The sequence below is a fragment of the Acomys minous genome (assembly GCF_964271855.1).
Source record: "Acomys minous genome assembly, chromosome: 2".
In the NCBI taxonomy this organism is placed as follows: Eukaryota; Metazoa; Chordata; class Mammalia; order Rodentia; family Muridae; genus Acomys; species Acomys minous.
In genome coordinates this window covers 90741740-90872512 of record NC_140484.1, presented here as the reverse complement: position 1 = coordinate 90872512, position 130773 = coordinate 90741740, and the positions used below count along the sequence as shown (strand labels likewise).

Genomic DNA, 130773 nt, shown 5'->3' with positions numbered 1-130773 from the left:
TGTTTTCAGAGAGGATTACACAAGGTTTTCCATCTCGGTGTCATCTGTATAACATCAGTGAACTTATTTAATTAAGCAAAACAACTAAATTGTGCTGAATTGGTGTGAATTATTAATGCCTTTCACATGGGTCACAGCCTTCTTAAACGCAGTTCAGGCAAGTGCTTATGAAACAGACTGGCCTTGAGCTACTTCCTCAAGGTCAAACTCTGGAAGCTATTTAAACCATCAGGCATGGGTTTACAGAGAGACTATTGGATTATCCCTAAAGGTGCATGAAGAATCATATCCCATGACTATTCCAAATGATATATAGAAAATATATTTCCCAAAGATAGAAATGAAAACACACACACACACACACACACACACACACACACACACACACACACACCTAAAACCCATTTGCAATTGTTAAATCCAGTGTCTGTAAAATTGTACTTCACTAGGAAGTATGGTTAAGAAAGAATACCAGGAAAATATTTCTGTTATCTTTGTATACATGCATTATGTGGATATGTTATATATTAAATATATATTGTTAAAACTGTGAAGCCATCTTCAAAAATATCCCTGGAAGGCCACAAAGAGCCATGTCATTTCATAGGAGATTGGGTATAAAGGGTAAAGCTCTTTTCAAATTGTCTCATCAAAAACAAAGTCTCAAGTCCCTTAGAACTTATTTCAGTGAGGCAGAGGCTAGCCAGTCACTGTGAGTTGGAGGCTAGCCTGGTCTATAAAGAAAGTCCAGGACAGCCAAGGGTACACAGAGAAACATTGTCTCAAAAAAAAAAAAAAAAAACCAAAAGAAATGCAGACACACCTGCACACAAATGTTTTACAAATATTTAGCTACTCAAGTCACTGGAATTAATTCATTTAAGAATATCAATGGTTTTCCATTGTGGAAGTTTATATTAAAAAATGGAAGTTATGTTAAATACCTCTGAGGATAAGATGGTGATGCAAAAATGATTCTCCTAAGCATCTCTTCTTAACTTCCATCCCAGTTGACCTGAAGTCAAAACCACCAAAACCCAAGATGGCTGCATCATTCATATAGATTCCAAGCAACAGTACTCTGGCATGAAGACATTGTTTCAGGAATAAGTAATTGCATTCATCTGCACTGAGAAATACTATCTAGTTTTTCCGCCTTTTCCCAGTAACAGTCCAAGTGTCTGAATGGAAATAAGAGCTAATATTGATTTACTCATTCTAAAAATATTTTTGGAGAGCTGAGAAATGCAATAGGTCTGGAAACATCCCTTGAAAGGTCTCAGAAGTCACATGGTAGATACACATAAATATCATTAGAAATAATTATGGATAAAATTAGACATGATAAAAAGCATAGTCTCTGTGTAACAGTGTACAGGAAGCATTTCAGAAGGCAAGGCACCCTTGTGTATCTTAATATTTAAAAATTAAAAAGGAAAAAACTAGAAAATGATGAACAGCCCAGTGACCAGAGGGGTTGTACAAAGAAAGCTGGTGATACCTGGAGAGAATTCCCATCAGTGGCAAGATAAAACATAGTCATGAATAAGAGGAAGTTCTGAACACTGAAAATTATGGGAACTGGTACTCAGCCCCTGGAGACTGGATGCTGTACTCAGGCTCTGCTCACATGAATCCCACCAGAGCACACCTATTTGCCAATGCACCAGATTTTCTTCAGCCCACTCTCTATGTGGTCCAAAATCCCAAACACTGACTATGAACTTCTTGGGCCCTTGTGAATTCATTGGATTTATCTTTAGGCAAATACATGGTAATAATTTTGAATATCACTTAGATATAGTTGTGAAAGCCTTGATTTCAATGGACAATCTCCTTCTCCCTATAGATAAGCAGTCTATCAATTTTAACCATCTCCTCTATTCCACCATTGGATAGCTTTCCCTCTGAAAGTGTGGTCCTTTCTCCTAACAGGCGTTCATTCATGTAACTCATGCACATAACAGATTACCGCTTATGAATGATTCACACTCAGGTGACCTCATTCATCCTTGGCGATTCTCTGAACTGGGATGGCTTCATTTCCGTTTTCTCGAGAAGAATGAAGTCTACAAATTGCAGTAAACTGTGTACCTGGTAATGAGGATGAGGAGGCAGAATGGGTTGAAGTACTTCCCCATAGTCAGAGGTCCTGTTAAAGAAATAATTCACGAGGTCCAGGTGGGGCCCCAGATGAGGCAAGCTTATCAAGTTTTCAGGACACCTTGCTCCCTATTCACACTTGGAATACCCACATCAGCTTGGAGGATGCAGCTGAGATCAGCTGGTTTGGGGTTAGCTCAGATTGTATTGCTGTCATAACAGGCTCAATGACTTTACGTGAGTAAATTTCCACTTCCCCATTGGTACAAAGAAAGGTTCATAGTAGGTTATAATGTCATCCATTTGCAAATCATACAGCTCCTATTTTTCACTAATGGGAATTGTTTCTTTTTATTTCCTCCTGTACTAAGGTGTTTTCATATTTAAGCTTAATGTTAATAATAAAATAGGGGTTAGCAAAAAAAATGTGTGAAAGCAGGTTTCTTTTTGAAAATCCTATTTCTCGTATAGACTTACTGCTTGTCTGTGACTAGATAGGAGTTTCATACATGCATAGATACCTTGATATTTGCATAAGGGATTACCCACAGCTGTGGGCCAGTTTGCATTTGTTTATGTGAGGAAATACTTGGAAGGATTGTTTAAATGTCTTGAAAATGCTGCCCTCTGGTGGAAGGATATGTTAACACTTTTTAAAAAAGATCTTAACAATTATGTAATTTAAACAACTGCTTTTTGTTTTTTTGTTTTCTTTCTTTTTTTTAACCTTTTTCTCTGTTAGTATCTGTTAAAATAAAATCTAAGCTTAAAAGCATAGAGTCTCTCTTGATGGCAATGTGTTTTCAATTGTCAAACTGATTACTAAATTTCTGTTATAAACTCCTCACTGCTTGAGAATCTCTCATTGAACACAAAAGAAATTTCACTGTGTTAAGTTTTAGAAATGTCAACTAAAGGACAATACAGTAGTAAACATCAAACCCCTACTCTGATCTACCCAATGGACAGGACATTCTCCACAGTTATGTGGAGAGCGGGGTCTGACTCTGACATGAACTCTGGTGCTCCATATTTGATAACCTCCCTTGGTGGGGAGGCCTAGTGGCACTCAAAGAAAGAATAAGCAGGCTACCAAGATGAGACTTGATAGCCTATGACCATATAGTCGGTGAGGAGGTCCTCCTAGGTCTATGACCTAGGGGAGGGGAATAGGTTGAAAGCGGGAGGAAGGGAGGAATGGAAGAATACAAGTGATGGGATAACAACTGAGTTATACTCTGAATAAATTAATAAAAATTTTAAAAAGAAATGCCAACTAATCATACAGAGGGATGGTTTAAAATTTTCCTGCATAATATATTAACTTATGATGCTCTTGTAAGCTGTTTCCTTCCATATCACTGTATACATCTCTCTCTCTCTCTCTCTCTCTCTCTCTCTCTCTCTCTCTCTCTGCGCATGCAAATATGAGGGTGGATATGTGTGCATGTATTATAGGCATCATACTGAAAGTCATACACAAGTTTTCCTCAGGGACGTTGCTACCACAAGTCAAAATTATCAATTCTCTAAGCATGTGGAATAGAACATTTTTTTGTGGTGGTGCACTTTGGGCCCTACTTTGCCTTTATCCTTTGCTGGGTCATGTTGAACCAGTGAGTTCAGTGAGAAAATCATAAAGTGCATATTCTCAAAGAGAGAAATGTATTTCAGTGCTTTGTGATAGTACAGCTTTATTTGCCTCTGAATGCTTAAGTAAATGTTCACGGTAATAACCCCACACGCCTTTCGGGTTTAGGCCAAGTAAGCTCCAGGATTCACCTCAACCCTTTTCTTTATCAAGAATTTTTAAGTGGACAGTTTTTAGTTCAGCTTTATTTGATTTTACTTTGCAGTGTTACCCTCAGGGACGTTTGAAATAAATTATCATTATACAATTTCTTGAGTGACAGAAATAAAAGACATAATTCCTTTTGGGTTTCCAGCAAAGACTGTAACTGTGCTGTTGCGTTTAGTGGCCAAACATCAAAATCTCCTTTGATTTATCTGTCATCTTAGCTCTATCTTTTAAACATGTAAAATGTATGCATATGTCCAAATGCAAAACACTTTTTTGTATGTACTCAATGTTACCACATGGTCTGGTGCTTTGTATTAATTGTTAATTATTTTGCCCCTGAGGTCTGCTTGCTCTTTTTTATGAGCAGACTATTGCATACCCAAAGTAATGTTGAGTAGCCTTGCCTCCAAAATTATCTCTATTTGGTTTTTTAAAAGGCCTACACACCTGGGCAGGGCAGAAATGAGGTAGGCAGGGCCAAAGTTGTTAGACTTGGAAGACAGAAAGGATTATGGGAAGGGAAAGACAGAGAGCAGGAAAATAGGAGAAAAAGAGTCACTTCGGTATAGCATAAAGAAAAACCACATGGCCATGAGGACTCTGCTCTGAGGATCAGTGGTGGAGTGAAACAGCCCAGATGAAAACAATGTACAAGTATTTATGGAGTTGTGGATGGAAAGTTGTACAGACAGGAATAATTAAAGCAATTCACATGGGATGTGGGGCCGGAAGTAGCAAGGTAGCTTAAGGGGTTAGTTTCTGCCCAGTCCAGTATATAGGCATATTAAAAATCTAACAGGAGTCTGTTTTGTTGATTGATATCAGGTTAACAATTAACTGTCATAATAAATTATTATGGATTAATAATACATATTAGTTGTTTTCTCAATAACCCAATCAGTATTTATGATTCAGAAGAATTAGAAATCTTATTTCTGCATTTTCTTTCTGTACTCGAGAGAAAATTAACTTTGTACAGACTAGCCCGTGTTTTAAAGTAAACTGAAACCACGGAAAAACACAAAAAGAGCAGTAGTCGTTTTTCATGCCAGGAAACAAGTTTCCAGGTTTGAATTCCTCGGGCGTCGTTCTCTACAGAATCAGGTGACAAACTCCAAGTGAAGTTTGAAATCACCTAAAATGTATCTCCTTAAAGAAAAGTTATGGTCACATAAGGACTGACTTGTTGAAATAAAATTAAAAAGAGGCACAAACTTTACAAATATAAACACACTTCCACTTGTGAAGGAGCCAAGGCAGAGGTCACCATGGCTTATGAGTTTTTCTCTTGTCTTTCTTGTCTTTTATTTCTTTCTTCCTTCTTTTTCTCTTCTTCTTTTTTTGTTATTTATTTATTTATTTATTTATTTATTTATTTATTTATTTTTGAGACAGGGTGGCACCATATAGCCTTGACTGGCCAGAAATTCACTATGCAGACCAAGCTGTGATTTGAACTCACAGAAATTAAACTGCTTCTGTTTCCTGGGTACTGGGATTAAAGGTGTGTACCACTGTGCTTGCTGATTATGGTGTTTTACAGATGAATAAAAAAGAGTGACTCACAAAGAAGATGTGCTGGTGTTTATGCATGTCTTTTCTCTTCCTCTGAATTCTGTTATGCTCTTGTTCCTTTCCTGTCCTGTCTTTTTTCTTATCTACTGTGTATTTGCATCGGTATCTTCCCTGAAGGAAGTTATCCAACACTACCGAAAGCTCCCACATGACAGCCTACACCTAGAGAGTTTATCATTTCATTCTACCTTCTATGTTATCTCTTCTACAGCAACTAACTACAAAGTGGCCAGCCCCAACTGATGCATCCACAACTCAACCCCTACAGTCAAGTCTTAGGGAACATGGTGGAGAGGGGGCCAGAGAGGTGGTAAGAGTCAGAGGACCAAGATGTCTTTTGTGAGGCAGGATCTGATGTATAGGTCAGAGAAGCTGCATCCAGTATGGCTTACCTAACCAAAACCTGAAACATAAGGATGTTATTTGACATGCAAGTGTGGATGAATAAATCAAAGAAGGCCTTGCCCGGAGATAGAGAACTATAGGAAATCAATGGCTGCTAAAGGAGAAAGAAACAGCCCTCTCATGCTGAGACTTGATAGGTTATACAATCTCAGGCCGCCAGCTCTAAATATATGCGCACATATATGAGCAACACTAAATGGACTCAGCAGTTTCTAAACAACACACACACACACACACACACACACACACACACACACACCAATAATTAAAGAAAAGGTCATCTTTAGAAGGAGTAGAAAAGGATATCGAGGGGGTGCTGGAGAGATGGCTCAGCCAGATGAGAGCACTGACTGCTCTTCCAGAGGTCCTGAGTTCAACTCTCAGCAACCACATGGTAGCTCACAACCATCCATAGCAGAACCTGATTCCCCCTTCTGGTGCGCATGAAAAACAGAGCGTTCATATACGTAAAACAAATAAATTTTAAAAAGAGAAAAGTATATAGAAAGAGTTCAAAGGAAGAGAGGAAAGATAAGTGATGTAAACAGAGTACTATGAAATTCTAAAAAATAAAATCAAGTCAACAAATAGTCGAATATACTATCAAAAGCGGAGTGGAGGTTTTTCCCAGTTTTATAATAATTATAGTGATGCTTCCCAAGTCAAAAACACAAACACATGGCTTTATTAAAGAACAAGCAATGTTAAACCAAGCTGTGCGCATTCTCTAAGCATAACTGGAGGTGATTGAACAAGGTCTCCAGATAAGCCATAAACTGTGGCGCTGCTTCTCTAGCTGCTGCCCTCTAGTGGCAATAAAATGATTCCTTTGCTTGAAAGTGACGACGGTTGAGCAGGTTTTCAGGGATGCAAACATTTTATGTGGATTTTTGTCCTAGAAAAGTGAATAAGTGCACTGATAAGTCACAATGAATAGGATGTGCCACCACTCGCATACTGTCTGTCCACGGGACAAAGATGCCTGCTTTGAAGACTGCAGAACTGGTAATGCAGTAGAAAAATTTCAACAAGGAGTGACATTTCTGTATGTCACTTAAGATGAAAAAGCAGAGGCAGAAGGCTGATGAAGACATGCGGAAATGTAGTCTTTAACTAGACAGAGCCAATGAGTTCCTTTTAGTTAGTATTTTTTCTTATTTGAATTAGATTTCATTTACTTGTAGAACACCCTGATAGATTATTTTACTGGTGAGTTTTCATTATGAAAACTAGAGGTACCTTGTGTAGAAGATTCTGTGTGTGTGTATGTATGCGTATATGTTTGTGTTTGCATATGTGTACATGTATGTATATGTTTGTGCATGTGTCTATGTCCATGTCTCTGTATGTATGTGCATATGTGTGTACTTGTGTATGTTTATGTGCATATGTTCATGTTTGTTTGTGTATGTATATATTTATGTAGGTAGGTATATAAATGTATCTTCATTTATATATGCATGTGTATATGTGTGCTTGCATATGTGTACGTGTTTATTTGTGTATAAGTGTGGTACAGTATAAATCAGTGTGTAATAGAGTAAGTACCACATGAGTTAGTTAGATGATAGCTTTACTTGACTGATTTTTAATTTATGATGACTCTTAGATTTACTCTTCTGAAAGATGAAATTAAATCTCTTGCTGCCCCTCCCCTCTCTCTCTGTCTCTATGTCTTTTTCTCCCTCCATACACACATATTTTCCTTGCTCAATATTCTATTTTATTTTAACTCGAGGATGATCTGTACATAACAACTGTACTAATTAGTGCTGAACTACTCTTGAGATCACATGATTCTGTGGCAGAATTAAATCCTAAACCCAACAAGCCCCTCATGGCTCACCACCTACTCACAAGGTCCCAGTTGTCCCTTCCTGTCATACAGTCTTTTCTTTTCCCTGGGCTTGATGGCATTTTATACAGTTTCTGTTTCCCCTCACGGGCAACACTCCACAAGTGTGAGCAGACTCACAATGCTTTCAGCTCCGCGTGAGCCACTAGTTACTTCTCCCCGAGTGCTCTCTGCTCTTTTGCTTTAACACAACCACACACTCATTAGTCGGAATACACACGTGCCCCTTTTGAGGTCCCTCATCAGTGCTATGCTTGGGAGGTCACCCACTTCTTTTCTGAATCAATTCCTGGTAGTCTGTTTCCTACACCTTTCCTTAATGACATATTTTGCTAGTTTGTGGAACAGGAAACACGGGAGTAAATTACTGGGAATTTGTGTGTCTGAAAATTGATTCTCTTTCTGCCTTCACACTTGATTTCTTGTGTCTGTGAATTCTAAGCCCAGGATTTTTTCTGGTAATTTGTGGCTTGGCTCCATTGCTTTCTGCCCAGTGTTGTTGGTAGTAACTGCACACTACTTTGATTCCTGAGATTTTATAACACACTACAGTTTCATAAAAGTTTAAACTATTAAAAGGAACCTCTTTGAGGCTGTGCTTATTAGTCAGAGGGAAATTGCGTTCTGTCTTTCAAATCTCAGATGTTCTCATTAGTCTCTTTCATAATTTCCTTTCCTTTGACTCTTTTATTCTTTCATAAACTGTGAGATGGGGATCAGCCATGTTGAATTGATCTTCAGTTTAAACAATCATTTTCTCTTTGATGTGTTTACGCTGATTTTTATTTTATTTTATTTTTTTAAGTTCCCATTTTTCTTTTCAGGGCCATTGATTTCAAGGGTTATGCATTTATATATTTAAGGTTCAAGATCTCTTTATTGTTTGAACCTCCCTCTTTTAAATAGCATGGATTATTCTTGTTTGAAGGACATCCTACCTTCTCTTCTCCTCATGAAAAAAATTCCAAGCTTATTAAAATTTAGACTCAACTTTAGACCCTCTGCCCTACTTGAATTGTTTTAGATTATTTTGGCGTCTTTTATTAAACATCTAGAAGTTTTTTAGCTGTTCGTTTTGTCCATTTTGGTAAAGGCAAGTGGGCCGATATGACTGGTCAGCAGGCGGGCCCCAGTGGGTAGCAGCGGGCAATGCCTTTTGCCATTAATTGATGAGCAACTTCCCTCTGTATAAAACCATCCAGTCCTTTTCATGGACAGAAGCACATCTCAGGCAAACAGCTTCCTGGAAGCCAAACAGGAAAGGGGCTGGGAACCAGTTCTTGCTATAAACTCAGATTTTGATTTTCAGTCCTTTGTTTCCTCAAAGGCTCCCATTCCCTGTGTGCCTGCTAGCTATGAAGCTCAAATTCATCTGTAGATCCGTCCAAAGAGATGCATGTCCATTGCCTGCCATGACTGCAGTGTCTACCTTTCTGGTTTTATAGGTTGTGGAAGTGCTAAGTGATTCTTTTTAAAAACTTTTTATTTATTATAATGTATTCACATTACCTCCCGATTGCTATCTTCTCATGCTTATCCTCCCTTTCTCACCCTCACCCTCCCTCTTCTGCTCTATTCCCCTCCCCTAGACCTCTGAGGGGGGGCTTTCTCCCCTAGAGTCTGGCCACAGACTATCAGATCTCATCACTATATCCTGCATCCCCTTCTTCTGTGTGCCAGAAAGGCTGCCCTGCCAAGGGACAGTGAACTAATCGTGGGCACCAGAGTGCATATCACAGGGTCAGAGACAGTTCCCCCTCCACCACCACGTGGAGAATTAGCTGCCCCTTGGCTAAATATGAACAGGGGGTCTAGGTTCTCCGCTTGTATTGTCCTTGGTTGGTGCATCAGTTTGTGCAGGCTCCTCTGTGTCCAGATACATCGGGCCACCGTGGTCTCAGCTTTCTGCTCAGAGTCCCACTGGGAATCCCAGCACCTGTTCTGATTCCATGATGGGTGGAGTCTCTCAGAGGACATCTATGTTGGCCTAATATCTACTTATAAGTGAGTACGTACAATGCATGTCTTTCCGAGTCTGGGTTACCTCAATCAGGATGATCTTTTCTAGTTCCATCCATTTGCCTACATATTTCAAGATTTCCCTATTTTTAACAGCTGAGTAGTATTGCATTGCATAATAGACATTAAAGTTGAATAGGGTGGTCTTTGCCTGTCTGCCAGCACTCAGAACAGACACGCACACATGCAAAACACCAGAGGGTTGCTGAACAGGTACAGAGGGCAAGTATCTGTTCATCTCTACACAGTCTGTAAACTCAGTGTGAGGAGCAGCTTGCGAAGGCTGGAACAGGCTGTTCACTCTGAAACTGGTCCTTAGTCACAGCCTTTTCTGCTATGGCTGCCCCCTTCTTTTCAATATATTTATAGAACTGAGAGCAGGGATGACCCCATGTGGGGTTCATATACTGTGCATCAGTGGAACCTTCTACAACAGTATCTATCACACCAGACCACGTCAGTGTGGTATGGCACTCAGTGGGAATGTCCAGAAAGTAGAGAAAACAAGTGTTAAATAGAATGATGGGAAGTTGTCCTTTGTGTTACTATGGGAACCAAGTCAAGGTACTATAGAGTCTACTTCAGATCAATGGAAAGTCTTAGCAGGTGCATTTGAGAAAGGAAAGATAGATCTATTCTGCTCAGATAATGATAAAAATCAAGTAAAACTTCAAAAATAGTAAGAAAAATGCCACTGCAAACAAGACTCAGTGCTTGTGTAGGAAACACATACAGATTCATGTGTTCTTACAACTGACCTCATTGGTGGGCCCCTCCAGGGATGTTCTCAACTCATTTCTCTCTTGTGATCTTTTTTTTTTTCTGTAGAGGCTAACATTGTTAGAACCAGACATTGCTCTAGACTTTACCTAAGGCTGAATTGGGCATATAAACAAATTCTGGGCAGAAGAATTTCTCAGAAATCTAGACTACACAGAAAGATGCATGGAACAGAAAATGGCGAGGAAAGTTGCTACTGTGCCCTTTCTTTGGAGGAAATGCTCATTAAACACCTGAGTATCCTTTGCCTTTCAAACTGCCTAGGTGGGAGTCGGGGCCACGTCATTAAGCAATCCTATCTAAGCCTATTCTATCTTTCAAATACACTTCATGAAAAAGACACAGGAGTAAGTGTAATTAGGAAAAAGGTGATCGAGTGTTAAGTCTCAGCATGTGTTGTTAAAAACTCAGAAATACGGTGCTAAGCATTGGAGATTGGCAGTACATCCTTGGTGGTGGTAAGAAGAGCTAAGAGATTCATCCTGGGTATTTTCGTTTGTTTGTTTTTTGTTCTTTGTTGGTTATTTTGAAGAGTAGTTTCCTATTTTATCCTGGAAATGCTCATGTCCCTAGAAAGCCCTATAGCCTCAGAGAGGCACAGATCAGATACTTGGTTACCTACACTTAGGGTTGATGTTCCTGAAGCAAGTTTGGTAGTAACCGAGCTTCAGTGCATCCTACCCTCCATTCTCTTTATATATAAAAACATGCTATCATGGAAAGGATAATTCATAGAAACATCTTGTTCTAACCTGAGGATGAGTCATGAATGTCTTGAGGGAACAGCAGGCTAAGAGGTGGAACTCGGAAGAGACCTGGTCAATATGTAAGTTATGAATCACTAACCATTAACTGAATGAATTGATCAACACATTCATGAGGGAAGAGCCCAAACAGCCTACTCAAGGTCCCCCTTGCCCCTCTCTCACACTCATAATAAGGACCACCTTTCAACATGCACGTTAGATGTAAAAGCCACTATTCAAACTATAGACCATGGAAACAGGTCCCTGGGCTTCATGCTTCATGATGACACTGGGCAACTTTTAAACCATTATTATAGTTTGTGGTGGATGTGACCATTTCCTCCCAGAAGCTGAACTTTGGGTCTTTCTCCCATCTTTCCAGTAGTTTCATGAGTGCACAGTAACACCTTTAAACTTGTAGCTTCCAGATAATGCCTCTAATACATTATCTTTCTCTGCCAGTCTTTCCTTGGCTCCTAAAATTAGAGTAATGATATGTAACACCATACTATTACAAAAATGAGGTGAGCTGGGCAGTGGTGTTGAACATCTTTAATACCAGCACTTGGGAGGTAGACGCAGGTGGATCTCTGAGTTTGAGGCCAGCCTGGTCCACAAATCAAGGGATACACAGGAAAATCCTGTCTCAGAAAAAGGAAGGTGATTGGTTTCTGTTGTAAAATACCATCATACCATCATCACTATACAAAAAAAAACTTAGAGAAGAAAATTTTAATTTTGCTTACAATTCTCTGGTCACATTCCATTACTGAGGGAAGTCAGGACAGGGACCTGGAGATGTGAACAAAAGCAGAGGCCATGAAGGAGTGCTGCTCACTGGCTTGCTCTCTATGACTTGCTCATTTTGATTTCTTACACAGCTCAGAGCCATCTGCCCAGTGGCTGCACTGTTTACAGTGGGCTGGTCCCTCACATATCAATCCTTAATTAAGAAACTGCCCTACTGACTGGGCTACAGCCAGATTTAATGGATGCTTCTTCTCAATTAAGGTACCCTCTTCTTAGATGACCCTGGCTTGTGTCCAGTTGACTAAAAGCCAACTGAAGCAATGGACAAGTCCAAGCATTGCCTGCCTATGACTTCTCTTAACCCAAGAAAATAAATGCCTGATGTTACATCATTGTGTATGGTTTTAGGACAAGTGCCAAGAGGTTTTAAGGCATTTCAAACCATGCTGGCTCACTAAGCAGCTATGATATTACTTGCATTTTCATCACTCAGTAGTATTCAGCTTTGTACTTCTACATTGAGAGTGTCGCCAATGGCTTCTAGGAAGGCAAACCACATTTCCTTGCATGCTGATTCTAATGCTGGTGTGGTTTTGAAGTGTTTTCTAAACCTCTCACTTATTATAGAAGTTACTGGATAAAAATATGAGATACAGTTAAAGGTAATCATTGGACATAAAATGATGTCAAAGTTTACCAGGTAACACCACTGGGGAGCCTTGCTTCTTTGCATGGAAGCTCAGAGTTAGCATAACTTGGGAATAACTTCATTTCTTTCTTGCCTATGTGATGACTCTGCAGAACTGGTCCCAGAACGGACAGTCAGGATACCTCACTAAAAACCGCTTCCAAACAAGGAGAAAGACAATTTTTAGCTGGATAAAATTTTACTGGATCAGATGATCAAGAGGGATGTGAAGAAATGGATGAAGAAAAGAGTGGGAGAATTAACAAAAATAGTGAAGGGTAAACAAAAACAAAGAGATGAAATAGAGTCCTCAGAAAAAAGCAGGGCATCACAGGGCAGCCCATGACTTGTGATAAGCTCTCACCTTACTTGTCATCTTTTTTTTTTTAAGTCTTTCCATTAACTTTATTGTTTACTCCCTTCACCTCAGTGACTCTGTAAAATGCAAGGTGACCTCAGTGTTTGAAGAAAGAACATTTTACTAGGGAAGAAGCTGTTCTTTGGGCACAGTGCTTCTGGCCAAGTTTTTTTTTTTCTTCAGCCTGAAATCCATCTGCAGCAATCGTAAACTAAAGTAGATGTCACTTTCTACCTGCTAGCTTCTGCTGTCCTAGCACCACTCTCTAGCATAGATTTGCAATAAGGGTCTGTTGGAGAGAAGGTGAAGTTTACCACTTATTCCTGGGACTGAAGCCACCATCCCCACTCACAGTCCCTTGCTGCTATGTCTACTTCCCTCCCAGCTGGCTTGCTGCATCCCATCTCTTGTTCACTGTGTAATGTTTGTCAGAACTCAGAATGGCAAACCACACCACACATCTGCTTGAGCAGCATTCACACATGATTACCACGGTGACGAACATCTCAGCCATGGAAGTCACTTCTAGAGAATAGCTGGTTAGTCTATTTTTGAGTAATTTTTAAAATAATATTTTTGTCATATATTAGCATACCATTATCCAAAGCAGCATTATTTGAAGTGTGTATCTGAAGCCCTACTGAAAGCCTCAGATAGGACAAAATCGATGAAGGATGAAGCAAGCACTCAGACCATAAAGGGATAAGAAGAATGCATTGTGAAAATATTGCAGTTCCTCCTTTATCCATTGCACTGCTTTCCACTCCAAACCTCATGTGCTCTCTGTCTCTCTGTATCTCTCTGTCTCTCTGTGTCTCTCTGTCTCTCTCTCTCCTCTCTGTTTCTGTCTCTCTGTCTCTCTCTCTTTCTCTTTTTCTTCTCTGTCTCTGTCTCTCTCTCTGTTTCTCTTTCTCTGTCTTTCTCTGTCTCTCTGTCTGTCTCTGTCTCTGTCTGTCTCTGTCTCTGTCTCTGTCTGTCTCTATCTGCCTGTCTGTCTGTCTGTCTCTGTCTGTCTCTATCTGCCTGTCTGTCTGTCTGTCTGTCTGTCTGTCTCTCTCTCTCTCTCTCTCTCCCTCTTTCTCATTCAGCCACTAAGACCATTTTAGTGATGTCTTTATATGCATGCATGTAGGACCCTCAGGGCAATCCTTCAAGAAACCTTACTCTCTCTCTCCCCTAGTAGCTCTCAATTTTTTAGAGCTCCTCAGCTGGAGTGGGAATCATGATTGCCTTCCCCATCCACATGTAGGTTTTGGGTGGCTCAATTTTGTGCTGGTCACCGCTGCTATGAGCTCATGTGTGCAATGGAAAACATCATTGGTCCATAGTTGTCTGGCATTCTCCTCCAACAAAACAATCATCCCGTTCACCATCTTCATCAGCTCAACTGTGCTGCTGTGCAAGGGTCAGTCACATCCTGCCTGTGGACTGTTGGCATTCCCTCCCAGAAGAGTGGAGAGGGCCACTGGACCCTCACCTGGGAGAGTGCTCGCTACTCATCCTAGACATTTGAACTGAACTTGGTACTGAATGCAGATAGCTTAGGAGGTCTCAGGGAGGCGCTAGTGTATATGGATTGGAGAAGGGTAACAGAAATGTGCTCCATCGATGATGAAATGGGAGAGGCATATTGGTAGGAGACTTTCCAGTATGGCTGCATTAGTGTCATCCATGTTATATACTTAAAACTCATAGATTCTGTAGCATGAACTTCGGTAGAGTGACACTTTGGTCTGACGTTGCGAGCTTATGAGTAGGCATCGGTGTTATGTACGTCTCCTCCAGGACTAAGATTTGAGAAACAGTTTCTTACATCTGACACTCAGTTTCTTTATATGTGATATACTGACACCCAGAAGTCTGAGGCAGGAAGATCACAAATTTGAGGCCACCCTGAGCTATATATCTCAAAAAAAAAAAAAACAAGCAACTGCACCTCCAGGTATATACGCCAAAGAAATAAACTAAAAATTGTGCACACACAATAAGTTCTCCTGGTATCTTTAACTCAGATACCTTTCTAATAGCCAAGAGGCTTTACGTGGGTGAGTTCTGTGGTACGTTTATATATCAGTAAGACTGTTCCATTCGCAAACACATTCAGGTCTTAATTTCACAAATGAGGAAATGAGTACAGCAGAGCTACCAGGGAGTGTTTCCAGTGAACGCTGCGGGGAGGGAGGATCTTGATTCACTGAAAGCTTAAACGAGGCTAAATTTAAGATGGAAGAAAGCAAGCCAGGCGTTATAGCTCACGTCTGTAATCGCAGCCCTCAGAAGGCAGAGGCAAGCGGATCTCTGTGAGTTCAAGGGCAGCCTGGTCTACAAAGTGAGCCTAAGACAGCTGAAGCTACACAGAGAAACTCTATCTCTAAAAACAAAACAAAACAAACAGATTAGGAAAGACAAAGCATGCAAAGCGGGAACTCTGTGCTGTGGAGGACAGAGAGAAAATGAAGGAAACAAGTCATGCTGCCTGTATCTACATCGACGCCTCAACAAGACGTGTATCCTGATACTCACCCTCTGCCTCACTCACCGTGGCTTGGTTGAGAAGCAAGACCTCCATTCCTTGATGAAATCTTCAGCCAGGGAAGGACGGAGTGGACCACAGCAGGATCGTGCTTGCCTCTCAGCGCTGTAACTCTTGAGTTTGCCTTTAAACAGTCTCAGGAGCCTTCTCAGTGTGTGAACTAATTACCAGTGGTGGCAGCACGGCAGCCCTTCACCCACAGCCTTACACATGTCCGTAAGAAGCAGGGCAGCCCCTCCCTGACTTCCCAGCTGGGGAATCGAGTACAGAATTGGAAGATCCTATACAGGACTCTGCCCAGCCTGGCACACTAACGAGCAGTTGATCACAATGTTCAGACGAGGGTACTGACGACTCACCCTTAGTTCCTGTGTATAACAGAACTTATAATGTGTGGCGCGGCGCTCCGAGGCGTGAACTGTGTAAGAATGAGGTATGGTGGCAGGAGGATCAGGCTACGCGTGGGAAACATGAGGTAAGCCTAGGGATCGCAGCCAACATACTCCGCAGGGGCGTGCAGCTGGCCCGTGCAATGCAGTTGTCACTCCACAGGAGTTATGTACAGCTTAAAGAATACGCTACAGGAGTTCTGGTGCATGCCTTTAATACCAGCACTCCGGAGGCGGAAGCAGGAGGATCTCCGCGAGTTCAAGGCCAGCTTGGTCTACATCGTAACTTCCAGGACATCTAGGGCTATGTAGGTACGTTCAGTCTTAAAAAAAAAAAAAAAAGAATATGCTGCTGCAGCTTCATATTACCATAGGATATTAGAACCACAAGGGTAATTTGCTAAAAGAAGGTGGATTGGATTGCAGCTCTTGTCCCGCCTCCCCCCCCCTTTACCCATGCCACATTTCTCTATAGGAAGACCTGGGCGCCATGTTTGCAATAGAGGCATGAGTAAGGAGGGTTTCCCAAAGACTAAAACACTTTTTATCCAGGTGAAGGAATTGCTTAGTTTCCAAGTTTCTGGGAGCTAGTTTAATTGGAAGCCAACTTTTGTTTCTCCTTCATAGCCAGCAGGGGGCAACCAAGATAGCAAAAAGAACCGGTAAGGACAAACTATGGCTTATCGCTGTAGTAGAAGTTGGGAACCTCAGTTGTAGACTTGTGTGTTACACTACACACTGTGACTACTGCATTGGCTTTCTCAAGAACAACAACAACAAAAGCAAGCACCACCATATTAATTTTGAGAGGCTTTAAAAAACTTAAAATGAATGACAATTGGCATTTCATGTATTTGTCTAATACCAACTTTCTACCCGTAGCTCTCAGGTTTGTGTGTCTGAACATAGTGAGCCTTATTGTGGTGTGAGATTGCTTACTAGGTGGTGTGCAGTGTGTGTGTGTGTGTGTGTGTGTGTGTGTGTGTGTGTGTGTGTGTGTGTGCATGTATGTCTGTCTGGTGGGAATATTCTTCTTCTAGAGTTTGAAGCAACAGCTTTCAAAACCCACAGGTCTCCCCTATGGAGGTCAGCAACACCAAGGAGTTTCCCTGACCTCCCTTCTGATGTAACCCACTCTCTCCCGGCTAGAATTACGTGAAGGAGAGTCCAGCCACTGTGCCATTTCAGAATGTGTCTGAAATAAGTGAACTCTCAAAATCCAAGTAATGTCACACTTGAAAGTTAAAAATAATCCATGATTCAGTTTATTGTGTCACTGGATCTCAGCCCTTTCTGTTTGGTTGGCTATTTACTTACTTACTTACTTACTTACTTACTTACTTATTTATTTAGCTATCTGTGATTCAAGTAAGATTCCACTTAGAAGGCACAAGAGAGTGATGTTTCCTAAACTGCTTTTAACAGGAGGGCTTGCCTTCCTCTCTTTTTGCTCACAATGCATTTGTATAGGAAAACAAGTTAGCCCAATGGAGATCTTTTCAGTCTGCATATTCATGATTTCATCCTGTTTCACATGGTCCACCTACACCCATGATTTCTGTGAATTTGCAGGTTTAGATTCAAATAAGGATTCTCTTTTTTTGTTTATGGAGCTGATAAAGTTTCTTCCTTTTGCTCCTGTCTATAATAAACGTGTTGAATAGGGGGAATAGTTAAGAGCTTTCTTCTTAACAAGCTTTTACTTGACAATGTTCAAATACACAGGTTGAAAATATTATACCCAAATTCAGCTTTGATGCAAGCTTTGATTCTAGTAATGTGAAGCACCTGATCCTAAGAACACAGTCAGATGTTTAATGAGGAGAGCTGACGGAGGCCTCCATGAGTTCTCACAGACAGCTCAGGGCTTTCATTCAGACTTGCGATCTTTGCTGGACCTTATACTTATATTTTCCTTCCAAGCACACCGTAAATCAACTGGAAGCTCAGCTTAACTTTGCTTCCCTTCGTTTACCGCTTTCCCTCTTGGGAAAACCAGCTCTGTCATGTGGCAAGCCCACTGCCCGGTGGACTTCCCCTCCGCACGCCCCTGTTCTCCCAGGTGCACGTGGGCTGTTTGCCTCATCATTTCCCAGTGTTTTTGATCAAGTACTTAGGGCTGATTATTTTTTTTCTTCTTCGCAAACTATATATTTTTATTACTTCATGAAATATAAACAAATAAAACATATTGTTCACAAGGTTTGGGGGGGCAAGAATGTGTTTAATATGTACTACATACCTGTTTGCAGCTGCCCGTATGTAACACAGCACAGGGACTACTTAAGTCTGTCTTTAACTACTTTACCCACTTCCTACCACCTTGCCTTGTGGTTACAAAGTCTGGATAAATATGTTCTGTTCGTGCTGAACCTGAGATCTATCACAGATGTAAGACACAACTCCAATTAGCTGCCAGGATGGAGAGTGACTTTTGTGTCCTTTCCTCCTTTGTTTCCTTGCCTTCCACTTCTTTTTCTTTGTGTTTTATTCCCAGTTCTTAGGATAGTATCATGGGTCTCTTTTTTCTGTGTTTTTACAAGCAGCTGCTAATTTACCGTAAAAAGGACTCAGCAGATGAAATTAATTTTCACACAAACATGAAGCTGTGAAGTGCTTTTGAGAATGTGTAACTTAAACTATTACATAAACTTTATTTCCATTATTTTCTGACTCAAGGGGTATTCCAAGAATTGTTCCATAGTTCCTGGTTATGTTTTATTGTTTTCTGTTGTTGTTCTTGTACACAAAAATAAATGATTAGACTCTAGCATGTAGAAGCTTATTAGTTGTGTTTGGTTTTGAGATTGTACATGATTAGATATTTAAAGTGTTTAGTATGTGAGTGGAAAAATTGCTATTTTTCATTTACTGAGAACATTTTATGGAAACAAATTACATCTAGTTTGCTAAACATGTTGTGTGGTCTTACTAAGCTTTGGGCAGTCTTTGGTCTGTAGAGAGGCCTACACTTGTTTGTCCAGAAACTCAGGTGGCCAATACTGTCCACTTGACTGGTCTTCGAACCAGCACTAGAAACATGCTCTGGGATTTCCCCTGAGGTGTTTCTAGATAAGTTTACCTCAGAGGGAAGACACCTTCCTTGACACCAGGCGTTATCCTGCCTGATTGTTGTTGGGAAGTAACCAGCTGCCTCGTGCTCTGCCACCATGACTTCTCCGCCACAGTGAACAGAATCCTCAAGCAGTGAGACCACATAAGTCTCACTTCCCTTAGTTTGCAGTGGTTGTGCATTTTGTCAAAGAAGTAAAAAAAGTAGCCAGGTTGTCCTTGCCAGAAGGACAGACAGCAGTAAAACCGCTGAGGTTTCTTTTGTGGCTGATCTTGAAGGTCAACATGGCACAATGCACACACGATCCATCTGGCCTGTTGGCTCTCTTTTCTCCTCTGTGTCCCCTCCTGATGAGCCCTGGGCTCCCATGAGTGGAACTTGGCCTCAGAAGTTTAGGCACTCTACTGCCTAGTGCCTATACCTGATGTTCCTGCAGGCCCCAGTTTGTCCACAGCAAGGCTTTAGGATCACTGGATTTCACCCTAGACTATAATTCCAAAAGCAACGCCTTCCCCCATAATGGTGAGACTTTTGCTTTTCTGTGTAAATCCTGGATGGTTGATCAATAAAGTACTTAGACTGTGATGTAATCATGTATCTGATCAGTCTGCCCTTACGTAATATATTGGTTGAGTGAAGTGAATATGTTATCTTCAGTAAGCAGAAACTAGATGTGTAAAACTTTTCAACTGCAAGTCTCCAGATGTTCCTGGAAAGGGCAGAGATGCAACAGGTATGGAGACTCCACTGCCTTGTTGCTACATGACATTGCCCAACTTACGGTGGGCCAAGCTGCCTGTTCAGGAGTCTCTGTCAAAGTGCTTTAGCAGCAGGTTCATCATTTATCATGTTCTCAATCCTTTTATCACCTCCCCAAGCAACACCTTCCATATTAGAATAAAAAGGCAGGTGATACAGGAACTATTACCACGTTCTGCCATCTCTTTGGACCCAGCAGCTGCTCTTGATGGGGTTCGTGCATTTTGTCAAAGAAGTGAAAAAAGTAGCTAGGTTGTCCTTGCCAGAAGGGAATTTGCTCATGATACAGTGACATTCTGAGCTAACTCTTTGGGTGGGTGTGTTCAGAAGTCTCTGCAAATAACACATTTGATGAAAATCCTTCTCCAAAATTCCCAATATAAGAAATGATCTCAAGCTGGGTGTGGTGGCACATGCCTTTAATCCCAGCACTTGGGAGGCAGAGGCAGGCAGATCGCTGTGAGTTCGAGGCCAGCCTGATCCACAAAAGCTAGTCCAGGATAGCCAGGGCTAACACAGAGAAACCCTGGGAAGGAAAGCTGCATGGTGAGATGAGGAGAAACTGCATCATAGGCAGGAAGGAGATGGAGTTAATTAAAATAGATTATATGGGGGAAAGTGGGAGGGGGGAAGGGATGAGAGGATACAAGTGATGGGACGGCAATTGAGTTGTAATCTGAATAAATTAATAAAAAATTTAAAAAAGACGCAGGGAGTCTTAAAGAAGAATTAACAAAAATAGATTATATACATGTAGGAAGTTTTCAAATAATGAAATGGAGAGAAAAGAAAGGTTGTTTGTGTCAAGCTATTTGAAATTATTCACTACTTTAATCACTGAGTGATTTGGGTTTTGAATTTTGGGTCCATAACTACAGACAACTTTTCATGAATAACCGTGTACTTCCTTTAAGAGAGAAAAGGGAAGGGAGGAAAGAGGGAGAAAGGGAGGGAGGCAAAGGAGGAGGAGTGCAGGGATAATGGGAGGGAGAAAAGATGGGAGGGATGAGGAGAGGGAGGAAGAGCAAGCTTGTGCACTCTGAGTTAACCTCACAGCAGCATCTCACATCAGAAGAGCTGCATCCTGCATCCAGTGACATATTTAGAGTAATGGGCACTCGTGTCTCACACGGTTTACGCCATGCTATACATCACATTGTAAACATTGTCATTAGCTTTCACATAATGCTGGAATAACTGGCATACTTTAATTACTACACAGAAAAGTAGATTCAAAGAGCAAGAACAGCAACACAATAAGTGTATTGATTCCTTATGGCAGAGTCCAAAGTCTGGCAACGCAACGTCTTTCTTCATGGCATCATTCAATTACATAATAACTATGAGAGCTTCACCCAAAGCAATAGGTTATCTTTGTGAATGATCAGGACCACTGTCACTGGAGAGCAGGGTCAATGACTGTTCTCGGTACCCAACCCAACAAACACACTTTGCAAGTGAAGGCTTCCTTTTGGCGCACAAGAATTGTCAACCTGGAATTTCTCCAGATATTCTCTCTCCCTTACTACTTGGTATCAAGAAGAGATTTGTTTTACTTAAGGACAGTCCCCTCCTCGTGATGCCTAAAGTAAGTGATATGAAGGATTTTGCTCCTTGTGTGAAAAGAAACAATGAAGATGATGAATTCAAGGATCTTTGAAGAAAGTTGTGTGGTTTGGGGCTTTGGCACTTGAAGATGTTATTTTCAAAGTTCCCTGGAATATTACTGAAAAAAAAAGAAAACTGCTTATTTGACAGAAGGATTTAAAAAAATCACAGCTGAATTCTTAAATACAAACCTACGTCTGGTGGTCATTCGCATCTAGCTTAGAATTCCTTCACCAACCAATGTGTTGGGTGAGATGAGGCAAATCTGCCTGGACAAACCACACCTGATTTTGCCTAGCACCAGACTTTCCAGAAAATGACTCCAGTGTCTCAGGGTAAAACATGAAAGAAGAAGAACGTACTCAGTAGAAAATTACAAGGTGAATATGAAGCATCCGCCAATGTACTTGAAATTGAAAACACTGATAAATCTTGAGAAATGCTTGCTGTAGAATAAATTCCAGTGTTGTTAATTTTGACAACTACTTTAGACAGTCGGTGCTTGAGCTGGATTTGAATCTGCAGTGTGTGGGCAGCTTGCAAGTCAGCATTTTGTCCTTATCTTGGAACCTAGCTCTAAAATAGTTTCAAGCCACAACATTAAAGTTTATTTCCAAAATACTATAATCTTCCTTTGAAAAATTAGCACCATGAAGCAGGCAATGTAAGCTGTGTGTGAAAAGCAGGGACAGTCTGATTTGATAGGCTGCAGGAACCACGGCTGTGACTTGAACCATGCTCGGGGACTGGTTTTCTTAAGTGGACCATCTCCACATATGAAATTATCTTCCAATTATGAAAATCATTTCAAGGGGCCCAAATATATTCACAAAACCCACCTGGTACATAACAAATCAATAATGCCAATAATGTGATGTGGTAACTCTTTTATCAGTTTTTATAAAATCCATAATCCCTAGTTTTAGATACTTGATAGCTATCAGTAGTTAGTTAATATTTTAATACCAGCTATGCCGTAAATTGTGCTATTGCTAAGAGAACACTACTTCAAAAAACCGTGTCATCGAGTTTCTTTGTGTGTGTAAGATTTTAAAAATACTCCTTTGTAGCTGAATTCTATTTTAAATCTAAAGATTTGAGTACACTATAGCTGGACTATATTTTCCACTCTAGTGGTAAGTTACATACAGACACATATGTGATATTGTATTGCCTGAACCAATGACAAGAACGGCTGTATATCCACCATAGCCTTAAATGTGGAAAGGATAATTTAGCAAATATACTTCTTTCCACCCTAACTATCGCCTTCTCGCTTGGTTGATTATCTGTCAGTGATAAACTCTGTGCTCACAACCCTGACAGTTTCTCCAAGAGAAGACAGGCTGACATCTGAAATGTTGTATCCTGTCAAATCAACAGTTACCCGGACAAGTTCTCATGTGCCAAAGGCATAGAAAGAAGGCACTGGGCACCAAGGGGCACTGTAGCCCATGGAAGGACTGTAAACATTACACGGTTTGGGGTTTCTTTTGAGCAAAAAGATCACATTTTGTAAACAGTTTGTGCCCAACTTAGACAAATGGTTAGAGATCAAAAAGGCTTCGTGATGCAGACATCAGCATTTCAGAGAAATATTCAAAGGTTTGCTGTATAATTGAATGAGTTAATTTTCATGCGCTGCTATTCATTCTCTAACTCCTGAGAAGACATACTGGCTGCACACAATACCTTCACGTGGAAACCTGCAGTCACCATGGTGGTGACACAAGTCAACAAAGTGGAAACACCACCTTGAAAAGCACCGCCCCCTCCCCCGAGAGTCTTTGATGAAAAGTCATTTAGTTTCTTGGAAAAATTAATTCTACGTTTACCAGGAGAGGCTCTCTGGGATTCTGACAAGCTAACTGTCACCCGACATTGTCAAGGGCACACTGCTGCTATGATGTCTACCCAGTGTTTGTTTATAGGTGAGATTTCCCTGAGGCATCTGAGGTTGGATTTTAGTTGTGCATTTTACAACAGCAGATGTTTTATGACTTGGTGGGTCTCTTTGCTGACTTTTTTTTAAAGCAACACTTTTCTTTTTGAAAGGGAGATGGAAGACACTCAACAGAAGACGGTAGAGATGTGCAACTGACCTGGGAAGTGACAGAGCACGCCCCACCCCCTACCCCCAGGCTAGGGTTTCATTTGAAGCAGCAACACTCCATGATTTCCCAGAATCCACTGGTACCACCTGCAACTGTTTACAGGACCCCAGAGAGCCACACCCTGGATAGCCCAGTGGATGATGCCAGCCTGTGTTCCCTTCTCATAGCACACTGCCAGCCTTGAGTAAAGTGCATAAATACTCTGAGTTAAAAATAAAAGAAGGAAAGAAAAATAAATGGATACATGGCTTCCAGCATCCAGCCTCAAACCCAGAGGCAACAGTGAACCAAGAAGGGCGTGAACTTCTCCTCTCATGCATGGATTAGACTGGGATTTTGCTCCTCAGGGATCTGCTTTCATCTACTGTGCTATGCCGAATGACTTTGTTATATTCAAAATCCAAGTTTTCTTTCAGCTTGTTGAGCTCAAAGTCATGAATGATCTTGACAGTCATTAGCTTTTCTCGTTTGATTTTCTCCACCACATCTTTTGGAACGTCTGGTATCATCCAGGCCAGGAGAAATTTAACCACAAACACAATGTGCTAAAAGAGAGAGAAAAGAAGATCAGAGATACTGTTAAGAACATCAAGAATTCAGCAAGGAGTCTTTACAGGTCCCCTAAGCATCTGATAAACTGTTGGACACAGGAAGTACAAAGTAGAGCACACACACACACTTATTTTTTATTGATAATATTCATATTACATCTCAATTGTTACCCCATCCCTTGTATCCTCCCATTCCTCTCTCCCTCCCATTTTTACCCTATTCTCCTCCCCTTTGACTGTGACTGAGGGGGACCTCCTCCCCCTGTATATGATCCTAGGGTATCGAGTCTCTTCTTGGTAGCCTGCTATCCTTCCTTTGAGTGCCACCAGGCCTCCTCATGAAGGGGACACACACACGTGCTTGTATATGCTTATTCTGTAATTTTCATACACACAATGGAATTAAATAAATATATATATTTGAGTAAGCAATTAGAGAAATGGAACATGGCTATTAAGAAACCTGCCCTTTGTCTGTGCCCCTTCCTATGAACCTAATAAAATATCTCTAAAATAATCCTAACTTCCTTTAGAAAGGAAAGCTCACACTCAACCATGTAATTAGTGACTGAGTGTGAGGTAGAATCCTAAACCATACTAGCCATTTTTGCTTTCAACTCTTAGAAGGTTTTCAGGAAGGAAGTTGGCGCAGGCCTCCTGAGGACATTAGTATAGGCCAGAGCTGAACAAGATAATCAGTTTGACATTTCTATGAGGAACAGTAGAATGTTCTGGAAGTATGTAAAGAATTTGAACTTTTATACCAAAAAAGCCATGAGCATGGGGTCACAAGCTGTGGGACATGGTGGAGGTAGGACGACACATGCCAAGCAAAGCTTCTAAAAAGGGAAATTCAGAATATTGCATGTAAGTGGAAAAGAAAGAGCAAAAGCTGTGGGGACACAGGAAGGGAAACAAGTCCTCACCCGGGAGTCTGGCTGAACCCTCTGGCCAGCTAAGAACAGAGTCCCAGCAAGACTGTCAACATTATTTTTTTAAAATAATATATCATAAATTTTTATTTTTTAACAGTCCTTTGGTATGCATGTGAGTTTACCATCTATTAAAGATGAAGCTTATATATGAACTAATAAGATGGATAGTTCCTTTTTTACATGAAGCTTTAAATCTTGGTTGAACATTTGGTACTGCATAGTTTATCTTCAGTGGTTTTGGATATATTTAAGTAGTTCTGGTTGGTTTCGTAAGGCAGTGTCTTAGGTTTAAGCTGTCTTTAAATTAAGGCCTTGTCTCCAAAATGAGTCTGCACTTTAGGGCTCTCACCAGGAAACCCCTGTTCAACACTAATGCCCCTTAGTTTTACCTTATCATATTATAATACCATCTAAGACACCTCCCCCAGAGTCATTCTATAATCTCATATATTAAAAAGAAAAAAAAGTTTCTTATAAGCTCTTGAGATTTGACTTGAGAGCTACGAGGATTACCATCTTGGCCAGGACTCAGACTCTCAATTGTGACTCCCGTGTGGAGCCCATACCCACGTGGGTAGGATCTTCTTTTTTCCCTGAGTGGTTTTCTTCCTCTTTATTCATATATGCTTAAAATATATGTTTAAAATGTCTTAATACGGGCCTGGGTGATGAATCAGTGGTTAAGAGCACCGACTGCACTTCCAAAGGACCTGGGCTCAATCCTCAGCTCTCACACAGCAGCTAACAAATTTAACTCTGGCTTCAGGGAATCTGACACCATCTTCTGGTGTATGTGAGTACTTCACACATGTGATACACAGACATACATGCAGGCATAACACACGTATACATAAAATACAATGAAATAAGTACAAGGAGGATATCTCAATAAACTGCAGCAGCTTTTGGAGACTCCAACACCAGGCTCTTGGGTGTGCTTGGATAGACTTACTGACTTCTGTCCCTTACGGTGTTAGAATTAATTATTGATTGTGTGTATGTGTGGACATGTGGGTGATGTATAGGTGGGTCGTAGAACAACTTCCAGAAGCTAGTTTGTCCTATCATGTGGGTTCTGGAAATCCAACTTGAACTGTTAGGATTGGACGCAAACACCTTTTCCCTCTACGACATCTTGTCAGCCCCCTTCTGTCTATTAAACAAACAGAAAACAAGCCTAGCACTGCTTTAGTTGCCTTGACCTGAAACTTTTCTTTTCTGCATCACCCCGCCTGGGATAGCAGAACTGCAGACTGAATTTTTTGTGGAATTCTAATGAAAGGTAAGCTCATTATCTCCACACCCTTTTAATCCTCTGGTTCTTGAATGTGCAACACTGTCCACTATGCAATGAAATGTATAATAAGAAAGAAAAAAAAAGCAGAGAGGAGCAAAGCGGAAAATAACTAATGAAAGAACCCAAGCACGGCTCCATCTCTGTGATCACTGAAATTTCGGCAAGGTAGATATTGTTGCAGAGAGACAGCAGAGGAAGGAAATCACAAAAATGGGCTTTCTTTTTGTAGTTTTGAACTTGAAGAGTGCTTTTTGGACCTAGGGGATTCAGGCAGCACCCAGAACCAAAGTCCCATAGTGAATAATTTGCTTGTGAAATTTCAGACTGTCAGGTGGGAGGACTCACAAAGTCTGTCCATTTTAAGGTCATTAATAATGAAGGGGGTTGGATGGTGCTGTACTTTATAACAGCATTAGAAGGTGGACAAAAATGGAGTAATGTCCTAAATGATCTTCAAGATCATCAAACATAAGGTTAAAAAATTAATGGAGACAACTTTAGACTTTTAATTTCAGACCAAGAAATATATGTAGGGAATTTTTCAATATTCAAGGTCTCAAAAAACCACCTATAATTTTTCTTCTGAGTTCCTGAATGATGAATCCAACAAAATTAGGTGGCAAACACAGGGGGAATGTTGGAAGCAGTTTACTGGCTAGAAGATTGATGAGAGAGACAGAGACAGAGACAGAGACAGAGATGGGAGAAGAAGAAAAAAGGAGGAGGAGGAGGAGGAAGAGGAGGAGGAGGAGGAGGAAGAGGAGAAGGAGGAGGAGGAGGAGGAGGAGGAGGAGGAGGAGGAGAAGAAGAAGAAGAAGAAGAAGAAGAAGAAGAAGAAGAAGAAGAAGAAGAAGAAGGAGAAACATAAACTTAATCAGGGAAATGTTTTCAGAGCATATTACATGAAACAAACATTACTAGTATTTATAAAATTATACTATATAAACTTGATTAAACTCTTAGGTGAAACTCTAATGAATACACTATTTCAGAGTTGAGAGTGATTAAACATCAAAATCAGAATTATTTAGCATATAAACCAAGTACTAGCAGGTTCTGACGTGTCCCTTTGGTGTTTCCATAGCAATATTGACCAGCAGTCACTTTAAAGAAAATGAATAAAGGCTATTTACAAACTGAAATTGTATGAGATCAAGGATGCATGGCTAATAATTAACCAAAAGATTGCTTTTTGAGATTTCATACTTCAGAAGAGGAATTATGGAGCTTTATAAATAACAGGTATTTATTATGCATATATTATAATTATCTTGAGGAGCAGGAAGAAGATGATGGTGTATATGTGAAGTATCAAGTATGCTCACGTGTGTGACATGTCACTGTAGGATGTCAACAATTACATCCTAAGCACCAAAATATGAGCTTCAAAGTTGAAAGTGTTTGGTTCTAGAGATCAGAATTTTAGCTCATGAGAAATGTGTAAGGGTACTCTCTGTGCTAACTACATTTGATTTTAAACACACGTGTATTCCCTAGATAGTAATAGTAAGCCCAAGAGACCCTTTCTGAACAGCATGTGCTCAGGTTGCCCCTGTGTTGTACTTGGGCACTCCCACTGGGGGACCATCTCTCTCTCTCTCTCTCTCTCTCTCTCTCTCTCTCTCTCTCTCTCTCTCTCTCTCTCTCTCTCTCTCTCTGTGTGTTCCCATTTAATGAGATTTATCCATCCTCCCTCTATGATAGTTATCTTTTCTTGTGAGCGTTCTCTCCAAATATCTCACAGCTAAGAAGTGCCCTGCATTGGGCAGGACTGAGGTTTTGAACTGACACACTAATGGCACCAAATCCCAGTGTTAATAGTAGCTAACTGATCTTAAGCCAATGGTATATTTTGGTGAATATAAGTTTCATCTGTCAAAGGTAGACACACAAGGCTAGTTGGTGAGAGTGTTGTGGAACAAAGGCTTCGGAATGTGTGTTGTAAAAACCAGCCCTTTCCTGACCTTGCCACATATAACCTCTCTTTTTCTGTTATCAAAGTGCTTTTACCAATTATAGGTGAATAACAAGCTCCCATAGTGAAGTGGGAACTTATGACAACAAATGCCCTCTTCAAAAGAAAGGCAAAGAAGAAAGGCAAAGAAGATAACTTCTCCATGACAGGAGACGCTTTGGGGAAGGGCAAAATGTATGGGAGAGGTGAAGGAGATAGGGAGAGTCCAGGGCATCTTACCTCCATTACTATGATGAAGGTCATCTTGGCGGCGAGGACATGCCAGAACTGCATGTTATGGGCATACTTGTTCTCATGATCAGGGGGGTTTCTGTAATCTCTGTACCTAGAATCAGAGCAAAACAAAAATGAACCACAGATAGGTAGATGCATAGACATAGGCCTAGAGAGATGCTCTATGGTGTCATAGATATCTACCTATGATAGATAGATATGGCAGATGACAGATAGGAAGATGCTGGATAGATAATCTAGGATAGGTACAGATGATAATCAGTTGACAGATGATAGGTAGATAAACTGATGTCGTGTAGATAGATGATATTTGAGGTAAGTTTACTAAAGTGACCTGGCAGAAACTTTTGTTATTTCTCTTCGGAGATTGGCTACAAACCCAGGAAAATAACACATAATGTTGAACCTTTTCCTTTCACACAGCTCCAGGCTCGTATTACTTTCCCAAAGTACGTCCCTAATCGAAGGCAAACCAGAGAAAGTTCCTTAGTTCCTTGGTCTAATGCAAACATCTCCCAGGACAGACCAAGCTACCATGGCATTCTATCAGAATGCTCCTCCTGTCTGACCCATCTGACCTACTATGTGCACCATTTCTGTTTCCTTTTAGGTGTGCTGATGAGGTAGTGGTCTCTTTCTGAAATCTCCTTGGTGCTCAGACTTTCAGATCATTCTCTGCTATGCAGCCACCAGACTGGTGTTCTTCAAAACTCAGCTCGGCTTTTAGAAAGTGATGAAACCAGGAAATCAGATAAAAGAGACCTCAGTCTTGAGCACTGTGCCAAGTTCCATACGCACCCATATGCACCACAGATCAGTGCTTTTTTTCTGGATGTCCTGAAACGTTTTTCTTGCTCTTTGTTATAATCGACAAGGGAGTAGTTAATGTGAGGTTGAAATTAAGATTAAAGGTCTTTGTATGTACATATGTGTGCATATGTCTGTTGGTCAGATGTCTATCTATTATCTATTTATGATGTATCTAGTATCTATCTCTGCCATATACATATCATATATTATCACTATCTGCCAGTATATTTATCTATCCATCAAGCTATGAATATATCTACCTCTATCATCTGCCTATTTATCTCTATCATCTATCAATCAATCTGTATCATTATCTCTATAATACATAATCTATTTTCTATTTTACTATGTACATCTATCATCTCTATGCTATCAATCTATCTTTATTATCTAACTACCTATACCATCTACGTCTATGCATTTATGTATCTATCATCTATCTATCTATCTATCTATCTATCTATCTATCTATCTATCTGACCACTTGCCTACCTCCATCAGCCATCTATCATCTATATATCTCTATTATCTAGCTGTCTGCTTACTGACAACTGTTTTCATATTCTATGGTGTCAAGATCCCCACAGAACATGATAAACGGGGTGTGGCAATAACAGCTCACATATCCCGCCTCACGCGTTCTACACTGAAGAAAACCTTTAAGTGGAAAGATGGTTGGTGAACTGGCTCATAATTATATTGCTATCTCTCTAGTTCTTAGTATAATTTCTGAGAATAAGTGGTAGAATTCAAGTAGTTAATGATACGAACTGATGGGCAGATGTTATAGGTGAAGTCCAGAGAGCATTCTAGGTAGTGAGCAACATTTTCAAGAATAATTCAAACATGGGAAACTATTTAAAAACCATATGATCTCTACCCATGATGTTGCTTCCTTTTGTACAATCTGTCAGGTCACACAATGTGTGAATTCCAGAAATGATGCAAGGCATTAACCCAGGAAATGAGTTCTCAAGTAAACCTTTTACACCATAAGACAAACATTAAGAAAGACATTATAAGTACAATACTAAAACCTAGACAGAAGGAGACCTGCAAGTGATGAAGTCTCTTTTCTCCATGGGCACTGTGTTGTTTGGAAAGTCAGCTATCAGGAACACTGACAGGCTGTTATTGACATATCCGGCCAAGGGTTCTGTTAAATTCTTTGAGTAGGCGTAGAAGTAAACTAACCGGGGAATGATGTCAGATGTGAACGCGACAATGAAGGCCTGATGGACAAAGGGAGAAAAAGATGATGAGCCCAGATCAGTGCTCAATGTCTGACTTGTGTGCAAGCTCACTTTTGGGAGCCACATGAAAGTGAGGTGATTCAAATACCACTCTACAACATGCAAAGGCTCATGGGTAGCCTCAAATTAATCTTCCAAAATTTCACAATTACAAGATAGCTAAGTCAAGAATTGACCTATGGGTATTTGCTGCCCCAAAGCATCCTTGGCCTTGCCATGGCTCATGTTCTGATTGACACATCCCACTGCCCTTAAAAAGAATTCCCTTGTCTGGGGCTAGGAGAGACATAGATGGGGGGCATAGTGGAATTCATTTTTTGTATCTCTCTCTCTCTCTCTCTCTCTCTCTCTCTCTCTCTCTCTCTCTCTCTCTCACTCTCTCTCTTTGTTTGTATTTGTGTGTGTGTGTGTAGATATTTTTAAAACCTGCATGTATGTCCTTATATGTGTATATGCCTGTATATATTGATGTATGGAATAAACTGTGTGTATTCATGATTGTGTCTGTGTGTCTGTGTTTTAAGTGTGCCTATAACAGGCTGCTGAATGAAAGAGTGTGGGTGGGCACTTAATTGTAGCTTATTACAAGTAATGTCAGAACTTCATTCCATGGGAGTGCTATTTTTTTCTAAACAAAATGGTCACAGGAATAATTTTTATGTTGTAGACCACATGAGTGCACTTAAAACCTTCTGTCTGACTCTGGTACCCCTTCTGTAACTTCCACTGCTATGAGTATATTTGGTATTTTTGTTGCTTGTTGAATGCATCTGACATTTTTATTTCCTCACAATTGGTCATTTCAAACAGGTTTTTAAGCCTGGTACAGAGCCAGCTGTTGTTGTTTTTGTGAGTTTGTGGTTTTGTTTGTATGTTTTTGTTTATGTTTTTCAACAAACTAGCTCTTGCTTTACTCAGTATGTATATTAATTATTCTTTTATTTTATAAGTTGACTACATATGATCAATTTTTATTTTTTAATTTTTTTTTTTTTAGGTTTTTAAAGTCAGGGTTTCTCTGTGTATCCTTGGCTGTCCTGGAGTCACTCAGTAGACTGGGCTGGCCTCGAACTCACAGCAATCCACCTGCCTCTGCCTCTCAAGTGCTGGGATTAAAGGTGTGCGCCACTATGCCCAGCCTCAATATTTATTTTTATTTTTTACTGCTTCTCTTCATGTGTTATGTCTTTTAGTTTCCTTTTGATAGCCTGAAGGCACATGCTTAGGGCAGGTTTTCCTGACTTTTAAAAAATTTTATTATAATTTATTCAGATTAAATCCTGATTGCTATCCCGTCACTTGTATCTTCCCTTTCCCACCCTCCCTCCCTCCCTCTTCTGCCCTCTTCCCTTCCCCTAGACCTCTGGTAGAAGGGGACCTCCTCCCCCACCATATCCACAGCCTATCAGATCTCATCAGGATAGCCTGCTTCCCCTTCCTCTGTGTACCCTCCAGGGCTCCCCACCAAGGGGAAGTGATCAAATCAGGGGCACCAGAGTTCATGTCAGAGGCAGGCTTGGCTCTCCCCATCACCGTGGAGAATGAACTGTCTATTGGCTAGATCTGAACGGGGAGTCTAGGCTTACTGCATACACTGTTTGTTCTTGGTTGATGCAACAGTTTGTGCAGGCCCCTGACTTGGTTTTTAAAAGAGCATTGCCAGCAGAGGACTTTTCTGGAACTGTGCCCCAGCTCATTTGGTCATGTTCCCACCATATTTAAGCTCTACAGTTTTGACCACATTTCCTTTATGTAAGCTTTCTAAAATAAACCACAATCTGTTGACAAATCTCCTTTTGATTGTCTCAGTAAAGGCTCCAATTGATAGAGCACAATTTTGGATGAATACGAAGGCTATAAAATTAGTATTTGTGAAATTTAGTTTTTGAAATAATTTTACAATAAGTGAAAAGAAGTAAATTTGCGTTCACTAAGTTATACATATTTGTGTATAATCATTCTTTGACTGCATTGTTCAAACATGTTACATTGTCACTGATTTTCTGCCTAGCATGGCACAATCTGTAGAACAACAGTTTTAAAATGCTAACGAGAATCTACTATTTTCTCGCTATTGTTTGTGCTCGAAAAATAATGTTTAGGATGGCTGGTCCATATAAATCATCACTGTGATGAAATTGGTGCTGATGAGAATTGAGTCAGGTGCCATTCATACTTTTCCACCCCCACAGATGCAGATGCAGAAAGAAATGCAAAGCCTCCCAAGGAAAGAGACGGGCTTACATTAGTTGCAACAGAAAGGATGGCCATTCCATAAAGAATGTCTTGCCAGACACCGATGGAGTGAGCTTTTGCAGCGACAGGTCTCCTGTACTGAGTCGTGAGCTTCCAGGCATCCACTCGGATCTCCATAATGTTATTTATGAGAGCAAACAGGGGTGCCAGAGGGAAGGAGGCCACGAACAGTGTGACAAAGCCGAACTGGATAACTGAAGAGACACGGGTCACTTGTCATTACTGTGGAGAGAGAAGGGCCATTCTGCCTAGTTCCTGCCACCTCTACCCCCCACCTCTTTTTTTACCTGTGTGGCTATGAAGTGATTAATAACACTGATGCGCTCCCTCTTGGTCTCTTTCAGGGACCAATGGCTAATCTGAAGGAGATGCAGTGTGTGTTTTCAAGGTGTCAGCTCCAGCTCTTTGCCTAGAAAACTAGTCTACTTAATTTCAGTATTTTCAACACCGAAAATAAATACAGTCAGCCAATGAATTCAATGCTAGTTATGACTAGAAGAATGCATGAAAATTCTCAGTATAAACTAAGTCCTGCTTGGCTTTCAATACACAGAAGCTAATTTCATTCTTTTGTTTTGTTCTGGTTTTGCTAATTTTGTTATAAATGATATTTTACATCTTTATGTCAGTACTAATCTCTTCTGCCTGTGTATGTATATTCATTCAGAACTTACGTAGTGAGGAAAAACACCATTTTATCACCCTTTAAAGCAAGAGCTACTTATTGTATACTGAGCTCCTAAAACAAGATTTCCCATCTCTTTGTTCCACGACGTACACACTATTACCTAACTATGCCATGCAATATAAAGTACATATGGAAACGATTTATCCGGAAGGATAAAAATGTTCTCTATTATACTGACAGATTTTGAGATAAATATATAGTGTATCTAGTAAATATTAATCACTTGCTGGTTTCAGATGGTCTTTTTTTATTGCACCATGATTTTGATAATAAATACACAAAGCCCTCTCTATAGCTCCAGAAAAATCAATGGATGTTGGTGAGAAAAATGCTCTTGGCAGACCACACAATCAGCCCAAACACTAGTTCTCTAAGATCTCATCTCAGTGTGTATTATCTGTTCAGTCAATGGGACAAAGAAAAATTGAGCCATTTTATCCACCTATCCATCCACCCATCTATCCAACGGCCATCGGTCTTCCAGCCATCCATGTATCTTCCATCAATCTGCTATCAATATATACATATAGCGCCACGTGTGTGTGTGTGTGTGTGTCTGTGTGTGTGTGTGTGTGTACTTGCTATCCACACAGCTCTCCACCATCAATCCAACCACCTATTCATTTATCCCTCTTTATTTCATCCACCGTGTGTATATGTATGTGTGTGTGTGTGTGTGTGTGTGTGTGTGTGTGTCTGCCAGCCATTCATGTATCTACCTATCCATCCATCTACCTGTTCTTTCATCCACCTATCCACCATCCACCTATCCATCAATCTAGTCAACATCCATCTACACATACACAAAAATCACATACCCATCCATCAATCTTTCAGTATTCATCTATCTACCATTATCCATCGGCTCTCTATCCATGTCATCCATCCCTCCACCTTTTTCATTCAATAATACCAAATATCTACCATAAGAAGACATAAAGAAATCACAAAAGATGAAAACTATTCATTTAATTTGCGTTGATGCTGCCTCAGCACCTCGACTGGAAATTACCTGTTTCTAAGTACTCATAGAACAGTCCAAGGCTTCCAAAAACCTGTAGATCATGGTCTTGCTCCCAACGACTGTACAGTTTCTCAGAGTGAGTTCGGATTCTTCTGCGTCTCCACCAATTAAAAATCAAGCTGTCAGAGAGGATAAAAGTTGACATGTGGAGAAAAAACGTCAGAGAGCCAGTGTGTTAAGTCTGGAAGCTTCAGAAGGAGAGCCTAAGTACCGCAAACTAGCACAACAGGAGATGAGGTCCAGATGAAAACCTAGTATTGTCTCTGCCACACATGGAAGTGTGGAGAAGGCAAGCAGCTCCCACTCTGCCTGCTGTCAAGTGGTGTGCTCAATCAGACAAAGTCAGGTTGATAGGGTGAAGGAGGTGGTCAGAGGCAGGGGCAGTGGCCAATCCCATGCCTCTGGGATGCTCAGAAAACATTTGCAGAAATGAGCAACCAAGTGTAACAGAAAGTGTACATGAAAAGAAAAGCAGAGGCCTATCTAAGTAAATGCAATAGATTACAAGACACTTGCCAACCACATTTTATACCACATAAAATAGGTTGTGGCAGTGTTGGAGTGCACTGAGGAATAAGTTTGTTTTTTTTTAAATTAGCAAATTAATCAGTACAATAGACATGATGGTAGAGATAACATTAAATGCAAAGCACTTGCTATCAAAAACCTTCTGAAGTCTACTTCCAACAGATCATCCTAGAACCAAATTAGCTCAATACAGTTAAAAGCAACCAACAACATAGAGGGAAATGGCTTCATCAGTGTGAAGAGCATTTGAAGTTAAAAACCAGAGTGAGAATGTGCATGGTCATATTCAAGTGAGTGGTATGAATGGAAATAAACAAATGAGATAAAACAAGCACTGAGCTGTGGTTATAAAACAGAATGTGTGGCCACTGGATAGGAGATGTTTCAGGTACTAAATTCTTGGAGTGGAAGAAAAAACTGCATTCACAGACTTCCCAAATAAATAAATAAATAAATAAAAACAAGAAAACAAAACAAACAAACAAACAAAAAAAAAAACAACCCAGAATCTACCAAATAATAGAGGATGCTCAACCTGAATGTCGATGTCTGTATTTAAAGCAGTGGCCCCCAACCAGAGTGGTTTTGCCAGGGAATCTTTGCAATATCCACAAGCATTGTTCCTTTGCCACAGTGGGGAAGAGGTGGCCAAGAGCCCCCCTATTGGCAACTCTAAGAATGCATCTATTTATCCTGCAGTGCAGATAGATGGAAACAAGGACATGATGCCTCAGCTTACTCAAGGCTGGGCAACCTCATAAGATTACTAACAAACAAAAGGATAAAACTTATGATAAAACAAAATACTCTCCACATATATGCTCAAAAAAGAAGAAAACAAAGAAGAGTCGGTAGCTAAAGCTTTTAAAGCATTGCTGCAAAAGCAAAAACAAAACAAAACAAAACAACAACAAAACAATGGCAACAACAACAGATATAAGCATCCAGGTAGGACAGGCATTAAACATCATGAACAAGTGCTCTGCTACAAAGGAAACACAGAGCCAGAGAGCCATGCTCTCATCTTAAGTTTCAGGCAAATGAAAAATAAGACTCCCAAGAGACAAATGATCAATGGATAAATAACATTATTACATGGACTGCTGCAGCAATTGTGACCTGAAAAGAATAATTATTTCCATATAGCTCAGATCCAAACTGAGAAACAAAGAGATCTAAAAAAAAAAAAAAAAAAAAAAAAAAAGATGGAAGGGCACACAGAGCCTGGTGAGGGTAAGGGTGCTTAGCAATCCCAGTAGATCTTCAGTAAGCCCTTTCCTACCGGGGCTGCTGGATTCCCACAGCATAGACAACTACTTTAAATTCTATACTAATTACTTCTGCTCCACTGAAATCATTTTTAATACCTATGATCTATTAGCAGCTAATTTTGTCCCAAGTCAAATTTTATATTTTGTGTATGAATGAATGTCTGATTTTCTTCAATGTTTCCTGAAAAGCTCTCTCTCTCTCTCTCTCTCTCTCTCTCTCTCTCTCTCTCTCTCTCTCTCTCTCTCTCTCTCTCTTTCTCTCTGTGTGTGTGTGTGTGTGTTTCCATGTATATATGTGTGCATATCTGTATATTTTTATGTATGTATGTATGTATGTATGTATGTATGTATCCTACTGATCTCATACATCAGAGGAACACATCCACTAATGAAAAGGAACCTGCACTGTTCACTAAACATGAATTTTTCCTGTTTGCTTAGACATTTTCTGACAAAGACCCCATGGCAGTAGCAAATATACACATCTTCTTGAATAGCTATTTAAATTAAATATGCAATGTGCGAATCATACGTACGGTTGGAAGATTTCATGCATGTTTCCAAAAAGCTGTTTTCCAATCATTATGATTGTTAGCTGGGTTGTCAGCTCTACCAGACAGCCTGCAGGATCACACTGTTCAGAAACATGAGAGGAGGAAACACAGACAGAGGAAGAGAAACAGAATTTTGCAACATCTGGAATGTCTGAAAGTCAAGAAGGTATAATAAGGAGTCATAATTTGGTTGGGAGAGGCAATGATGGGATTCAGGCACCATTCAGTCCCATGGACCAGGGTAGCTGCATCACACCCATCTGGGAACTGTGCTGGAGTTACAGACTTCTGAAACTTATCCTTAGAAAAGGATCAATCCTTAGGCCTGGACATAAGGCCAGATAGCTTTCATGTGACCAATTTGAAAACTATGGGTCATGTCTACAGGCTATAGAAGAGACTTTTCTTGACTCTTGGTCCTTTGCTGGATGCTTTCTTGAATAAAAGTTCTATTCTACTTACTCTGTATTTTACCACCAAACCATGGGCTGTTTGATGGTTAGTGTCAATTGCCAACCTGTTGGAATGTAGTAGAATCACCTGAGCAGTGAGCCCCTGGACATGTATATGGAGGATCATTTCTATGTTAGTAATTGAAGTGAAAAGACCTATGCACTGTGGGTGGCACCATTCCCTAGATGGGATTCTGGACTGTGTAAGTGGAGAATGGGGGCTGAGCAGCAACAGGCATTTAATGCTCTCCGATTTCTAACTTTGGATGCCACGTAACCAGATGCTTCAAGTTCCTGCTGCCTTGACTTTTCTGCCATGATGGACTGCATTCTTGAGTAATGACAGGAAATAAGCCCATTCTCCCTTTAGTTGCCTTGGGTAGAATATTTTACCATAGCAATAGGAAAACAAACCAAGACATGCCGAATATACATGCTTGCTCAAAGGAAACTCAAAAAAATCTAACAGATGATAAAACTGTGATCAATGGATGGAGCCAATGTCTGGACTTCGACAGCTTGACAAGATCTGAAACAGGGCTAGGGAGAAAGGGAGGTCTTAATTATCCGAGGCCACAGATCTCACCTGGAAGAGAATTCTCACCTCTTCGCTTCTCCACATGTTAAACATATATGTGTACTTCCCAGGATATCCCACGAACTTCCCTTTAAAGAAGGCCACGTAGAAGCAAGCTGAGTAATAATTCACGAACTGGAAGAGAAACATCTTCAGAGTGAGGCTGCTCTCATACTCCTGGTAAGTTCGAGGAATTTCTGCCAATAATAACCATCAAGGATAAATGCATTTTCCTGGAATGCTATACTTGAATATGGCTATCTAGTCATACCATTTAAAGATGTGTGAAAACACTTCTTACCCTGACCTCAGTTGACTAATAATAAAGAGTGGTGTATTTGTTCTGGCTTTCTGTTGGCCATGTTGTGTTGCTCCCATGGCTGAGACTGTTTAAGAAAGTGGGAGTTTCTCTAGGTATAAGACAGTCTGAATGTGGGATGTGAATATCTACGGGACTAGAAGTCCCTGTCCTCATCACTGCTAGACACTACAGAAAATCCCATCATGTTTCTTTTTCCTTTGCCCATGGTCAAGCAAGTTGAAACCAGGTAAGGTTAGGTCAAGGGCTAAGATGGTTTTTAACTCCTTTGTACTTTCTTCTCCTGAACTAAACTGGGACTGAAAATGCTGGCATAGATAGCATGTACTTTTTCTTTTCTTAATTAAAATGCAGTCTTGGTTTGTAATTTAATCAATTCTTAGGATAAGACAACATTAAATTCTCCCCTGTACCTGTCAGAGCATTGTGAGGAGCCCAAAGAGTAAGGGAATACACTTTCTCTCATGAGCTGGTAATTTCCCAGTAGAACAGCTGGCCCAGACCATGACACTTTGAGGAGTAGGACACATTAGTCTAAGGACACAGATAGCTTCCGTTTTGATGAAGCTCAGTTGCATTCATTTAAGATGTCTCAGGTAGGAGCTCAGGGATGATTTTCACTAGAGAAAGCCATAGCTTCTTGGTATTGTTAGAAGCAGTTTATATGCTGTGATTGGTTCACTTGCTCTTGCCCAGAGAATGTAAACTTGACCGAGAACTTGAAATTTGAAGGCAATGCAAGGACTGCTTCTGAGTAGAAATTGCCCAGTGCTCTTGGTGCATCCGTGTTGAGCAGGTGTGTGAGCGAGTGGGCTGGGCTGGGCATCCAGGAGTGCTATAAGAAGAGATGCCTTTGGCTGCTTAGTGATTCACCATGTCTATCTCTACCTTGTCCAAGAGGGGAAGAGCAGCAGCATTTCTTGCTCAAAACCTTGCTTTACCTGTGACTCCATCACCTTTCCACTTCAGGAGAAATTTTGTTTATTTTTTCAAGTTTTATTTATTTCTTTATAATCTAAAGGAAATGGACAATTTTCTTGATAGATTCCACTTACCAAAGTTGAATCGAGATCATGTAAACAAATTAAATTATATTTCCTACAGAAACAGAAACAGACATAAAAATGCCCAGGACCAGATAGTTTCAGATTGGAAATCTTCCATACCTTCAACAAAGATCTAACATCAATACTCTTTAAACTACTCCACAAAATGAATATGGAAGGAACATTACCAAATACCAAACACTTATATGAGGCCATAGTCATCTCGATACCTAAACCTCACAAAGACCCAACAAAGAAAGAGAACTTCAGACCAATTTCTCTTATGAACATTGATGCAAAAATACTAAAAATACTCGCAAACTGAATCTAAGAACACATCAAAGATATCATTCACCATGACCAAGTAGGCTTTATCCCAGGCATGCAGGGGTGGTTCAATATATGGAAATCCATCAATGTAATCCACCATATAAACAAAGTGAAAGAAAAAAACCACATGGTCATCTCCTTAGATGCTGAAAAAGCATTTGACAAAATCCAACACCCATTCATGTTTAAAGTCTTGGAGAGATCAGGGATACAACAAGGCACATACCTAAACATAGTAAAGGCTATATACAGAAAGCCAATAGCCAAAAATCAAATTAAATGGGGAGATACTCAAGGAAATTCCTCTAAAATCAGGGACTAGACAAGGCTGCCCACTTTCCCCTTCTCTCTTCAATATAGTACTTGAAGTTCTAGCTAGAGCAATAAGACAACAAAAGAAGATCAAGGGGATCCACATCGGAAAGTAGAAAGTCAAAGTATCCCTATTTGCAGATGATATGATAGTGTGCATAAGTGCTCCCCAAAATTCCACTGGAGAACTCCTACAGCTGATAAACACCTTCAGCAAAGTGGCTGGATACAAAATCAACTCAAAAAAGAAAAAAAAAATCAGTAGCTTTCATGTGTACAAATGACAAACGGTTTGAGAAAGAAATTAGAGAAACAACACCCTTCACAATAGTCACAGAAGAAATTTTCAAGCTTTAACAAGCAATCCAAGTGGTAATGGTGCTACTTAAGAAGGGAGGCACCATGTTCTAGATCCAGGTAGGGGGAGTGAATGTACTGTTTCGGTTTTGTTATCTTCCCCCCTATTTCAGAATGATTTCCAGAAGCAAATACCTTCCAAGAACAAAATGTGTAAAACCAGATCAGCCCATGTTTTTAGTACAGTGTGGATTCTGATCAGGGTTCTGCTGTCTCCACCTAGGGAATGTTAAGATAAGTGACATCACAATGGCCCTGGAATCCTGAACTATCAATGTGGACCTTATGGAATTCTTAAAAAATCAGGTGTAGGTCTATTTAGAAGAAAAAACATCCTGAAAACTGATCCCTTCAGATGCCAACTCCCTGGGAGAGGGTTCACAGATTGATGTACAGATGGATATCTATCTATCTATCTATCTATCTATCTATCTATCTATCTATCATCTATCTACCTATCTATATCTATATCTATATATCATCTATCTATATATCTATCAACCTATCTATCATCTATCTGTGTATCTATGTATCTATCTATCATCTATCATCTTGACTCCAACCTGCGTGTAAATCGCTCCCATAAAATCTTGCCAGCTTACCCATTTTTGTAATCCAGGCAGATATCTTCTCATAAAAAAAATTCAGGATCAAGATGAAGATGAAGTTCAGGCATGATCCAGACAGAGTGGTGGCTACCTGGGGGGTGAAGAAGCTCTTCACGCTCTGCAGGGTGGCTTCGCTTTCCATGAAGCTGGCAAATGTGGCAAAGACCGACAGGCGATAGATGATGATGGACACCATGCTGCTGAGGAGGAGAGCCATCTGAGGAGAAAACCGAGACTCACTAGATATGCTCTTTCCCCCGTTTTATTATACTGCCCAGCAGGTCCTTTGGCAAACCAACTCCTCTTACCATCAAGGCAAGCCAGGGGAAAGGCTTAAAGAGAAATCTTTGGGTGGCTACAGATTAAACCTAGAATAGGAAAAAAACAATTACCCGCTGTGAGGAGACAGACCTCTGGGAAAGTCTGTGAGTAGGTAATCTAGATTAAATTAACTGAGATGGAAAGAGCAGTCTTAATTGCGCCTGGCATCGATCCCTGGGCCTGGGATCTGAACAGAATAAAAAGGGAAAAGTGAATGGAGAACAAGCACCCATCTCTCTGTGCTTTGTGACTATGTGTACAATGTGAGTGGCTGCCTCAAGCTTCCATTGCCACGGATGCCCTGCCATGATAGGGTATGCCTTCTCCTTTCAGTTGGTTCTTGCCGCTTGTTTCATCATAGCAACAAGAGAGGCAAATGCTACATTCACTTTTTAAAGTTCATTTTCTCACAATGGTTACAAGTGACAGCCATATTTCTGAATCCTACTTTTAGCTTGGTATGTTTTAATGTGGATCTTGAAATCGATCTATCACCTACCACATAACATCTGTCTGTCTATCTGCCTGTCTGCCAGCCACCTATCTTCCCTTCATCTATCTATCTATCTATCTATCTATCTATCTATCTATCTATCCACATCTAGATTGTCTTAATATAGACTATCTTTAGACTTTTAAAGAAAATTAAAAATAATCCTGAACCAGGGACTAGGTGGCCACAAATTAATCCCCCTTTCAGGGAAAATCTGAAAACACAATCTAAGCTTTAGTTATGTGGTTGCCACATCAATTTTGTAGACTTTGTATATTGCATAGCAGTGTGACTTTATATCAATTCATGACTGAGAAACTCTATTCTAAAGTTGAGAAAGGAAATCATATTGAGGGATAAGTAGAAAACTAACGCAGAGCAACCATTCAGGGACCATGCTTCCTAGTCAATTTCTCAGAATTGATCCTGAGGTGGCTATTTGTTCCCTTTTCGTTTATTTTTTTCTTCTAAAAGTTATGTAAGCTAAGAAAACATATGCCAAGAAACTTCAAGATTTCAAAATATTTTAATAATAATGGTTACAATTTACAGAATATATACATTGGAGAAGTCAAACCACAGTATACAATAGTTAATTTCTTTATACCTTAATATGGCACTCACTCAGAGTCTAACACCTTCACCCGTCTTCTACAAATTAAAGGTTAACTGTGGAGAGTATACAAATTTGAAAAGGAAATGAAAACAAAACCCAAAAAGCTCATGGTGATAGATAACTGTATTAGCTACATATGTGTAGAGAAACCAACGCTCTCGCCATAGGTTGTCTTCCTCAGATGATGTTCTGCTTATTTCAACAAGAAAAAATGTAATAATTTAATTGCTTGATCACCTGTGTAGATTTGTGAAGGGAGATAAAGGCAAATGAATGATACTGATAACACTAACCAGAGACAGCAACGAAGATGAATGTGGTTTGGTGTAAAGGTATCAGTCGATGAGACAGACAGAAAAAGAACTCTCTCTATATATCTTTCTACAAATTTCAGTTTTGGAAAAATCTATGTAAATTATGGCAAGCTTTGTGTAAGAGGTATAGCCAATGTAGGAAGAATGGTGCATGGCAGAAATGTTCCAAGAGCAGACATAGACAGAGCTGTAGAGACGACTATGGTGACCATGCTCTATAGAAATGGTAAAAATCAATTACAAAGTAGTGCTTACCCCAAAGGTCACTGTGGTCCCTGACACAAAGTACCATGGGATGCGATGACACAGAGGCATGTGTGGCTCCATCTCCTGTAATATTAAAGAAATATCAAGGTAGCACTTTCTCCTCACAGTTGAGACTCCAAATGACAGTAGAAAAATCAAGGATTACAGTGAAGTTAGAGCCCTCATAAACGTCTCTCTCTGAATACAGCCCAAGAAAAGTAGCGCCTACCCTTGAAGACAAAGAAGGCCATCAGACCCCGAAGTGACACCCCACCTGAGGTGAGAGACTTTATTGAGGCAACCTGGTTCCTAAGTGTTGGGTTGCAGTGGCCTCCAGGGCCTGAGAGAGGGGAGACAAAGTCCAAATCTCATCCCGGAAATATGATGAGGTACAATTTAATTCCTTGGGGCGTGTTCCCTGCTTGCTTTACAGCAGGTCAGCCTCTTTATACCTCCATTGCCACAGGCTTTAATACACAAGATAATAATTGGTCCAACCAACATTCTGAACCCTAGTCAAACATCTATTTTTATTTATGAAGTTTGTTATTCAGTAAAGAAGAGCTGCCAGGAGACATGCAAACCACAGAATTCTATAAAATATAAGATTCTAGATCTATGGATTTTTCAGGTTGGACCAAGAGCTACAGAACATTATCTGGGCTGAGAAACCTTCTAAGAGCTCCCTGGAGACTCAGGCCGTGCATGCATGTGTTCACTATGCCCCTGTGTGCATCCAATGCATGTGTGCTATTGTAGGCTCGTGCCCATTGTGTCTATGTGTGTGTATTTGCACACATGTGCCATCCATACAGACCCACATGGGAAAGTTCTGCTTGTACTTGAACCCTAAAATCTACTGCCAGAAACGAACATTTTCTGCCTCTTTATTTCGATTCTGTTAGAGCTAAATGAAGAGAATGAATCAAGGAGAACCTATACACACTTTTTGCCCATGAAGTACAAATGTAAATGCCCACTCCATCTTTTATTCTGTTAATTTTTGTGAAACCAAATGGCCTGCCTCTATTGCCTTTTTTAAAAAAAATATACTATGAAATAGGAACAAACAGGCAAACAGACATACATTGCGTCATTATTCTATCCAGTGTCTTTTCTTAACTCCTGTTCTGGTTTAAGTAAGAAATGTCCCCCATAGGCTCATGCATTTGAACATGTATGTGTCCAGCTGGTGGCGCTGTTTGGAGGAGTTATGGAACCTTCAGTGGGTGTAGCCTTGCTGGAGGAAGTACATCACTGTGAGAGGGTTTGCACATCTACAGGCTAGCCCCACTTCCTTTCCCCCTCTCCCTTTGCTCCCCTCCCCGGCCCTCTGCTTCCTGTGTGTGGATGATGAATGTGATCTCTACATTTACTGCTTCAGCTCCTGAGCATTTCCTGACCTTACGGATTTTCCCTTTGTCACCTAAGCAAAAACTAGACTCACCCTTTTATAATTTGCACTTGGCAATGGTATTTTAGTACAGTAACAACAAGAAAAAGTAACTCACACAACACCCAGGTTATCTAGTTGTTACACATGCTGGGCATTTTTATGATATTTAAGTTAAATTGAAAAGACGTGTGGCTAATTCCTAAAGTGTGAAAACAGACTTGGAAGTTACACTGCAACTGTGCTTTCAAGAAAGGGTCTTCTACGGAAGACATGGTATCTGAAGTGCAGTGCACTCTCTCTCTCTCTCTCTCTCTCTCTCTCTCTCTCTCTCTCTCTCTCTCTCTCTCTCTCTCTCTCTCTCTCATAGCTCTTGGGGGCTCCTAGCCTACACAACTAACACTCTGGCCTCTGAAGGCAGCTAATAGTGAGGTTACTGGACGTGTAATGCCTTACTTAAGAACACACAGCCAGTTTGATGGTTAAAGATGTGAAAACTTAGACTTTTATCTGGTCCAGTGAAGTGACTTTTCCATGACACTCAACATAAAAGCACCATGTAAAGAGAAGGCTGACAAAGTCAAATCTTTACTCTTAAATCCGCTATCGTGACACAGTTTATTATATACACACTACTTCCGTTTCCCTTTTTCTCACCTAGTCGTAAAATAACATATATCATGTTCTGATACACTGGATTTGTTTTAAAAAATAATCTAGCGACAAGAAGGTGTGTGGATAGATGTGAGAAATGGGTGTCTGTGGGGGTGTAAATGCCATGTTGGGTGGCAAGTCTACCCATGGTTTAACTCTAGCGTTTTATTCGTAAGTGTGTTGGCAATTTTCCATACATGTGAATAGGTCAGAAGAGAATCATAATTTTATTAATTAACTCATACGTTGATGGAACACTATCCCAGGGAAACTGACCGCAGAGGATCCCCCTGAGGGAATCTCCGGCTTCATGTCTATTGTACCTTCGTCACAGGATTCATCTTCCTATGTTTACACATAGCTTCGAACTCGGGCCTCAGCTGGAGCTGCTGCTGCTCTTCTTCAAAGTCCACCAGATCCCACTCGTACTCAAGCCTGGCTTGGCGTTGTTTCCAAAACTCCAGGAACAGTGTGACTTGAGGGGAGGAAAGCATCCAGGTGGAGCCATCAGTGGATGGACAAACAAAACAGCAGGAAACAATACTAGGGGCCAGAGGTTCACAACCACCTTCAACCCCAGCTCCAGGAGATGATGCCCTCTTCTTGCCTCACTGGGAACCCAATGTACACAGATAGCCATTTGTACATATGCACACATACACAGGTGTGCCCACAGAATCAAAAACAATAAAAATAAATCTTAAAAAACCTTTCACTTCTGCTTTTAATCATTTTTGTTTGCAAAGCAGTTCACATGCTGTCAGTTGAAAACGGTGTCCATTTTTGATGGTTGTGTTTATCAGTGACTACTGTTTTGACATTAAGTAATGACACAGAAATTACTTATTATGAAAATCTATTTTAATTTCTTAGTAGCTAAAGCTGTAAATTTCTAGATTGTCTATGCTGCCTCCTCATCCAGATAATCTGTCATCTTGACATTAACTAAACACTAACAACTGTTATAAATCTTAGAGTGTTTGGTGACAGTGCTGTGACAAGAACCATACACTTGAGATTCTTAGGGTCACTGAACAGTTACACCCTTCTCATGTCAAAGTTTGTCATTCTGAAGAAAACACTAAAAAAAAACAAAACAAAACAAAACAAAAAACCAGATAGCATAGGTAGGGACAAAGGCTGTCACGGGATGGAAAAATAGTTAGCAAAAGTGTATCACATAAAAATAAAAAAGATTCTAAACTACAAACTACAGTCATTATTTTTATGGGTTTCTTGACATTATATAAATCCACAAGAATCCCGATATTTGAACATCATTGGAAAATGATTCTGAAAATGATGGAGACCCTTGCTCTGCATTTTGGATAGAGCTTAAACCGGATTTAAATACAACAAAGAGGACAGCATGGTGGATGGTGCCGGTATGTCATCTCAGCTGATTAGGAGACAGCTGGCCAGTCCAAGGCCTGCTTTGGTAGATTGAGTTCAAGACCAGCTCTGGAAATTTCCTGACTTATTATTAAAAAAAAACAAAAAGAGGTCCCTGGATGAAGTGTAGTTATAGACCCGTGACATAGGAAGAGAAGAGGAGTGGAGGAGAAAGGACAGCGTCCAACACATATTTGAGCACAAACGTGTGCAGCTCTGAAACTTTGGAAACTAAAGAAGATGCTTGTTCTAAAGTAACAGGTAGACCAGTGAAACAAAACCACTGCATTTCTGGCATAAACTGTGTGTGGCTGCCTAGCTTAGGTGAGCTACAGAAACATACAGCTTGAGAAAAGTTATTTTTAAAAAATGCTTATGATTTGGTTACGTAATAAAGGTCTTCCTGACCAGGAGAATGGATACGAATGATGAGTTTAGAAATTTTTGCAAATCACTGATATGACGACCCATCCCATGGGAATGAGCTAACCCCTGTCACTATTAATGACCCTTTGTTATGCTTGCTAACAGGAGCTTAGCATAACAGTCTTCTCAAAGGCTTCATTAGCAGCTGCTGTAAAGGGATACAGAGACTCAGCACCGAACCATAGGTCAAGCTAAGGGAGCTTTGTGGAAGAGGGGGAGGAATGACAGAGGGAGCCGGAGAGGTCAAGGACACCATAAGAAGACCTACAGAGGAAACTAACGTGGGCCCACGGGGTCACACCGAGACTGAGCCACCAACCACAAAGCATGCATGGGTTGGACCTAAATCCCCTACACATATGTAGCAGATGTGCGACTTGGTCACATATGGGTCCCCTAACAATGGGAGTAGGGGCTGTCTCTGACTCTGTTGCCTGCCTGTGGATCCCATTGCCCTAGCTGGGCTGCCTTGTCTGGCCTCATTGGGAGAGGATGCCTTTAGTCTTGCTGTGACTTGAGATGCCAGGGGGTTTGGTACCCCCTTGGGGGCCTCTCATTATCTGAGAAGAAGGAGAGAGAGAGGAATGAGGGGGAGGAAGCCTGAGGGTGGGGCTGGGAAGAGAGGAGGGAGGAGGCTACGATAAGGCTGCTTAGTGATTAAGTAAATAAAAAAGAAGTATCTGCAATATATGGGGCAAAGGATTCCTTTCTTGTTACATAAACACTAGCAAAGCATTAGAGCACTAAAAACGCTTTCAGTGGCAAAAGAAGTCTAATGATTGGTGAATATTAAAAAAAAATCTGTGATCAAAACACCGCAGATCAAAAGCAGAGTCAGATGACATCCTTTCCATCAAACCGCATGTGACCAAAGAGACTGCCATTCTCTGGCATCTCGATGTTGAAAAATAAAACCAGAGTGGGTAGAAAACTACAGTTTTGTGTAATTCATATAGATAGCAAATCTTTTAAGTTGTAAATACGAATTTTCTCTGCAAGTACACGTGCTGAGAATTATTCTTAGAAGGTTATTGTATTAGTATTAAAAGTTATTTGCTTTAGGAACTAGGTACGTAGCTAAGTGTGTAGAATGTTGGCCTAGAGTGCACAAGTCTCTGGTCTATCCCTAGAGCCACATAAACTTGGTGTGGTGGTACACACCAGTAAGCCCAGAATTTAGGAGGCAGAGGCAGGAGGATCAGAAGTTCAAGGCTGCCCTTAGCTACATGGAGATTTCATGGCCAGCCTGCTCTTTATGAGCTCTTGTTTTAGAAAAGAAAGGTTTATTCCAGAGCTATTTCTAGTGATGAAGAGAAAACAAACAAAGAGCAAACTGTCAGTTGGCCAAATTACACAACAGATTAGACAAAGTGTGATAAATTCGTGAAAGGTCATATTACAAAGAAAACTCTTTTGGAGGAGACTTTCTACTCACCCCAGATGCCCATGAAGATGGCGAAGAACACAGTTGACTCATTATCAAACAGATGGGAGAACTGTAAAAGCAACACCACCATCAAAAGCACTTAATATGAAATACGTCCCCGCAGAACGGACGCTCTGGTCTTGACCCCACCACGTCAGACTTACCTTCGAGTGCAAACACGTGGTGTTCAGCCTCCAGTAATCACACACTTCATCACAGAGTGGGCACATGATCATCTGACCTCCGATGTTAGGGTCACAGATTTCAGTGCTACACAGAGAGAAGTCAGATAAAAAGTGATGCAGTCTGGAGTGAAAACGCTAAGCAGCTCTTGCCAGACTGCATAACAAGCCTCTATTCACAACCAAAGCGGAGATGAGGTGAATGCTTCCATAGTGGCTTAAGCCGTACTCTAGGGAACAGAGTCCTTGGACTACATTTCTTAAAAACATTCTGATGTAGAGGATTTAAGCAGGACCAAGCCAGAGGACCGGCCAGGATGGGTGGAGGATGAGGGACCATGATGTCCCAACCCTAGTTGAAGAGCTATTGACAATTAATGCTGGGGGATGGAGTCAGTTTTCTTCAGGGATTGTGGCCCCTGAGAGGCCACATGCTATATAGTACTCGGTCCTATGTGCATGCAAATGAGGTCATGAGTTTTAAAACAAGCACAGGAAGTTGGGACGGAAAATGGCAGAACATAGAGAAAGAATTGAGTACGTGGGGGGTGGACTTATCAAAGGTAGCTGTGGGGGAAACGAGAAGGGTGTAGAAGCCGAGGCTCAGGCTCACCTCGTTTCGTTACTTTCCATTGATAACAAGCCGTAGACGAAGCAAGCTAAGCCAACCAGCGCCGCCACCAGCAGCATTTCTGTGTAATATCCGAGAAACACAAAATAGATACCGATTTTTTCTCCATAGTAATCCCTGTGATAGAGAGTCAAAGTCAGAGGCTGGAAGGAAACTGAGGGCCACACGCACTGGCTCCACTCTGGCAGGCAAATTCACAGTAGTTGTAGTAGCAGTAGTAGTTAAAAGAAATAGCCCGTGTGAAGGAAAAGCCACTAAGATAGAATGTCAATTCTAGATAATATCACATTGGGAACTCAGGAATTTTAAAGTTTTCGTGTATCTTAAGTAAGTTATTAAATATTACAAATAACAACTTACTATACAAAGAAACCTGTAGCAGTTGGCAGGTTAGGTGGCAGACATAATCTGCAGGAGTATTTGTCTTTTATTGCTTCTTTTTTACTGTTGGTGTGGCTGCTGCTATGGCACTCAGCTGTGGCTGCAATCCTTGCTTCACCGAGTGCAGAAGTCTACGGGGTGGCTCCTCATAGCCTGCTTGTACTCATAGCCAGGTTTTACTGAGTCCACCCTCAGGGACCTGCGAACAGCCCTCCCTGCCTCAGAGAACTCATCACCAGTGCTGTGAACTTCACACAGCTTCTGACATGGGACAGACTTGATCTCCCCTGGCAAGGGTCTAAAGGTTTACAGCTTAATGCTTTGAGTATTAAGTCACAGATAAACCTGCAGTTTCCACCTTTGCCCAGGGAGGAGACAACAGTGAGTAAGTAAAAACGGCATAAATGTCATCTGCCATGGAAACTATTTTAAATAGATTTCTCATACTCCACACTAATTCTCCAGCTTTTGAAACTTTTCTAATTAAAAAGGTGTCTTCCGTGTGTACCGTGTTTTCTTCTCAACGTTGATAAATATTTTTGCAGTTTTGCTTTTTATTTTCCCCACAATGCCACCACAGTCCCTAAGCCATCTGCTGTTGACAACTTCCCCACAGTAAATGTGAATGAATCTGCACATTTCTGAGATTTTACTACAGAATGAAGGAATTTCTATAATGCCACACAACACCAGCCCCATCTAAAGGACACTAATATTCTCTTCTCTTTTCCTTTCTCTGTTTTGAGATAGTTTCTCTCTGTTCCTCGACTAGCTCTGGACTCTCAGAAAACCTCTAGGCCCAGCATCCCTTGCACTATATTGAAGTACTAAATTTGTTATTTTGTACCATATCCTATTTGCTTTCCTTTTGCCATTTAAAAGTTTACAGACTTCATTCTAGGAGGTACAGCAAGCACCCTGCACCACAGGTACTAATATTTTCAGGAATTCATGAAGACACTGGATGTCTTGAAAAACTAGGCATATGTCTCTTTGTTTCTAGGTTTGTTTTTCCTTTGTATTTTTTTTCTTTTATTGGAAACTGATAGAGCCGGGTGTGGTGGCGCACACCTGTAATCCCAAGGCAGAGGCAGACAGATCTCTGTGACTTCCAGGCCAGCCTGGTCTACAAAGTGAATCCAGGACAGCCAGGGCTACACAGAGAAACCCATTCTCAATAAACAAAAAGAGGAGAAAATTAATCTTTTTTTTTCTTATAGTATATTCTAATTACAGTTCATCTCCCTCAAATCCTCCCAGGTCATTCCCATCCAAATACACACCCTTTCCCTCTCTCTAATTAGAGTATAAACATGCTTTTAAATAATAATAAAACAGAATAAGAAAAAAACCAGAAACAGGATATAGCAATAGGACAAGGCAAACAAAAGAAGAAAACCAAAGAAAAAACAAAAGAAAGACATACAGTACAAGCACTGAGGCACACACATAGAAAACTCATAAAAACAGAACCCAAAACCATAATATGTAAGCAAATATCTGTAAGGAAAAAAATCATTAATTAACTAAAATTTCTAACAAAGCGTTATGAGACTGAAACCCCCCCCAAAATACTGTAGAACTCATTTTGTGTTGGGCATAAGGGCCATCCCTGAAGTGCGGTTTTTGTATCAGGTGAGACTCTGTCAGAGAAAAGTAAAATTTCCTTTGTGAGTGGTCATCAGTTGGATACAGTTTCTGCGTTAGAGATGGGGGCTATGTCTACTTTCCCTCTCAACACTTGGACCCCATAGGCGCTCTTAAATGCTGAGCCATCACTCCAGCCTCTGTTGTTGCTTTGACACAGGATCTCACAAAGTTTCTGAATGAATATGTGACTTATTTATCCAATGCCAGTCCTTACATGTCTCATTGTTCCCAGTTTCTTTTTATCACCAGCTAAGTTGCTTCATTTTTTCCTGGTTAAGCATTAGTGGGCAGAACTGTTGGATCACTAAAAGAAAATGCATTTAACGCCGTAAGACATGAACAAAGGGTTTGCCCGTGCACTCCCCACCAATGGTGTTTGGGATTTCACATGGTTGCCTGCCTAGCCCTAAGATGGCTTCTTGTGGGGCCTTGATTTTGCATTTGCCCTGGGAGTGTGGTGCCACTTGATGACATTGTGTTTCTATTCCCCTATGGGTGACTACGCATAGGTTTCCTCAAGTGCTGCTGTCATCCATGAGCTGAATTCTCTGGTCAAGTACCTGTTAGACCCGTTTGTCAAGTTCTCCATTGTCACGTGAGTCTCTCCTATATTCTAGGTGGGTGTCCTTCATTGATGTATTTATTGCACTTTTTTTCTTGTGGTGGGATACTGTTTTTAATCAAATATATTCATTATCTTATATGATGTGTCTGGCTTGAGAAATCCACTCTGACAGTTATTCCTTTATATATATATTTGCATTGAAAAAGGTCCAGATACACGCCTTGCGTGTGCCCACGCACCTGTGCTAGCTTCATTTACTCACACACACAAATGTCTTTTTCTACATGGGTTCTTGTCTAAAAAGTCAAGTCATTGTTACTCATGAGTCTATTTCTGAGCTCTATTTTTTTTAATTATAATTCTCATTTGGAAACAATTTCAGATACAAAAGTTATAAGAATAATTCAAAACATTCACATATACCCTTTGAGTCTATTATTTATTGTGCATTGATTGCATGCATTAAAAAAAAAACTAGATTATAGAACCAAGAACTTTACAGATCTCTGAGATCCACACATTAACATTCACAAGTCAGTTTCTCCTGTATTCTAAATTCTACTCTGAAAGTAAAGCAAAATGGGTATATGTACTTAAACTAAAACGTAAAGAAATCACATGGAATTTTTAAAGGAAAATAAAGTGTCATTTCCACAGTAAAGATGACCCACATGGCATTTCTGTACCATGACCAAGTGTATGCTGCTTGTACAAGGCAGGAATTAGGCTGACTCCAGCCTAGCTAAGTGCTAGGTCCTAACCCTTAACGGCTATGCTGCATCCTTCCTCTCATAGATCGCAGCAACAACTATCTGCTTCCCAAAGGACAATTGACAGTAAAGACAGACTGTGAAGCATCGGGAGTAACAAGGGCACTGAACACCGTAGCCTACAGTAGCACTGTGAACAAGGAACACATCATTCATTGGCTTTTAACAGTCATGATGCTGTACGAACTTACCGAATCAAATTAAAAGGTTGCTCCTTGTAAAAGTAGGAGAAGCGAGCCCAGTACTGGCAAAGGTTGTACCTTTCATTGACGTGAGTAGTTCTTGATGGCTTCCAATATTGGCCCTGCTCATATGAAGGAAAGGGTAAGAGGAAGAAGCAAGAGATACAGGTCATTCAGGGGGACTCTTTGGACAGGTGGCCAGTGGGCAAAGCTTGTACCATCTTCTGCTGATAGATTTCTAATTCATATTCCACTCATGTAAAGTCATTTATTTACTAAAGTTATCAAAACCACAGTCAGAGTGATTTATTAAGTTGGTCTAGCAAGGAAAGGGGCCACTTATGCAAGTAAAGCATAGGGCCACTTATGCAAGTAACTGTTTTATCCATTAAAAATTTACGTGGATGTGAGAACCGCTCAGGCACTATGGAGTGAGTATTCGGCTTCAAGTTTAACACAAGTGAAAATTTTGATAAAGTGAGACATTTAATTTTATATTATACTAATTTAAGCTTTTTTCTTATTATGTAAGCAACACAACTGACGTTTGTGAAATAAAGCTTAAAAATAGTGTCGGTGGGGTGGTACTGGGAGATGGTGTAAAACGCCACTCTATAGACCAGGCTGGCGACGAACTCACAAAGATCTGCCTGCCTCTGCCTCCAGAGTGCTGGGATTACAGACATGCACCACCAGGCCTGGCTATAAAACACCACTCTAAAAAGCACAGAAGAGAAAAATCCACCACCTTAAAATTTCTATTCCAAACAGATGTCAAAGATGGTGAAGTCCAGCTGCCATCTTAGGAGGACTTGGTGCCACTTCCAGTGACCGAGGCCTGTGCTGAAAGGTTTGGTGTGCAGATTAAAATACCTTGGGACCAGGGCAGGTGTTGGATTTATAACAGGGCAATGGGTTAAGAGAATCAATGCCCTGCAGGAAAATAAATGAACAACAACAAACAACAACAAATCCTCAGGGTCTTCAAAATATCACTTTTGTAAAGTGTTCAACTGAAAATCACCTTGGTAAAGAAAGATTGGCAAAGGATGCCTGGCAGCATGTGTAACAGTCTAGCCAGAGACTTCTGGGTTATCAGGCTGTTTACCCCAAGGTACCTTGGATCCTGTAATCCCCATCCAGTTCTTCATCCACAGGATTGGACATCCTGCGATGGGAGCTTAGGGGAGGGGGGTGGACAGTTTCTCCACCCTTTCCTTAAAGGGTCGCATGCTAGTTGAAAAGGGAAAATTCTTATACAAAATTGTTACGGGAGCCTACAGGAAAAAAGGCCAAGCTCATCTTGGTGGCGCCATCTTAAAGTCATATGTCACTGTGTTGCCTGGTTGGTTGCAGTTTAAGCCAGGTGGTAAAGACTGGCTACAGGCTTTCAAAAATCACATCTAGTGAGAGATACAAAGGGTGTAGACTCAGGTGGGAGGAGAGGGCTAGGGGGAGTGGAAACCATAATCAGAATATATTGTATGAGGATAATCTACTTTCAGTAAAAGAAAAATAGAGAAACCATCATTTCAGTAGCGCACCTGCCATACAGTCAACACTCAAAACAGGCTAAACTGTCTCCCATTTGTTCCAATGGGAATATCTGTTTCTTCTCCATTTCCTTCGGGAAACACATCACAGGAAAGTCTTTTACAGCTGAGGCGGAGTGGTATTGAAACCGGAGAAATGAGATCCAAGCGTTGGTCTCAAAGTAGTGAATAGACACCTCCAATCACACGATGTTTACCAGGAAACCACAGGGTAAATGGAATGCACTTAAGCCTTTCAATTGCAGACACTCCCTCCCCCGCAGGAAAGCCCCGTGTTGCCAAACTAAATTCAGGTTTGTCTATCCAGACTCGACCTCCAAACAGACACTTTTCTGTGAAAACACATGCAGGCTCCATATTTTTATGCAATGAGTCATCAATCCCAGCGGAAAAAGTAAGCTTTAGGATTTTGGTTTTCAGTGAAACTACTTTGAATGACTGAGGTCCTCAGCACCCGGTGCAGTAAACCCCTGCCTCACTTCTAGATAATCCCTGATCTCTAAAGTTGGGTTCGTGGCTGTGTGAAAATAATACCCAGCAACATGCTTTCCGCGTGACTGAAACCAGCCTTCCATTTGATGGATAAATGAGTCCTTTCACTCTTTAGAAAATTCAAAATCTATAAGGAAAGACATGGTTTTAAAAAAAAATCTCGGAATAATATGTCGTGTCACTTAAAAAATATAACTACTATTTCCCTAAAGAAAGTATTGTGTGTAAATATCAATGGCTGGCTGATAAAAAGACGCCATTTGAAATGTCAGAGTCCTTGAGAGCACTTTCGCCTTGCTGGTGCAGTCCTCAAGCTGGGCGCACGGAATCTGGAGAATTTCCCGTCGTGAAGGAGAACTAAGCAGTTCATAAGAAAATGGAAAGAAACTGGGCAACGCTTCCATCCCCCAGGGAGGCAGTCTCTGACCGTGAGGGAGGAAACGGCCTCTGAGCTATGGGGGTCTCTGATACTTACGTCATGGAGCGGGTAGGCGGATAAGTAAGTGTGTGAGTTTAGCAGCCTTTCGATGCCAATCTTTTTCTTCCCCTCTTCTACTCCAAAAGGGCATCGTGACAGAATATAGTAAACCTGCAAGGTAAAGACGCAGGGACCTCACTCAGTGCATTAAACCTGTGAGCTAAGAATGCCCGGACCCTTGGTGGGGAGGCCTGGTGGCACTCAGAGGAAGGATAGCAGGTCACCAAGAAGACACTTGATACCCTATGAGCATATACAGGGGGAGGAGGTTCCCCTCAGTCACAGTCATAGGGGAGGGGAGTAGGGGGGAAGCAGGAGGGAGGGAAGAATGGGAGGATACAAGGGATGGGATAACAATTGAGATGTAATATGAATAAATTAATAAAATATTTAAAAAATAAAAAGAATGTCCGGACCTCGGCACACTAACCCTACAAGCTAAGAATGGAGAGACCTCAGCACCTTGCAGAACTACTTGCTTTTTCACACTTTGAAAATCAGAAGTGAACAGTGTCTGCTCTGAACGGACGTGGACTCTGACAACCAGGGAACGCTTGTGTTCATGCATTGGGAGAAGACGCAGGCTGAGAAGCTTTATAGAACTGGCAGGTGTTTCATTCCTAGTTCTGACAACACTCCATTGCCTAACTGGGGGCCAGGGATTAACGAATCATCATTTATTTTTCTTCTATTTTTTTCAAATTTCTCTGAGAATCTCATGTGCCATAACTCTTGAACCAGAACCAGGCAGTTCGAGTATCATTATTAACAGTTCACTTGGAGAAATAGGAGACCAAATCAATACGCAGCCAGGCAGTTTTCTGTGTTTCCTCAGCCAATCACTCTGATGGTGTGTGTGGGCCCCTTGTGTGACATTCTCTTCTGTTTACTAACTTAAGTTGATCATATCTCCTTGACTACTTTCCTGTCACCTCTTTCAGCTCCCTCTTTTGTGTTTCCTGTGGTTGCATTTTGTATCCACCCTCCTGATTCTGTTTTGCCATCCAGCAGCTTGTCTACTTTTTCAGCTTGTTAGATGCACACTGCCCAGCTCTCTTCTCTCGTAGGTCGTCTCTCAAAGACTCATGGTGAATGCCTGTGGTGAGCCGTGTCTGTTGTCAGTGGGTGACCCTGGATTGTCCTCCTTGAATCTGATCATCTGTCTTGAGGGCGCTTAATATTCAGTCTTGCTAACGTACCTTGATGGCTATGAATCAGTGATAAAAGTTGTTTTCTATGCTCTGAATTATTACCTTAGGAAATAGTAAGGAGGCAAGAACTCTGCCTGGAACATTAACAAAGTGGAAATTTTTATTCTGATATATAATTATATATACAGTGTGGTAGTACCAAGTTATACATAATATTGTAAAAAAAAATCTGGATTTGGCTAAGAGTGACTTTATTCAGAAAGATTATTGTGGGGGACAGGCAGCCATTGCAATGCGAAGGCCACCTCCTCAGATCTGCACCCACTGGGAAAGGCAGAGAGGGCTGTTCTCTGGTAGAGAGAGGAAAGGAATGTCCAGGGAGGGTCTGTGCTAATGAGAGGCTGTCGCCTGTGCTCCTGTCCACTGGGGTCAGGGTGGCCTGTGGTCAAGGTTAGCCTGAGAAGTGCAATCAGGTGGGTAGAGTTAGCCCTGGTGTGCTTGGTCCTGATGGGTGGAGTAACTCTGCTAACCGTTGGTGAGACAGACTAGGAAGTGGGGAGTGAGAATGCTGGCCTGGTACCATAAAGTCACACAACGTGAGAAATGAGACCATGAGCGCAGGTCCAAGAGAAATGAACTTTCTCTGATGCCAAAGGGGAATTAACTTACACACCTTTTCTTTTCTGAGGACATTCTTCAAGAAACTTTGCATTCATAAATTTCTTCTCCTTTGAGAGGAACAGAAGTCTATACCAAAACCTAAGTAAGCCTCTGGTCATGGGTGGAGGCTGCAGAGTTCTTTATTTTTGGTCCCATCTCTTCTCAGTATAGGAAGCTGGCAGTGGACAAGCTGAGCCGAGCATCTCAGGGACTGGGGAGTACTCCGGTGGTCATGTGAGACGGTGCTAGAGAGTCAGGGTGGTGGTGAGGTCATGGCCAGGGGTCCCCTAGGTCAGCTGAGGGAGAAAGGCATATCCCAGGAGAAGTACAGGGAGGGGTGGGTGGGAAGGGATTTGCAAATGATAGAACTCATGAAGCTCAGCTCTGAGCATTGATACAAAACTAGACAAACCCATCAGAACAGCAAAAAGCCATAAACAATCATGTTTTGACTGTCTAACAGGCCACCACCTCCTTATACAAACAACACTTCCACAATTTCAGCTGCCTCAGACTGATGCCAAGTTCTTTAATAATTGTGGTGAGTAGTCATTATTGTTTTAAGTGTGGAATTATCTTGATTTTTACTCTCATCTCTATTTCAATCTCTGATTGTGCTCATAGTTTACTGTGATGCATGCACTACAGATGCAATGCTCTGCTAGTGTAGATGTGTATGATGTATGTATTATGTGCATCCGTACACACACATGCTTTGTGGAAGTCTTAATTGTTAAGGTTGACAAATATACTGGAGTTATGAGCAAAGCTTCACTGGGAAGCAGAAAGTTGTCTGTTCTAAAACTCCTGCAAATTGATAGACCACACATTTGACAAGGAATAAATGTCTTTCTTTTACTCCAGGTAGAGAGCAATCCTTCTCAGAAAAAGGAAAACAACACAAGTGTCTGTCACTCACCCCTGTTTACCTCCTATTTAACATACTGGGACTGTTGGCCAAGCTCAGTCCACTGGGACTCCTGGACCTTTGCTTGTCTTTCACCCTAAGACTCCTGGTGACCATGTTTGGTCTCCACAATTCAGACTGATGTTTAGCCTTCACTTTTAATTCTGGCCTGCCTGCTGTTCACACTACGACTGAAGATACTCTCTCCACAGAAACCTTGCATCCTCCAAAGCATCCATCCAAATCGGAATCAACTCTTGGCATGTTCTTCGTAGTCTTTGATCTCTGGTGAGTTGTGATTATTTGTTTTAATGACCTCTAACATCAGGAATCATCTCCAGAAGATTTTCAGTTCACCAGAGTGATCACTATCTCTCTCAGCCATAGCCTTATAAGATAGATTTGCTGCATAAAAGGACCCGAGAGTCATGATCTGCAGGCTGAAGAGTGGAGATCCGGCTAGCAGCATGAAAACAACTCACTTCCTGCTTCTCCCTCTGAGCTTCAGGGCAACTGGCTGTACTGTTACTGAGTGGTAACAATAGGAATTGTTTTCCTGAGAAGTGCATTTCATCTGTGCCTTGACACATGCAGTTGAAGGCAGATGTGCTGTACCCAGCTCTGTTGCTCTGTTCATAGAGTGTGAAGAGACCACAGTTACGAAGTGCATTGGGATTTCAGAATGGCATGAGAATGCAGATAAAGCCATCAGCTGCCTGAGCCCTGAGCAAAACAGTCCTCCAGTCTTGTGGTGCTCTGGAGCCAGCCTCTCAGCTCCTAAGGCAAAGTCCTGGAGGACGTCTTCTTCTGACATTAAGCTGTTGCCTCCACACTGAGAATCTGCTAATAGCACAGCCACTTTCACTCATTTCCTTACCCAGCCCCTCCAGGCATCAAACTGAGGCTCCTACATCAGCACCCGATGCCTCTCCTGCATGGTTGTACAGGAGGCAGCTTCTCCCCTTAAACCTCAAGAAACCATCTTCATAGGCTTTAACCTCTTCTGCAGCAGGCTCCTCGCACTGCTCTGGATGCTGAGACTGCGGGCAGGGTCTAACTCTGTATTGGGTTTTGATGCAAGGGACTGTTGGCTTAAAGGGTTGGTCTATCCAGATCACAAAATGTTCAGCAACAAGGCCCAAAGTCCATCTTAATGTACATCTTGTAAACTGCAATACACTTCTAGCTTCCTTTGAGAACTGTTCCTTGGCATCCAGAATTTGACTGACTGGTGCGAGTGGCCTAGCTTCTGGCCGTCCTCAGCATTTCACATACCTTTCTTATTAAACTGTCTCACTTCTGGCTTTTGATTCAAACTGAGGGAGTTTGACTTGATCACACAGAGGCCACTATGACATTATATGCCTGGACCAATTTTCGTGGTGTTTTGTCTCAGGGAAGAGGCATCCTAGGGGAGTGCCAGAGAGATGGGGGAAGTGTTAGTTAAGGGAACAGTCAAAATATATCCAGCATTCTCTACTTCTCCATCTTTTTGTGTATGATTTTTTGTGGGCTTATTTATTTATTATTTATCTATTTATTTATTTTTTTTTTTTAGATAGGGCCTTAACTCTGTTGTTCAGGCTTTCCTGGAGCTCACTGTGTAGCCCAGGTTGGTCTCAAACTCATGACAATCTTTCTTCCTGCCTCAGCCTTTGAAGGGACAAAATCCCAGGTTTGAACTGCTAGGCCCAGCAGGTTCACAATCTTACACAATCTACGTGTGATGCTCACCAAAGATTCTAACAGTCACATTAAAGATGCATAGGGATGCAAAGGAGTTATCTACAGCTGGGAAAAATGCTATCTGTAGACCTTCTTAGGGGAGGGGTCCACCAATATTCAGGAAACATGGTGTCTATGAACTAAAGCCAAATGGCACACGCTTGTACCACAGCAACGGACTCTGTCCACCATGGATAGACATGAAGATGGTGCCCTTCCGTTAGTGTTCTTGGAAAGCCAGCTCTGTCATTATAGCAAGCCTTATGACCAAAATAACATGACATTTTTTATCTGTTTCTCAATTCAGATGCATTAATTTTTCCACCCATACAAGTGGCTAAATCTAGTCCCTTTTCTACTGCAATGGTGTGTGTGTGCACATATATGTCATATGGAAATCTCTCGATTGAATATTTTATACATGTATCACATATATGCATATATAAATTCATACTGTGAGGTTTGGAGGTCATGGTGTTTGGGAAGAAGTTTTGAAGTGTGAGATGCTCTGAGTTTTAGACATCCTGTCCATACATAGACTGAATTTCTCTGCATGGTAAAGGAAGGAAGAGGCTCTTTCTACATCAGTCTTTGATATGAAAGGATGGAGGGGGCATCCATCTCACTTAGAAAGCACACTGGCAAGGTTTACATGTGACTAAGAGAAGCAAAGGACAAGGTGAAGGGATAGCAGCCAACTCCCTATGCTGACCAATGCCCTGGTCCACCTTAGGGGGCATTGCTTTTTGGAAGATGGGATGAAGCCCAAATCCAGGGCTTTGTATGGGATAGGCTGACACTCTGCTGATGAGCAGAATCCTGAGCTCTTATCTGCAAATATTCAGGGAGCAAGTTGCTAACTAGATGTTCATTACAGCACAGGACAGTAGCAAGATCTCAGCTTCCAGAGAAGTTGTGTTACTGGGAAAACAGCAACATCACAGCTTGAAGACAGGCCTTCTGATATAAGAGTGGGGCTTTTTTATTCCCTGAAAGGTTCTGGTCTGATATATTGGTCTTTATTGTTTAATCCTGGTGGGAAAGACAAGAAGGTTTTTTTTTCTTCCAATTCTTATTTTTGTAGCAAAATTCTAGGAACTACATTTTGTTTGCTATCTCTGTGAATATAAATAAAATATTTGTTTATAAACTAGGAAGGAAGTGGGAAGAACCATCTATCCTACTTACAAAGGGAGAATGTGTGGTCTCAAGAAAGAACATGTCTGTAAACCTGGTTGGAGACCAGACAATGAAATTAAAAAAGCAAACAAACAGAGGCAAGACCAACATGGGACAAGACTCGTTTCTTCTGAAGTCAGATGACTGTTGGCAATTACAGCTAATTCTCACTGAACATTTGCCATGTAGTAAGGGCTGTCCAAAGCTTTCTACAGATCAGTTCACTTAATTCTCAAGGTAACACAAAAATGTATGTTTTCTTCCAACCCAACACAAGGAAGCTAGCATGTAGGGTTTTCAGTCAGCAACTTACAGATCCCAGGAACTACAGATGGAGAAGCAATATACTAGCAAAGCTGAAGACTATTTTAATAGGGGAGAAAATGTCCAAGGCTCCTCAAAGTCTATCTGTACATAAATTAAAATATTCAAACTGAATTAGAATGATCAATATTCTCTGACTTTAAACTTTTAAAATTCACTTTTAAGATCATGAAATCAATTTACAGTGATGATATAAAATCCAAACCCTTGGGCTGTTGGTAAGAGGCTGCTTTGAGAACATGTATGCAGTGGTTTGAGTAGGTATGACCCCCATAGACTCACGTGTTTGAAGGCTTGCCTCAGAGAGAGTGGCACTATTGGGAGGCGTGGCCTTGTTGGAGTAGGCGTGACCTTGTCTGAAAAAGTGTGTCTCTGTGGAGGCTGGCTTTAAAGTCTCTTTTGCTCAAGATACTCCCAGTGTGGCACACAGTCCCCTTCTGCTGCCGGAAGATCAAGATGTAGACCTCTCAGCTCCTTCTCTAAGACCATGTGTACCTGGCTGCTGCCATGCTTCATGCCACGCTGATAATGGACTAAACCTCTGAAACTGTAAGCCGGCCCCCAATAAAATGTTATCCTTAAATAAGAGTTGCCATGGTCATGGTTTCTCTCCATGGCAATGGAACTCTAAGACAACTTAATGTCTCTTTCACTACTGTATCTACAATCAATTACCTGTTCTTAAACAAGCAATATTTGAGAGATAGGGTGCTTAATAGGCTTTTAGCCTGCATAGGACTATCAGATGATTATATTATGCCTAGGAAAACCCTGAGTGCTTAGCACTGAGCATGCATAAGCACAAAAGCTCAGTCATGTCCGACATGCGTGGAGCGGGGAGCACAAGGCCTTCACAACTTACAATTCTGTTTCTCGCTGATGATGGAAAAAAAGTGGCCTCGTCTTCAATGAGGAAGAGTTCCTGCCGGTGTCTGCTGAACTGGGCAGTGAAATATTCAGGGTGAGGATACTTCACAGCAGCTGGGAGCTTCACCGGCCCGAGCATGTAACTCAGGGGTGTGTACTTTGGCCGTGGGATGTCACTCAGCTTAATCGGCATCTTGATTCCCAGCACTTCAGCGTAAGTGACTAGGACCTCCCACGGGGCATGAATCTTCACAAAATAGGTTCGCCCATCCTCAGAGTTCTGCAAAAGAAAAGAGGCATGAAAGAAAGCTAATGAAAATAAGACTTCAATTTATTCAACTTTAAGCAACTTTTAAGGGAAATAAGATTGCTCTCAGATGTTTATGCACGCGTATTATGGGAGTTTGAAGGGGAATGGCCTCTGCATGATCGTATGTTTGAATGCTTGGTCCCTAGTCTGTGGGGTTATTAAGGAAGGATTAGGAGGCGTGGCCTTGGAGGAGGTGTGTCGCTTGGGGGGAAGCCCACTCTAGGCCCAGTGTCTCGCTTTCTGCCTTCTACTTGTGACTCTAGATGTGATCTCTCAGCTGTTCCTGCTTTCACACCTTGTCCCTCCACCATATATTCTAACCGTCTGAAATCATAGGCCCCAGAGAAACTTTCTTTTATGAGTTGCTTTGGCCACGAGGTCTTATCACAGCGAGAGAAAAGAAAGAAAGGCATGTAGTAACATAGAAACAGACCATATATGTGTGTGTGATACATTATACACATGTGTATATATGCATGCCACAGGGAGAAAGCGTTACAGTGACCCATGCAGACAGAGAATTGTGTTTAAAATATACTTCAGAGCTGTGCCTATGCTATCACAACATAATCAATGTCATCTAAAACATACTTCTCGACATTATACTAATTTGAAGTGAGCTTGACCTCAGGATTTTGTTTAGATAATTATATGAGGTTATTAATATATTATATTATATATTTTATGCTTGTTGCTAGGTACTTCCCACTCACTTTACTCATTTAATTCATAGAGCTCACAGGAAGGTCTACTACATAGAAAAGTAAGTTACAGATTATGTTGTACTGCACCTCACTGACTACTGGCCTGTGAAAATGCAGGTCTGTTGTCTCCATGCACATTTCTGTAGTCAAAATATTTACGTATTGTTCCAAACCCAACGCCTATCCAGCCAAACATGAACAGGCCAAAGCCCCACTTAAAATAAGATCCTTGTGCAATTTATCAACCGTAGTTACCATTTTGTCTTCAACCTCCAACTCAAGACCTGTTTTTCTGAGATTTTGTTCAAACTCTCGTCTTCGTTCCTGTGGCAAAAACAAATGAGAGGGTGGTGCAGGTACTCTGTGGTAGTGGTCAGTGCCAGCATGACCCTCTGTCTTAGCTGGCAATGCCATGCTAGACCTTTGTGTTTGCTGGTGGTGCCAGGGTAACCTGTTAGTTCATGGTTAGTTCACCAATCTGTGTTAACTGGCATGCCTGGTTAACCTTGGAGATGGCTTATTGAGAGCTAATCAGAGCCAGGATATAAGGCTGTGCTTCCAGAGGGCTACAGGATTTCTGTGGTTATACATAAAAGTACCCTACAAAACATCCCCACCTTCAGACCATAAACAGCTTTTGAAATATACCGTAATTGACAAAACTATGGAACTACAAAATATGAATGGTCTCCAAGAGACAGGCTTTATTTGAAGATATGCACAGTTTTAATGCATGATTTAAAATTATGAATAAAACCTCTGGAATACACACACACATACACACACACACACACACACACACACACACACACAGAGGCTCCTAGTTGGAAAGACTCAACATCACAAAGACCAGCGATCCTCAAATAAATTACAGTTCTAATGCCACCACAGGCCAGCATCTTATCCTGTCTTTTGTCCTTGAATAGCAAGAGGACTTTCAGTTAGAGAAAGAAGAAAGGTTAAGATTTATTACAGGTCATTGGTTTGCAAATAATAATTACTTGTAGGATCGAGCAAACCTTCTAGCCTTCACTGTGACTGAAGTGTGAACATTTTCAGGAAGGCCTCACTAGGCTGTTCAGAGCCATTTATGACGAATAGGTACTTTTACCTTGGGGTTCTGACAAGTTCCATAAGGAATCACTTTAGTGTGTTCTTCCCATTTCCAGAGGTAATACCAAGGGGCCTATGACCGTGAATACCCTCCTCATTCAGCCATCTTCACTAAACTACACTTCTACAATATAAGGTATCCTGCAAATTTCTAAAAACCACATCAAACCGCAGTAGGAATGGAGGATAATTTCAGGTGCTGCATCCAGCACCAACAGAGTGAGTGGCGTTTTAGTTGCAAAAACAAGACGTTGTGTGAGTTAAAGCATCATTGACAGCCCCCCTCCCCAGAGTTCAAGAGAACTGATGGCAGAGCTAAGAGCGAGTGCCACATCATTAAACATTACTTAAAACATTAATGTCTTTGTGGTTAATGAAACTCTTATATTTCTTAAAATAGTTTATACTTTTATCTTATGTGTATGAGTGTCTTGCCTGCATGTGTGTTTGTGCACCATATGTGTGCAGTGCCCACAGAGGACAGAGTAGAACATTTAATATTCTAGGACTGGAGTTATGGACAGCTGTGAGTCACCGTGTGGGTGATGGGAACCAAACTGAGCGTCTCTGGAAAAGCGCTCAGTGCTCTTAGCCACTAAGCTACCTCGCCATACACCTTCTTGTAGTTTTTGCACGAAACTTAGGGGTTTCAAGAAATCTATGACTTGGTGTTGCCAGCATACTGATCAAAATCACCATACATTGCACTAAGATGTATAAGAACCAAAGAACATAACTGTACCCTTTGTTTCTAGGAGTGATCTTATTTATAAGTGAAGAAAACAACATCAAGTCCTGTGCCTCATCAACCTATATTTATGATATGCATGATACTTACGTTAAAATTTCTCTTGTCATATTTTGTAAAATAGCGATTTTTTAATCAATTATACACTCATGTAATCATGAATTTACATAATTATAAAATTAACTCAATACCAAAAGAAAAATGGTTAAAGATTACACTATTTCAATCAGTCGACTTAGGTTTCTTTTTGAAAAGTCATGATTTAATGAGTAATAAGAGATGTGTGAGGGTAGCCATTTACATGAGCAAGAAAATGTGTAAAAGGAAATTCTAGTTGAGGAATTTCCTCTAGGTGAGGAAAACTTTTATCTGTGAGAGGGTTTCTTCATATAGATCCTTTAAAAAAAAGAATGATATTGTTATCCCAATTTCCATGCAAATTATTTTCTATAGATATACTCTGAGAGATAATTTATAACACCTTGTAATAAATCAAGTTAAATATTTGTGTGTGCACATGCCAGTGCAGTGCTTGTGGAGGCCTGAAGAGGGCACTGATGCTCTGGAATAGGAGTGACAGGCTGTTGTGAGTTGACCCAGATGTGTGCTGAGAAGTGAACTCAGGTCCTCTGCAAGGGTAGCACATGATTTTAACTACTTGATCCAACTCTATCCTCCTTTGTAACTGTTAAAATTGATGAGTTTTACAAATAATTTTACAGAATTATACATGGAGTACATTTGAAGAGGGGTCGGGCTTTGGGGGTCAGTTTAAGGGTATAACTTGTGGTTTAGACATTGTTGAAGTATGCACAAATATGTGAATGCTCACTGAGTTATGTGGCAGTGCAGATAATTATGGACTAGAAAAGGACGTTTTGGATTTAAAGCTGTAAGACAAAGTACTGTTGTCAAAGACATCAACCTAAGCTTTAAAAAAAATTGAACATTGAGAATTGTGCTCCATCTCAATGCCATTGCAAGAGACAAAGGAGAAGGACAGATTGACCAGGAGGAACTAGTGAAAGGGTAGAATGTTCCAGAGGATGTAGAGCCTCCCCGCCCCAGAAACAAAGAGAAGACACACAGCAGGGAATGGAATTAACTCTATGGAATGTCAACTAGCTGTGAAAACTGTTCTTGGTTGTTTATCTGACTACATCTGGAATGAACTACAATCCAGAAATGGAGGGCACTCCTGTGGGAGATTTTTTTTGCTTGGTTTGAAGTGGGTGAATCCACTTCTAATTTGCCCTTTGAGGTAGGAAGACACACACCTTTGATCGGGATCCTGAGGCAGGAAAACTCCCATTTAACATGGGCCACGCCTTCTGCTGGCAGCCTATACAAGGACATGGAAGAAGGAAGCTTTTGCTCCTGGCCTTCTTGCTCTCACCTTGCTAGCAAGTCCAGTCCTTCACTGGCGTCAGAGCCTACTTCTTCAGAATTGCATTGTCTACTGAAAACTAGCGGAGACATCCAGACTGAGGGACAGAACAACTTCTGAATTCTTGGGCTTCATGTTCATAGCCTGCATTGTTAGATTAGTTGGACCATAGCCTATAAGTGAGTCTAATAAATCTCCTTTCTCTATACATAGAAAAAGAGATTCATTCTTTAAGTTCTGCTGCTTCAGAGAACCCTGAATGATACATTAGTCAAGTGAGACAAGAACAGAGAAATGGATGTTGCTTTTTATGTGGACATGAACACTGATGTTGGGATGTATGACGTTTGCATATAGTACACAAAGAGTTGGTTTTATTTAAAGTGGATTTTGGCAATTAAATATAATATGGAGAAGGGTGATGAAGACATATGAAGCTGAGTGATTGCAATTGTTAACTGTCACGCTTAAGCTGCATGAAGATAAGAGGAGTAAGGAGCAGTTACTATGAAGGTGCCTACAGAACCCTACTTACTGCAGCTCTAGTCACATTGGCCAAATTATGGATCAGCCAGATGCTCATCCGTAGATTATTGTCTTAAACAAAAATGCCTCCCATAGGCTCCTATATTTGGATGCTTAGTCATCAGAGGATGGTGTTACTTAGAAGGACTGGGAGGTGTGTCCTTGTAGGTTACTGTACATAATCTGCATAGTATTCCTGTACTACAGGCTACACCACAGATTCCTATAGCATAACCAACATATGCTAAGGATTAGGGGTGGGTGTGGCTTTGTTGAAGGAAATGGGCGTGGGCTTTGAAATTTCAAGAGTCCATACCATCCATGGCTCAGTGACTTTCTCTTTGCAACTTCTCCATCACCGTGTCTGTCTATATGCCACTATGCTCCCTGCCATGATGACAATGGGCTAAACCTTTGAAACTGTAGGCCAGCCCCAATTAAATACTTAGTTTTATAAGAGTTGCTGTAGATACTGTGTCTTCTCAGCAATAGAAGCCCTAACTAAGACAACAGATGAGTGGGCAAGGAAAATGTGGCATATGCATGATGGGGAAGAATAAAACTTATGTCCTTTCCATAAAAATAACTGGAGATCAGCCTGTTAAGGGAAAAAAGCTGGCCTAACAGAACAAGTGTTGCCTGTGGAGTTGGGGAAGAGTGTGAAAGTAAATAGAGAAACATTAAAGATGGGGAAGAGAAATAGGTAAAGAAATGGGGGGGGGAGTGTGAACATGATCAAAATGTGTTATGCACATCTATAATAATGACACACTTTCCACAGACAACATCTGCTAATGAAGAAGTTTACAGAAAGGAGGGAGTGAAGTAAGGCTGAGATGGGGAGAGAGAAGAAGGAACAGAAGGAGGAAAATAAAAAAGGAAAAAATCATAGCAATATAATAGTACTTTTTCTGATCATATATATGATTTTAAAAAGGTTATGGGCAAGAAAAATTCGAGAGGTAAATTAATTAAACAGGCAAATTGAATGAACTTACAGAATTGCAGTCACTACTGATGATACAATTTTTTTTAAAGAAATGGGCACTTAAATTAGAAGCTAAAAACATTGGTAAAGGACAGGTAAGAACAGAAGAGACAAATGCAAAGATGAACACTTATGCATGTGCCGTGTCCCTGGATTTTCAGAAAGGAGTGGTGGGGGACAGAGTGACAGTGTCAACAGTGGGAGAAATAAAAAGAAGACCTGGGGCTGAACAAATGAAAATGAGGCCAATTTGATGATGTGCAAAACTCAGGAATTTTAGTAGCAAGTGAGAAAGAGTAAAGACAACAGGGTACTCAACCTGCGCAGTCCCGCCTAAGGAGAAAGACGGTCATGAGAAGCAACAGTACCAAGGAAGGTCCAAGTGTGAAGGGAGCATCCATGGGAGGCATAAAAAGATACAAAGATGGCTATCGTCTATGTATTTCGTAGGCAAAGGTGGATGGTTACTGGAACAAAGTAGAAAGATGCAAAGCTAAGGAAGCTCAGGTACTGGAGAATACATTCACAGTTTTCAAGGCGTTATCTGTGTAACACGTCATCATATAAATAGATACCTGCACACATATGTACGTGCATATAGAGCATTACATGTGTGGATTAACTCACTTGTTCATTGTTTCAAATCCTGTCTAGTTACTGAGCACTCATCATACTTTACCAGCATTCTGAGCCCCTGGGGTTGGGGCAACAAACAAGAAAGCACGCTTGGCCATGTGAACATTACCCTGTAGTCTTAGAGGAAGTAATGCAAAGTTCATACATAAACATAGTAAGTAATTAGTGGTGGAGTCAGGATTAGAGCTTGGCACAAAGGCTATTTTGTATTAGATTGATCGGCCATACACTTTGAAGATGAAAACTGCATGTGCTTGATAAGTGATTCCCCTCAACCTGTGCATTGTGACCTCTTGGGGGGGCATCCCATATCAGATACGTTGGATGGGGTGTTGGTCACCACAACATGAGGAGCTGTAATAAAGGGTCGCACCATGAGGAAGGTTGAGAAACACTGCACTAGATCTGGAGATAAATATTCTATCTGTGGGGTCACACATAGTATCAAAAGCAAGCTGTATGAAATGAATATCGGTCATATGGAAATAGAACTGGGACAAGGAGGGAAAAGGAGGAAAAGAAGGGAAGTGGACAGGAGAGGAGAAAGACGTTGCTACTGTCACCATCTCCAAAACAGTCAGAAAAATAAATGTTAGCTGTTTGGCTGTAAACGCGGTAAGTTCCTGGTCAGTTCTGTCTATAGAAGCTTGGTCTTGTTATTTACCCACTTCTCCAAGGTAAGCACTCACTGCCTTTAGCTCTGAGTCTTTCCTCACATCGTCCACGTAGGAAAGGACAAAGTCGATCTGCCTAACTCCGTCTCTGAAGAAGACTGAATCTTTGCTTTGTTCATCTCTTTGAAACTGTAGAAGACAACACATGACATGATTTTACATTGTTGTTTATTCCCAAAAGGCAAAGACATGAAGGAAGCTGGCTGTAATTTTGGCCACCACTTCATTGTTTTCCACACTTGACACAGTAAGTTATATGACAAACCATAACAGAAATCAGGCCCCTTTGATGAAGCAAGATTCCCACAGAGGATTAAATGATATATACTCAAGAAGGGATGAAACAAAGCAGCTGCATGCTTAAATATATTAACAATATGCTCTCACAAAAATGCTACAATTGGGCCAAAATGTAAGATGAAGATATTTACACATTGAAACTAAAAATGCACATTCAGACAGAAATATGTGGTTTTAATAAAACACCTTACCAATTAGTATACTATATTATTATACACTTTTCCCAGGGAACAAATACAGGCCAACTAATGGAGTCTCATTGTATTAATATAAACTGTTAGTGGTTACAGATGGACAAAATCAAGCTACAGTTAAGAATCAGGTAGCTGGCCAGATGACCTCACCATGTCTAAGTCTGTTATCAGTGTCTCAAGTGAGATAGAATCCATATTTTCTTGAGAGTGGTGTGGATTTTCTCAATATAATAATCAAAATTAAAAGTTTACCTTTCACATGAAGTTCAAGGAGTCCTTCCCTTTTACGGTAGCAAAACAAAACAAACAAAAAAATACTAAGCACATTTGATTTTGTATTCCTCACTCTTCATATGAATGGGGTAATATTTTGTACTTGTAACAGCTCTGTGTGAGGCTCAGCAACCTGCAAAAGTTGGTGACTGACAGCAGCAGCATCTCTCCCAGCTGCTTCCTGTAACTGGTGGATAGGGAGTTGGAACCCTTGGTTTTTCTCAGCAGGCACATCCTATGTGAGAGTCTTCTACGGTCCCTGTGCTGCTTTGCACTTGTCAGACTGGAGTCCCTGTAAAAGGGACAGGCGGTGCTCAGCCGCAAACAGGGAGACATTTTGTGCTTTATTTGTGATCTGTGAGCACAGTGATTCTATTTACCATGGGTTCCTGGCAACTGTGGTGGAGGAGGAAGAGGCTCTTAAGCGTGTGAGGAAGAGAGAGGGGAAATGAACAAAGAAACAAAGATAAAACTGTAAAACGAACGAATGAAGTATCTGAATATGTAACTGAAAAGGCCCCTGGCCTTCTCCCCTTTCATAAAAGAATGTAAAAAGCCTGAGAAAAATTAAGCTGCTATACTTTCACTATAAATCAGTTTTTAAAGGGAAAATAAATGCTCACTGATGCGGTTGTACACCATTATAAAATTAACATATTTGAAATGATCATACTGAGTGAGTTAAGCCAGAAGCAGAAAGACTCACATGATATAAACTCACTTATAATTGGACACTAGCCCAAGAGGCATGTCGCATGAAAGTCTTCACTTACCAGGAGATTGGGACAGAGGGGAGGACATCCTATTGGGACTCTAGGTGTGAGAAGTATGGGAGAATGGGGGAAATAGAAGGATCCAGAGGGTCCTAGAAACCTGGAAGAACATTATGACGGGCAGATCTGGACCCAGGGGGGTCTGTTCAAACAAACTACTGCACCAACCAAGGACAATACATGCAGTAAACATCGAACTCCTACTCAGATCTAGCCAATGGACAGGACATTCTCCACAGCTGAGTGGAGAGTGGGGACTGTCTCGGGCATGAACTCTGGTGGCCCATATTTGACCACTTCCCCTTAGTGGGGAGGCCTGGTGGCACTCAAAGAAAGAATAAGCAGGCTACCGGGATGAGACTTGATAGCCTATGACCATTTAGTGGGAGAGGAGGTCCCCCTCAGTCACAGACATAGGGGAGGGGAAAAGGGTGAAAGCAGGAGGGAAGGAGGAACAGGAGGATACAAGGGATGGGATAGCAATTGAGATGTAATCTGAATTAATTAATAAATAAAAATTACCATATTTGATAAACTCTACCAAAATGTACCAAAGACAATTATCTAGAGAGACATAATTCATCTACATGTAGCCAAAGGACAAGTGAGAGAACCAAAAACTCCCGCTTCGCAGTTCTGTGACCACCATGCCTTGCACAGTTGAACTTTTAAAAATCACTAATATTTTTAAGAAAGTTCATGTTGTTCAGAAAAGCTAACCCTAGAATTCCCTTGAGACTGGTGTTGCAAATGGTTGTGAGCCACCGTGTGTTGCTGAGGATCACGCCAGGTCCTTTGGAAGAGTAGCCAGCTCTCTTAAGCACTGAGCATCTCTCCAGCCCAAGTCTTCAGATTCTTAACAAAACTTGATTAGCGCCAAATGGACCAGAAAATGCATTCAATTTTGTTACAGACAACTGGATGCTATTAAAATACATCATGTTTTTATTTTACTGAAGGCATGATATAAAGAATACACATGCATACATATGTATGTAATATGTTTATATATATGTTTGTGTGTATATTTGTCCTTAGAGAAGCCCAGTTACCACAAAGCGATACCTGGTTGCCTTCTAGCTTAAAATGACTTTCATTCCGGGTGGTTCGTGAGCCTCTGAAGGTGTTTACATTGTCTGTGGGTGAAAATGGGTTTACACACCATGCTTTTAGGAAATGGAAATGATTGTCAACCAACAATCATCGTGGTTAAATGCCAGCAGCTTGGGAACCGAGAGTCAGCCATAAGTCCCTCCGTGTGGATGCATTTAGGACACAAAAAGCACTCAGGCTGTTACTACAGACACTCAGGCATAAGTAAGCATCAGCAGCCAGCACTGTTTTACCATAAGACGCCTCCTCAGGAACAAATTGAATCGCCTCTCAGGCTGTGAAGCAACCAATCGAGAGTCAGCAAATCCGGTTCAGGGTCAAGATTCCAACACATACACAGACGAATAAGACATGCTCAGTGGTAGATGGCTATGCTGAGACATTTCAGCCTCCAAGCAAGGTTGCTATTTCCTCAGAGGCGGGGTTTGCTTCCTTAAAGTAAGGCCGCCACCTACCGGCAGGAGTTTATCATAGCAAGCCCTGGTTTCAAAGAAGTCAGGTTAAAGCAAGGTGGTGGTGCTGACAGGAGCAAGACTGGAACCAGGCTGTTCTAGCTCGTTAAGTGCCAGCATTAATTCTTCCAGATCGCCACCACGCTAAAGCAGCCCGAATGGCTGCGTCGACGCCGGCCCGGGAGAGTCTGAGTCTGGCGAGCTTCCCTCGTGTCATGCCCACACCTGCTGTGTTACAGGGAATCTGATAAACTTTCCACTTCAGCTTATGTTTGTCGCAGTGGAATCCTGTCGCCCCTCAAGCGTCATACACACCACAGGACTGCCAATGCTATATTTAAACACACCGTTTAAAGCACAATAGCAGAGGAATCGAACATGAGGGGAGGACAAAATGGAAAGAAAAAGAATGAAAAGGAAAAAGTGCTCAACTTACAAATCTTTTATTAAAAAAAAACTTTAAAAATATGTTTGGAACTTAGATGAGGGAGAAAGGAGGTGGTGAACCAAATGCAGTAATAACAGAAACGCAAAGCAAATCAGCCTGTTAAACATGCTCCCATCAAGACACATAGAAATCCCCAACATTACTCAGTGATTGACAGTGTGGGAAATTTGCATAGCAGCACAGTGTGGTGACACACACCAGTAATCCCGGGGGGGGGGGGTGACTGAGTATCCCAAACCAGCCCGGGACACATAGCAAGACTTTGTCTCCAAGAGACCAAGAAAAAGAAAAGGTCACATGGGATTTAATTTTGAATATTCCATGACTTCCCCAAATACTGAAAAGGAAATACCATTCAATTACTGTGATAATGAATAGCCTTCCATTTTTATTGCCATGGCATCATTTAAGACACTAAGGAAATGACCTGACATTATCAAGAAGAATAATTACTTTCCTAGTGAAGTGCTTAAATACTTAGCGGGCAGAAACCCCTGTATTCAATCCCCTCGATTATGAAAAGAAAACTTGAAAAAAGTCAAATCCCTAGCATCCAAAATCCTGCATTGCTCCGTAATTCACAGGAAGGTTTGTTTCAACGCTGGGGAGACCTAAGCAGCTAGTGAGGGTGTGTGTGTGTGTGTGTGTGTGTGTGTGTGTGTGTGTGTGTGTGTTTGCAGGCTAGTTTTATTATGTCAGCTTGAAACATGCTAGAGTTATCTGAGGGCAGGAAACCTCAACTGAGAAAACACCTCCATAAGGCCAGGCTGTAGGCAAGCCTGTAAAGTATTTTCTTAATTAATGACTGGTGGGGGTGGGCTCAACCAATCGTTAGTGGTGCAAACCCGGGGCTGGTCTTACTTTCCATAAGGAAGCAGGCTGAGTAAGGCATGATGAACAAGCCAGTAAGCTCCACCCTCCATGGCCTCTGCATCGGAGCCTGCCTTCAGGTTCCTGCCTTGCATGAGTTCCTGTCCTTATATCCTTTGATAATGAGCAGTGCTGTGGAGGTGTAGGCCAAATGAACCCTTTCCTCCTTGACTTGCTTTTGGGCCACAGTGTTTCACTGCAGAAATAAAAACCCTACTTAAGACAGTGTGAAACCACTATTCTGGGATCTAATGAGTGTTTGTGTGTACAAATAGGGCTGTCACTACTGTCCTGTCATGGTGGAGGTCAGTCATGGCGTAAACTACATTCTTCTGCGGATCTGAAGTTATTTTCCTTTGTACTTTGATCTTCCTGGTATCTTTGGTGAGATCTGAGGATTACTGTTATCCACTGATATTTTCTTTGAATTGACTACAGATTCACTAAGAGACATGAGTACACTTAAGGGATGGTATGGTGAGCCTCGGGGTCTTTGAGGTGATGAAAGTTAACCCAAAAGGGGTCATAGACTAAACACAATTAAATGCTATTTTGCAGAAGAAAAATCAGAGAAATTGTCCCTTACACTGGTGGAAAAAATATTTTTATTAAAGAGAACGCAAAAGGCATGGGTCAGTAAAGAAAAAAAGAGTGTGTGAGTGTGGGGGGTGGGGACTGAACTTCAAAAACATTTTTATGTTTATTTTAGAAAGAGAAAATAGGCTCAATTATACTCTAATCGAAAACCAGGATGCATCTTTCCAACCACCCTCACTTTCCTGTGTTTAAATGTGGTGGATGTACATGTACATCGTGTACTTTATTTTCTCCTTCTGGTTCCAGAAACAACGCCTTCCTCTCCATCGCTTAGTCCCCTAGGCAACACTGGATTCAAGGCTGGGATACATGTGTGTGCTGGGAATCTCCCGCACTTATGGCAGTCTGTACAGGTGCTCCTCACATATTTCTATTTTGAACGTGTCTAAACAGATCTTGAGTGATACAGATTTTAACTTCATGATAATTGGTCGCAATGGAAACAAAAGTTCTCTAGAGAACTTCATTTCCGGTAGGAAATGCACAAGGTGAGCTTGCAGTCTCTTGTAGGATCAGAGATAAGGAAAACACTAAAAACAAAATAGAACAGGACAACAGGGGTGTGCCCAAGTTATATGGACCTCACTGAAAGGCTCTCTAATTCAAGGAGTTAAAGAATTGCTGAGTTTAAAACACGAGAGATAAAAATAAACATCTATCAGTTAATGTGGTGGGGGAGGGGGAGGGAAAGTCCCCGACAGAGGAAGTCTAGAGAAAGGCAATGTGGCTTAATGGTAGAACATTCATCTAGATGTCCCTGGATTCAATCTCTGGCACTATTAATAACAGTAAAAAAACAAAAACAAAACAACAACAACAAAAACCCTATAACTATCATCTATCGGGCAAAAAAAACTACACAGAACCTTTGTAATGGAGAAACCTTAGAAAACTTACATTAAGCCAAATCTTCAAGGCGCAAGCTTTATAATTTACCCTGGACGTGATGCAAAGCTAGGGATATGTCTTATTTTTTCCATCTCCAATTTGAGTGAGAGGAACTCATTAGGACTGCTACAGCTGAGGTTCATTCTACACAGTGAAAAGCCAGCATCAACCCCGGAGGTCACCAGCCACAAGAAAGCTACCCAGTACCCAGAGTTGTCTCAACCAGGAGGTGCAGAGGAGACATGGCTGCCAAGGACAACTAAGGACCCTCAAAAACAATGTCAGGGGAACTGAGGACACCTGAATTCCATTTTCTGTCTTCCCTAACAGTACCCTTATTTACTCAGAAAAAAAAAGACCTAAACTTAATAAAAGTTAAAATTTAGTAACTTCTAAATTGTATCCGAGTTTAATTTTTAAGGTTTAAATTATAATTATCTTAGGCATTAACTTATAGCTAAGCATGCTATAATGGATTCAGAAGGCTGAGGGTTCAAGTCCAAGATTCTTCCCATAAGCATAGGGAAATTTTGATGACACCTCTTCAGAGCTGGGAGTTATTACAGTGCAAACTGGCACCCTCTGTATGTCATTCTCCTTGCCTTGTCTGATGTGATTCTTTTTTATTAAAGAAATACTTTTTTTCAAAAGTAATACATTCTCAGATATCACACTCAAGAGCCTGGGATTTAAGTGACAATATCCCCAGTTCAGGCTACGGAAGGACATCTGTGCCTGTCCACCCAAGAAAGGAAGCACGGGTCGCTGCTTACCGTTGGCTGTGGCTCTGGAGGGATGAGGAAGCTGGTCTCTTTGCTGCCCATGCTCTGTCAATAGCAAGAGGAAGGGTGAGGGGAGGGAGATACACTGCTGTTAAGAATGGCTCAGGTAGAACAGTCATATCACTTAAGTTTCCAAAGCAAGAACAGTGAGGTTCTCTCTGTAGAAACAATACTGGGTGACACCACAAAACCTGAACGCCAATTTCCCATCTGAAATGGTATGTGAAGTTGCATGTATGTATGCATGCATGTATTTATGTACATATGTATGCATGTATTTATGTACATATGTATGCATTATGTACTTATGTATGCATGCACATGTGTACGAATCTCTGCATGTGTCTGTGTGTGGGAGGGATGGAGAAAGGGAGAGAGAGGGAGTTGTAGAGAAAGCTCTACAAAGTCATGAGACAATCTGCAACAGTTGAAGTGGTTAAAAATTTCTACACCACAGTAAAGTAAACAAGAGATCTGCTATTTTAAGGATTCTGGGCAGGACCAGTATAAATACACATCACTCACTGATAGACACTTCATGCTTCTGGGTGTTGGCTTGAAATTATTAGAACTTATTCCTTTGGAGATGACATATCATTCTTTAAAAAAAAAAACACGTCCAGGAAGAAAAATCCCTACGTATACATGATACACACAAGCCACTTGCAACTAAAGCACTTCTTTCTTGGACATGGGTTTCGAATCCATTTGTTATTCAGTGATCCACACATCACAAAACTGGCTCTTGAGGTCTTCCCTACCCACTTATGAATATCCGGGGATGGGATCTGGAATGGTCCCAGCTAACAAAAATTAACTGAGGTCTATACACACAGGACACTCAGTCATCTCCTTTTGGCAGCATCATATCCAATATCTCACTAGAACTGGTTGGATCTGGTCACATCAGTCTTGAGAAATAGTAATTGTGGATTAAGGCTACTCCAGGAGCCCTGGGGAATATGCACATATGCTGTAGTGGGTACAAAATGGATTTTGCCAGGCATCAACTACAGTCAGTTTTACTCTGCCTCCTTACTAATGACAAAGCACAGGTATATTCAATCTACTTCAGCCAACCTAAGTTACACTTATGAATCCCATTTTCTCATTAAAATATAAGAAAATTTCAGATAAAACTAACCCATCAGACAATTCTGAAATGGAAATGGCAGCCTCTACCAACAAATGAGAGAGGGGGGGAGGGAGGGAGAGAGAGAGAGAGAGAGAGAGAGAGAGAGAGAGAGAGAGAGAGAGAGAGAGAGAGAGAGAGGTCTCAGAGGTTAAGCATGATTGGTACTTTCTTTTTTGGAGGACCTGAGATTTGTTCCTATAACTGCCTATAACTCCTACACTTTCTTCTGACCTCCACAGGCACCTGAACATACATGTGCATCACACACACACACACACACACACACACACCAGACACACTGCGCAATGCCAACAAAAGGAATCTTTTAAAAACTGTTAAATAAATAAATAAAATAAAATAGTGAAGCTACATATCCATCATGAAAACAATAAAGGAACCTAATTTTTGTCCTCGCCTTGAGATACCTGCACTCCACCACCACATAGAGAGCACTGTTGTTTTAAGTATGAAACAACTGCAGGTTGCACAGTTATATACCTAAAGAAAGTGAGCAGGGAACTAGCTTGACCATCTCCCACCTTAGGAAAAAGAAAAGTTTATTCTGATTTGGCCCCCAAACCTACCATTATGTCTTCACCTTGAAACATAAACCAATATAGTTTCATTCTTTCTTTTTTTAAAAGCTCTTTGCAAGGTGCAAGGCGTTTCATTGTCTCCCTTGTCATTGACCTGTTGTACATAAGAATCCTGACCATGGTCAAGCCCTATGGTTGCCCAACAGCGGCATGCCTTTCATGTGTCCTGGCCTCCTTTCCAGACCCCAGCCGCTGAGCAGTTAAGTAAAGTGGCACAAAATGGAACAACGGTGATATGTGGGTGGATCTCACAAACTTCTACAAGTAACACAATGTGGCCTTATGCATTCAGAAGATCCCCAAATCATCACAGAGGCTGAATGCCCCAAGCAGAAGTGTAACAGTAGCCTTCTGGTTTTGTGTGACTCCATCACGTGCCCTTGTGGTACACAATACACCGTTACAAGAAGGTATCACGCTTCCTCCCCCCAAACCTCAGTTGATTAAGCACACAAATTTGGGACTTGAAGATGTGGAGACCAACTGTATTTGATTTTACTGTTTTAGTGTAAAGATGTTTCTAGTTCTTGAGCCACTTGAACTAGGCATAGACCTTGATAAAAACATATCCCATACTAACAACCATTACACAGGTGTCACACGTAAGCCAGCACTACACTTCCCCACTGTGCTCAGATGAAAGTTACTGCCTTGCACATATGGTACAGAAAACCTCAGGATAAGCTCAAAGATATGTTTGATCTCCAAGACTGTATCCTGTTCCTCTCTGTTTAAAATTCTAGTTTTTAAAGGGATTTTTAAAAAAAACTTCTGGGTTTCTTAAATCAAGCAATTGGACAACCTATTCGGAAAGGTTTCCTTGAGTGAGAATGCTAGATCTATGTTAAGTGTAAATAGCAAATGAGGCGTGGTGTCTGCCGCACATTACAAGATGAGCAAGTCAGTGAACAGAGAGAATAGTTTATTATAGGAGTGGATACGCAGGGTCCAAGGCAGCTGCACATCCGAGGTGCTAACCTTGACTTAAGTTTTGTACTTTATATATAGTGGAGCTAATGCTTGGACATTTGACTTACCTCAGTTCTTTGGAGAACATTTTCGAGTCCTTTGGCTCTTAAGCCTAGAAGAAATGAGAAAAAAAAATCTATCATGGTGCCTGCTCCTGTTCAAAAGTCTACACGAGGTAGAAACAGGAATTCAACAAGCCAACAAAATTCAAAGATCAAAATTACTGAAATAACATGTACAAGGTATTCTAGGAGCTAAGCTGTCCAAGCCAACATCCAAAGGATGGCTCTCTCTAAGAACTTGTGACTCTAAAGACACAACCTCCATCAATAGGACACAAGTGTAACTCTTACTGACACACTTGTCACGAGATAGTCTAATCCCTCTGAAGACCATCCGGTGGGAGCAGTGGCCATCTACCTATTTGCTCTCACTGTGTGAGAGATAATATGTTTTTTTTCTGTCATTTTCTGGGTTTACAGCCATGATATCACTTTTCAAGCAGACAAGGTCAGTCTCTAAGCACCCAGAAACCTTCATGATGGCCAAGTGTTTAGTCATTTGGACACACATCCTCAGCAAGCTCCAGCCAGTGCCAATTGTTACATACAAAATTGATTTTTAATCTCTAAGGACACCAATTTGGGAATACACGGAGAAATATCTCTCAAGTCAATAACTTCTTATACAACAATAAAGTTTTGGAGAAATATATCAGTAGAAATGATCTGAAATGTTGTTGTCACTTACAGACCATCTCTGACAAATATAACTCCAGGAAGGGTTAGCATATATTCTGAAAATGTAGAAAACATAAGGCTACCACTTATGAGGGGCTTACACAATCCAAGAAACAATACATCCCATAAAAGTCCCACAGTTGACAGTGACTTAGGAAGCTCAATGCCTCTTCATAGATTGTGCAAGTCCCTGCTGCTCATTTTCTCAGAAGGCTGAGCACAGCAGCACGATCATTATGAGGGAAAGAGACAGGCCACATTCATATAACTTTATTGCAACCCGTGGTGATAGTCATTCTTTGCTGTTAGCTATAGTTGTTCATCTCTTATGATGACTAGTTTGAAAATTAAACTTAATCATAGACATGAGAAAAAGATAACAAGATTTAATATTAGCTGCATTTTCAGACTCCCACTTGATCCTCAGAGTGTGTTCTTCACAAACAAATGGTAGTTAGTGTACATAGGGAAGCAATGCACTGTGGCAAACAAGTACAACGCCCATAGTTTCCCTTGCAAGACTATGGCGTGAACACAAAGCCTTCAGCTGACACATCAATGGTGCAATGCCATCTCCATCTCCTAAGGTATGTGAGCATTAAATGAGATGATTGTGCACTTGGCATCAGCAAGGAGATCCTTTCTGATGTTGTTGCTATTAGTAGGATATGTTATATTTCTAATTCATTTTTTCCAAAGTTCTATAAATTATTTCGGTTAAATTTCAGAGTGTCAGAGTGAAGTTCTGAGAGGTGTTTTTATATTCATATCTTTGCATTGCAGAAGGTGCTCTTAAGAACACATAACTTTTACCCGTGTGAACATATCATGAAAATTAAGCATGGATGACGGCGTCACTTAGATTCCCTGAGTATTGGCTTTTTCACTCAAGAGAGGAAAACGGAAAGCGAACATCATTTGAAAGGCGTGCAATACACAAAATCACACTGCATGGGCTCCTCCAGCCTCAATATATAGCTCAAGATCCAGCCACACCCCGAAACAATTCTCAATTGACTTGGGAGTGAAATGTAGACTGATTATTCTAACATGCTTTTGTGCTATGGTTTAAATATGTCTTGAGTGCGTCTTCCACGGTTTCACGTGCTAGAAGCCCGAATCGCTTCGCAGCACTGTTGGGAGGGGAAGGTAAGAGCCTAGTCACATGTAACTGGGCCATTATAGGCATCATGTTTGGAAAAAACTAATTTAATTCTAGAGGGGCCTCAGTCATTCCTTAGGAGAACACGCTGTCATAGAAAGGGCATGTCATGTCTGCAAGTCTTTCTGGCATGTGTCTTGCTATAGAAGGATCTCTCACATGCACTCCTGCAATAGTATCAGCCACCACCACATGTGACATAGCAAGAAAGGCCCTAAGCTGCACATGTGTCAGTCTTTAGCTCCAAACCCATGAGCTAAATACCATTCTGCTCCTCTTATATACTACTAGCAGACATCCCACTAAAGCAACACAAAATGAATTAGCAAGCCTGATGAGAAAGAGGCCAGATTCAAGACCCTCAGAGACACACATTTATCTCTCAAGTTACCATGGGGTACCAACTCAGAAAGGTTTTTCTTTTCTTGAAGACAAAAAACATGGTCACAATTACAACAAAGAACAACACAGTAAACGAATGGACTCTTGTGGCAGCGTCCCCCAAAGGCACATCCTTACGCAAGGTGCGCAGAGCACTTTAAAGCTCCATTTTTAAGGAGAGAAGGTGAGAACTCTGAATAGCAGACCCTCCTCCACCTGTTTGCTTTGCTTTGCCTAACACAGAAGTAGGCAGAATAAACACATGCAAGCTCTAATCAGAACTTGGCCCCACGGATTTGAAAATTCTGACAAAGGGTATTGGAAGGCTTCCAACTTCCTCTGAGCCCTGCCATCCTCTCACACTTTAAACTTTAATCTCAGAGGAGTTCCCTCCCTGGAGTAAACTATCTCCTCTGCCTCAGCCTAGCAGATGGTGCGCATTGTGGCAGTTCAGATAGTCTCCTCTCTAGCCCTTCCACAGACCACCACATGAATACTTAGCAGAAATATTGAGGAGGATAGGTTTCTTTTTTCCCTTAAAGAGAATACACACATGGCTCATCATTTGGTTCACACACCAAGGTTCACATCTCAGACACATTCACAGGCTGAAATGAGGGCTCAGGGTTTCCGAGTACACACTGCTCTTCCAGGGGACCGAGGTTCTGCTCCGTTCCCAGCACTTGCCTGTTTTTCCAGATCCAAGGATTCCAAGGCCATCTTCTGGCCTCTACAGGTGCCTGCACACACACAGCAGACACACAGACACATGAATAAAGATGAACATAAGGGGCCGGAGAGATGGCTTGTCAGTTGAGGGCATGTATTCCTCTTGTAGAAGATAAGGTTCCGTTCCCAGCACTCACATGGCAGTTTACAACTATCTGTAATGCCAGTCCAGGGGGATTAAAATGCCCTCCTCTGGTTTCTGCAGGCATCATATATTCATGTAGTACACACACAGGGAGGCAAAACACTCATACACATAAAATAAAGAAATCTAAAAACCATTTAAAAATAAATAAAAATAAATCTTAAAAAAAAAAACCTAACAAAACAAACAAACAAAAACTAAGGGATCTGAAGAGGTCAAAGCTGGTGCCAGCTCCAAATGAGCACTTTAAGATTCATCTGTCACTGGAACCTTGCTGTATGTGAGAAACCAGAGATGCGAAGGGTGGTACTAACCGCCAAAGAGAACATGCTAGAAATGAAAGCCAGCACAGACTGAGCTAACAGTTCTCACAGAAATCATCCTACCAAGAATATGCTCTCTTGCAAAACTAGCGCCCCAAAATAGCCCTGGTGTTTGCCAAGGAATCATCTCATATTACACTCTTCACCAGCATCGCAAAGTTAAAGCGCAACCATGTGCCACCACACACACTGTTTTAGTCAATATCAGACCACAGATGTGTTAAGGCTCCCAAGTTTGTACTGTGTCCTGGCACACAAGAGGAAGCTCTACCACCCAGGCTTTTGAAATCACCTAACAGCAGATTTCTTAGAGTGTATTCCTGTTGAGAACAGCTAACCACGGTGTGAGAACTCAAGTATCCTCATGATGAAAGGGAAGATGCTTTTATTAGACACTCTGTTTAAAATATCTGTAAATATATGACTTCATATCCAGCTTTAAACTTCTATCGTCAATGTTAACTTTTAAATCTATTTTTTCCCAGTGCCAGCTTGTCAACAGCAATCACAGAAGCATAAATAACACTGTGGTAGTTTGACTAAGAATGGCACCTGTGGGCACATATACTTGAATACTTGGTGCGCAATTTGGTGGAACTGTTTGGGAAGGATTAAGAAGTGTGCCTTGTTGAAAGATGTCACTGGGGGAATGGGGTGACCTCTGAGTGTGTGTGTGTGTGTGTGTGTGTGTGTGTGTGTGTGTGTGTGTGTGTGTGTGTGTTTTGAGACAGGGTTTCTCTGTGTAGCTTTGGTAGTCCTGGACTTGCTTTGTAGACCAGGTTAGCCTCAAACTCACAATGATCCACCTCCCTCTGCCTCCCGAGTGCTGGAATTAAAGGCATGTGCTACCACGACCAGCTTGAACTCTGAGGTTTTAAAAGACCATATCATTTAGTTCCCCCCTCTCTCTTTCTCTCTCTCTCTCTCTCTCTCTCTCTCTCTCTCTCTCTCTCTCTCTCTGTGTGTGTGTGTTCTTCCTGCCATGATGGTCATGGGCTGTAACCTTCGGAACTGTAAGCACTCCCACCTCCAAGGTATTCTTTTATAGAGTGCCTTGGTTGTAATGTCTCTTCACAGCAATCGAAAAGCAACTACAACAAATGGGCAGCCAGACCAATACAGCAAAGCAGGAGACAGTTCTGATTTTACACCTAGAAAAACAGGAGTTGGTTGTCCAAGGAGCTCTGCTGGTAAGTCCCTGCTCTCCGGAATGTCATGCTCCCAGGCCTGGAGATACAGACAGGATGCAGACACTAGACTTCCCAGCAATATGAATTTCTCCCACCTCCATCCGAACTCAAGGACCAGCTGTGATGACATGAATAATCACAAGATGAGTGATTTACCATGAAAAGAGGTGAGCATCAGGGGTGCCTCCCAGGGGAGGCAGAAGCTCATAAGCCTTCGTTGACAAGGAGTCCATAACCTCACTGCTTCTAGTAAGTGGGCTCACCTTGTGATTACTTTGCACTGAGATGCAAATTCCTGAAAGCCCGAAATCACTCATTTCCATGTGGATGCAATGACATATTGTTCATTATTACCCAGAAAAATATCGCATCATGCACATTTTTAAATATATATTTTTCCCTTCAAAGAAAAAGTAAAAGCCACTGGTGGGATTAAAAAACTATGCAGACATTTAAAAACACAGTGTGGCCACTTCTGAAGATACTCAACACAGAGTGACTACATGTTCCATAGACTTCCTGTGAGAGAAAAAATGAAAACCAATGTTTAAACAGTAAGCACAAAGTCTGAGGCAGGAGTTTTGCTGTGAGTCCAAAGCCTGGCTGGGCTACAGAGTGAGAGAGCTTATCTTTCCCTCGTCCAATACTGAAATACCTTTTATATCTAAATAACAGGGCTTTTAAAAAGACAAACTCCAGAATCACTATGAGAACCGAGGCTTGGAGATTACAGCAGGAAAACTGATGTTTAGGAAAAAACGTGTTAACTAATAAGTCAACAGAATATAGGTCATGTCTAAAGCTCTGCAAACAGCTGACAGGAAGATGTCAGGGCCAGTTCCTTGCTTGAGAGTCGCCGCCATCTGTACAGGCTATCCTTGGGAAATCCACCTTTCAGGGACAGAACCTCCGGACTCAGGGAGCCACACCATACCAATTACTTGGGTCAATGGGTCTGAGACAGATGCCAGGATATCCTAGGGACTCGCGAGTTGCAGGTCCCTAGTATGCAGGTGCATCGCAGAATGTCACCCACCGCCTGGCAGGCACGGGCTTCGCTAAGCTGGGACCGTCCCGGGGCAGAAACCCACAGCTGTCAACTTCCCCCCAGAAACGCCCCGCGGGGAAAGTTCGCGCGCCTGCTGGCGTGCGGTCCTAGGTCCTACCTTCCTCCTTCACCATCTCCAGCAGGTCCGGGTCTCCCAGTTTTGCCAGCTCGTTGAAGGCACTGACGAACGAGACGCAGGGGGCAGTAGACCGCTGTGACAGGCGGCGAGATGACTTGGGACAGAGGCTGAAACGGATGGTTGGCCGCCGTTGTTCCAGTTCCAGTTCCGGCTCCGGTAACCTCAAGGTGCTCAGACGGTTCTGGTCCAGACCCAGGGACACCCGGGCCTCCGGAGAAGACACTCGAGGCTCCAGGGATACTCGGGGAAGCAGGGACGACACCGGAGGAGGTAGGGTCGAGCGAATTGGCTGCGCCAAACGAGGCGCCAGGGTCAAGCTGCAGGGAGCCGAAGATTCAGGGCGGCTCCGCAGGCTGGGCTTCCTTTCCAGGCGGTACTTGCCCTGACTCTTGCTGTGGCCGAGTAGACCCGCAGTTAAGCTCCTGTGCTTCACTGATTTTGAGCTATAGCGCCTCCCTGTCTCCTCCGTGTAGGGCTTTAAGCACTGCTCCTCCTCTGAATCCCTTTCTTCATCCTGCTGCCCGTCCTCTTGCTCCTCTGGCTCCTGCTGGTGATTTCTCCACTCCTGTTTTGGCCTTTCTGGCGCCTTCCCCTTAGCGACCACCAGCTCGCTGGTCTCTTCAGGTATCTCAGATTCCTCCCCACTTCTTGCCTCCTGGACTTGCAGGAACATCCCCACTCTTTTTCTTCTCTCCTTCAGGGTTTCCGCCTGGTCCTCCTCAGAGACCCTCACCGTGCCCTCATTCCTGGAGGTGCCAGGACTCTCCCCGCTTCTTGCCCCATCGGGGACCCTCAACATGTCAACATCTCTGGAGACTCCAGGCCTTTCGACCCTTCTTTCCCCGTTGGGGATCCTCAACAGGTCCGTCTCCCAGGAGACTCTAGGACCCTCCTGTCTTGCTTCCTCAGAGGCCCTCACCACATCCACATCTTCTGGAACTCCAGGCCCCTCCACCATACCAGCATCCCTAGGGACCCCAGCACTGGTGGGTTCCTGAGAGTCTCTCCGCCTCCTTCCCTCTTGTCCATCCTGCTCCATCCCCCGGTACAGAGTTAGAGCTTCCTGTTTCAACTGATCCACCCACTTAAGGCAGGTACCCACAGTTCCCCACCTCCAACCCTTCTCCTCACATCCCCTCTGGTGGGCAGCCTCAGCCTACTAATAGGTCTGGATCCCCTGGATTGCCTGGCCCTCCACTCAAAGTGAAGACAGCTAGGACAAAAATCTTTTTTTCGCCCCCAGTTGGGGGTTATTTTCTGTCGGCTGACAAAAAGATACACTTCCCTTAAAGCACCTCTCCCCTTTAAGGCCCGAGAGTGACATGGGTCTTCTTCAAAGTTCCAGAAGACTCTTGGCTTAGATATCTGCGGCAATTTGGGCGTTGGTTCTTTAATGGTCACTTCCTGGATGCTGAACCAGGGGTACTCCTACAGTGGGGAGAAGATCAGAATTTGAGTTAGTCTCTGCTCCTTAAAAATTGAATAGGTACGGGCTGGGTATGTGTGTACACGCACACTATATGTGACGGGGGCAACAGGAATATCCTATAATTGTGAATGGGTAAGGGAACATATTTTACAGTCTAGATGAGAATAGTGCCTTCTAGGGTATGCTGGGAGCACTTCATCGAGCATGCTGGGAAGAATGCTAGAAATTAGCCCACATTGTCTTAAGCCTCACTCTACTTCTTAATTCGAAAACGAAGCTGAGGAATCCCCCCCAGGGAACAGAGTGCTCTGAATTGGGCCTGGGAGCCCCACAGTAACGAGAAGATAGGAATTACTCTCCAGATAATCGGGGGTGGGGGTGGGGGTGGGGGCGGACTGAAAGTGAGGTACTCGGGCACCTGAGCAGGACACCCTGCCATTGCAGGGGCCACTACACTGTCTAGGGCTAGATTGGCGTGAATTGCGAATTAAGGAACAGTTAACCAAAGAAAACTTGGCGGCGTGTCTTGGTGGCGTGGCTGCTGTGTGTTTCCTTGTTCCGTGGATGGACGTTCTGAAATGGATAAACCACCTTTTAGAGACTCCGGGACTGCTGTGAATTTGCTGTACAGCTGTACTCCCTGCTTCCCTCTGGCGTCCGGAAGTCTCCCGCTGAACTTCTAGGAACACTGCCTGGACAAGTGGTTCAAGACTGTGGAACAATTCTCTCCTCGATGTAGGTTGCAGTTATAGTTGAAGAATGGATGTGCGTAAGGTGAGCAGTAGATGTGCCTGCCTGTCATCATAATTAAGACAGAACTGTTTAGTTCTTCCTCACCGACATCCTTACACACTTCATTTAAATCTTTCTAGCAACATCCTCACAGAAACACCGAGAGATGTGTCTCCTAGGTGATTCTAAAAGCAGTCAAGTTGTCAATCAAGATGGACCCTTTCACTGTGTTGTTGTCTTTTCCTAAGATAAAATACCCTGACAAAAAAGCAACTTGGAGCCTACAACTTTAGTCCATTGTAGCAAAAAACACAAAGCAGGAACTTGAAGCAGCCTGTCATATTACAGTGGAAACAAAGTAAAGACGGCTTCTAAGAAAGCTCGGCTTATTTCGGGAAAGAGATCAGACCGTCTCACAGACAAGGAGCTAAATGTATGGTTACCAAGAACAACTTCCGTCACACCTTGGTAGTTGTGATAGGCTGAGCCTTGAGTGTAGGAACAAAGGGAGACTGCCACAATCAACAGCACTTGAGCTACCTAAGAGTGAGAACAGCCTGAGACAGCACGCTCTTCCATCTCTTTTCCCTCTGCTCCTACCTGACCCTTCCTAGCTCTCATTTCTTTCAGACCTCTTCTTGTAGAGTGTCTCCAGGCTAGAGTTACCAGTGCATCCTTAAAAGTCACTTAGGAATCTGAGCCTGAAAAAAAGGCTAAAGAGCTGTGCAGATTTAAAACCGTATGGAAAAAAAGGGTGGGGGGGGGCAGGGAAACAAAATCCAGGATAGCTTAATGTCACAGCTCATCTTAACACCACTTATTACATTTTTTAATTTTTAAATTTTATTCACTTTACATCCCAGTTGTTATCTCCTTGCTCATATCTTTCTCACCCTCCTTCCGCCCAAAGTAACCATGGAGAATGAGATGTCCATCAGCTATATCTGAACAGAGGTCTAGCTTCTCTGCATGCATTGTCCTTGGTTCCACAGGCCCCTCTGGGTCCAGATGCGCTGGCCTTGATTGTCGCCCTGTGGGGCTCCTTACCCATCCAGGCCCTTCCATCTGCGTGTTCTGCCATACAAGTCTCAGCACTCTACCCAGAGTCTGGCTGCAAGTCCTCACATCTGTCCTGATCCCCTGCTGGCTAAAGTCTCAAATTCAAGTGGATTAAAGACCTCAACATAATACCAGGAACACTAAATCTGTTAGAAGAAAAAGTGGGGAAGAGCCTTAAACTCATTGACACGGGAGACATCTTCCCGAACAAAACACCAATGGATCAGGCTCTAAGGTCAATAATTAATAAATGGGACCTCATGCGACTGAAAAATGTCTGTAAGGCAAAGGACACTGTCAACAGAGCAAAACTACAGCCTACAGATCGGGGAAAAGACCTTCACCAACCCTACAGCCAACAAAGGGCTAATATTCAAAATATATAAAGAACTCAAGAAATTAAACACCACCAAACCAAATGATCCAATTAAAAAAATGAGGTACAGAACGAAACAGAGCATTCTCAATGGAGGAACTCTGAATAGCTGATGAACACTTAAAGAAATGTGCAACATCCTTAGTTATCATGGAAATGCAAATCAAAATAACTCTGAGATTCCATCTTACACCTATGAGAATGGCTAAGATAAAAAACTTAAGTGAAGCATGTCGTGGTGAGGATGTGGAGAAAGGGCAACACTCCTTCATTGCTGGTGGGAGTGCAAACTTTTACAACCACTTTGGGAATCAATCTGGTGCTTTCTCAGAAAACTGGGAATAGTGCTACCTCAAGACCTAGCTATACCGTTCCTGGGCATATACCTGAAAGATGCTCCACCATTAACATCACTTTTTAAAAGTGAAAACAGAGTGGAAAAAAGGAAAGGAAAGGATGTGACTGCTCCCAGGTGAAGAAAAATGTTTATTGTACATAAAAGGGACAATATTGGCAAAGACTAACCAGAGGTGGAGATATCAGGGAGAGTTCAGAGTAGACACAACCACACTACCCTCGGGGGTCATGTGGGGAAAGGAGGAGGAGAAAGGAGAGGGGAGAGAGGAGAATGAGGCGCAGCAGCCAGGAGGGCAAATGTACAAAAAGGGCAAGTTACCAACATGCCTGGATTACACAGGGAGAGCAGCCCAGCCTCTGGGCTGAACAACTCAAGGTAGAGGGGTGTAAGACAGGTACTGGGGGATGCTGGGAGAACCTGGAGGCCAGCTCTACTTTGATGTGTTAAATAAGCACCATAGCCATTTGTCCAGGTTTGAAACTTAACAAAAAAGAGACACTTTTGAGTTTATCAAATATTTTAACTTATATCTAGACTAATTATTATTGTCAATTCACTTTAAATGCCTCACTCATCATATATTGAAAAAGACTCCATCGAGTTTGTAGCCACAAAAAGGGCAGTTTGGAAACCACCCCAGTTGAACCTTGCTTCCACATCCATGATGCTGCCCCATTCCTGCTAGTTCATTGTCCTTCTTCCAAGCTGTGCCATCTCACGAAAATAATAACGGAGGTTTAATCACTTAATGGATCAGTGGAGCCAGTTACAATACTAGCTTATTCAAGTTTTTAGCTGTATGTCTTTGTGTCTCTTAACCTTTCTGAGTGGCAGCTCCTTTTATCTCCTTGAAGAAAACAATTCACCCCCACAAGGTCTTTCAATGGATTTATGTCTTCACTTATCCAAGCTGGGTGGACAGTCTGGTGGTTAAAAACTTCTGCTGCTCATGCAGAGGACCTGAGTTCAGTTCCCAGCATTTATATCACCTGTAACTCCAGTTCCAAGGTGTCTAAAGCCATACTCTGATCATTTTAGGTAGCTGCACATACGTATGCATACACATACATGTATACATACACCTTTTAAAAAAATAAATAAAACATAGGATGTCTTTGTTCTGTTGTATTTGTTACTATTGAGGAGATACTGTTACCATTTATTGCTAAAAGCTTTACTTTTTCAAAAAGACTGATTTTTATCAATATGTTATAATTCCATAATCCATTTTACAAATCCAAAGCTCTCCAAACGTACTGTTAAGTACATGACACACAAAAATATCAACACAAGCGTTGCTTAGAATATTAGAACCAGTTCTTATTACCCAGTGGACTCTCATATTGATTAAAGTGTTCATTAACTCAGTATTCAAATGGGTGTTAGTGTTGTGGCAATGTAACTAAAGCCTTGGAGAAACAGTGGGTGGCCCATCAAAGGATGACCTCATGCTTGAATTAAAATAAACCGTGAGCCAATTCATGCTCCCCCAAATCTGCTTACTACTAAAATCCCAGAAGTATCCTTGAAACTTGCATTTAAAAAAAAAACCCAAATTTGAAAAAAATGTAGGAGGTTTAAGTTATTGAAAAAGTATATTTTATGTATAATGCAATTGATCAGAATATATCAAACATGTTTAGATAAAGACATTCTATTTTCAAGGTTAATAATTTATATGCAGTTTCAGTAAATGAAGCCAAGTGAATGAAATTAAAGAGTTTCAGTTACCCAGAGGTTAAGTCTGGGATTTATCTGCCCTAAATAAATCTTCATGTGTGTGCTCCACCCAGTGGTAGCAGGGTGACATCTGCAGTAGCGGGAGTGTATTTGATTTCTCCAAATGCTGGACATGCTCAGAATTGAATCTGCTCTGGCTTATGATTTCATGCTTTAAAGAGACAGTTGCTAATTCAATTCTTTATCTCTTTAAGTAAATTCTTCTGGGTAAGAATGGCCTCTCACAAAGAACAGGTGCCCACCCTACTTAATTATATATTCACTTGATGTTGGGGGAGGGGCAGGACTCTAATCCAGCTCTGTCATAAGAAAGTCATCTTGAAAGACAGTGAAGAGAGAGTCTTACAACTCAATGCAATCTGCAGCTACTGTGAAACCATCACCATCTGCTTCACTGAAGTTAGAAGCCACTGGCACATCAACCTCAGAGTTGGGCCTGCATACCTAGATTTGCATGGGTAGGGCATCTAGCCAATGAAAACAAAGAACTGATGATTCCTGTAAGAGCGTGCCCTCTAAGCAATCCTTACAGCCAGGCATTTGCTATTTCCCAGCACAACAACCATAGGACACCATGTTGAAGAGTCAGCCATCAGTCGGTGGAATCTCTCCACTGTTTTATTTCCTCTGACTTTCTCAAGGGGTCCTGATAATTCTCTAACCAGATAGATAGTCATAACTATAGAGCAGAGAAAATCCAGAAAACCCTGACTGTTGGTATTGGGATTATGTTCACCAACAGAATGTTGTGAATTTGGGAAAGTATAGAAAAGGGTAATAAACAAAGATGAGGGACAAAAAGTTCTGGGAAATTCGGGGTTCTCGTGTCCTCCTAAATGAAGAGCCTATGTGGAGGCTGTACAGGAAGGTGAGACTGACACTCCAGTCCAGATCTGAATCTCTCAGGCAAACTGCAACTTGATCCATCGCTAGATTTTTCGGTGTGAAATGGGTTATGTCTATTCCCCAGGTTCAGCCCTCCTTTTGAGTGGTTTTAGTATTACCTCTGTGGAGGGTAGCTTTGGTCAAGCCCACTCCAGAGAAGCCTCTTCTCTAGTCTGAATGGAAACTGGACATTCCAAACTACAGAAAACATGAGTTGGGCCTGCCAATCAGCTGTCTAAGAAACCACTTCTCAGGAAGGCTGATTCACTGTAAGCCAAGCTTAAGAGACAGGAGCAGTGATGAAGCCCATAGTGAAGCGATGCAGCATCCATCCTTTCCAGGAAGCCTTCATGTGCCTTCCTGTTTTTGGAGCTGCAGTCAGGCTAATGGTTAAACCTGCTGGCTTTTCTGAGTTATGAAGAAAAGCTTAAACTTTCCTTTTAGCTATCTTTATCTTTTCCTTCTTTTGAATACTTGCCAAAGCCTAGGCATGCATTCTCAGACACCCTGGGCTTCCTCACTCTTTCTATGACGTTATTTCCAACCCCCCCAATCCCCTTTCCACTACGTGGCTGTTGATAAAAGGCATGGATTTCTCTCTTCCTCCTTTTCATCTTCCTCTGTGAGACCAGAGAGAAACCATTTCCACGACTGTCTGATTAAAGCAAGCTGTATTTGGAAGTGCAGAAGGACTGGACAGATGACCGCCTCCCCCTTAGTCGGGGTTTCAGACAGCAGCTCCTCACTGGCTTCTGAGGTCCCTTTTATGGGGAAGGGATAAGGCTGATAGAAAACAGCTGTTGAGATAATAGGCAGTTAGCACCTGGACGGAAGAGTCTGGGACTCAGGGCTCAAGGCTGCTTTGAGTGCAAAAGTACATCACATGGAAGGGAGTTTAGCAAGGCAAAGGTGTGTGTAAACATCTTGGGGTTACAAATTCAGAATAAGTTGAAAAGCATGGCTTTGCGGGATACATCAGGTTTAGGAAACAGAAACTTTTTAAAAAAAAAAAGATTTATTTATTTATTATTATGTATACAATGCTCTGCCTGCATGTACACCTGCATGCCAGAAGAGGCACCAGATCTCATTATAGATGGTTGTGAGCCACCATGTGGTTGCTGGGATTTGAACTCAGGACCTCTGGAGGAACAGTCAGTGCTCTTAACCTCTGAGCCATCTCTCCAGCCCAGGAAACAGAAACTTATTCTTGTAAGGTATGGAGGATTAATAACAACGTATGCCGAAGTGGCTCCTCAAGAACAATGTGGCTCCTACTTTGGTTTCACACCTCCTCCCGGAAGCTGCCAGGATTTGCAAATTGCAGTGCCACTGGCGTTTTCTTTGTAAATTCAAACAAAATTGAACTAAAACAAATAGAGCTTTGATAACCTTTGCAAATATCATTTTTTAACGTCACATTGAACTATACATATAATTACCAAATTTGCCTTGTTTTGACCTATTCCATACCAGTTTTATTCGATTTTATTTAACTACTAGACAATGGAAGCCTGAGGAAACAAGGGAAAGAAGACTTTTTCTTTTTCCTTTCTTTTGGTTAGACTTTAACTCAAGGCTTTGGCATTCAATAGCTTTAAAAATCCTCACTGAGATGGAGCGCTCCCCAAGCTTCCGTTTTCTCAGCTCTGAAACCGACATGACGCGCTCTCTCTAGGGAGCCTTAAAGAGGGTTGGGTAAAGTGAAAACTCTCGAGTCCTCAGTATTCTTCAGACATAACAGCAACCCCACCCGAGTTGAGGGAGGGGAGTTAGGAGTTCCTGGTAAGCAGACAGATGGGAAGTGAAGCCATTTGCTGCATAATAAAGGTGGTGAAATTTCAAGGTGGTGGGCTTTAACCTCACCCTCCTGGCCTGAGACAAGAGACTAGTAGCTGAAAGCCCTCGAGGACTTTTTCTCCTGTCACTAGCACCCCACCTGCACCCCCACTGACCGAGCTCAACAAGTAGAAGACCTGATCTGAAGATGCATATTCAATAGTTGTGGGCCAATCAGCCATTCTGTCTTTTTCCAAGCTGACTAATGCTAAATTAGGGGAGGAAGACCCTTCAAAGACTTAAAAAGCCCAGACCTCAGGGAGAACCTAGACTTCATCTTACATGGCCCCGCTCTGCTTCGTGCAGGGCCCTTTTCTCTGTGAGCCTACTGTATATCTCTCCTCATGCCCAATAAAAGACTTTTCAGTTGCCGATTCTGTCGGCTCCTCTTTGCTAAGTTCACGATTTCTCCAGCTACCTCTTGGGCTTAAGACTTTTCCCCGCCTTTCAGTTCTTTAGCAGGCAGAGGAAACAAAATGGAACAAGAACCCTAGCTGGTAACACTAGAAAAACAGCTTTTTGCCATATCACTCAACCCTTCCATAATGTTAAGAGATATGCGAACGGCATAATTGCTAGTGTTATTTCCATTTTATAGATCCAACACTTTAAAGTGGCTCAGAGACACACTTATAAAAACCATAGTCTAAGCCGGGTGTGGTGGTGCACACCTTTAATTCCAGCACTCAGGAGGCAGAGGCAGGCAGATCACTGTGAGTTCGAGGCCAGCCTGGTCTACAAAGTGAGTCTAGGAAAGCCAAGGCTACACAGAGAGACCCTGTCTTGAAAAACCAAAACCAACCAACCAACCAAACAAACAAACAAAAAAACCCATAGTCTAGTATAGGTAGGGATAAAATTGATTTGCATAAAGATGCTCAGACCATCAGATCGTAGGAGAAAAGAGAAAAGATGATGATAGAAAGGGGCAGAGAGTGAGGAAGGGAGGTAGCATTTGCTCTTGGTGTTTAAGCTTGCCTTGGTTGATACATTTTTCTTAGTGTATGAGTGGCAGCCAGGCGCCTATCATTCACCTCTGCATATCACACCTTTTTTGGAAAGATTGTGAGGGGTGTTTATCTCTGGCACTTTGAAAATATTCGAGTCTTTCTGGTTTAGTTGTTTAGAATAAAACAAAGGCAATCGTCTACAAATGTGTGCCTTGTTGTGGGAAGCCGCGCCCACATTCACCATTACAAGATGGCGCTGACACCCTGTGTCCCATGCTGACAAACAACTAATCTGCGCATGTGCGAAGGGATTTTCCACTCGTTGTGCTCTGCCTCTCCCGTGGCATCATCTCGCCCGATGAGCAACAGCCAATCAGGGACTGACATCCTAAGCGGAGGACAGTTTCCTATATAAGGGAGGGGTTTCTGCTGTTTGCTCTCTCTGTCTCCGTTTTTCGTGTTGTAAGCTTATGCCCTTCCTCTCAAGAGGCAGTAAAGCTTTACTGCAGAAGGATCCTGTTTGTGTGTGCAGCGTCGTTCTTGCTGACGAGACGGTAACGCTAGCCACATATGGTGCCGAAGCCCGGGAAGACTACACCATCGTCAGCACCTTCAGAGAGCCCCTGACTACAGGGAGGATTCAGAACTGCAGGGTTGGTAAGTTCGGAGAGGTATGCATATTTCTGAAATTCTTGGGCTGATTCTAGCTGTAATATTTGCTGCCGTAATTGTTAAGAGGGCAGTAGATGAAGGACAGGTCACCCTAGAAGTTCAGGATAGCATGTCAGAAACCGAACGTAGTGAGAGGCTGGGTGCGGGCGGGAAGAAGAATGCCCGTAAAAAGGAAAAAGCGGGCGGGAAGAAGAATGCCCGTAAAAAGAAAAAGGCTCAGGACCCTCCTGTAAAAGGAGTGCAACCCCCCTCAGGACCTAGTAGGTTTTATCCTTTAAAGGATCTTGAGGCATTGAATATTGATAGCTCTACAAGCTTTAATACCTCTGACAATGAGACTCCTGATTCGGAGGAAGAAGCCGAATTAGAGGAAGAGGCAGTCAGGTATGAGGAAGAGAGATACCACCTAGACGAACGAGAGGGTAATAAACAACCCTTCCTCAATTTATCTCGCAGGGTGGTACCCACTGCTCCTCCACCCTATGAACTGCAGTCTGGATTTTCCTTCTGGCCGGAAAAGATTCATAAAAAATTACATAATTTTTTTCCTGTGTTTGAAACAGAGAACAGGGGTCGAGTCCATGCGCTAGTGGAGTTCAATCTAATAAAGGACTTGGCTGAATCTGTTCGCAAATATAGGGTTAATGCAAATTTCACCCTGGTAATGTTAGAAAGAATTGGCACTGGTACCCTAACTCCTTCTGATTGGCAGATGGTGGCCAAGGCCGCACTTCCAGATATGGGCCAATATATGAAATGGAGAGCCCTGTGGTTTGAGGCCGCTCAAACACAGGCTCGGGCCAATGTCCTTGCACTTACCCCTGAACAGAGGGATTGGACCTTTGATTTGCTAACAGGTCAAGGTCAATTTACTGCAAATCAGGTAAATTACCATTGGGGAGCTTATGCTCAGATTTTACAAACTGCAATTAAAGCCTGGAAAGCACTCCCTAAAAAAGGGGAAGCTAATAGGCGCCTCACAAAGATTATTCAAGGCCCTGAGGAGTCGGTCTCCGATTTTGTGGCCAGAATGACAAAAGCTGCAGGGCGCATTTTTGGAGATATTGAACAGGCTGAGACAAGTTTTTCAGTCTGCGGTAGAGTGGGGGAGGGTTCTCAGGTTGTTGAGACAAGTTTTTCAGTCCGCGGTAAAGCGGGCGACGGTCAGAGACCCTTTAAAAGTGGGAAACTCTTCGTCATGTCTGATCAGGGCGGCTCAGAAAGGGCTGCTGAAAACTAAAGACTTGAGAGACTCATGCTAAAAATGGAGTCGCTCGCACAAAAACAGCACGAGGAGGGTAGGAGGAGGAAAAAGGTGAAAGAGGCCACGCCCGAACGAGATAATCCGCCATCTTGGCGTGCCTCGGAACTGGCACCGCCGCCTTATGTGGACACTTCACCTTTATCAGCACCACAGGGGAACTATCATTCTCTGTGCCCAGAGGTTTGGAAGCAGGCTCGTGCCACCTTCCCAGTGTTTGAGGATGCCAACACCAATGGCCATGATTAATGGAGGAGCATTTGGTAATGCTACTCTCAGCTGGAATACATCTGATCTTTTTAAAACTTCTAACAGGTGGTTCAGCTCGGATGCAAATGGAAATGTCAGGGTTATACATTACATCTGTGCCATATAACAATTTTACATGTGCTGCTAATTTGTCTAAGAGTCTTTCAGCTTATCTCCAGGGGAACTGGTCCGCAAAGTTTGAAGAGATCTGTGCACCGCCATTGTTACACTCGTGGATGTATCTGCAGCTGATGGCCTTGCCTCTTGGATTCAACAAGCTATGTATCATCTTAAGGAGTGGGCAGGTATCGGGGCTTTAGCTATGGCCCTTCTGATTATCAGCTTCCTCTGCCTTGTGTTTCTTCGGCGCTTGGTCATATCCCGAAACAGAGACCGTGCCCTAATTGCACAAGCCTTCTATGCTATTGAGGCTGGACAGTCCCCTCAGGCTTGGCTGGCGGCCTTTAAGTCCTGATCCTCGTCACGTTCGGGGTGCAAGGCAAAGCACTGCACAGGAGGTACATTGTTTGCAGTTAATGGCTTCCTGGAGAGCACGTCTGATTGCATGTGGGCTGACACCCAAAATCCCACCTCCAGAAAAAGGTGTTGGTCGGGTCCAGAGCTAGGCTGGGGCCGAGCCCCTAGCTGAGTTCTGTTGTACATCAGTGGCCAAACTTCAGGGCGGGTTTCACACATGATCAAGGTGAATATCCTGGGTTATGGGTGGTCATACATCAGTGCCCTCTGGAGATCAGACCTCTACTCTCACCCGTTTCGTCCTGTTCTTACAAAATAAAACAGGGGGGACTGTGGAGAGCTGCGATGTGCCATGCCTTAACAAGGCACAGGCTTCCGCCTTCCGCCATCCCGACGGCGAGCGCTCTCTAAGAAACAAGTCCTTATGTGGCAAAAGGCTGTGCAAGGGTAACTGGTGATCTGATGACGAGCAGTCCTGCTCTGACGCAGACCTATGAGGAGGTGACACCTGGCATGAGCTGATTGGCCCTTGAGTTGTGCTTAAGCTTGGCCCTTCCCTTCTTCGGGGCCATTCCGACTGAGCTTAATCCTGAGTAAAGATCTCGAGAAGTCTGGTTGTTGGCGTCTTATTTCCGCTGGACGGTCCGGCGCCGACAAGTGGTTTTAACTGGGCTGTGAACAAAAATTCCCTGGACTATGTGTTATCTCGGTTCAATATGAAAATTTCACTATAGCAGCTAATCTGTCAAAGAGTCTCTTTCAGTTTATTTTACAGAATTGGACAGCGGAGTTTGAACAGACCTTAAGAGAATTGCGGACTGCTATCATTCAAGTCAATTCCACACGGCTGGATCTGTCACTTACTGAGGGATTCTCGTCGTGGATATCCTCAGCCTTCTCCTTCTTTAAAGAATGGGTTGGGGTTGGATTGTTTGGAGCTGTAATCTGCTGTGGATTAGTGTTGACCCTATGGTTGGTCTGTAGACTCAGGGCTCAAACAAAAAGAGACAAGGTGGTTATCACCCAAGCACTTGCTGCTTTAGAGTCTGGGACCTCCCCTGATATATGGTTAACCATGCTTAAGCAATAAGTCGCTGGCTGCTCAGCTCTTGCACCCTCAGAGTCTCATCTCATTGCACGAGGTAGAGTGAGTAAGCTTCAGCAGCCCTGGAGAGTTGCATAGCGAAGCATTGCAGTAGAATGGCTCTGCGGCATATATGAGCTAATTCTAGGGAGGCATGTCATCTTGCATGAAGGTTGCGTGTCCCAGTGTCCTTCCCCCAGAAAAAACGGCACAGGGCCAGGCTATGACCTCTCCGGGTGAAGAGCTTAGGGGAGAGTTGTGTATGCAGGCCTGATATTTTGTTTGGGGATTTGACCTCTGTCTCCACTCTCCCTATTGGGTGTCTTATTGCTTCTTAATAAAATGAAAAGGGGGAGATGTGGGAAGCCGCGCCCACATTCGCCATTACAAGATGGCGCTGACACCCTGTGTCCCATGCTGACAAACAACTAATCTGCGCATGTGCGAAGGGATTTTCCACTCGTTGTGCTCTGCCTCTCCCGTGGCATCATCTCGCCCGATGAGCAACAGCCAATCAGGGACTGACATCCTAAGCGGAGGACAGTTTCCTATATAAGGGAGGGGTTTCTGCTGTTTGCTCTCTCTGTCTCCGTTTTTCGTGTTGTAAGCTTATGCCCTTCCTCTCAAGAGGCAGTAAAGCTTTACTGCAGAAGGATCCTGTTTGTGTGTGCAGCGTCGTTCTTGCTGACGAGACGGTAACGCTAGCCACACCTTGTGCCCCCTCTCATCTCTTTGCTGAAATACCTGTGGGTATGGTAACCCCTTCTCCATTTTCACAAGAGATTGTTAGTAGCCCAGTCATGTGAGGGTCACGGCTGATCTAATTCTACCTTTTGCATACTGTTTGGGAGAAAGTTACAATACACAGCTGAACCTTAGGCTCAGAAGCCATGTTCTACCTCCTCAAGACTAAGTAGCTACATAAGTTATTTAGAATTCTTCTTCATAGGAAAATTATCTCTTGCTTCTGAATCATCATTCATTCCATGATTTATTTGTATCAGTGAATCAAGGATATTTATTTTACACATTGGATTATAGACAATTTTATTTTCCAAAAATTAAGGCTAGTGAGATGGTTCAGCTGGTAAATGTGCTCCTGGCCAAAGCCAATGGCCTGAGTGCAGTCTTTCAGACCCACATGGTAAAAGGAAAGAATGCACACGTGGTGGCATGTACACTTCCCTGACACAAATAAATGCTATTACAAAAGCTCTTAAAATTTTTTTTAAGCATTGTAAAACACAAAGGCAGGCAATGAAGATACTTCTAATTTGGAGTCACATTAAAATTCACTAATAAAGACATAAAATCTTCAATATAGCTTTCTTATTAAGCCAACTTTAACCAAAATATGACTATGTTGTTTAAAAAAAACCATAAGCTTCTCACTAATAAACTACTTGGAAAGAAATACAAGTATTAACTAAATTTCTTTCTCAAATGCTTTTTAACATAGGAAAATTGGGCATTATTATTCCTTAATACTCATGTCCTAAGAACAGAAAGGACTGTGAAAGAATCCTAAATTCTAGGTGTGCTAAGCATGTGCTCCTGGGATTCTGAAGGGTGCTTATGATGTAGGTGGCAGAGTTTCCACTCTCAGCACAGAGCTGGACACACAGGAAATGGGAAGCTAGGGGCAACTCGGCAGTGTTGACTTGGAAATTTCCACAGTTTCTAAGAAGGAAAAGTACAAGGTGAGCATGGAACATTTCTAGGTGCTACAATGTAAGAAAGCACCCAACCAAAAAATTAAAAAACAAGCAGAGAATGTCAGAAGTACAGCGGGAATGTCCCTCAGTGACTCAAAATGGAGGATAGAGGTCAAAACTAAGAAGTGAGGCAACAAGGTAAGAGAGGGGGTGCAGAGAGAACCGAGGATGGCGATCAGACCTGAGGTGGGGAGGACAGAGGGCCCGCAGGGAAGAGAAGCTGCAGGCACAGGCATCTCTGTGACAAGTTAGAGACATAGGCCTGGGTAGGCTGCTGGGAGGATGTGGGGGTGAATCTAGCTGAGACTCCTAGTATCAGGGTCATGGAAACTGCAAAGGCCATCTTCTAGCCAGACAGGAATTCTAGTGTAAGAAGGGGGAACCAACCCATCCAAAAACAAAACAAAACAAAACAAAAACAAAAACAAAAACAAAAACAAAAAACAAACAAACAAACAAAAACCCTTTACCTTGCCTACAAGATGTGCAGGGATAAAGATAGAGCAGAGATTGAGGGAATGCCCAAACAATGCCTGGCCCAAACTGAGATCCATCCCACAGTAAAAAGCTAACCCCTAACACTATTAATGATTCTCAGGATTGCAGACAGGAGTCTAGCATATCTGTCCTTTAAGAGGCTACACTCAGCAGAGGATCAAAACAGACGCAGTGACTCACAGCCAAACATTGGACAAAGTATAGGGAGTTTTGCAGAAGAGTGGGGGATAGAAAGACCTGGAGGTGACAAGAGCTCCACGAGAATGACAACAGAGCCAGCTAACCAGGGCCCAGAGGGGCTTGTAGAGACTGAAGTACCAACCAGGGACCATGAATAGACTGGACCTAGCTCCTCTATACAGATGTAGCAGATGGGCAGCTCAGGTTCTCTATGGGTCCTATAGAAAGGGGAACAGTGGCTGTCTCTGAGATGGATTCTGTAGCCTGTGTTTTGATCACTCCCTACCTGGTGGGGCTGCCTCACCAGGCCACAAGGAAAGAAGACATCCTAAATCAATCCTAAAGTAATTTGATGAGCTTGGGTGGGTGGGAGGGTGGGGGCTCCCCTTAGGGGAGGCAGGGTAGGGGAAGAGGGTGGAACTGGAAGGAGAGGAGGAAGAGGGCTACAATCTGGATGTAAAGTGAATAAATAAATAAATTGATCAATTAATTTTTGAAAAGAAGTGACATTGGTGGACTTCAATCAATCCATCCATTACAATCCACTACAAGGTGACTACAGATGCACATGCTGTTAGTAAGTATATGGTAAGAAGGGAGTAAGCAGAACACATGGTCTCCTTTTTTTCACAAGACCAAATTATCTTTACGATTATTTTATATAAGCAAGCTGTGAGTAGATACAATAGAATTAAAACAGAGCTTCTTGCTTTTCAGTTTTATTAAGTTTCAAGAAAAAATTCATAATCATATGTGCATTTTATTTAGATATGATTATAAGGAGTTATCTTTACTCCTTTACTCCTACTTTAATATAACGTTTTACTCTCTGAGACATTCATATAATATGCTTTATTTATATTCAATTCTGAATTTTCTTCTTAAATCCTCCCAGGCCCACCTCCACTCCTCCTAACTTTACTTTTTCCCCTTCCTTAAAAAAACAAACAACAACAACAAAAAACAAGACAAAACAAACAAACAACCCCCCCCCAAAAAACCCCAAAACAAATAGCCTCAGAGACTAATCTGCTTTCTAAAGAAAAGAAAAAAGTTTTCCACCAACCCCTTCATTCTGTTTCTTTTTAAATTTCCATTTTTCTGATGGCTCCGATCCAATGCTACAAACATTCAATGTGTATTTGTCCAGTACTGCATTTCATGGCTTCTAGTGATAACAACAACTTTCAATACATATTCTGGGTATTAATAGGTTAGGAGAGTCTATGACTCTGCATTGATGCTTTACTCACTTCTCTATTGTGATGGGGTGGGGTGGGGGTAGGGCCACTACAGCCAGAGACAGAAATAAAGGTTCAATGACAGGAACACAGTGGAAACAGAGGAGGGATGAGATGATTTCTTACAATCCAGATGTAGATTTCTCTGTCTTTTTAAGAGAAAATTTTAGTTATCAGTTTAATTTTCATCTCATTCTGGCAGAAGTGTGTTTCTCTAGATTGCAGCCCAAGTGTCTGTTGCTGATGCAGACCTTTGTGGGAATACAAGGTAAGATAACTAATGATTTCTGTGGAGCATCCCTACTCCTTCAGGTTTTTCATTCTTCCTCCTAATTCCAAATATCTAATAGCATCTAATACATAGATGGGTTCTTCTGAGGCCTGTATACTTTCGTATCCTGATTTTTTTCTTTAATTCTTCTGGTGAGGTCTGCTTGTGTACACTCTGCCAAATTTCTGCCTTGTTCTTCAGGATTTACTGCCCTCTGGTGTTAACAAGGAGGCAGCAGCAATGCCTCTTGTTGTGGGCTGCTTTCAGCTGACGATTCCTAAGTGCAGGTGAATTTTATCCATAAAGATTGAGCTGGAGTTCAAATATTTACAAGTTTATCACAACAAACGAAGGACTGGCAGAACATCGATTTCAGGAGGAGGAGTTTAAAAATCACCTGAACTTCCCAGGTATGTTTAAACACCAATGGAATCCTCCAAAAGCATGTAGCAGTGCATATGAATGGAAAGGAAAAAGGAGAGGGTTATTATTCAGGTGACCTCCCAGAAGAGTAACGGTAGAGCTGAACGCAGGCAGGTAGGAGATGCCTTTAAATGGGACAGGAGCAGCGCGTCCAGACCAGCTGTGAGGATGTGGATTGTGTCAAGACAAAGATGGATGTCTGTATGCCGAAGCACCCATAGATATTTTCTTGGCAAAGTCAATGTTTTTGTTATCTGCCTGACTTTAAGTGGAAGAGGAAGGAAAAAGAATAAGTTTGGAACAGAAGACCAAATGAATAGAAATATAAGTTGACTAAACAGATATCAAAGGATGAGCCAGCAATTCCAAGAGAGTATTTAGGTGGGTTACCTAAAGTATTGGGTGCCCAGTCTATTTTCCTTAATTTACTCACTTTAATTCTATATTGCTTTTTAAAAAAAAATCATACACAATGTAGCTGAGGCAAATCCAATAAGGAGGTGGCCATGGAAATAAGATTTCACATTTATTCCCGACAGGCAGCACACTGTCCTCCTGGGCACTCACTGGAAATAATTACACTTTGAAATTCCCTGGATCTGCCCATAACATAATTGAACACACAGCTACAAATGTAGCCAGTGATCTAATTAGTGAACATTTGAAATCGTTAGAAGAAAAAGAAAGAGTCCACAAGATACCATGAAACCACAAAACCCAGGGAGGCAGTGACACCTCTAACGGCCAAAGGAGGCAGAAGCCCTCAGTGCTTCCAAAGGCTGATCTCCGAGATTTGAGCTCGCACAAATAGAAATACCCCTATATAACAGGAAGAAAGGACACTCTAAGGACAGACTCAGCTCTAAACCCATTTTTATATACTCTGTGAGATCTTGGGTCCCCGAAGTAGAAAGGAAAATGTCAAAAGTGGTCAGATAATCTGTATTCCCTGATGCTTCTGCCTTGTATATGCAACCTATTATTCTATTAATGACATTGGCCTTATGTAGTAAATAGATCTCTCATACAAAAACTACTAGAATTTTCTCTATTTTAGCTCTCCAACATATTTGCAGCATCAGTATTAAAAAATTTTGGCCAAGTGTGGTATGGGGGGGTATGTTGAGGGGATGGGGGGTTGGAGCATGGGGGTGTCGGGATAGGGAGATGAAGGTTGGGAGCCGGCAAGCAATTTAACAAGAGCCAAGAATATAAAGACAGCTGGAGTATTTCAACCTTGGGTTTCTAGAACAATCTTGGATGCTTTCCCATGGACATTTTCAGGGCAGAGGGTAGAAACTAAAGATGGCTTCAGCTGAGACAAGCTCTAGAAACCTTTACCCTGTTACAGTAGTTGTCCTTAGAGGCTCCCAACAATAGGATTATTATAAAAAACTTGGACAGATGTGACAATCCAAGGAACTGTGCTGGAAATATTGCAAGGTGTTGTTTGAGGATCAGTCTAGGAACTTCTGAATAAAGTTAAAACTCTTCATTTAGGGGAAGGGGTTCAATTGGACACAGAGTATAGTGGGGCATTATTTATTATTATTTATTAATTCATTCAAATTACATCTCAATTGTTATCCCATCCCTTGTATCCTGCTATTCCTCCCTCCCTCCCACTTTCACCCTACTCCCCTCCCCTATGTCTGTGACTGAGGGGGACCTCCTCCCCCTGTATATGATCATAGGGTATCTTCTTGGTAGCTTGCTATCCTTCCCCCAAGTGCCACCAGGCCTCCCCATCAAGGGGACATGGTCAAATATGGGGCACCAGAGTTCATGTGAAAGTCAGTACCTACTCCTAACTCATCTGTGGAGAATGTCCTGTCCATTGGCTAGATCTGGGTTGGGGTTTGATGTTTACCACAAGTATTGTCCTTGGTTTGTGTAGTGGAGCATTCTTGAACCACTAATGGATGAATAAACACAGAGACATATTAATTTTTACTATAGCTTAGTTCTTAGCTTAAGCTACCCCCCCCCCCCCCAGCTAGCTCATCTAATTTAAGTAACCTGACTGTTCTAATCCAAGAACCACCACATGGCCCATTCCTGCTTTCTCCTTCATTCCTGCCACCTGTTCCTCTCCTTGTCACCCTGGTGAATTCCCCACCCCATTCTTCTCTTCAGACCCTCTCTCAGCCTGGAGGTCCTGCTTTTTCCCTTCTGCCTAGATGTTGGCCATAAGCTCTTTAGTAAGCCAATCAGAGGGTGAGAAAAGGAGAGTGTTTACAGGTGACGAGCCATAAGAATAACAATACCAAAGTCCAGGACAGTCCTCAGCTCTTTGCTGGCTTAGCAATCAGCGGCGGCAATGACGATGACTGAATATACAAACACAACCCTCACACAGTGCACAGAAATATTACGCCAACAACAGAGGAAAGGCGTTTCTGTCCTCAAAACACAGTCTTCCCCTCCCAAAGCTCTGGCAGACACCTCCCTTTGCTCCATTGACATCTGAGCTCAGGAGAGTCTCAGGGAGAATTAGCAGTGAAAGTGGAAAGCTCCTTTCCTACCAGCATCACCATTAGCACAGAACTGATGGCTCTTAGAAATCTTGAAGCTGTGCATCAGTTAAGACCCAACCAGAAGACACCAAATGAATGCATGCTAATTCCAACTACAAAATGATCTTTAGATTGTTGAATGACAAGGGCACAGGAACAAGGAGAGTTAGGTGAAGGACTGGTAAAGAGGATGGAGTGACAGGAAAGAGCCACATAAAACACTAGAGATGAGCCAGAGTACTCAGGCACAATCAGCCCTGCCTCCCCCTCCCCTGGCTGAGATACTCCTCAGAGGAGACTGAGGTGGGGATCAGTGGATGCACAGCTTATGCGGATGCCTCACTAGTTAGAAATTAGTGACAATTTATCCTATGCCACTTGCAGAGAATCTCTCCAGGGGTGGGGATGTTTTCATGGGAATTTGCCCTATGTAAGACTTTTCAGCAAATCTGCCTGCAAGAAAAGAAGCTGGTGGTTCTGCACATGGAAGCAGGTGGCACTAACCACCACAGGAAGTGACATCTGGGGATGCCTTGCTTGTTGCAGGAGACATTGCCTGAAATGTGACTTCCTAAGCCAGCTGCACCTACCTCCTCATGCCCTGCAGTGCATCTCTAGTGCCCCCTACTGATGAACCTTATCATGACAGATCCCAATGGGAAAATGCTTAAAGGGCCCTCATCCATTTTCATAGGACAGATAATAAATTAGAAATTTGGACCTACAAGACAAAAATAATTGGCAAGTAGGCAGAGATGAAACACAAGTTTCATCTGTTTTTTTTTCTTCTCCGAGCTGAGAATTAAAGAACTTGCCTAAACGTCCACAGGAAGGAGGGGACAGTAAGGCTATGTCTCAGAAGCTCCAATGTAAAACCCAGTGTATGACTTTGCTACCACATGATCATGCAACTGGGACAGAGTTTTATTTCAATTTTCTTGTATCTGTTGAGACTTCCTTTGTGACCGAGTATGTGGTAAATTTTTGAGAATGTTCTGTGTGGTGCTGAGAAGAGAGTATGTTCTTTTGTGTTTCGGTTAAATGTTCTGTAGATACATTTGTTAGGTCCATTTGATCTATAACACCTATTACCGCCATTATTTCTATTTAGTTTCTGTCTGAATGACCTGTCCATTGGAGAGAGTGGAGTACTGAAGTTTGCCATTATCAGTTCTTTAGCACATATTGTGGCTACATGAGTTATCTCTTTCACTTCTCTTCTCTTCAGCTGAGAGACATGGCTTAAAGAGAAATCTGTCTACCAAAGCAAATCACTCTAAAGTGAATGGAGTGAGAATTGCAAAAGGGCAGGGTGTCTGCCCAGTGGGATTCATGTTGTGAATTTTTGAAGAAGTTTTTATAAGGTTCATGGAATAATTATGGGGTAAATTGACATTATTTGTCTTCCTACTTATAATGGGCCAGATCTCCCTTTCAGGATATTTCTTCTATGATCTTCTTGAAAAGGCCACAAAAGGATTGGATCAAACCCACAGTGCAAGTGATATTTCACTAAAACCAAGGCCACCTGAAGATGTAGATCCTTTTTATTGAACACATCGGGAGGAGGAAGAGGTCCAGGTGCCTTACTTTTTGATGTAACATTGTGATGATTAACCTTTATTGTTAGCTTGACTGGGTTTGGAGTCGCCTAGGAGATGAACTTCTAAGCATGGTCCTACAGGTGTTTCCAGTGAGGTTTGACTAAGGGAAGACCCATATTTCACCTGGGCATCCCTTACTATATAGAAAGGAGAAGGCAAGACAGCAAGTAACTGTCAGAGCTCAGTCTGACCGGGATAAGTGTATCATCTCCCTCCCAACCCAAGGCTCAGGGAGCATCCTGGGGGAGTGAGCAGAAAGAGCGTAAGGACTGGAGGATGAGGAGGAGGGCTGTGGAGTGCAGTATTCTGGACATGACATGGCTGTTGCACTCATGATGTTACCGAACCCATGGTCACTTGCACAAAATCAAGCCAGCCAACAACATGGACGGAGGAGGGGTTCACGAGCCCCTCTTCTATCTGAGGAGCTTTTGATTCATGATGATAGCTGCTGAGTAAGGGAAGGGAGAGTAAGTTGTCTCTGGAGGCATGGTCAATGGTAGGTTGCTCATGCTCCCATGGATATCCCTACACCCGTGTTACATATGGGCAGCACTAGTTGGATTTAATGGGTGACTAAAAAAAAGAGAGAGAGAAAATGAAGTTTTGAAGGAGTTGGAACATGGAAGTGAGTTGGGAGGGTTGAAGGTGAGGAATACAGGGTGGACAAGATCATATGATACTGATATATATGTATAGACTCCTCAATGAATATGAATATATATATATATATATATATATATATATATATATATATATATATATATATATATATATAAAACAGAGAGAGGAAGTGAAGCACAGCCTGTCTCTTCTATACTGTAGACACAGTATTAGTAGTATTGTCACATTTCACCTGGATGCCTTCTGGCTATGCTCAAATGTCCCCTCAAACCTGTGAGCCCAAATAAACCCTTGTGGGTCCTTGTCTGCAGGCAGAGGAAACGCTCCCTCCTGGTAAGCTTTGTGCTTAGGAAAGGTGAATCATACCCCCTACTGGAAAAACAATCCACCAGGCCCAAATGTGTTAAAAGGCTTGCTGCAGGGACTTAAGCACAGACCCTCACCCACACAAAAGGTGTCAAACGCTGGCTCTCTGAGGAAAAACACATCAAAGGTGCCCTGGAGACAATCCCCCAGGAAGTGTCCTGGGAGTGGCTCCTTCAATTCAGTTACCCTTGGCTTAAAAACCCAGATTCTGTTTATGGTAGAGGATTGAGGGGGGAGACACAGCCTGGAAACTCAGTCGGTCAGAGTGTATTTGAAGGAAAGACCTCAAGGGTACTCTGTCTTAACTTCTACCTCTGTCCTCATTTCCATTATTCTGGTTTTTTTTAGACTTATAATTATTTAACATTATGCATTCATATACTTAAAACTGATTTACTATTCCAAACATACATTTAGATGAAAGCGCATTGTATATTATAAACATGAGCAGACACTCAGAGAAAGTCTTTCCATCCATGCAATAAAATATGAATAGCACAAAAAAATAAAACTAAGATGTCCAGACAAAAGGTAACCCTGAGTCAATTAAATCTTCAGCACTTAATCTTGAGGTGATATTAGGTAAAATATGTCATACTTGAAAATGTGTGTTTACTTCTCAAATCTAAATGCTGATGGTAGTCAATGCCTCTGAGGACTTGTTTGAAGTTTTCCTAGTGTATTTTCTGTTTTTCTGTCATGGTCATGGATTGTTTTCTCTGGGATCTGCCCTTTCTGGCATTATTACCACAAGGGCTTTCCGTGTGTGTGTGTGTGTGTGTGTGTGTGTGTGTGTGTGTGTGTGTGTGCCCCAAAGGGTGGCCCCTGATCAAAATGGCCCAATGTCTTGTGACCACAGTGGTGTTCATGTTTTCCCAGCCCGATTGAGGCTAGATTCCTACTTCCCTTTCCTAGTATTATTTATTTTGGAAAACTTGTAATCCTAAATCCTTCCCTGCCCCTTTGGAAAGTAAATCTCCTAAAAAGCTGCCTGCTAGTTTTATGACCCAAACAGTGCCTCCTCTGAGGACAGGGAAATTATGTCTTTACCAGCTAATTATCAAGTAAGATAGCATTTCATCTTCCACTGTTTGTGAGAGGGCAGTTATTTCACCCCAGTAGCTGTTTTCCCCCGACTCTATAAAACCAGCGCTCATCATAAGATGCAATAATAAGAATTATTTTGAGTAAGATGCATTAGTCATGAAGGCCTTCGATGCTACCACCCCACTCCTGAAACTAAATTTAATAGTTGTCTTAGTAAAGCCGAAAATTAGTGTAAAGACTTAGTTGGCACTTTGTGCTTTATTGCTGAGACCAGTTGTGGAAGGCAACCAACTTCCAAGTCGTTCACGGTGGCTCATACCTATAGTCCAAGCATTTAGGGTGTCAAGGCAAGGCGATTCCCGTGAGTTTCAGGCCAGCTGGCTACACGGTGAGTTTGGAGCTCGATGTTAGAATGAGGCCCTGCCTCAAAATGGGGAAATGCAGTCCTCCTGCCTGCTTGTCCTGACTAGAATAACCTTTAGAAACGTCTCTTCCGTTTTGGGGCCCACCATCAGTGCCACCCTGGAAGGTTGCCCTCAGAGAAAGTCTGCAGGGTCCTCAGTCAGCTGCAGGATCTACACCGCACCTCACTTCAGTACTTTTCTCTACTTGTTTTCAAAATTAGACTTCACTTGAATTCTCTGAGAGGCCCCAACTGAGCCCTTCTGATGCCCCCCTTTATTTTTTGCTCCATAATGTTTATGGAGTCAGAATTTTATTTCTTGGAACATCGTCTTGAATTTATGGTTCTTTTGGAGTTTCTTGCCATGGCTTTATAGGTATAGCTGAGTGTTTGGAGGTATGTTTTGTTATTACTGTATTGGCAATAACCATTTAATAATATAGTTAAATTTTATGCAGTGTTTCACTTAGTGCTTTATAGCAATTACACATATACAGTTCTGTGAGGTTATACACACATTTAAAGACACTCAAACAATCACCCACACCCACTTATATTTAATTTACTGGTTTGGAGATTAAAGTCTTCTGAGCCTGATTTTTACTAAAACCGTATTTCTTAGAGCCACCTTAACACACAGCGCAATGTACTTCCATTCAAACAGGGTCATTTCAGGGACTATATAAATCTTGGTTTGGTGACTATTTCCAGAGTTAGGTAGAAGACTAGAAGCTAAATTATACCCAGAAAGTAAAGCTCAGAAAGGACACTTCCCCTTGGAATCTTTTTTTTTTTCCCCATTTTCTACACAAGTAAAACAAGGCAAAGAATAAATTGCAGTGCTTGTTTTTCCAGCCCTTCTTGGAGCCAGAGAGAGATGGTTCGGAGGTTAAAACATTTGGTGCTCTTGCTGAAGACTCAAGTTTGTTCCCAGAACCCATGCTGAGGGGCTGGAGAGCTGGCTGAGAGGTTAAGAGCATTGTCTGTTCTTCTAGAGGTCCTGAGTTCAATTCCCAACACCCACATGGTGGCTCACAACCATCTATAATGTGATCTAATGCCCTTTTCCATCATGGATACAGAACACTGATACATAATAAATAAATAAATAAATAAAATCTAAGAACCCATGCCGGGTGGCAACAACTGATTATAATTACAGTTTGAGGCAATCCAATGCGCCCCCTCATCTCTTCAGGTTGTGCACTCATGTGCACATGCTACCCACACACAAACACACATGCAAAATAATAAAATAAAACAAATCTTAGATGAGAAAGATTTTCATGCTTTTTAAAAGTTAATGGAGGGAGGTCCTCTTCTTTAATTTATTTTTAAATTCATAGTAACTGGAACCAAAGCAGACAGATTAACATATTTTTCTGCTAGTAATTTCCAGTGCATAATGTCATGGAGAGAAGGATGTTTTGTGGAGGTTAAATTCTGGTTTTTTGTTTTGTTTTGTTTTGTTTTTGCCAAATTGAACCAAAAGTTTTTATTTATTTAAAGTAAACTACATATAGTAAGAACAATTATGAAACAAGCAGGAAATCATATATAAAAATTGCATTCAGAATGTTAGTTCATTTGCATTTAGCAGAGGTTAAATTCTTTACTCGTGGAGAAAGCTATATGGTTATTGTCAAGAAATGATTTTTGCCATATGATGAGAGCAAACCATTATGGACCCTTAGGTACCATGTTAAAACTAACATCAAACTTGCCATTTGAGGTTCATAATGACATTAGAGATTGAATCCTGTCTCTGTTCCTGTTTTATTGTGCTATGTTATTGTTTTCATCCTGGGCTTTGCTGGGGACTTTGTCTATGTCATCATTCGTTTTCCTCATACGTAGATCTAGGATGCATAAGCCTTTAAAAGGGTTCATAAAGAACAAGATGGAAGAGATGATCGAAGACCTTTACCAGCTAGTGACCCTATCAAAGGAGTTCAGAGGCTAAAAGCAGGGAGTCTTAGAACTGTAGCAAGATGAGTGTCTTAGTGATGATTCCCGTTGCCCTGGCAAAACACCCCAACAAAAGAATCATAAAGGAGAAAGATCTTGGTTTTGGCTCCTAGTTCAAGAGTACAATCTACCCTGGCAGGAAGTCAAGGCCGCAGGAGCTTGAAGCAGTTGCTTACGTAGCACCCATGACCTAGGAGCATGGAAGGTTGAAGACTGGTGTTCAATGCACTTTCTTTACTCATATAGTCTAGGATCCTACCCGGGGTACCATCTCTCCACAGGGTGTGGGACTTCTTAACTCAGTCAGCCTAATTAATATTACCCTCCACAGACACCCAGGTGACTCGAGATCTCCTGAGATTCACAAATGGGCTGACCAATGAAGAGTTCTGTCTGGCCTTGACACCTCCCAGATTAACCTCTTCACTTCAGTAGCTGTGGCAGAGCAAGGGCATCTGAAGATTTGGTGACAGAGGCGGATGCACTGCTTGGCTTCCTGGTCTCTGATATCCTACCAGGCCCTCAACGCTTCCCTTCACTTTCTGGGAAGATCTGAAGGGGAAATCCTTTATCTCTCAAGGAGACAGAGAGGAGAGTAACTTGGGCCTCGAGTAATAGGAAAACAAGACAAGTGGCTGCAGATGGCCTGGAGAGAGGTGGGGTAGACGTGGGTAGTAGGAGGCAGATGCAGGCTTCCCTCAGCATGAAGGCAAAAGGTGTGTGGCTCCTGGGACTAAGCCCTGCCTTCTGAGAATGCCCTGAGGAACATCCAAGCCCAAAGGAAGGGCTGGGCACTGTGTGCTGTCAGGGAAGATGGTGAATTCTTTCTTTCCCTTCCTCTAAGTGGGTAAAGGCTATAAAATGACCTTCCCAAGTGTCTCGTGTTAAGGTAAGCAGGGAACAATGTTTGCATGTTTAAGCAGATGGATTCAGGTGATGTGAGAAGCATGGCTTAGAGAAGATGCCCAGGGGCTAGAGAGATGGCTCAGAGGCTAAGAGCACTGACTGTGCTTCCAAAGGTCCTGAGTTCAATTCCCAGCATCCACACAGTGGCTCACAACCATCTGTAATGAGATCTGGTGCCCTCTACTGGCCTGCAGGAGTACTCGCAGGCAAAACACCATATACATAATAAATAAATCTTAAAAATAAAAATGAAAAAGAGAAGATGCCCATAAGAATCTGATATTACACCCTCCGCCACTCCCACACCATCTACCTCAAGGTAAAGGGAACATTGGGATGTCTTGGGCAAGTTTTCTTATAGGCTGTCGTTTCAGAGAATAGCAATTAGTTCTAAATCTGGTTTCTTGATTTTTATTCTGCTTTATTTTATTGGCTTGTTTTTGATATAGAGCCATTTGCTCCCTGACAGAGTACCTGCATTCTGACAAGTGTGCAGCTACTTTAATGGAGTGTCCCAGCTAGAATCTTGGTTTAATATTCAGAATCCCCTGCCTTGTGACTATTGATAATGGACACGGAAGCTTCCATCATTGCTGAGCCAGGACAGGCAGTAGAGGATCTCATGTTGCCTGTAATCAGGGAGGCAGATATTTTTAGCAAATCTATTTCAGAGAGGAACCTGAGACTCCACAGCACTAGTGGTTCTCCCAAGGTGACTCAGCAGGCTAGCTTTGTAAAGGACTCCACAGCTCTTACTGGGGAAAGCGGTCAGAAGAATAGGGCCTTGATATGCCTTGTCTTCCCCTCTTTTACTCTCCTAAATACTTCCTGTATTTAATGATGAGGTCAGATCATGACTTGGCTACAAGGCAGTGAAGATGAGGAAAAGCCAGAAACAACAGTTTGAGGAAGTCAAATGAAAATGAGGAGAGTGAACTCCACAGTTTAGAGGTAGAGATAGTGGTAAAGCCAGTTACTTGGGGATTTGAGTTTTAATATTTTGATTTAAATTTTTTAAATTGAAAACAATTTGAGGAATGGCCCTTTGTATCCCAGGCTGACATTGAAAACATTATGTAGCCAAAGAGGACAGTCAACCATTGATTCTTCTGCATCTGCCTACCAAAAGCTGGCGTGACAGATATGGGTCACCACACCTGGTTTGCCTGGCCACGTATAAGATTTAGCATTTTCAGTCTGTATTTAATTATATCTTCCTTCCTGGCTCAGAGTCTTGACTCCCACCCCAGTGGGCAGGCAGAAGCCACTAACGCACTTTGACCTTTAAGACAGAAAGACAATGATTACAGATTTATCCTAGTATTTGAGGACTGGGCTCTAAGCTATAAAGAGTTAAAGCCAGCCTTCTGATTCAGTCTGAGACAGGGTTATTGTTTATTTTTGTGTATTTTTGCTCACTTTCCCACCTTGATTACGGATATTGAAGTAATTTAGTTGTCAATAAACTCCAGCTAAAGAAAATATGTACACAAAGGGGTTTTGGGTAGTGCTACCACCTGCAATTTTAGGTATGCAGAGTACATTTGGTTTCCTTTTTATGATTTATTTCTCTTTCTATATAATGGGGATGCTGAGAGCCAAACTCTGATCTTCTGAAAGGCCAGGCATCCACTTGTCATTCTGAGCCATTTCTCCAGACTCCAGCTTGCTTTCTAAATCAAAGGGACACCAGTCATATCAATCTGGGAAATATCAGTCTGCCCCAATGCCAAGGAGAGGCTGCTAGGAGTGACAGACATTCTTGCTATGTGCGGTAGTTTCAAGTACTAGAAGGCAGTTTATTATCCATAGTGCCTGGCCTTTAAACAAAAAGGAAGATTCTCAGCTAGGACAATAACTAATATTGTCCTAATACATTTCTGAGTGACCTTAGTAGATGGCCCCAGACCTCAGTGAGAACAAATGGAGCTGTCGCCTTCTGTAAATTGAGAGTACATTGCACATGGAGAAACTAAAAGCCTTTAGCTTTTTGGTTTTTCTTTTTTCTTTTTCTTTTTTTTTTAGATTTTTGGACAGATAGTGCATTGGACTTCTAAACTAAAAGCCTTTGAAGAATCTCTTTAACCATAATTTGTTTCATTCAACATACCCCTAATAACTATAGGAATCCTTCCCTATCTCCTTTGTTTCTGTGTAAAGCACCAAGTGACATCCTATAAAATATCCTTAGATAGATTCTTCCTTGTTCAAAAGGACCAGGACATGAATATTTAAATGTAGAGACGCACTCAGAGTCCCTTCCCACCTGGGGCTCGCTCATTCTGTGGGACATACACATGGAGCATTGGACCTTGGGGAATTGTATGATATTTCAAGCAATTTTGACCTAACAGCTGTTTCCTTCTTGACACCAGCTGCCCAATGTCTGTATAACAGGCTCAGACCAATCAGTTATTTGTGTTGTTAGTTATTCATGGCGTGGTTTGGACTTTGAAGTTTCAGCTCATTTCACCACAGGCCAGGAGTTCCTTATGCAAGATCTTCACCCAAAGGAAATCCTTTGAGCATATGCTTTGCTCATATTTGAGTGGTTAACACTCATATACCAGCTGTGGTTCCTGTGGCTTATGTTTATTGTCACTTAAAATATCATAGCTAGAAAACACCTATGTTTCCATGAACATAAGTAGGTATATTGTGATATAATAATATAATTTTCCCCAAAAATAATGTATTGTCATGCTTTTCAAAATTTTGTTTTGCCAGCATTAGGAGTTAGTGTAAGAGTTGCTCAGTGACTGACTCACAGTTTGCTTTTTTTTTCTTGTTTGTTTGTTTGTTTGTTTTTATTGTTACTGTTGTTTTCCAAAGAGGGCTGGCCTGGAGTTCTTTATGCAGTTTTGAATTCTTGATCCTTCTCTCTTTGCCTCTCAGTGTGAGTCATGGTTTAGACCCAGGAACCTTTACCAGGCAGAAGCCTTTACCCTGAGCCTGTCTGTAATCTTGCCACAGAAAAAAGGCCATGCCGGTAAGATATAGGAAAGTGGGTTTCTGGAGTTAGGGGTAGGTAAAAGAAAGAACCAAAACTTGGAAAGGAAATTTATACAAAATGTTCTCAGGAAGGATTAACTCTTTTTTAGCCCATCTCCACCCCTCCAAATAAGCTCTGCTTCATGCCAAACATTCAAGCATCCTAAATATGACTACAGCTTCATGAGCTCCCTGGTGCCTGTGCTCTCTTTTACTAAGGGGACAGATGGCAGTTTTGGGTTTCTCAGTAACACATAATAACAGACTGACTGAAGGGTTGCTTTCTACCCAAACTCAGTGTGACAGGAGGTTTGGGTCCTGAATTCCAACGTGTACTAGGTGGGTCTAAATGAGGTTGTGAAGTCTTTCCTTAAAAGACCTCAGCTACTCCTTTCATCCCATTCCCAGAGAGCACAGTTCTCTCCTGCTCTTGGCCTGATACAGTCTATGAGATACTAATCTCTGTTCTCTCCTGTTGCAGCCATAGGAATGAATTTGAAAGCGAAGTCGCTGCCACAGAAAAGTGCTTTCTTTGATTAGTTTTGTTATTATGAAAAAGTTCTGTATATATTATCACATTTGAATTTTAAGCAGCAGGACATCATTCTGTTATTGTTAAGAGTTAAGTCCTGGACTAACATTCCTCCAGCATCTGACCCCAGGCACATTTTCTCTTTTGCATCAAAAGAACAAAAACACCACACTTGGAACCAGTTGCATTGTGACAAAGGAATAAAGCTTAGTGGGTTTTGCAGGTTTTTGAAACAGAAACTCAAGACTGGAACACGTGGTGGAATCCAGAGGTAAAATCATGTACAGGATGCCCAGGTGTATGAACCCACTGCACACAGCCCATCAGGACCAGAGGAGTGTGTGTCAGAGCATCAGGTGCTCTATGCTGCTGCTGCTGCTGCTGCTAACTCTAGTGAGTGAGCTCCATCTCAGATGGACGAGCACTGCTGTACCACACAGCAATAGCTGCCCACTCTCGCATCCTTTTCTATAAAACCAGACGTGTGAAATATCAGTAGCCAATCTTCAAGCGTACAGTGTGTGACATGTGGACCAGTGGGCTATGTCTCATGGCTTCCCAGCGGAAATAGGCTTAGTCCTACCTTTACATCCCTCTTCCCTTAGAGACTAGAAGTTTTAGAGTCAGGCTCCCTTCTGCTGCTCTTTTTCTCTCTAGAGCTTCTCTCTAGAGTCTCCATTCAGCATTTGGGAACTAAGTGTTTCAAGCTTCCAACAGTTAAAGAGCCAGCAGGGGGAACCCACAGACTGTGTGACTCAAAACTATAGAGATATTTTCAAGATTTATTCTTAAGGGGAGAAAACCCCACAAAATTCTTAACAGCAGTGACCAGCTTCTGGTGACCTGGTGGGCAATTTGAATTGTCACAGTCCTCCCAGCCCTTGGTTCCATTTGTCTATTGCACCATGGCCCCACTAATCACCTCTCACACAGCTGGAAACACTTGGGGGGAAGCTCTTCTCCCCAGCTTTCCTCTGCGGGTGGAGAGAAGCTCAGTTGCTGAAAGAAAGACAATCTATCGGGTGAACTGAGTGTGTCTGCAGTTGGGTGGGTGAGTTGGTGAGAGGTCCTGTTGAAATGAGGCCTCTTGGTTCTGAGTTAGCAGTGTCTTTATGTGAGGATACATGTGCCACCTGTGACCTTTTATAGTACAGATTCATTATCTTTAAGGAGTGTGTGGGCTAACTGTGGAAACTAAGCTACGTGAGCATGTGTGTGTGTGTGTGTGCACACACAAGCAAGCACACATCCACACTGCCGCCTTGCTCTCTCACGTTTTGTGGCTACCTCTTGTTCAGTCTGTCCTTCAAACCTTTGCTTAGTGATGCCACATGTGGATGAAATAGTGATTAGCACCTTGGGGGTTAAAAGCTCTCCCTGAGACGAGTCACATCTGGCCCTGGGGGGCATTGTGGGGCCAGTATTCAGAAGGTACTTAGCCCACTTGTGTCATGTCAGGATTTGCTGGAACACAGTTGCGTGTGTGTGTGTGTGTGTGTGTGTGTGTGTGTGTGTGTGTGTCTACTCTTCATGGCTGTCATCCAGTGACTCATGTTTTTTCCACAGTGTTTTTCATTGGCTCTGTTAAAATAAAAATTAGGTGATTTTTTTCATCTCTAAAAAAAAATCTTACTTTGAAAATATGGAGTGAAACCAAAGACTTGAGGACATTTCTCCCTAGAATGTTTGTTGCTTCTCACAAGTCCCATCAAGATCTTAGCCATTGTTGTGACAGTATCTAGAGAGAGGAGTAGTGAGGAAGTTAGAAGATGAAGGCGCCCTCATAAATGGACTACTCTTCTTAAGAGAGAGACAGAGAGCCCCAAATCTTTGTTTCCACCAATAAGCTCATCGACACCATGAAGAAAAAAAAAAAAGAAAAAAAAAAAGAAAGAAAGAAAGAAAGAAAGTCCTTGATGCTGGGGACCATACTGGTCCAGCCCTTAGAACGGGAATTTATTCTGTTAACAAGCCACTGAGTTCATAGTATTTCTTTTTTTTTTTTTAATTCTCTGTCTTCTCTGTCTCTATCTTTCTCTGTTTGTCTGTCTGTCTCCCTTCCCACTTTCCCTTGCTCCCCTCCCATGTATGTGTGTGAGTGTGAGGGTAGGTTGGGCTGGATGGAGAGGTTGGATGCATTGTGTGTGGGGGACCTGTGCATGGTAAAAAATAGTATGGCTTCTGGTGGAATCTTAGAGCTGGGTTACTGGGCAGGCAGGGGTGGCCAAAATAGGCCTGGGCACTGACTGTGGAATTCAGGCTATATATGGCAGATGTGGGAGGGTGCATGGGGGTGAGCAGTTAGGAAGAATCACTGGGCTAGACTCTGGAGTAGGATGTTGGAGATCCGCTGGTTGGAGAGGTTGGATGTGGCCCAGGAGGAGGCTGTCCCACTCCTCTTCTTCTAGCTGCTTAGATCATGCTGGTATTTGCCTTTGTGAACTCAGTGCTATGAGTCCGGGCCTTGGTGGCCATGGCGATGACAGCCACAGCTGTGAACATGACATGATGTGAATGGCTGTAAGACCAGATTCCCCATCCCAGGTTTCATTTATATTCTGTCTCTTGCTATGATGTTTAGGATTTATAGTGCCGACCCAGATGCTCAGATGGAAACGCCTCTAGAAAGCCAAACAAATTTCATATTAATTAAAGCCAACTTTGATTTTTAAAAGCTTGGCTTCATCCTTTCAAACATTTTATGACGTTTCATCACTTTCCATGATAAGAAACTGAGAGACAGTTAAGAGGAAACTGGGCTCGGTGTTGTAGGGATGGCTCAACGGCTAAGAGCATTACAAAGTCTTCCAGAGCACCCCTATTTGTTTCCCAGCACACTGGGAACCTCAAAACTACCTCTAACTCCAGCTTCAGGGGATCCAAAGGCCCCCGTGGGCTCCTGCACCCATGTAACAGACTCTCTCTCTCTCTCTCTCTCTCTCTCTCTCTCTCTCTCTCTCTCTCTCTCTCTCTCTCACACACACACACACACACACACACACACACACACACACAAACCAGGTTCATCGCTAAAAAAACCAGCACAGCACAATTGCAGCACAGCACAATTGCAGCAGCTTGCGCTGTCCATTGACATAATAATTACTGACAAATCACATGTAACTCACAAAGGCATTTGTTTGGTACATGTTTACCGAACACTTAAAATATGTCAAATACTGTAGCAACGCTTGTAAAACATTTACAGGGTTTCTTAGTACACAGTGAAAACTCAATAATTGCTTGCATCCTGTCTGATTCAGCACAGCAATGATGCATGGTGAGGCATACTTGACAAGGCCGACCAAGTACAGGACTGTGACTGAAAGGCCAAACAAGCAACTGTATGTGGAGCCTGGTTACTTAGAATAGAGTCCACTGGGCTCTCCTGAGCCACTGTTCACCTTTTGCTTATCAGTTCCATATACTGAATTTCTATAAAGTGGAGGAAAATATTACAGGAGGGAAACTCAAAGTTCCTCAGATTCTGACTGAGGATTATTGACATAGTGAATTGGGAGTAACCTAATGCAGTTTTGCTATGAGTTTTTAGACTTCTAAACTTCAATAAAATCCCTTCAAAAGTCACAAAAATTCATTTGGTAGAGTTCTTTTTTTTTTTTTTATCAATACTCAGTTAAGCTAACACACTTGGAAAAATTAATTAACTTTCTCTCTGAGATCACAGTGCTCATCTCTGGCAGCACTGGGAATAGATGCCTTTGAGTCACACGTCTGAGCTTCGCAGCCAGCTCATGTTTAACACTTTATGCACCAAGCTCTGGACTCCTTCTTATGCTTTGAAATATTTTCATGGGAGGAAAGAAAGCGAAGTGAAGGGGTGAGAAAATCTGTATTGTCCTCCATGCAGAAAATTCAGCTGTGATAACCTTGGTCCTCGAAGGCCCTTGGCAGGTCTCAGCATCTGAGATGCAAGTGCAGGCTGGAATGTCGATCTTTGCTGCCTCATCAAGATCTCTGAGCACAGAACAGAGTCTGGGCAATGTCAGTGCAGAGGATCTCAGCTTTCTATGCCTCGTCTTTACTGTGGAACTACATGACCTTGGAAAGTTCCAAACAACCTTCCCTCCAGATTTTCTCATAGTGGAAAGCTTTTAAGAGCCCTCTCTCACAGAAAGAACAAGCACTCTGCTCTTTAGTACCTGCTGAAGAAGAAAAGCAAATTAAAAAAAATACCTGTTATAACAACTACATGTACAAAAGACATTAGAATTTTTAGAGTATAGAACGACACAGTATATTACAATTACCAAGGGACAGGGTCTACTAGAAGATTTGTGCGTAAGACTGTGTGTAGATGACCAGGAAAAACTACCTGATTTCTGCTTCTAGTGTACTAGGACTATCTTTTCCTTTGAATAACGTGTCCCTTGCCCTTGGCTGTGCCTCAGTGTCCACTCTCAGACACCTGAGGCCAGTACTGTGGGCACCTGACAAAGGATCACAAAGTGAGAGTTTGTACAAGAAATAGATTCCCATAGTTCTGCAGGCTGAGGAATTGAAGATCAAGATGCTAGAGATATGGTATCTAGTGAGGCTGACCTCTGAACCACAGATGTCACCTTGTCTCCCTGCCCTCAGATTTTGGAAAAGCTCGATGCCTTGTTCTGTAAGGACACTGACCACATTCCTCCTGTTCTTTCCTCATGGGATAGGTATATGAGGTGTGGTTGATGCCATGGGGCTCAGGCTGAGCTGTCTTCTGGCTACATGTACAATGCCTTGAGTAGTAGAGAAATATCCACATATACAACAATGTAATAATAATCTCATATAGCAGTAAACTTAAGGCAATAGTCCTCAGTTTATTTTCCTCAGACAGTATTAAGTGGTCATCATTTTTTTTCCCCAGTGAAATAAATTTGTTCCCAATCAATGAACTACAGTGAGCTAAAGTCAATTGTCTTGGGAAGGATGGGGAAAAACTATGGGAAGAAAGTAGGTCTTTAATGATGTTAACAGAATCCACCAACTCTACGGCATCTTTAGCCCTGTGACCCAGTTTCTCAGTGACTCTGAACTTTTGGGCTACATCATTTGCTCTTGTTGTTGTTGTGGGTATGTGACCTTTGCAATATGGAAGTGTAAGAAGCCGAAGCAGCCTTGGTCTCCCAGGCACTGGGTCTTAGGAGCAACACTTCTCCAATAGTAGCCAGTGTCCTCAAACTTGGATGCAATATTACAGTCCATGTACTTCAGAATGTGTGTCTTCAGAGCTTTGTTTCTAAAGTCAAGTCAGTATGAAGGTTCACATTTTTAATTACCTGTAATATATAGGGTAGATGTGAGACACTCCTACACAGGGATGGAATTCACTTCGGGTGTGAGTTTAACAAAACCAGACTTTCTCAAATCCAGAAGAGCACATTCTTCTGAGCCTCTTGGACTAGGTAAAGTTAGGACAGGAAGAAATCCTAAATAGGAAAAATAGAAGCCATCACCATGGAACGTTAATCTATAAATTCTACCCTTTGATTAAACATCTGAGTAAACATATCTCTGTAAAGGCACTTCTTCTCTTTCCTTTTTATTTTTAAATTTTATTTATTCACTTTATATCCTGATTACAGCCTCCTCCCTCCTCTCTTCCTGGTCCCACCCTCCCATCCTCCTCCCTCTTTCCTCCCTCCCCTTCTCTTCAGAAAAGGGGAGCTCCTCAAGCTCACCCCGGCAAATCATGTCACATTAGGACTAAGTACCCTCTTTCATTGAGGCCAGACAAGGCAGCCCCACTAGGGGAAAATGATCCATAAGCAGGCAACGGAGTCTATCTCAGAGACAGCGCCCCACTTCACTTGCTAGAGGACCCAAAGGAAGACCAAGCTGCCTATCAGCTGTATATGTGTAGGGGGCCAAGGTACAGTCCATGCATGCTCTTTGGCTGGCGCCTCGGTCTCTGTGAGCCCCATGGGTCTAGGTTAGTTGACTCTGGTGGTCTTCTTGTGTGGGTTCTTTTTTTTTTTTGTTTTGTTTTGTTTTTTGAGACAGGGTTTCTCTGTGTAGCCTTGGCTGTCCTGGACTCACTTTGTAGACCAGGCTGGCCTCGAACTCACAGCGATCCACCTGCCTCTGCCTCCCGAGTGCTGGGATTAAAGGCGTGCGCCACCACGCCCGGCTCCCCTTGTGTGGGTTCTTGTCCCCTCCGGTCCAGTCCCCTCTATCCTTCCTCACTCTACAAGACTCCCTGAGCTCCGCCTAGTGTTTGGCTGTGGGTCTCAGCATCTGTTTCAATCCGCTGCTGGATGGAGCCTCTCAGAGGACACGTATGCTAAGCTCCCGTCTGTAAGCATAACAAGGCTTTTTCATAGAGCATTTCCTGACAAGTTGTTGAAAGAGAGCGTGTGTTTACTCTAATTATCGCCATGCCGTAGCAGTTGTCAAACACACAATTCCGAATTTTCATGGCAAAGCCATGGCTGGTTACAGGGGTGATAGATATTCCAGGGACTGGGGGAACTCATGGGGTTCCACTGAGCTGATTTTCTTATTTCCCAGCATTTCTAAATGATTTGTTTCAAGCAGCGTGCCCTGTAGATGTGTATGCATTCTGATTATATACAGCAAAGCAGAACTAATCAATTATATTTAACACCTTGACTTGCAGAGGAGGTGTTTTCTTCAGGATTTTTGAAGTGGGGAGAAACTGTCTGTGTTATTTAGAATTGGTACTGTCCTTGGGCTTTCAGGTTAGGGAGCATCATCAGAAGCATCTTTGCTATTCACTTGGTTGCCTTGGCTTAACAGCTTTTGTTAGCTCTCCACATTTTCATACACAAGAGTTTTAGTTTTCCTTTTAATAAATGACCATACCTACCTCACAGGATTGGTTTTTTTTTTCAAATTCATTATCTTATATGACTTTAAAATATTTTTTTTGTCTTTTAAAAAAATTATTAATTTATTCAGGTTATAACTCAACTGCCATGCCATCACTTGGATCCTCTCATTCCTCCCTCCCTCCCTCCTAAGTACACAATCTTCTAATGAACAGCAACAGGACGGATTGGAGGAAAGACTGCAGGACCCAATGAAGCAAAAAGAACTGGCGACTCAGCAAAAGGACTTGGCGGAAAAGATGCAGCATCAATTTGGTGTCTCTGAGATGAGGTAGGAGCCCAGGCTGTGAGAAGGGGCGGAGCCACATGGGCTCCCTGCACCTGCATCTCTGTCCTCTAAAATATTTTTATATGTTTTGCTTGCATGTATGGATGTGTTCACCACACACAAGGGGTGCCCACAAAGGCCAGAAGAGGGCATCAGGTCCCCTGGAACTGTAGTTCTATGTGATTGGGAGTTGTTAGGACTTGAACCTGGGTCCTCTGGAAGTGTAGCCAGTGTTCTTAATGGTTGTGCCGTCTTTCCAGATCCAAGGAGAAACTATTCTTAACAAACTGCATGCTTCTCCTTTGATTTATCTATTTCTCTTGGTGTCGAACCATTTAGAGCTCTGGAGAAAAACAGATCTGAGTTTTAATATCTTTGGCAATAGTACTTAATGAAACTGGCCCTACTCTCTGGATTCTAAAGTTGGAGTCTGTTGAATTAAAAAAAAAATAAATAAGTGTGTCTTGCCGGGCCTGGTGGTGTCCACCTTTAATCCCAGCACTTGGGAGGCAAAGACAGACAGAGTTCGAGGGCAGCCTGGTCTATAAAGTGACTCTAATACAGCCAGGGCTCAAACCAACAGCAGCAGCAACAGTAGCAGCAGCAACAAGAACAGTGTGTCTTGACATCTTAGCTTATCTAAAGAACTCAAAACTGAAGGCAGAACCAGCGGTATAAACCATAATTTATCTACAAAGGTATTTATTTCATACCTGGTCATGTCAAATTTTGGAGATGGTGCTGGACAAATGACTCAGAGGTTAAAAGCACTGGCTGCCTTCCAGAGGACCAGGATTTAGTTCTCAGCATCTATATGGTGATGTACCACCATCTATACCTCCAATTCGGGAGCCCCATTGCCCTCTTCTAGCCTCAATGAGTACTGGACCCATGTGTTGGCAATACATACATGAAGACAAAACACTACAAAAATATAAATATTTTAAAAATTTGAAATACATGTGTACAATATTTAGAGGCCAGAGTAAGATAAAAGCATATGAAGATTTAAAGTCATGCTTTGTATCTAAAATAGGTAGGAAAGAAACAAATATACTATCCAAATATTATATTATATTTATATTCAATATAAATAATTTAAAATAACATGTAAATAAATGTGCAATAAATAAATTTACTATGTATTTGATATGAATTAGGATGTATGCTTTATGTATATATATATATATATATCATATATATATATCTTTTATCATGTATACCATACCTTTTTATTTCCAATACTTGATACAGAGAAAACATATCAAAGCATTAATAATGTTTTGCTTAGAGCTAGAAGAATTACAGTGAACCATTTTTATTTTATAAATTCTCAAAATTTCCACAAGAAGAATATGTTAATTTAAGATATTAATAAGCTGATAGTCTTTGAGGAAGAGAGAGCAGGTAGAGAGATGGCTCGGTGCTTAAGAACATGTGCTGCTCTTGTTGACAACTGGAATTCAGGTCCCAGCACCCATGACAGGCCATTCACAACTGCCTGTAACTACAGTTCCAGGCCCTCTTCTGGCCTCTGTGGCCACATGCACACATGCTCATAAGCATAAATAAAACAAATTAATCTTTTAAAGGAATGAGGTCAGAAGTGACTGTGATAGCATAACTATGCACACAGGTCATTGCTGTATCCTTAGGTGTAAATAAGTTGACTTACAATGGTTTTCAGCTATACTAAATTTATACTTTGCATAGGTTTAACTTCAGTTGGATATATGCAGTCTTAGAGCTTTCTAGAAGGAATGACTCCTGAGTTTTCCAGACTCTGAGATCCGGAACAGCTGGCAGTAAGCACCTAAGGCCTTGCCAGTCCCTGGGCTCTGCAATAACAGTCTGACACTATCCAAGGTAAGCACGTGACTGTTACTCTTTAGTTATTTATAGTGGAGCACCTGCTGCCTGAGGCTTTTACCATTCCTATTCACCTTTCTAAAATTGGGATTTGAAGTGGGGGAAATCTTGGTTTGTATACACATCCATTTCTATTCTTGACACCTTGTGGCTGAGTCCCCTAATGGTCCTCGAGCGATGCTATCAAAGGAAAGATGTAAGTCTGCCATATTTACGATGGTCCTACTGCTGACACAAGCAAAAGCCTTCTATTACACTAATGTTTGGTTTAAATAGCAAATGTCTGGCCCCTAGCCCTACTTCCTGTCCTAAGCATGCCTGAGAAGTCGGGTCTGCATTCTGGTGAGTATTTTTAGCCTCTTTGCAGTAGCTAGCACACCAGTGAGTGCTTAAGATCATCCTGACAGGCTGTTTGAGATTTCAACACCTGATGACTTTCCCTGAGTGCTTTGTAAAAGTGACGTTGATAATTTCCACCTCTAATGCAGCCATGAATCTGAAATGCCTTTTCAGAAGAGAACAGTGATACGAAAAGGGGGAAATTGAAGTGATTTAAGTCAGGAAGCTTTCGGAGCAATCTAGGACGCAAGTTGTGTGCCACCACGGCATTTCAACCTGCAACTCCATGGTGAGCCTTATCAAGTGAGCTGATGAGCTGTGCCTGCTCACATGACAACTAAGACAGGCAGTATCTCCAAAAGCAGCCTGCATTATCACAGTCTGTTTTTCTAAGCCCCTAATCAAGGCCATTTATTTCCCATGGTTAGAGTAAAAATGGAAAGACCAACCAAGTGGAATCAGCTATTAGAATTTTTCAGTCTTGAATGTGGAATTCTACAGCACTCTTCGATTTCACCCACATGCTTAAACACTCCAAATAGCTGGAGATTTGTAAAACACAGTAGAAGGAAGGATTCATGAGATAAAGACTGTCGTTCTAGTTTTATCTCGTTGCTGTGACAAACTCGATGAACAACAGGAACTTAGGGAAGGAAATGGTTTACTTCAGCTCATAGCTGACAGAGTCTATCACTGAGGGAAGCCAGGGCAGGAACTCAAGCAAGGTAGTGATGTAGAAACTATACAGGACCATTGCTCTTTCTGGTTTGCTGACATACCCATGTGTAGATGGCTTTCCTCTTTTTTATTAATTTATTCACATTACATCTAAATTGTTAGCCCATCCCTTGTATCTTCCCATTCCTCCCTCCCTCCTGCTTTCCTCCTACTCCCCTCCCCTATGTCTGTGACTGAGGGGACCTCCTCCCCCTGTATATGCTCATAGGGTATTAAGTCTCTTCTTGGTAACCTGCTATCCTTCCTCTGAGTGCCACCAGGCCTCCCCATCAAGGGGACGTGGTCAAAAATGGGGCACCAGAGTTCGCATGAAAGTCAGACCCCACTCTCCACTCAATGGTGGAGAATGTCCTGTCCATCAGCTAGTTCTGGGTAAGGGTTCAAAGTTTACTGCCTATATTGTCCTTGGCTGGTGCCACTTACCAGGAAAGTGGGTCAGAGGGGAGGACATCCTATTGGGACTTTAGGTGAGAGAAGCATGGGAGAATGGGGTAATAGAAGGATCCAGAGGGTCCTAGAAACCTATGAAAAGAACATTATGATGCACGGATCTGGGTCCAGGGTCCTGCTCAAACTAGATAGCTTTCTTATGCAGGCCAGGATCTCTTTCCCAGCGCATAGCGCCAGCCAAAGTGGGATGAACTCTCCTACACAAGTCAATACATATGCATGCAGAATAATTTGGCCAACTGTCTATACCTCATGGCTCAAAGAGGTTGACAGATAAAAATGAGCCTTTGTGGGAACCAGTTGGTCTTCCTGTGAGGTATACTTGAGGCAAAATTCCATTGATCATTTGAACTCTCTGAGGCTCCATGTTGATAGTGAGTCCCAGAGATATTTTGGGTCTCTGAGAATTAGTGCTAGTTTAAACACAGGCCCCAATGCCCATGGAAAACCTGAGTGTTTTCATTCCTTCCTGCATACTCACCCTGGTCAAAGCCCATAGATGTAGGTCCCCTTGGGGAGCGGTGGCAGAAAAATCAGCAGTGTCAGTGTCCAGTTACTCAACAGAGTCCCTGGACTCTGAAACTTTCAGAGTTTCAGATTGTCTTTTGTCCCTCTAGACCCACTATAAATAGGCTCATATATGGAAAGAGGTCAGATCTATTTTTACATATAAACTTAGATATTGTTTCTTCAACCCAGATCTCTTCCACATAGAGCTCAAGTAAGAATTCAAAGGAGAACCCATGCATTCTCCTCCTGAGCTATCAGGATCAACTCCCCTGTACTGCAGGTCTATATGAGACAAAGCATTCTTGGTGCTAGTCTAACTCTGCGTTATAGCGCAGCTTTTTTATCTTGCCTTTCAAGTTCTACGCTTCTATCTGGTTCCCGGCACCTCAGAACTCAGTTATTCTAACAGCATTAGAGTGTTCTGCTCTTAACAAATGGATAGAAATGGAGGAAGATGTAGAGAGAAAGGACAAGAGATTCACAACTTGCCTTGCACAATCTTTGTATCTATCTTGCAAGTCTTGGCAGATTTTGAGAGCTTGCAGGGTAGAAGATTAGAGTCTGAAGCAACCATGGTTTTAAAAACTGAAAATATTGAATTCCTCTCTTGCACTTGAGAAGTCCGACTTGTGTGAACTGAGACTTTCAGCTGATATAGAGAGAGAGCTGCCCACGTTACACAGGGCCACCTGCCTTACTCAGAGTTTGCTTATTTCAATAAAAATGCTAACCCCATGCCTGGTCAGAGTAGTGTCTACACTGGTGTTTAATCAAATAACCAGGGATCAGAGATTATACAGGCCACAGGGGGAGGCTCAGTCCTAATGTGGTTTGATGCGCTGGAGTAGATTGGTAGGATAGGGCTTCCCTTTTCTGAGGAATAAGGGAGGGGGGAGGGGGAAGAAGGAGGGAGGGATGGACTGGAAGAAGAGGAAGGAGGGAGCTATGATTGGAATATAAAGAAAATTAATTAGTTAATAATTGCCATCTCCAAAGGAGCAAATAAAATATAAATTCTTCATAGAATTTTCTATGAAAATTCAATGTTGTATGGTTATAAATCACAGCAGATGGGCTTGGTGCTCATGACCACCTTGACCATTGTTGCTCTGTATTTATCTTCTGTATTTATCTTCACACATTTTCCCAAACCTCAGCAATAATATGGGCACAGTGAAGATGCTGGGGACATGTGGAACGAACAATAAGTCAAGTGCTATAACTTGAGAGAGAGAATTAATTATAAGTTCATTCAAGATAATTGTATTTCCTTTCCATCATCTCTTTCCTTACCCAGCAACTTTCACATATTAGTTCAGTTCCCAAGAACAGTTTCGTATCGGAAGGAGAGTACACTATCCGATTGATGTGAGAATTTTGGTCCATTAAGCAGCAATGTTTCTCATTATACATGAAGAAATTAGATTTAGGATTCCTAATCAATCTCTTGTGAGTTTGATTAGCATCAATCAGTCCTCCAAAATTGGATCAACCTTGAGTAAATGAATAGGTGAGAATTTTTTGACAATGAGAAGATAAGGATTGGATCCTAGACCCAGGGAGACTTTATGAGGAACTGTGTGAGACGCCAGCAGCCTCCTTATTAGGTCTTAACATAAAGTAGAGAGTGATTGAAGAAGACATCTTATATTGACTTCTGACCCTCACAAGCATGTGCATATATGTATATATACATATGTGCATATATACATAAAGTACACTTTGAAGTCAGGAAATAAATTCTTCCTTTGATATTCTTGGTGCCAAATATAGGGTAGGCATATACAAAGTGAACTCTCTCACAGCAAACAACTGTGTTCCAAAAAATCAACTGCAACACTGATTCAGAGAGTATACGGACTGGCAAAATCAGAGACATCAGTGCTAGACGCATACAGACAAAAGTTTTCCAAAGCCCCATGTTTGTCATGTGATTCCAAACATTAAATCCATGTGATATCCCTGAATTTCCTTTATTAAATGTTTCTTTAAGCACTGGGGAATGTAGCATGCTCATTATACATGGAGTATCACAAAGAAACTGATAGAGTCAGACTCATGGGGATGAAGAGTGGCTCCAGAGTTAAGACTGCTTGTGGCTTTTGCAGAGGACCCAATTTTGGTTCCCAGCACTCATGTAAGGCAGTGCCTTCTGTTAGTTCAGCTCCAGGGAATCTGATCTTCTTTTCTGGCCTCCGTGGTAACCGCACCCACACTCCTGTGCACATACTCACACATAGATGCATGCATACCATTAAAATAAAACTAAATCTTTATGTCAGGTTCATGGGTTAACTCAGAAGGCATGAACTAAGCTTCCCAGGGACCATATTTTCTTGGACCATAAGATGCAACCTTCCCCCCCAAAGTGTGTGTGTGGGAATTAGGGTGTGCGTTATGGTCCAATTGCTGTTTTTACTTTTTGTTGTTGTTGTTTTACTGCTCAAAAAACTGGGTGAATCTTATGGTCAGGTGCGTCTTATAGTCTGAAAAATATGGTACTTTGATTCTATGTGTATTGCTTCAGATTTAGTGGTGGCTGAGAGAAGTTCTACAATTTTGTTCTCCTCTACTGCTCAGCACAGTCTGAGACGGGTGCTGAGAAAAATCACCATGTGAATGGATCATAAATTCAATGCTGTGTGTCATCAAGGAAAAACATAAGACCAAGTTGAGAGAGTAGGGTTGTCTTGTGCTCAGAAAATACGAGACTCTGGTAATTGTAGTGGTGTTTCGGCCCTAACTTCAAACTCTAGAGTGGCTGCCAGTAGCAGTCAATATATTTAATGTCTCCAGTGCCCCCAGGAGATCATTTTCAGAAAGCTTAGGTTGTATTCTCAGTATGGTGCCAGCATGTGTTGAGTCCCCAATAATAGTTTGCTCCTTTAACTATTTTGTATACAGGACTTGACACAATGGCAAAGACTTGCAAGTTCTCTAAATGTATGTGTTAAATGGTCTTGCAGCCAGAACCCCTGGAAGCAGGAACCTGCAGGACTCTGCAGTGTTATCGTTGCCACATTCCCTCATTGACAATCCTAATAGCAATGTCATCTGGTCACAGTCCTCTCTACAGCACATCAAGCAAGGGCTGACACATAGCAGGCATGAAACACATACTAAGACCAACAATTCAATTTGTCCTCCATTTTTTTTTCTTTGTATAATAAGCAGAGTTTCAAGTGCTTTGGATATTTTCCTCCTTTAAAAATGAAGTCCAAAACATTTTTCACAACGTCCAATCCAACAGTATAGGCAATGAGTAGCCTGGTGGTCATGCTAGACTCCCAACCCCCTTCAGGTTGGGGTCCTGCTATGCTTCTGGCCCCACTCCTAGAATGAGCTGTCTGCTGCTGTTCATCACTTGCTTCTTTGCTGTGACCAAGGGTAGACATAGCAAAGGAACTAAAATGAAGAAGGTGGGACTTTGCCCATGGCCTGCTGGCACAGTCAGTGATAGTAGGAAGGGCTTGTGGCTATGTAGGAGTACAAGGCTGCTTGCTGGGTCCCATCTGGGAAACAGAGAAAGTACATAGCTAATTTTCTCATTTGCCTCTATTCAGTGTGTGGCTCTAGCCCACAGGGTAGTACCACTAGTGTCCAGGACAGGCTTATCTCATGGCTTAGATCTCTCCAGAAAGGCCCTCATGGACCTACCTACAAATGCATTTTATAAGTAAATCCTATTCCAGCCAACGTCATGTTCAGATAACATGCTCCTATATACTGTGGCATTTTTGTTTGCTGAGATATTTTTCAAGTGTTTGGAGGGAGAGGATGCCATGAACAACGCTACCCAAAGATTATAGGCAATCATACCAATTCACTATTTCACTTTTTTTTTGTTTTTTGTTTTTTTCAAGACAGGGTCTCTCTGTGTTAACCTTGGCTGTCCTGGCCTTGCTTTGTAGACCAGGCTGTCCTCGAACTCACAGCAATCCACCTGCCTCTGCCTCCCGAGTGCTGGGATTAAAGGCATGCGCCACCACGCCCGGCTTACTACGTCACTTTTTAATTTGTTAAGTTTATGTTACATTTTCCTAATAAACCATCAAAGCATAAGTCATGTAAAACAAAACTTACACCTGTCAGTTTTTTCAGTGGACACAAACATCATAAGCATGCTTTCTGTTTATTGTCAGAGATATCTGAGCCTATATAAAAGGGTGGGTGTGTATCATTATGCGTATCTGCAGGAGTTAGATAAGAGTAATAGCCTTTTTTAAACTTGGCAACTCATATCAGTTTTTCAAATAAATTCTTATACCCTCCACCTTATTGCATGTAATACTTTAGGATTTTTCAACCCAACGTGCTGAAATGAATCTATTGAACTTCTTGTTATGTGCTGGATAATTAGCATTCCTGATCTGTCTTTCAATTTTCCCTTCACAGTTAAGACATCTTCCTACACCTACCTCACCACCCTGCTCTCTGCCATGCCTACTCTAATGTCTTACATGTGTGCTGACTCAGCAAACATGGGTCGTGTCACGGAAACCAAGCAACAGTTCAGAGTGATGAAGCATGCAAGTCAACCCTATGCTTTAGAGATCTGCCCATGTTGCTGTCCATTTATCTGACCCGTTGCTCTGATAACTACTCAATATCCTAGGAACCACATTCTATTAGAGAACATAAAAGGCTACCCAGTATTCCTTTAATTTTCATGTAGTGACATTTGTCTCATCCCTGTAGATAGAGTGAGAATGTAAGTTGTGGCGCTTGTGCCACCGCATTACTGAGTCCAGGGCGAGGGACTGTGGATTTAACTCATACACACACACACACACACACACACACACACACACACACACACACACACACACAGCAGCAGCAGCAGCCACAGCAGCAGTTCATTCTTCTCTTCCCCAGAGTTCCAAAGAGCCTTCTTATAGGCAGCAAACAGGAATCCTCCTCCCAGGTGAAATCCCTCAAGAGGTAATCGCACACAGGAGGAAAAGTCTCGAGGAAGGGAGGGGCGCATTCTGAGAGCAGCAAACACAACTAGCCAACCAAGATAAACACAGACGTGGAAGCTGCTAGAAACAGGACATGAAACAGCAAGACAGGCAGGCAGCCCAGTCGGGCCTGGTTCCTACA

At 42.0% G+C, this 130773-nt stretch overlaps 1 protein-coding gene across 4 annotated transcripts; it reads right to left on the bottom strand.

Annotated features, from left to right (window-relative positions):
- Positions 1-21021: 21021 nt before the first annotated feature.
- ANO5 (anoctamin 5) lies at positions 21022-85519 on the bottom strand. 4 transcript variants are annotated; one of them, XM_084772149.1, is made up of 22 exons: positions 84223-85519; positions 78455-78498; positions 75678-75731; positions 71883-71924; positions 69012-69125; positions 63181-63249; positions 61907-62191; positions 55096-55209; positions 52585-52697; positions 49010-49144; positions 48379-48484; positions 48224-48284; positions 45294-45445; positions 42933-43007; positions 40928-41150; positions 37971-38158; positions 36915-37012; positions 34568-34698; positions 32856-33061; positions 30412-30590; positions 28534-28639; positions 21022-24101 (listed from the first exon to the last, which is right to left on the bottom strand). In XM_084772149.1, exons 1-22 carry the CDS (start codon positions 85280-85282, stop codon positions 23880-23882), a joined length of 3777 nt encoding a protein of 1258 aa, XP_084628275.1. In that variant the 5' UTR covers positions 85283-85519; the 3' UTR covers positions 21022-23879. The 4 variants fall into 4 exon arrangements, with proteins under 4 accessions (XP_084628275.1, XP_084628276.1, XP_084628277.1 ...); XM_084772150.1 differs by having other exon boundaries at positions 37989-38158; XM_084772151.1 differs by lacking the exon at positions 71883-71924.
- Between the last annotated feature and the right edge of the window lie 45254 nt (positions 85520-130773).

Coding starts and splice junctions, on each gene's coding strand:
- ANO5 (XM_084772149.1), bottom strand. CDS start 85,282: ATGGAGCAGGATGGACAAGAGGGAAGGAGGCGGAGAGACTCTCAGGAA. Junction 37,013..37,970: donor AGGTGAGAATTCTCTTCCAG/GTGAGATCTGTG, acceptor GTTTCTGAACAG/TGTGATCCTGCAGGCTGTCT. Junction 28,640..30,411: donor AGAGACTTCATCACTTGCAG/GTCTCCTTCTGT, acceptor CTCTGATTCTAG/GTACAGAGATTACAGAAACC.